The sequence below is a fragment of the Microchirus variegatus genome, assembly GCF_963457635.1.
Source record: "Microchirus variegatus genome assembly, chromosome: 14".
NCBI lineage: Eukaryota > Metazoa > Chordata > Actinopteri > Pleuronectiformes > Soleidae > Microchirus > Microchirus variegatus.
This window is the reverse complement of record NC_139815.1, coordinates 13,327,059-13,471,237: the sequence shown is the minus strand read 5'-3', so window position 1 is coordinate 13,471,237 and position 144,179 is coordinate 13,327,059. Positions and strand designations below refer to the sequence as shown.

Here is a 144,179-nt window from a genome sequence, read left to right as displayed (position 1 = left end):
TTAAGGTTGGTGTAATAAGATTGTTTGTTGTTTGTGAGGCTGTTGTTTTATTGTTGCTTTTACTTGACAGCCTTCAATTTCTTCTTCTTCTTCCTACAGCTCGCACTTGGAATTCGAACCACATCAGACCACAGCTCATGTTGGGGGACGTCTTCAATGTGGTAATGGACTGACAGCATGCAGTCTCTCTGGCTTTACCCTGAACATTTGGAGAGTACACTCCAACCAGGGCCATGAAAACCTTCAGCTTTGGGCAGTGGATGTGGATTAAACTTGCCCTCATACGACTCGTGTTGTCAAAGTTGCAGAAGCCTTTGCAAACATTCCACCATGCCTGACAGTTATATACTGTAAATTGAACAAGAATAGTCAACGGGTAACTGATGTTGCATTCTGTTTGACTGAATATGTTTGACTGAATATTGAAATTATATTACTGTTTATTTCAGAATAAACTCTTTCTAAACAGTCCATCGATAAAACACCAATCTGCCAGTCGATACAACATCATGTCCCTGGCCTAGGGAAACCAGGTGGTGTAGTGGTTAGCGCTCTCGTCTTTGCAGCAAGAAGACCTAGGTGCCCGGGGTTTGAGCCCTGGTTGGAACAAGGGCCTTTCTGCAAGGAGTTTGCATGTTCTCCTCGGGGTTCTCCGGCTTCCTCCCACAGTCCAAAAACATTGCAATATGGGGATTAGGTGAATTGGACACTCTTGACTGTAGGTGTGAGAGTGTGAGTGAATGGTTGTTTGTCTCTATGTGTGACTGGTGAACTGTCCAGGGTGTACCCTGCCTATCGCCCTATGTCAGCTGAGATAGGCACAGCACCACACACTTTCAGAACAATCTGAGAACAACTTGTGTTTCAAAGTTAACTTTATATAATACCCGAAACAACTCACCTACTTAGCTTAAAGGCGCCATATGTAAGAATGTGGCCAAAAACGGTTACTACACTCAAATTCAAAAGACAGAGGTCTTTTCTCCGCCATTGTAGCTCAGACGTAACTGGCAAAACCCGTGGTTGCTCGGCAGCTGAGACTACCAACTGCAATGATTGGTATATAGCGGTAGGTGGCGCCACATGCCAAAAACATGATTTCAAAACATGATTTGCAGTCTGCAAAATATTTTTTTTAATGCAAATACTTTGACTGTACTGTTGTTGTTGGTGAGTTCAGTTTGTTATATGAACATTATTCCTGAGTGACATATAAGGAGGATTTTATGGCCAGTTGCTTTAGATTTATTACATAATGCACCTTTAACTTACCACATTAAACTTAACTATCTACTGCTACTATCAATGTCATTTTTGATTGCACAGATGTGTTTGATAAGAGTGAGCAGGTTGTATTTTAGTCCAGACTGTGCCACTTCATCCACTTACGTTGAGCCTATGGTGTGTTTCCATCATGGTACAGTTCAGTCTTGCAGTACTTTCTCAAATAAGCCACCTGGTTTAATGAGAGCTACAAACCATAATGCCAAACAAACCCAAACATGTGACCCAGGGCTCGTGACGACATTTAATAGTAAATCTTAATAGCAATGTGTATTGATCAGCTCACTACATGCCATAGTCTGTGTTTACATTGTAAAGGATAATGATCTAAAATGATTCAGTCACTGTTGAGCTTTGTGTGAATGTGGCAGTGTTTGGTAGTGCAGCCTTGTTAGCCAGGCCTGATTGAGGAGACTTATTTCCGCATGACTGAATGGTACACGCTGAATCTCAGTAGGCTGGGTGACCCACTTGCAAGTATATGCAAGTGCTGTGTGCTGCACATCAGATGGCTTTTTTTTAATTTTTTTTTTTTTTAGATTCACTGCAAGTCATTATTCAATTGTGGGGATGACGGAGAGGCACGTCATGGAGCAGAGAGTCACCCACCCAATCATACCACAAAGAACATGACTTGACAAATAATTTGTTACACAAAAATATTTACCGCTGCTGCTGCCGCCATCAAAGCATTGCTCAAGACGTTTTGTTAGTTTTGCAGGTGACGTAATTATATTCAAGGTATAAAAGGAACAGACAACTGGCGAATGTCCATCGACAGCAAGCACGAGTCTCTTTGTCTGTGCTTTATCCACGTTGAGTCGCTTCAGATTATCACAGTTCACAGAGACTTTAAATTGAGCTTTCCGAGTTTGTATCCCAACAGAAGAATCGCTATACAGCTGAATGACAGAGCGACTCTCATCACGTACTGACATCGCTGACTTTTTAATCCAGAGAGGAGCAGAGGACAAAGTGCATATTAACAGAGAGAGAGAGAAAAAGAAGCTATAGAGTTAGAAAGGGCATTGGGGCGAATGAATAAATAAATGAAAAGATCCTCATCCTTAGACGACAGTGTTTCCTCAGTCAGTTTAACGCATCCCTGTGGAATACAATGGGATCCATTAACAAGAGCAGCTACAGTACTGAATTCAACCATTGTTTTTGATATTTTCAATCAAGGCCTTTGGAAAATTAAGCTTTGTGCGTGTGTGTACGTGTGTCAGTTTCAAAATGTTAACAGTGCACTTCAGTTACAATCACAGAAAAGGTATTTGAAACACTCCACGAATATGAAAAAAAATACAAAGATTAGGATCGTTGATTTAGATCTGATATGCACTTTTGTGTGATTTATCTCACAATTTCTTAGTATTCTACTTCCCCCACATGGTTCATGCCCACGTGATAAATTGGACTCTTCCTTGTATGTTTTGGACACACGTACAAACTAAGTTTCGAATTTAATCATCTTATATTTCTGGCGTTGACATTTTTATTGGTTTTTGCATTTCAAATTTATGACATTTTACATATTCTATATGTCATTATCTTGCATCCAAGCATGTTCAGCACTTTGGTCAGCTTTGTTTGTTTTAAACACGCTATATGTATACAGTTTGGATTGACTTGATTTGTCTTGATTGACAGCTTAACACTGAATGGCAGTTTTAAGTGTCGTTTTATAGATTTATACAACACTTTCTTGGCACTAAAAGTCAAACAAAACTGCCAAACTGAATTTGCACCGGAATATTTGTGTTCATCATTTACTGATGCTTTTTTTTTTTTTATTCTTGAAGGAAGTATTCTCATAGACAGAAAGGCATACACTGATGCAGTCTAATCCAATACTCTCTTAGAAATAAGGGTTCTAAAAGGGTCCTAAAGTCATTCGGAGATACTTTTTGTTTTTTTGAAGAAAGTCAACTCAAGTGCATTAGGGCAAATGGATCATTTCCTGAATTTCAAAAATTCATTAAAATTATTCCTTAAGAGGTTTGCAAATATTTTCAACAGATCCTTGTTCAGGGCGATGCCGAGTATTATTATTATTATTTTCATTGCCTGCTAGAGCCTGCAAATGATCACTATTGCAAATGCTAACTGATGTCATTTTCTGTCCTATTAGTTTGGTTTTCCTTTTTTTTTTTTTTTTTTTAAGAGATACTACTTAACAGAGTGTTCTGAACAGGGCTGTTTTGGCAGGGTGATTGAACTGCTGTGGTGCTTCATCCTTATGGTATTTTGACCAAAGCATGTCACAGACATGTTCATTAGGACACCAGGGAACTAGTTTAACTCGGAGGAATGGGATATAATATGGGACCTTTAACATTTGGCAGTTTCTAATACTGGTGTTTTCAACTCCATTCCTGTTTATCCTGCAGTGGCTTCTTACCTGCAAACGCAGCCAAGTGTTTTGGTCTTTTCACAGACAGACTCTCTCTGTGTAATCACCCCTGGGTTGTCCGTTTACACACTCTACTTGAGTGCTCCCTCTCAAGCTCTGGCGAAATGTAGTAATTATACAGTAAACTTAACATTTACATGTGGATCGATTCACTGAACCAGCAGTGACTCAAGGGCCGAGCAAGTTATGCATGGCTGATTTACTGCTAAACCTATTTATTCTAGGTGCTTGTGTGATGCTTTTCAGGCCAAATGCCTGTAAATGTGTTATTGTGTCATTCGGCACCATTATTATTATTATTGTGGCCATATCCTTCAGAGATGATGCATCAGTGTTGGACTAATGTTGGTGGAGTCTTGTTGCCTTTGCAAACCTCTGTTTGTCATTGCAACTTTCACTGGGGATAATGGCAGACATGTCTGCTCGAGTAAAAGTGAAAAAAAAAAAAAGTCACGGTTTGTTGGTTTTGATGTATGAGATGAATAATACAGTATTAAAAACAGCTCTTTGGTACGAGCTATAAACAATGTGCATAAATAAGCTGCTTTACACTCCTAATGCAAAAGACTGTCACGGTGGAGGAAGATGTATCCATGCTGACTAGAGACTTATCACTCACTGACAGGATCCATGTGTAGCCTCCACCTGGTTGAGGTTTACTCCAGAGGCTCTTAAACCGGGAGTTACGAGATTAGATCGTCTCTCGGCTTAACAAGTATTTTCTACTGTGAGCAGTCATTTCAACTGTGGGCTTCAGCACTTAATAGGGAGATTGAAAAATGGTTGATACATGTGCGCATATGTCTGGCACATGCATGAAAAATGCCACTTCACATTAAAAATTACCATGCGCTATAGGCACAAGAGATGAAAAGAATAAGCTTTGCACCTCTTCTCTTTGACCTTACCTGACAAAAAGCAACCGGCGCGTTGTGTGGAAAGATATGGGAAAACAAGGAGCAGAAGTTAATAACATGTTTGAGATGCATTGCCTGCTTTTAACTCCGCTTCAACTCTCCAATGAACGTGGCCCTCTTGAAAAACATTGAAAACCATGTGCATATGTGAGCCTTCAGAAGATATTTCAATGCCAGTATTTCATTTCTAATTCAGAGGCGCATGTGCTGTTTGGGTCAAGTTAAGAGCATTTGAAAAGCACAACAGCTAAATCAAAATGGAGAAGGGGGGATCTGAATCACAGTAGTGGGTTTTCTATGCATCAGCTTTCATTTGCCTGCAATCTCACTGTGGCTTGATGCAGAAATGGCCTGGACTTGAGTCTTGACCCTCATTTTCTGTTTATAATGCAACGCCAAGGTTTGGTTCCCGGCCGTCACCTTGGGGATATACACTGGAACTCACAAACGACAAATCTACCAGGGAGGCAGCTACAAATATCCTCTTGATTTCTACTAGTGTTTAAAGACACAGATACTCAAGATACTCAAGTTAACTGAGTCAGGGATATTCAGATTACACTGCCAAAAACAATAATTTTTCTTTAAAGTTAAACTAAGTCAAGGACAAACTGAGTCAGACACAAACGTACGAGAGTTTATATTCTAATAAACAGTAAAAGTGAATATACATAAAAAAAAATACGGCCTCGCTGATTTTATTGCAGGGTTGGTTTCACTGCTGCCATGGACACTAAACAAGAGCAATCAAACGTTATTACAAAACAATGCACTCCCTCAAGAGGAAACATCACTTAAGCCAAGCAAAGTTTGAGAGTTTGTGTCACATTACTTGTGCCAAAAGCACTCGTGAGACGATTCTTGCGCATAGTACGTTGAACAAATCAGGCGTTTGAGATAATTGAACTATTTTGTTTACAAAAATCCCAAGTTAGACGGAATTTTCTGACAAAGAGTGTTTTGTTCTAAAGGCTCAGAGAGCCAAGCAGATGAATGACACCACATGGCCACGAGGACACTAGTCCATCCTGCATGTGCTCAGCTGATGAATGATTTCAACAACCAGCCTTTGCTGAGATGATTATGCAGGCAGCTTCCTCTTCCCAAAGCGACACCACAAAGGTTATTAGAGGTGCTTCACCGCCCCACATCCAATCATATGGAGAACCATAGACAGATGAGTGTTTAAATGCTGCACTGTGGAGCCAATCCCTCAGAGGGGGCTGGGATCAGTTCTATACAGCTGCTCGATAGAATTCAGTACAGCACAAACACTTTCACATTCTCTTATACAAGTTTCTAATCTTAGCCTGAGCTTGTTCTTTTCACAGCATAGCCACTATCAGCTCATCTATGTGGTTCCCACCAAGAATCTGAGTAGCTCTTACCAAAGAATTGTGTGCAGGGTCTCTGGAGACAGAGGAGTGGGGATCGATACAGGATTGACTCGCCCTCCTTCTCACTGATCCTCCCAGGTTCAGACATGTGAAGTCGTTTTCGTGGCCATGTAGGTGTTTATTGAGACGGCAGCGTATATAGATGGCCATGCAGCTTGGACAAATAACCTTTGGATTCAGCGAGTTAACCTAAGCAATTCTCACCGGTTTTTTGAAGAAATCTTCATTTAGAAGACAAATGACCTGACACTAAGAGGGCAATGAATCTCTATCAGAACAACCTCTTTGCCCTGTCCATAACTATTTGGTAAATTAATATGCAATTACATCTCTGCACACATTTGACCCACAGCGTTGACTGCTTCGTCACATGTAATGATTTTATCATAAATCAGAATTACTGCTATTATAATGGTATTATATTATAATCATCTTCCGTTAACAATGAATATATTGATTGCATTTCAATCGCTGGCACAGCTGAACCCAAGAGTGACATTTCCGGAATTTTGCAAGTGCATCTTCACCTCATGAACTTAAACAGAAGAACGTGCAGAATGGAAAACTGAAGAACACCTAGCTGTATGTATATTCTTTACTTTGGATCAGGTTGTTTCCAATAAATCTAAGGAAGAATCACAACAGTAGCAGTGAGAGATATTACGGTTTGACTACCCTCGGGCTAACCTTTTTCAACATGTCATGGCCTCATTTCAAAGCATTTTATTATTGCACTGCAGCAGCAGCCACAGCCGAATACAACTAATACCTCTAATGACACTCTAATGTGCCATCACTTCACCAGTTGAAACAAACAATCAGCCGTCATTAAGAATTTACTATGACATTTCCCACTGAGTAAGCTTTGCATAACTCTGCTCTGCAATGACTCCTTAATTGTGTGCCAGGGTTCATTTTCCACAGTGTGGAGACGGAACTGTGATTATTTATTTACGTCACTGAGGACTTTTCTGAAGGGACTCTGACAGCAGCTTATCACATTCATATTTCTATTGGACGCCATCATTTGAATGGTGTTATAGTCAGCTTAGATTTGGAGTCAGAACACTGAACACTAACAAGATGGAATCAGGAGGTACGTCCATTGGCGATACACCAATCAGCTCAACATGACTCTGTGTTTCTCAGTATAGCCTTGTTTTGTGTTCATGTATTCCAGTAATAACCTTGCACTGCTCACAGAAAGAGATCCTTTTTTTACATCCCAACATCCAAAACACCAAGAAACACCCATGGAAAGTTTCAGAAGTAAATTCTACTGCTAAAAAAACTAAACATTCAGCAGTTTGATGTGATAAATACTTATTGCAACAGGGTAGAAGAAGGGTGTGGGTGGTGGTGAGATATTATTGCCTGGGCACACGTTATGTAGAGCCACTGGCAGTGTTTTTATAATTACTGAGGGTTCCTCAGAGGAGTGGCAGAAGTTTTGCACTGGAGCTTTAAAAGGTAACTCACTGCAAGCAGAAGGCCAGAGGTATGGGGGGCTGTGTAGGCCATAATTCCTTTTTTACCTCACACATACACAATTGTACCTCTCACGTGCACAATTTTGCCTCTCACATTCACTATTTCTGGCTCTCACATACACAATTCTACCTCACACATACACAATTTTACCTCTCACATTCACTATTTTACCTCTAACATACACAATTTTACCTCTTACGTACACAATTTTCCCTCTCACATTCACTATTTTTGGCTCTCACATACACAATTTTACCTCTCACATACACAATTGTACCTCACACATACACCATTTTACCTCTCACATACACAATTTTACCTCACACATACACAATTTTACCGCTCACATTCACTATTTTTGGCTCACACATGTACAATTTTAGCTCTCCCATACACTATTTTACTTTGCACATTTACAATTTTAGCTCTCACATACACAATGTTACCTTACACATACACAAAATAAACCCCTCACATACATTGTTTTTACCTCTCACATACACTCTTTTACTTTGCACATAATCAATTTTATACCCCTCATACAGGGGTGTGTTGATTCATCGTTCGAGTAGTCTGTTTGGCCGTGCAGGGAAGGATTATAAGTCTATAGACTAGATGGATCAAACATATGGTTTAGGTTCTGGATAAAATGGAGGTAATGTTGAGACTAGGTGGTGGGCAAGTGGAACAGGCAAAAGGACAAAACACACAGATTAAAAACAAAAAAACAAAAAAAAACAGGATACACAAAGGAATAAATCAATAAAACAATTGGTCATGGCATTTTTACCTCTCTGGCAAACCTACTTTGATGCATGCTAATTACTGCAGGAGGTGTTCACGGGCTGGAAAAGGAATTTGATGCCTCCCAGCTCTTACAAACACCAAAATACACACAGACTGGAACAAAGTCAAACAGGGGACACACACAAGGGATGTGTGAATTAGAGGGAAAACACATTGGAAAGGGTAAAAGACAGCCTAGCTAACCCTGAGAGATGGTTAGAGTGCCTATTCTGTCTTCTCTCTTTATGGCTCCAGCTGTTTGGATATTGATAGACCCAGTCCTGTGGTAGAGCTCCCTGACTGCCTGTTAATTGAGTCAGAGACAGTTAAGATTATATTAGAAGTGAGGACGCAAGTTACCCAAGTTAACAATATTGTTATGACTCTCATATAGAGGCATTATAAATGCTTTTATGTGTCCCTCCATTGTCCATGTTTACTCTATAAAGGAGCAGCTTATATCACACCTTCCTCCAGTGCGTTTAAACCTGAATGCTTAAGCTTCACAAATCACATACTTTTTTGTCACAAGGTGTAAATGGCATATTTGGTAAAGTCACATTTGGACTGGTTTATGCATATTAGCTGACATTGTGTCAATAAATACGGTTTTATCAACTTCTTTATTTTCCAGCTCAATCACATTTCAAAGCCAGTATTCTTAGATCCCAATGCAGAGATGGTGTGCTTAAATTGACTTTATGCATATTTGACCTTTTTGTGGCAACACATAACACAAATGAGATGCTCACTCACCAGAACCAAAGAGCACTCGTTTCCTTACTCCAGAACACAATTACTCCCTAATATGCAGTTAAAATAGATTTTCTTATCAACCGTAAAAGAATTTCAGGCAGTCCTGGAATATTTTCGATCACGAGCAATGACATTGCAGTTACACTGAATAAATGAAGTCTTCCTAAGCCCTTGTTATTTGTTTGCATATCAACTACCCACAAGGCCTTAATTGCCATGCTTCTGTCCACTGCAGCAGTTGAGGTCAAAATAATCTGGACGACATAATATAGTATGTCGTTTTTGTCAAATTTTGGACCAAAATTGTTTTTTCAAAAAATTCTGGATGACAGTATAGTATGTCTTTTTTGTCAAATTAAGGATGACTTAGAACAGTATGTTGTCTTTGTTTAGTTTTTTTGAAAAAGAAATTTGGCCCAAAATTTGACAAAAACGTCAGACTATATACTATGTCATCCAAAATCTAACAATTTTTTTGAAAAAAAAAGTTTTTGGTCCAAAACTTGACAAAAACGTCATAATATACTATGTAGTACGGCATACTATACTATGTCATCCAAAATGTGACCATTTTTTGAAAAAAATAATTTGGTCCAAAATTGGACAAAATCGTCATACTATACTATGTCGTCGAAGATCTGACAGTTTATTTGAAAAACATTTTTTTGGTCCACAACTTGACAAAAACGTCATACTATACTATGTAGTATGTCATACTATACTAAGTCATCTAAAATGTGACCATTTTTTGAAAAACATTTTTTTGGTCCAAAACCTGACAAAAACGTCATATTTTACTATGTCGTCCAAAATGTAACCATTTTTTGAAAGCGAAATTTTGGTCCAAATTTGACAAAGCATCATGCTATAATATGTCGTCCAAAATATGACAATTTTTTGGAAAAAAATGATGGTCCAAAATTGGTCAAAAACGTCATGCTATACTATGTCGTCGAAAATCTGGCAATTTTTTTGAAAAACATTTTTTGGGTCCAAAACTTGACAAAAACGTCATACTATACTATGTAGTATGTCATACTATACTAAGTCATCTAAAATGTGACCATTTTTTGAAAAAAAAATGTTTGGTCCAAAACCTGACAAAAACGTCATACTTTACTATGTAGTACGTCATACTATACTATGTCGTCCAAAATGTAACCATTTTTTGAAAAAAAAAATTGGGATTAAAATTTGACAAAAACGTCATACTATACTATGTTGTCCAAAATTTTAAAAAAATGTCGTACTTAAGTATGTTGCCCAAAATGACTGTTACTATCTGGGGTGGGATTTGAACCAGGCTCCCCTGGGGGAAGGTGGCACCCAAAACCAACAGCATTAGACCACGAAGCTATCTGAGATACTGTAAGCACTAAGCAGTGTTTGGTCCTGAATTTGACAAAATTGCCATACTAAAGTATGTCGTCCAAAATTTGACAATAAAGTCATACTATACTATGTTGTCCAAAATGTAACCATTTTTTGAAAAAGAAATGTTGGTCCAAAATTGGACAAAAACATCATACTATACTATGTCTTCCAAAATCTGACAATTTTTTTGTAAAAGATATTTTTGGTCCAAAACTTGACAAAAACGTCATACTAAACTATGAAGTACGTCATACTATATTATGTCTTCCAAAATCGGACAATTTTTTGAAAAAAAGATTTGGTCCAAAATTGGACAAAAACGTCATACTTTACTATGTAGTACGTTATGTCGTCCAAAAAAATGTCATACGTCATTTGTTGTCCAAAATCACCTAAAAATTACTTTGTTACTATTTGGGGTGGGATTTGAACCAGGCTCCCCGGGGGAGGGTGGCACCCAAAACCAACAGCATAGACCACGGAGCTAACTGAGAAACTGGAAATGCTGAGCAGTGTCTGGTCCTGAATTTTACAAAAATGCCATACTATAGTATGTCGTCCAAAATATGAGAAAAACATCATACTATACTATGTCATCCAAAATCTGACGTTTTTTTTGAAAAACATTTTTTTGGTCCAAAACTTGACAAAAACGTCATACAATACTGTATAGTATGTCATACTAAACTATGTCGTCCAAAATGTGACAATTTTTTGAAAAAAAATGTTGGACCAAAATTGGACAAAAACATCATACTATACTATGTCATCCAAAATCTGACGTTTTTTTTGAAAAGCATTTTTTTGGTCCAAAACTTGACAAAAACGTCATACAATACGGTGTAGTATGTCATACTATACTATGTCGTCCAAAATGTGACCATTTTTTGAAAAAAAAGTGTTGGACCAAAATTGGACAAAAACATCATACTATACTATGTCATCCAAAATCTGACAGTTTTTTTGAAAAGCATTTTTTTGGTCCAAAACTTGACAAAAACGTCATACAATACTGTGTAGTATGTCATACTATACTATGTCGTCCAAAATGTGACAATTCTTTGAAAAAAAATGTTGGACCAAAATTGGACAAAAACATCATACTATACTATGTCGTCCAAAATGTGACAGTTTTTTTGAAAAGCATTTTTTTGGTCCAAAACCTGACAAAAACGTCATACAATACTGTGTAGTATGTCATACTTTACTATGTCTTCCAAAATGTAACCATTTTTTGAAAAAAAATGTTGGTCCAAAATTGGACAAAAACATCATACTATACTATGTCGTCCAAAATGTGAAAAATTTTTGAAAAAAAATGTTGGACCAAAATTGGACAAAAACATCATACTATACTATGTCATCCAAAATTTGACAGTTTTTTTGAAAAACATTTTTTTGGTCCAAAACTTGACAAAAACGTCATACAATACTGTGTAGTAGGTCATACTATACAATGTCGTCCAAAATGTGACCATTTAAAAAAAAAAAAATGTTGGAGCAAAATTGGACAAAAACGTCATACTATATACTATGTCGTCCAAAATCTGACGGTTTTTTTGAAAAACATTTTTTGGTCCAAAACTTGACAAAAACGTCATACAATACTGTGTAGTATGTCATACTATACTATGTCGTCCAAAATGTGACCATTTTTAAAAAAAAAATGTTGGACCAAAATTGGACAAAAACGTCATACTATACTATGAAGTACGTCATACTATACTATGTCGTCCAAAATGTGAAATTTTTTGAAAAAAAATGTTGGACCAAAATTGGACAAAAACATCATACTATACTATGTCATCCAAAATCTGAGTTTTTTTGAAAAACATTTTTTTGGTCCAAAACTTGACAAAAACGTCATACAATACTGTGTAGTATGTCATACTATACTATGTCGTCCAAAATGTGACCATTTTTAAAAAAAAAAAATGTTGGACCAAAATTGGACAAAAACGTCATACTATACAATGTAGTCCAAAATCTGACGGTTTTTTTGAAAAACATTTTTTTGGTCCAAAACTTGACAAAAACGTCATACAATACTGTGTAGTATGTCATACTAAACTATGTCGTCCAAAATGTGACCATTTTTTGAAAAAAAAGGTTGGACCAAAATTGGACAAAAACGTCATACTATACTATGTCGTCCAAAATCTGACAGTTTTTTTGAAAAACATTTTTTTGGTCCAAAACTTGACAAAAACGTCATACAATACTGTGTAGTATGTCATACTATACTATGTCGTCCAAAGTGTGACCATTTTTTGAAAAGAAATGTTGGTCCAAAATTGGACAAAAACATCATACGATACTATGTCGTCCAAAATGTGACAATTTTTTGAAAAAAAATGTTGGACCAAAATTGGACAAAAACGTCATAATATACTATGTCGTCCAAAATCTGACAGTTTTTTTGAAAAACATTTTTTTGGTCCAAAACTTGACAAAAACGTCATAAAATACTGTGTAGTATGTCATACTATACTATGTCGTCCAAAATGTGACAATTCTTTGAAAAAAAATGTTGGACCAAAATTGGAAAAAAACATCATACTATACTATGTCGTCCAAAATGTGACAATTTTTTGAAAAAAAATGTTGGTCCAAAATTGGACAAAAACATCATACTATACTATGTCGTCCAAAATGTGAAAATTTTTTGAAAAAAAATGTTGGACCAAAATTGGACAAAAACATCATACTATACTATGTCATCCAAAATCTGACAGTTTTTTTGAAAAACATTTTTTTGGTCCAAAACTTGACAAAAACGTCATACAATACTGTGTAGTATGTCATACTATACTATGTCGTCCAAAATGTGACCATTTTTAAAAAAAAAAATGTTGGACCAAAATTGGACAAAAACGTCATACTATACTATGTCGTCCAAAATCTGACGGTTTTTTTGAAAAGCATTTTTTTGGTCCAAAACTTGACAAAACGTCATACAATACTGTGTAGTATGTCATACTATACTATGTCGTCCAAAATGTAACCATTTTTTGAAAAAAAATGTTGGTCCAAAATTGGACAAAAACATCATACTATACTATGTCTTCCAAAATCTGACAATTTTTTTGCAAAAGATATTTTTGGTCCAAAACTTGACAAAAACGTCATACTATACTATGAAGTACGTCATACTATACTATGTCGTCCAAAATGTGAAATTTTTTGAAAAAAAGGTTGGACCAAAATTGGACAAAAACGTCATACTATACTATGTCGTCCAAAATCTGACAGTTTTTTTGAAAAACATTTTTTTGGTCCAAAACTTGACAAAAACGTCATACAATACTGTGTAGTATGTCATACTATACTATGTCGTCCAAAATGTGACCATTTTTTGAAAAGAAATGTTGGTCCAAAATTGGACAAAAACATCATACGATACTATGTCGTCCAAAATGTGACAATTTTTTGAAAAAAAATGTTGGACCAAAATTGGACAAAAACGTCATAATATACTATGTCGTCCAAAATCTGACAGTTTTTTTGAAAAACATTTTTTTGGTCAAAAACTTGACAAAAACGTCATAAAATACTGTGTAGTATGTCATACTATACTATGTCGTCCAAAATGTGACAATTCTTTGAAAAAAAATGTTGGACCAAAATTGGACAAAAACATCATACTATACTATGTCGTTCAAAATGTGACAATTTTTTGAAAAAAAATGTTGGTCAAAATTGGACAAAAACATCATACTATACTATGTCGTCCAAAATGTGAAAAATTTTTGAAAAAAAATGTTGGACCAAGATTGGACAAAAACATCATACTATACTATGTCATCCAAAATCTGACAGTTTTTTTGAAAAACATTTTTTTGGTCCAAAACTTGACAAAAACGTCATAAAATACTGTGTAGTATGTCATACTAAACTATGTCGTCCAAAATGTGACCATTTTTTGAAAAAAAATGTTGGACCAAAATTGGACAAAAACGTCATACTATACTATGTCGTCCAAAATGTGACCATTTTTTAAAAAAAAATGTTGGACCAAAATTGGACAAAAACGTCATACTATACTATGTCATCCAAAATCTAACAGTTTTTTTGAAAAACATTTTTTTGGTCCAAAACTTGACAAAAACGTCATACAATACTGTGTAGTATGTCATACTATACTATGTCGTCCAAAATGTGACAATTTTTTGAAAAAAAAGGTTGGACCAAAATTGGACAAAAACGTCATAATATACTATGTCGTCCAAAATCTGACAGTTTTTTTGAAAAGCATTTTTTTGGTCCAAAACTTGACAAAAACGTCATACAATACTGTGTAGTATGTCATACTATACTATGTCGTCCAAAATGTGACAATTTTTTGAAAAAAAATGTTGGACCAAAATTGGACAAAAACGTCATACTATACTATGTCGTCCAAAATCTGACAGTTTTTTTGAAAAACATTTTTTTGGTCCAAAACTTGACAAAAACGTCATAAAATACTGTGTAGTATGTCATACTATACTATGTCGTCCAAAATGTGACAATTCTTTGAAAAAAGATGTTGGACCAAAATTTGACAAAAACATCATACTATACTATGTCGTCCAAAATGTGACAATTTTTTGAAAAAAAATGTTGGACCAAAATTGGACAAAAACATCATAGTATACTATGTCATCCAAAATCTGACAGTTTTTTTGAAAAACATTTTTTGGTCCAAAACTTGACAAAAACGTCATACAATACTGTGTAGTATGTCGTACTATACTATGTCGTCCAAAATGTGACCATTTAAAAAAAAAAAATGTTGGACCAATATTGGACAAAAACGTCATACTTTACTATGTAGTTCGTTATGTCGTCCAAAAAAAATGTCATACGTCATTTGTTGTCCAAAATCACCTAAAAATTACTTTGTTACTATCTGGGGTGAGATTTGAACCAGGCTCCCCTTGGGAGGGTGGCACCCAAAACCAACAGCATAGACCACGGAGCTAACTGAGAAACTGGAAATGCTAAGCAGTGTCTGGTACTGAATTTTACAAAAATGCCATACTATAGTATGTCGTCCATAATATGACAAAAACATCATACTATACTATGTCATCCAAAATCTGACAGTTTTTTTGAAAAACATTTTTTTGGTCCAAAACTTGACAGAAACGTCATACAATAATGTGTAGTATGTCATACTATACTATGTCGTCCAAAATGTGACAATTTTTTGAAAAAAAATGTTGGACCAAAATTGGACAAAAACATCATACTATACTATGTCGTCCAAAATGTGAAAATTTTTTGAAAAAAAATGTTGGACCAAAATTGGACAAAAACATCATACTATACTATGTCATCCAAAATCTGACAGTTTTTTTGAAAAACATTTTTTTGGTCCAAAACTTGACAAAAACGTCATACAATACTGTGTAGTATGTCATACTATACTATGTCGTCCAAAATGTGACCATTTTTTAAAAAAAAATGTTGGTCCAAAATTGGACAAAAACGTCATACTATACTACGTCTTCCAAAATCTGACAATTTTTTTGTAAAAGATATTTTTGGTCCAAAACTTGACAAAAACGTCATACTATACTATGAAGTACGTCATACTATATTATGTCTTCCAAAATCGAACAATTTTTTGAAAAAAAGATTTGGTCCAAAATTGGACAAAAACGTCATACTTTACTATGTAGTACGTTATGTCGTCCAAAAAAAATGTCATACGTCATTTGTTGTCCAAAATCACGTAAAAATTACTTTGTTACTATCTGGGATGGGATTTGAACCACACTCCCCTTGAGAGTGTGGCACCCAAAACCAAGAGCATAGACCACGGAGCTAACTGAGAACTGGAAATGCTAAGCAGTGTCTGGTCCTGAATTTTACAAAAATGCCATACTATACTATGTCGTCCAAAACTTGACAAAAACGTCATACAATACGGTGTAGTATGTCATACTATACTATGTCGTCCAAAATGTGACAATTTTTTGAAAAAAAATGTTGGACCAAAATTGGACAAAAACGTCATAATATACTATGTCGTCCAAAGTCTGACAGTTTTTTTGAAAAACATTTTTTTGGTCCAAAACTTGACAAAAACGTCATACAGTACTGTGTAGTATGTCATACTATACTATGTCGTCCAAAATGTGACAATTTTTTGAAAAAAAATGTTGGACCAAAATTGGACAAAAACATCATACAATACTATGTCGTCCAAAATGTGACAATTTTTTGAAAAAAAATGTTGGACCAAAATTGGACAAAAACATCATACTATACTATGTCATCCAAAATCTGACAGTTTTTTTGAAAAACATTTTTTTGGTCCAAAACTTGACAAAAACGTCATACAATACTGTGTAGTATGTCATACTATAATATGTCGTCCAAAATGTGACCATTTTTTAAAAAAAAATGTTGGACCAAAATTGGACAAAAACGTCATACTATACTATGTCGTCCAAAATCTGACAGTTTTTTTGAAAAACATTTTTTTGGTCCAAAACTTGACAAAAACGTCATACAATACGGTGTAGTATGTCATACTATACTATGTCGTCCAAAATGTGACCATTTTTTGAAAAAAAATGTTGGACCAAAATTGGACAAAAACATCATACTATACTATGTCATCCAAAATCTGACAGTTTTTTTGAAAAGCATTTTTTTGGTCCAAAACTTGACAAAAACGTCATACAATACTGTGTAGTATGTCATACTATACTATGTCGTCCAAAATGTGACAATTTTTTGAAAAAAAATGTTGGACCAAAATTGGACAAAAACGTCATAATATACTATGTCGTCCAAAATCTGACAGTTTTTTTGAAAAACATTTTTTTGGTCCAAAACTTGACAAAAACGTCATACAATACTGTGTAGTATGTCATACTATACTATGTCGTCCAAAATGTGACAATTCTTTGAAAAAAAATGTTGGACCAAAATTGGACAAAAACATCATACTATACTATGTCGTCCAAAATGTGACAATTTTTTGAAAAAAAATGTTGGACCAAAATTGGACAAAAACGTCAAAATATACTATGTCGTCCAAAATCTGACAGTTTTTTTGAAAAACATTTTTTTGGTCCAAAACTTGACAAAAACGTCATACAATACTGTGTAGTATGTCATACTATACTATGTCGTCCAAAATGTGACAATTCTTTGAAAAAAAATGTTGGACCAAAATTGGACAAAAACATCATACTATACTATGTCGTCCAAAACTTGACAAAAACGTCATACAATACGGTGTAGTATGTCATACTATACTATGTCGTCCAAAATGTGACAATTTTTTGAAAAAAAATGTTGGACCAAAATTGGACAAAAACGTCATAATATACTATGTCGTCCAAAATCTGACAGTTTTTTTGAAAAACATTTTTTTGGTCCAAAACTTGACAAAAACGTCATACAATACTGTGTAGTATGTCATACTATACTATGTCGTCCAAAATGTGACAATTCTTTGAAAAAATATGTTGGACCAAAATTGAACAAAAACATCATCCTATACTATGTCGTCCAAAATGTGACAATTTTTTGAAAAAAAATGTTGGACCAAAATTGGACAAAAACGTCATAATATACTATGTCGTCCAAAATCTGACAGTTTTTTTGAAAAACATTTTTTTGGTCCAAAACTTGACAAAAACGTCATACAATACTGTGTAGTATGTCATACTATACTATGTCGTCCAAAATGTGACAATTCTTTGAAAAAATATGTTGGACCAAAATTGAACAAAAACATCATACTATACTATGTCATCCAAAATCTGACAGTTTTTTTGAAAAACATTTTTTGGGTCCAAAATTGGACAAAAACATCATACTATACTATGTCGTCCAAAATGTGACAATTTTTTGAAAAAAAATGTTGGACCAAAATTGGACAAAAACATCATACTATACTATGTCATCCAAAATCTGACAGTTTTTTTGAAAAACATTTTTTGGGTCCAAAACTTGACAAAAACGTCATACAATACTGTGTAGTATGTCATACTATACTATGTCGTCCAAAATGTGACAATTCTTTGAAAAAATATGTTGGACCAAAATTGAACAAAAACATCATACTATACTATGTCGTCCAAAATGTGACAATTTTTTGAAAAAAAATGTTGGACCAAAATTGGACAAAAACATCATAGTATACTATGTCATCCAAAATCTGACAGTTTTTTTGAAAAGCATTTTTTTGGTCCAAAACTTGACAAAAACGTCATACAATACTGTGTAGTATGTCATACTATACTATGTCGTCCAAAATGTGACAATTTTTTGAAAAAAAATGTTGGACCAAAATTGGACAAAAACGTCATAATATACTATGTCGTCCAAAATCTGACAGTTTTTTTGAAAAACATTTTTTTGGTCCAAAACTTGACAAAAACGTCATACAATACTGTGTAGTATGTCATACTATACTATGTCGTCCAAAATGTGACAATTCTTTGAAAAAAAATGTTGGACCAAAATTGGACAAAAACATCATACTATACTATGTCATCCAAAATCTGACAGTTTTTTTGAAAAACATTTTTTGGGTCCAAAATTGGACAAAAACATCATACTATACTATGTCGTCCAAAATGTGACAATTTTTTGAAAAAAAATGTTGGACCAAAATTGGACAAAAACATCATACTATACTATGTCATCCAAAATCTGACAGTTTTTTTGAAAAACATTTTTTGGGTCCAAAACTTGACAAAAACGTCATACAATACTGTGTAGTATGTCATACTATACTATGTCGTCCAAAATGTGACAATTCTTTGAAAACAAAATGTTGGACCAAAATTGGACAAAAACATCATACTATACTATGTCGTCCAAAATGTGACCATTTTTTAAAAAAAAATGTTGGACCAAAATTGGACAAAAACGTCATACTATACTATGTCGTCCAAAATGTGACCATTTTTTAAAAAAAAATGTTGGACCAAAATTGGACAAAAACGTCATACTATACTATGTCGTCCAAAATCTGACAGTTTTTTTGAAAAACATTTTTTTGGTCCAAAACTTGACAAAAACGTCATACAATACGGTGTAGTATGTCATACTATACTATGTCGTCCAAAATGTGACCATTTTTTGAAAAAACATGTTGGACCAAAATTGGACAAAAACATCATACTATACTATGTCATCCAAAATCTGACAGTTTTTTTGAAAAGCATTTTTTTGGTCCAAAACTTGACAAAAACGTCATACAATACTGTGTAGTATGTCATACTATACTATGTCGTCCAAAATGTGACAATTTTTTGAAAAAAAATGTTGGACCAAAATTGGACAAAAACATCATACTATACTATGTCATCCAAAATCTGACAGTTTTTTTGAAAAACATTTTTTGGGTCCAAAATTGGACAAAAACATCATACTATACTATGTCGTCCAAAATGTGACAATTTTTTGAAAAAAAATGTTGGACCAAAATTGGACAAAAACATCATACTATACTATGTCATCCAAAATCTGACAGTTTTTTTGAAAAACATTTTTTGGGTCCAAAACTTGACAAAAACGTCATACAATACTGTGTAGTATGTCATACTATACTATGTCGTCCGAAATGTGACAATTCTTTGAAAACAAAATGTTGGACCAAAATTGGACAAAAACATCATACTATACTATGTCGTCCAAAATGTGACCATTTTTTAAAAAAAAATGTTGGACCAAAATTGGACAAAAACGTCATACTATACTATGTCATCCAAAATCTAACAGTTTTTTTGAAAAACATTTTTTTGGTCCAAAACTTGACAAAAACGTCATACAATACTGTGTAGTATGTCATACTATACTATGTCGTCCAAAATGTGACAATTTTTTGAAAAAAAGGGTTGGACCAAAATTGGACAAAAACGTCATAATATACTATGTCGTCCAAAATCTGACAGTTTTTTTGAAAAGCATTTTTTTGGTCCAAAACTTGACAAAAACGTCATACAATACTGTGTAGTATGTCATACTATACTTTGTCGTCCAAAATGTGAAACATTTTTGAAAAAACATGTTGGACCAAAATTGGACAAAAACGTCATAATATACTATGTCGTCCAAAATCTGACAGTTTTTTTGAAAAACATTTTTTTGGTCCAAAACTTGACAAAAACGTCATACAATACTGTGTAGTATGTCATACTATACTATGTCGTCCAAAATGTGACAATTCTTTGAAAAAAAATGTTGGACCAAAATTGAACAAAAACATCATACTATACTATGTCGTCCAAAATGTGACCATTTAAATAAAAGAAATGTTGGACCAAAATTGGACAAAAACGTCATACTATACTATGTCGTCCAAAATCTGACGGTTTTTTTGAAAAACATTTTTTTGGTCCAAAACTTGACAAACCGTCATACAATACTGTGTAGCATGTCATACTATACTATGTCGTCCAAAAAGTGACCATTTTTTGAAAAAAAATGTTGGACCAAAATTGGACAAAAACGTCATACTATACTATGTCGTCCAAAATCTGACAGTTTTTTTGAAAAACATTTTTTTGGTCCAAAACTTGACAAAAACGTCATACAATACGGTGTAGTATGTCATACTATACTATGTCGTCCAAAATGTGACCGTTTTTTGAAAATAAATGTTGGACCAAAATTGGACAAAAACATCATACTCTACTATGTCATCCAAAATCTGACAGTTTTTTTGAAAAGCATTTTCTTGGTCCAAAACTTGACAAAAACGTCATACAATACTGTGTAGTATGTCATACTATACTATGTCGTCCAAAATGTGACAATTTTTTGAAAAAAAATGTTGGACCAAAATTGGACAAAAACGTCATACTATACTATGTCGTCCAAAATCTGACAGATTTTTTGAAAAACATTTTTTTGGTCCAAAACTTGACAAAAACGTCATACAATACTGTGTAGTATGTCATACTATACTTTGTCGTCCAAAATGTGAAACATTTTTGAAAAAACATGTTGGACCAAAATTGGACAAAAACGTCATACTATACTATGTCGTCCAAAATCTGACAGTTTTTTTGAAAAACATTTTTTTGGTCCAAAACTTGACAAAACGTCATACAATACTGTGTAGTATGTCATACTATACTATGTCGTCCAAAATGTGACAATTTTTTGAAAAAAAATAGTTGGACCAAAATTGGACAAAAACATCATACTATACTATGTCGTCCAAAATCTGACAGTTTTTTTGAAAAACATTTTTTTGGTCCAAAACTTGACAGAAACGTCATACAATAATGTGTAGTATGTCATACTATACTATGTCGTCCAAAATGTGACAATTTTTTGAAAAAAAATGTTGGACCAAAATTGGACAAAAACATCATACTATACTATGTCGTCCAAAATGTGAAAATTTTTTGAAAAAAAATGTTGGACCAAAATTGGACAAAAACATCATACTATACTATGTCATCCAAAATCTGACAGTTTTTTTGAAAAACATTTTTTTGGTCCAAAACTTGACAAAAACGTCATACAATACTGTGTAGTATGTCATACTATACTATGTCGTCCAAAATGTGACCATTTTTTAAAAAAAAATGTTGGTCCAAAATTGGACAAAAACGTCATACTATACTACGTCTTCCAAAATCTGACAATTTTTTTGTAAAAGATATTTTTGGTCCAAAACTTGACAAAAACGTCATACTATACTATGAAGTACGTCATACTATATTATGTCTTCCAAAATCGAACAATTTTTTGAAAAAAAGATTTGGTCCAAAATTGGACAAAAACGTCATACTTTACTATGTAGTACGTTATGTCGTCCAAAAAAAATGTCATACGTCATTTGTTGTCCAAAATCACGTAAAAATTACTTTGTTACTATCTGGGATGGGATTTGAACCACACTCCCCTTGAGAGTGTGGCACCCAAAACCAAGAGCATAGACCACGGAGCTAACTGAGAACTGGAAATGCTAAGCAGTGTCTGGTCCTGAATTTTACAAAAATGCCATACTATACTATGTCGTCCAAAACTTGACAAAAACGTCATACAATACGGTGTAGTATGTCATACTATACTATGTCGTCCAAAATGTGACAATTTTTTGAAAAAAAATGTTGGACCAAAATTGGACAAAAACGTCATAATATACTATGTCGTCCAAAGTCTGACAGTTTTTTTGAAAAACATTTTTTTGGTCCAAAACTTGACAAAAACGTCATACAGTACTGTGTAGTATGTCATACTATACTATGTCGTCCAAAATGTGACAATTTTTTGAAAAAAAATGTTGGACCAAAATTGGACAAAAACATCATACAATACTATGTCGTCCAAAATGTGACAATTTTTTGAAAAAAAATGTTGGACCAAAATTGGACAAAAACATCATACTATACTATGTCATCCAAAATCTGACAGTTTTTTTGAAAAACATTTTTTTGGTCCAAAACTTGACAAAAACGTCATACAATACTGTGTAGTATGTCATACTATAATATGTCGTCCAAAATGTGACCATTTTTTAAAAAAAAATGTTGGACCAAAATTGGACAAAAACGTCATACTATACTATGTCGTCCAAAATCTGACAGTTTTTTTGAAAAACATTTTTTTGGTCCAAAACTTGACAAAAACGTCATACAATACGGTGTAGTATGTCATACTATACTATGTCGTCCAAAATGTGACCATTTTTTGAAAAAAAATGTTGGACCAAAATTGGACAAAAACATCATACTATACTATGTCATCCAAAATCTGACAGTTTTTTTGAAAAGCATTTTTTTGGTCCAAAACTTGACAAAAACGTCATACAATACTGTGTAGTATGTCATACTATACTATGTCGTCCAAAATGTGACAATTTTTTGAAAAAAAATGTTGGACCAAAATTGGACAAAAACGTCATAATATACTATGTCGTCCAAAATCTGACAGTTTTTTTGAAAAACATTTTTTTGGTCCAAAACTTGACAAAAACATCATACAATACTGTGTAGTATGTCATACTATACTATGTCGTCCAAAATGTGACAATTCTTTGAAAAAAAATGTTGGACCAAAATTGGACAAAAACATCATACTATACTATGTCGTCCAAAATGTGACAATTTTTTGAAAAAAAATGTTGGACCAAAATTGGACAAAAACGTCAAAATATACTATGTCGTCCAAAATCTGACAGTTTTTTTGAAAAACATTTTTTTGGTCCAAAACTTGACAAAAACGTCATACAATACTGTGTAGTATGTCATACTATACTATGTCGTCCAAAATGTGACAATTCTTTGAAAAAAAATGTTGGACCAAAATTGGACAAAAACATCATACTATACTATGTCGTCCAAAACTTGACAAAAACGTCATACAATACGGTGTAGTATGTCATACTATACTATGTCGTCCAAAATGTGACAATTTTTTGAAAAAAAATGTTGGACCAAAATTGGACAAAAACGTCATAATATACTATGTCGTCCAAAATCTGACAGTTTTTTTGAAAAACATTTTTTTGGTCCAAAACTTGACAAAAACGTCATACAATACTGTGTAGTATGTCATACTATACTATGTCGTCCAAAATGTGACAATTCTTTGAAAAAATATGTTGGACCAAAATTGAACAAAAACATCATCCTATACTATGTCGTCCAAAATGTGACAATTTTTTGAAAAAAAATGTTGGACCAAAATTGGACAAAAACGTCATAATATACTATGTCGTCCAAAATCTGACAGTTTTTTTGAAAAACATTTTTTTGGTCCAAAACTTGACAAAAACGTCATACAATACTGTGTAGTATGTCATACTATACTATGTCGTCCAAAATGTGACAATTCTTTGAAAAAATATGTTGGACCAAAATTGAACAAAAACATCATACTATACTATGTCATCCAAAATCTGACAGTTTTTTTGAAAAACATTTTTTGGGTCCAAAATTGGACAAAAACATCATACTATACTATGTCGTCCAAAATGTGACAATTTTTTGAAAAAAAATGTTGGACCAAAATTGGACAAAAACATCATACTATACTATGTCATCCAAAATCTGACAGTTTTTTTGAAAAACATTTTTTGGGTCCAAAACTTGACAAAAACGTCATACAATACTGTGTAGTATGTCATACTATACTATGTCGTCCAAAATGTGACAATTCTTTGAAAAAATATGTTGGACCAAAATTGAACAAAAACATCATACTATACTATGTCGTCCAAAATGTGACAATTTTTTGAAAAAAAATGTTGGACCAAAATTGGACAAAAACATCATAGTATACTATGTCATCCAAAATCTGACAGTTTTTTTGAAAAGCATTTTTTGGTCCAAAACTTGACAAAAACGTCATACAATACTGTGTAGTATGTCATACTATACTATGTCGTCCAAAATGTGACAATTTTTTGAAAAAAAATGTTGGACCAAAATTGGACAAAAACGTCATAATATACTATGTCGTCCAAAATCTGACAGTTTTTTTGAAAACATTTTTTTGGTCCAAAACTTGACAAAAACGTCATACAATACTGTGTAGTATGTCATACTATACTATGTCGTCCAAAATGTGACAATTCTTTGAAAAAAAATGTTGGACCAAAATTGGACAAAAACATCATACTATACTATGTCATCCAAAATCTGACAGTTTTTTTGAAAAACATTTTTTGGGTCCAAAATTGGACAAAAACATCATACTATACTATGTCGTCCAAAATGTGACAATTTTTTGAAAAAAAATGTTGGACCAAAATTGGACAAAAACATCATACTATACTATGTCATCCAAAATCTGACAGTTTTTTTGAAAAACATTTTTTGGGTCCAAAACTTGACAAAAACGTCATACAATACTGTGTAGTATGTCATACTATACTATGTCGTCCAAAATGTGACAATTCTTTGAAAACAAAATGTTGGACCAAAATTGGACAAAAACATCATACTATACTATGTCGTCCAAAATGTGACCATTTTTTAAAAAAAATGTTGGACCAAAATTGGACAAAAACGTCATACTATACTATGTCGTCCAAAATGTGACCATTTTTTAAAAAAAAATGTTGGACCAAAATTGGACAAAAACGTCATACTATACTATGTCGTCCAAAATCTGACAGTTTTTTTGAAAAACATTTTTTTGGTCCAAAACTTGACAAAAACGTCATACAATACGGTGTAGTATGTCATACTATACTATGTCGTCCAAAATGTGACCATTTTTTGAAAAAACATGTTGGACCAAAATTGGACAAAAACATCATACTATACTATGTCATCCAAAATCTGACAGTTTTTTTGAAAAGCATTTTTTTGGTCCAAAACTTGACAAAAACGTCATACAATACTGTGTAGTATGTCATACTATACTATGTCGTCCAAAATGTGACAATTTTTTGAAAAAAAATGTTGGACCAAAATTGGACAAAAACATCATACTATACTATGTCATCCAAAATCTGACAGTTTTTTTGAAAAACATTTTTTGGGTCCAAAATTGGACAAAAACATCATACTATACTATGTCGTCCAAAATGTGACAATTTTTTGAAAAAAAATGTTGGACCAAAATTGGACAAAAACATCATACTATACTATGTCATCCAAAATCTGACAGTTTTTTTGAAAAACATTTTTTGGGTCCAAAACTTGACAAAAACGTCATACAATACTGTGTAGTATGTCATACTATACTATGTCGTCCGAAATGTGACAATTCTTTGAAAACAAAATGTTGGACCAAAATTGGACAAAAACATCATACTATACTATGTCGTCCAAAATGTGACCATTTTTTAAAAAAAAATGTTGGACCAAAATTGGACAAAAACGTCATACTATACTATGTCATCCAAAATCTAACAGTTTTTTTGAAAAACATTTTTTTGGTCCAAAACTTGACAAAAACGTCATACAATACTGTGTAGTATGTCATACTATACTATGTCGTCCAAAATGTGACAATTTTTTGAAAAAAAGGGTTGGACCAAAATTGGACAAAAACGTCATAATATACTATGTCGTCCAAAATCTGACAGTTTTTTTGAAAAGCATTTTTTTGGTCCAAAACTTGACAAAAACGTCATACAATACTGTGTAGTATGTCATACTATACTTTGTCGTCCAAAATGTGAAACATTTTTGAAAAAACATGTTGGACCAAAATTGGACAAAAACGTCATAATATACTATGTCGTCCAAAATCTGACAGTTTTTTTGAAAAACATTTTTTTGGTCCAAAACTTGACAAAAACGTCATACAATACTGTGTAGTATGTCATACTATACTATGTCGTCCAAAATGTGACAATTCTTTGAAAAAAAATGTTGGACCAAAATTGAACAAAAACATCATACTATACTATGTCGTCCAAAATGTGACCATTTAAATAAAAGAAATGTTGGACCAAAATTGGACAAAAACGTCATACTATACTATGTCGTCCAAAATCTGACGGTTTTTTTGAAAAACATTTTTTTGGTCCAAAACTTGACAAACCGTCATACAATACTGTGTAGCATGTCATACTATACTATGTCGTCCAAAATGTGACCATTTTTTGAAAAAAAATGTTGGACCAAAATTGGACAAAAACGTCATACTATACTATGTCGTCCAAAATCTGACAGTTTTTTTGAAAAACATTTTTTTGGTCCAAAACTTGACAAAAACGTCATACAATACGGTGTAGTATGTCATACTATACTATGTCGTCCAAAATGTGACCGTTTTTTGAAAATAAATGTTGGACCAAAATTGGACAAAAACATCATACTCTACTATGTCATCCAAAATCTGACAGTTTTTTTGAAAAGCATTTTCTTGGTCCAAAACTTGACAAAAACGTCATACAATACTGTGTAGTATGTCATACTATACTATGTCGTCCAAAATGTGACAATTTTTTGAAAAAAAATGTTGGACCAAAATTGGACAAAAACGTCATACTATACTATGTCGTCCAAAATCTGACAGATTTTTTGAAAAACATTTTTTTGGTCCAAAACTTGACAAAAACGTCATACAATACTGTGTAGTATGTCATACTATACTTTGTCGTCCAAAATGTGAAACATTTTTGAAAAAACATGTTGGACCAAAATTGGACAAAAACGTCATACTATACTATGTCGTCCAAAATCTGACAGTTTTTTTGAAAAACATTTTTTTGGTCCAAAACTTGACAAAACGTCATACAATACTGTGTAGTATGTCATACTATACTATGTCGTCCAAAATGTGACAATTTTTTGAAAAAAAATAGTTGGACCAAAATTGGACAAAAACATCATACTATACTATGTCGTCCAAAATCTGACAGTTTTTTTGAAAAACATTTTTTTGGTCTCAAACTTGACAAAAACGTCATACAATACTGTGTAGTATGTCATACTATACTTTGTCGTCCAAAATGTGACCATTTTAAAAAAAAAAATGTTGGACCAAAATTGGACAAAAATGTCATACTATACTATGTGTCCAAAATCTGACAGTTTTTTTGAAAAACATTTCTTATGGTCCAAAACTTGACAAAAACGTCATACAATACTGTGTAGTATGTCATACTATACTATGTCGTCCAAAATGTGACCATTTTTTGAAAAAAAATGTTGGACCAAAATTGGACAAAAACATCATACTATACTATGTCGTCCAAAATCTGACAGTTTTTTTGAAAAACATTTTTTTGGTCCAAAACTTGACAAAAACGTCCTACAATACTGTGTAGTATGTCATACTATACTATGTCGTCCAAAATGTGACAATTTTTTGAAAAAAAATGTTGGACCAAAATTGGACAAAAACGTCATACTATACTATGTCGTCCAAAATCTGACAGTTTTTTTGAAAAACATTTTTTTGGTCCGAAACTTGACAAAAACGTCATACAATACTGTGTAGTATGTCATAATATACTATGTCGTCCAAAATGTGACAAATTTTTGAAAAAAAATGTTGGACCAAAATTGGACAAAAACATCATACTATACTATGTCATCCAAAATCTGACAGTTTTTTTGAAAAACTTTTTTGGTCCAAAACTTGACAAAAACGTCATACTATACTGTGTAGTATGTCATACTATACTATGTCGTCCAAAATGTGACCATTTTTTGAAAAAAAATGTCGGACCAAAATTGGACAAAATCATCATACTATACTATGTCATCCAAAATCTGACAGTTTTGTTGAAAAACATTTTTTTGGTCCAAAACTTGACAAAAACGTCATACAATACTGTGTAGTATGTCTTACTATACTATGTCGTCCAAAATGTGACCATTTTTTGGAAAAAAATGTTGGACCAAAATTGGACAAAAACATCATACTATACTATGTCATCCAAAATCTGACAGTTTTTTTGAAAAGCATTTTTTTGGTCCAAAACTTGACAAAAACGTCATACAATACTGTGGAGTATGTCATACTATACTATGTCGTCCAAAATGTGACCATTTTTTAAAAAAAAATGTTGGACCAAAATTGGCAAAAACGTCATACTATACTATGTCGTCCAAAATCTGACAGTTTTTTTGAAAAACATTCTTTTGGTCCAAAACTTGACAAAAACGTCATACAATACTGTGTAGTATGTCATACTATACTATGTCGTCCAAAATGTGACCATTTTAAAAAAAAAATGTTGGACCAAAATTGGACAAAAACGTCATACTATACTATGTCGTCCAAAATCTGACAGTTTTTTTGAAAAACATTTTTTTGGTCCAAAACTTGACAAAAACGTCATACAATACGGTGTAGTATGTCATACTATACTATGTCGTCCAAAATGTGACCATTTTTTGAAAAAAAATGTTGGACCAAAATTGGACAAAAACATCATACTATACTGTCATCCAAAATCTGACAGTTTTTTTGAAAAGCATTTTTTTGGTCCAAAACTTGACAAAAACGTCATACAATACTGTGTAGTATGTCATACTATACTATGTCGTCCAAAATGTGACAATTTTTTGAAAAAAAATGTTGGACCAAAATTGGACAAAAACGTCATAATATACTATGTCGTCCAAAATCTGACAGTTTTTTTGAAAAACATTTTTTTGGTCCAAAACTTGACAAAAACGTCATACAATACTGTGTAGTATGTCATACTATACTATGTCGTCCAAAATGTGACAATTTTTTGAAAAAAATAGTTGGACCAAAATTGGACAAAAACATCATACTATACTATGTCATCCAAAATCTGACAGTTTTTTTGAAAAACATTTTTTTGGTCCAAAAATTGACAAAAACGTCATACAATACTGTGAAGTATGTCATACTATACTTTGTCGTCCAAAATGTGACCATTTTTAAAAAATGATGGACCAAAATTGGACAAAAACGTCATACTATACTATGTCGTCCAAAATCTGACAGTTTTTTTGAAAAACATTTCTTATGGTCCAAAACTTGACAAAAACGTCATACAATACTGTGTAGTATGTCATACTATACTATGTCGTCCAAAATGTGACCATTTTTTGAAAAAAAATGTTGGACCAAAATTGGACAAAAACGTCATACTATACTATGTCGTCCAAAATCTGACAGTTTTTTTGAAAAACATTTTTTTGGTCCAAAACTTGACAAAAACGTCATACAATACTGTGTAGTATGTCATACTATACTATGTCGTCCAAAATGTGACAATTTTTTGAAAAAAAATGTTGGACCAAAATTGGACAAAAACATCATACTATACTATGTCGTCCAAAATCTGCCGGTTTTTTTGAAAAACATTTTTTTGGTCCAAAACTTGACAAAAATGTCATACAATACTGTGTAGTATGTCATACTATACTATGTCGTCCAAAATGTGACCATTTTTTGAAAAAAAATGTTGGACCAAAATTGGACAAAAACGTCATAATATACTATGTCGTCCAAAATCTGACAGTTTTTTTGAAAAACATTTTTTTGGTCCAAAACTTGACAAAAACGTCATACAATACTGTGTAGTATGTCATACTATACTATGTCGTCCAAAATGTGACAATTCTTTGAAAAAAAATGTTGGACCAAAATTGGACAAAAACATCATACTATACTATGTCGTCCAAAATGTGACCATTTTTAAAAAAAAAATGTTGGACCAAAATTGGACAAAAACGTCATACTATACTATGTCGTCCAAAATCTGACGGTTTTTTTGAAAAACATTTTTTTGGTCCAAAACTTGACAAACCGTCATACAATACTGTGGAGTATGTCATACTATACTATGTCGTCCAAAATGTGACAATTTTTTGAAAAAAAATGTTGGACCAAAATTGGACAAAAACATCATACTATACTATGTCATCCAAAATCTGACAGTTTTTTTGAAAAACGTTTTTTTGGTCCAAAACTTGACAAAAACGTCATACAATACTGTGTAGTATGTCATACTATACTATGTCGTCCAAAATGTGACCATTTTTTGAAAAAAAATGTTGGACCAAAATTGGACAAAAACGTCATACTATACTATGTCGTCCAAAATCTGACAGTTTTTTTGAAAAACATTTCTTATGGTCCAAAACTTGACAAAAACGTCATACAATACTGTGTAGTATGTCATACTATACTATGTCGTCCAAAATGTGAAAAATTTTTGAAAAAAAATGTTGGACCAAAATTGGACAAAAACATCATACTATACTGTGTCATCCAAAATCTGACAGTTTTTTTGAAAAACGTTTTTTTGGTCCAAAACTTGACAAAAACGTCATACTATACTGTGTAGTATGTCATACTATACTTTGTCGTCCAAAATGTGACAATTCTTTGAAAAAAAAATGTTGGACCAAAATTGGACAAAAACGTCATACTATACTATGTCGTCCAAAATCTGACAGTTTTTTTGAAAAACATTTCTTATGGTCCAAAACTTGACAAAAACGTCATACAATACTGTGTAGTATGTCATACTATACTATGTCGTCCAAAATGTGACACATTTTTGAAAAAAAATGTTGGACCAAAATTGGACAAAAACATCATACTATACTATGTCGTCCAAAATCTGACAGTTTTTTTGAAAAACATTTTTTTGGTCCAAAACTTGACAAAAACGTCATACAATACTGTGTAGTATGTCATACTATACTATGTTGTCCAAAATGTGACCATTTTTTGAAAAAAAATGTTGGACCAAAATTGGACAAAAACGTCATACTATACTATGTCGTCCAAAATCTGACAGTTTTTTTGAAAAACATTTTTTTGGTCCAAAACTTGACAAAAACGTCATACAATACTGTGTAGTATGTCATACTATACTATGTCGTCCAAAATGTGACCATTTTTTGAAAAATAATGTTGGACCAAAATTGGACAAAAACATCATACTATACTATGTCATCCAAAATCTGACAGTTTTTTTGAAAAGCATTTTTTTGGTCCAAAACTTGACAAAAACGTCATACAATACTGTGTAGTATGTCATACTATACTATGTTGTCCAAAATGTGATAATTTTTAGAAAAAAAATGTTGGACCAAAATTGGACTAAAACGTCATACTATACTATGTCGTCCAAAAGCTGACAGTTTTTTTGAAAAACATTTTTTTGGTCCAAAACTTGACAAAAACGTCATACAATACTGTGTAGTATGTCATACTATACTATGTCGTCCAAAATGTGAAACATTTTTGAAAAAAAATGTTGGACCAAAATTGGACAAAAACGTCATACTATACTATGTCATCCAAAACCGAACAGTTTTTTTGAAAAACATTTTTTTGGTCCAAAACTTGACAAAAACGTCATACAATACTGTGTAGTATGTCATACTATACTATGTCGTCCAAAATGTGACCATTTTTTGAAAAAAATGTTGGACCAAAATTGGACAAAAACATCATACTATACTATGCTGTCCAAAACTTGACAAAAACGTCATACAATACTGTGCAGTATGTCATACTATACTATGTCGTCCAAAATCTGACAGTTTTTTTGAAAAACATTTTTTTGGTCCAAAACTTGACAAAAACGTCATACTATACTATGTTGTAGGTCATACTATACTATGTCATCCAAAATGTGACCATTTTTCGAAAGCGAAATTTTGGTCCAAATTTGACAAAGCATCATGCTATAATATGTCGTCCAAAATGTGACAATTTTTTGAAAAAAAATGATGGTCCAAAATTGGTCAAAAACGTCATGCTATACTATGTCGTAGAAAATCTGGCAAATTTTTTTGAAAAACATTTTTTTGGTCCAAAACTTGACAAAAACGTCATACAATACTTTGTAGTATGTCATACTATACTATGTCGTCCAAAATTTAACCGTTTTTTGAAAAAAAGAAATTTGGATTAAAATTTGACAAAAACGTCATACTATACTATATCGTCCAAAATTAGATAAAAATTTCGTACTAAAGTATGTTGCCCAACAGCATAGACCACAAAGCTATCTGAGATACTTTAAATACTAAGCAGTGTTTTGTGCTGAACTTGACAAAATTGCCATACTAAAGTATGTCGTCCAAAATTTGACAAAAAAGTCATACTATACTATGTCGTCCAAAATTTAACCATTTTTTGAAAAATATATTTTTTGTCCAAAACTTGACAAAAACGTCACACTATACTGTGTAGTACGTCATATGTTGTCCAAAATGTGACCACTTTTTGAAAAAAAATTATGGTCCAAAATTGGTCAAAAACATCATGCTATACTATGTCGTCGAAAATCTGGCAATTTTTTTGAAAAACAATTTTTTGGTCCAAAACTTGACAAAAACGTCATACAATACTGTGTAGTATGTCATACTATACTTTGTCGTCCAAAATTTCGCTTTCAAAAAATGGTCACATTTTGGACAACATAGTATAGTATGATGTACTACATAGTATAGCATGACGTTTTTGTCAAGTTTTGGACCAAAAAGATGTTTTAAAAAAAAATTGTCCGATTTTGGACGACATAATATATTATGACGTTTTTGCCCAATTTTGGTCCAACATTTTTTTTCAAAAAATGGTCATATTTTGGACGACTATAGTATGGCATTTTTGTCAAATTCAGGACCAGACACTGCTTAGTGTTTCCAGTTTCTCAGTTAGCTCCGTGGTCTATGCTGTAGATTTTGGATGCCACCCTCCCCCAGGGAGCCTGGTTCAAATCCCACCTCAGATAGTAACAAAGTCATTTTTAGGTGATTTTGGACAACAAATGACGTATGAAATTTTTTTTTGACGACATAGTATAGTATTATGTTTTTGTAAAATTTTAATCCAATATGTTTTTTCAAAACATGGTTACATTTTGGACGACATAGTATAGTATAAAGTACTACATAGTAAAGTATTACGTTTTTGTCAAGTTTTGGACCACAAAAATGTTTTTCAAAAAAATTGTCAGATTTTGGACGACATAGTATAGTATGATGTTTTTGTCCAATTTTGGACCAAATCTTTTTTTCAAAAAATTGTCCGATTTTGGAAGACATAATATAGTATGACGTACTTCATAGTATAGTATGACGTTTTTGTCAAGTTTTGGACCAAAAATATCTTTTACAAAAAAATTGTCAGATTTTGGAAGACATAGTATAGTATGATGTTTTTGTCCAATTTTGGACCACCATTTTTTTTCAAAAAATGGTCACATTTTGGACAACATATGACGTACTACACAGTATAGTGGGACGTTTTTGTCAAGTTTTGGACCAAAAATATATTTTTCAAAAAATGGTTACATTTTGGACGACATAGTATAGTATGACTTTTTTGTCAAATTTTGGACGACATACTTTAGTATGGCAATTTTGTCAAATTCAGGACCAAACACTGCTTAGGATTTACATTATCTCAGATAGTTTCGTGGTCTATGCTGTTGGTTTTGGGTGCCACCTTCCCCCAGGGGAGCCTGGTTCAAATCCCACCCCAGAGAGTAACAGTGATTTTGGGCAACATACTTAAGTACAACATTTTTTTCAAATTTTGGACGACATAGTATAGTATGACGTTTTTGTCAAATTTTAATCCAAATTCTTTTTTTCAAAAAATGGTCACATTTTGGATGACATAGTATAGTATGACGTACTACATAGTATAGTATGACGTTTTTGTCAAGTTTTGGACCAAAAAAATGTTTTTAAAAAAAATTGTCAGATTTTGGACGACATAGTATAGCATGACGTTTTTGTCCAATTTTGGTCCAACATTTTTTTTCAAAAAATTGTTACATTTTGGACGACATTGTATAGTATGACATACTACACACTATAGTATGGCGTTTTTGTCAAGTTTTGGACCAAAAAAATGTTTTTCAAAAAATGTTTCAGATTTTGGACGACATAGTATAGTATGACGTTTTTGTCCAATTTTGGCCCAGAAAATGTTTTTAAAAAAATTTGTAAATTTTTGAAGACATAGTATAGTATGACGTTTTTTTCAAATTTTGGACCCACATTTTTTTTTCAAAAGTCTTCAAATTTGGACGACATAGTATAGTACAACGTTTTTTTCAAATTTTAGACCAGAAAATGTTTTTAAAAAAATTTGTAAATTTTTGAAGACATAGTATAGTATGACGTTTTTTTCAAATTTTGGACCCACATTTTTTTTTCAAAAAATTGTCACTTTTTGGTTGACATTATAGTATGACATACTACTTGGTATAGTATGACGTTTTTGTCAAGTTTTGGACCACATAAATGTTTTTTATAAAAATTGTCAGATTTTGGAAGACATAGTATAGTATGACTTTTTTGTCAAATTTTGGACGACATACTCTAGTATGGCGTTTTGTCAAATTTAGGACCAGATACTGCTTAGCATTCACAGTCTCTCAGTTAGCTCTGCGGTCTATGCTGTTGGTTTTGGGTGCCACCCTCCCCCAGGGGAGCCTGGTTCAAATCCCACCCCAGATAGTAACAAAGTAATTTTTAGGTGATTTTGGACAACATATGACGTATGACATTTTTTTTGGACGACATAGTATAGTATGACATTTTTGTAAAATTTTAATCCAATATATTTTTTTCAAAACATGGTTACATTTTGGATGACATAGTATAGTATGACGTACTACATAGTAAAGTATGACTTTTTTGTCAAGTTTTGGACCACAAAAATGTTTTTCAAAAAAATTGTCACATTTTGGACGACATAATATAGTATATATTACTGTACCAGTGAGTGGTAACACTGTTAGGATACAGGCCTATAGAGGGAATTACTGATGGGAAGATTCAGAAAGTGTAAGGGCATAAATAAATAGGTGCTTCACTATCCAGACACAGTGGAGATGTGGAGATGCAAACAGTGTGCTATCATATTATCATATTATAACTGACATTATTTTCAGTTGAAGAGTTGGTCTCAGGCTCCCCAGGGCTGTGTATGGGGAAACCGGATGCAATCTATTGCACCAGACATGGAAAATTATGGCAGTGCTCCGCATGGAGTAATAGTCAGATCATTATGAGAACTATGGTCAGCTAATGCACTGTAAGCTGTTTACATTTGCCGTTGTTGACTTGTAGCCTGTGTGACAAAAACGGCCTGCAAATTGCAAACACTTTAATGGTGCACTATGTGGTAGAACGAATCACCAAGGTGAAAAAAAATTCCATATGAACCCAGTTTGAACTTTGAGTTGAAAAGTTTGATTTCTACGTCTGTATTCAGCAGCCTGAAGATAATCTGCTGTGGAGGAGGTTCTTTCATCACTCTTAAAGGAGACATAATATACCCTATTTCTCCAAGTTAATCTCGTTCCCTGGTGTCCTAATGAACATGTCTGTGACATGCTTTGGTCAAAATACCTTAAGGATGAAGCACCACAGCAGTTCAATTACGCTGCCAAAACAGCCCTGTTCACAATGCTCGGTTTTGAGTGCCTGTCTCTTTAAATGCAAATGAGACACAGGAAACTATGTCAGTGTCACTGAGGCTCCGGCAGCTAACAGCAGTTAGCATTTGGAGAAGCCATAATTTGCAGACTCTAGGGGGCACATTGGCGTCATATATAAAATGTATCCACTGGACACGTAAACCCTCTGAGGCTGGAAGTTTGTGTAGAACTCTGTGCTGCACTGTGGAGCCAAGAATAGAACATTTCGCTGACTTCCGCTTTTCTACTATCGCCCTCGCCTGCACTCTCGCGTTTTTTTTGGGACAAAGTGGACCACAAAAACATGAGTGAGTCATCTTTTTTGGGGCATATAGCCCAAATATAAGTATTACAATGATTAAAAAGTAAATTTTGCATAATTTCAATACCATGATGACATACATCCATTCATCCATCCATCTTCTACCGCTTTATCCTCCACATGAGAGTTGCATGGGGTGATGTGCCTGTCTCAGCAGACATAGAACGATAGGCAGACTCACACCTTGGACAGGTCTCCAGTCCATCACAGGGACACATAATATAGAGACAAACCACCATGCTCTCTCACACTCACACCTACAGTGAATTAAGAGTATCCAATTTACCGAATCCTCAAATATGCATGTCTTTGGATTGTGGAAGGAAAGCAGAGAACCTGGAGAAATCCCACACATTCAGTACAACGGGAGAACATGCAAACTCCATGCAGAAAGGCCCTTGTTCCGACCGGGTTCTTTACCCTGCAGAGGCCATGTGTGTGTCATTAAAAGTAAATGGTTGTGTCTGTTGAAAAGGCTTATGTTAGATCTCACTTTTCTAATTCTGATTTATAAGGCAGGTGTGTAATTGTTATGTAATAGTGCTATGGTTTTCTTCTCTAATTTTGTCCTGGGGAAATACAAATGAACACATGTTCCATGAGTTTAGAACAGCGCTTGAGACACTAATGCAACATGTCCATTTAGAGAATCACTCTTAAGCAATTTGGTGGAAGGTGATGAAACCACTCTAACCATCTGCTTCAGGGGTTTTCCTCTAAACTGGACGGAAACAGCAGCAGACTGCGGTAACCTGATGTCAAAACTGAGAAATAGAGGCTGTCCAAATTGGGCAGCACATCCCCGACTGGTTATTTATGGGCGGAGAGGGAGATGTAGTCCCATTTTAAATTGTCACTGGCGATATTTGCAAGTGTTGACATCCTGCCTGAATTCCAAATGTCATGCCGCACAAACGCAGACGTCAATGCACTTAATGTCAGTGAGCAGAAAGTCAACTTGTATGCAGCGTGTGATGCACTGATAATGATTAATAGCGAAAAAAGTGTCATTGTTATAGTGATGAATGAGTGCCAGCAAATAGCATTACGTTCCGCTCCATGAAGACGTTGGAGCATCTGCAAGGCAGCGCATGTATTGCAAGGCCTCGCCGTTTAGATTTAACATGTCAGACAGCTGTCCTGCAACATAGAATTTTATGTGCCATTACAAACATTATAGGGTGGTTGGCCATGATGTTGTCATAGGAAATACCACACGGGATGTTAACGGTTTGTGGCAATAAACTCCTGCAAATAAGCTCTTTGTCATATTAAGTGTCATGACAAGAGAGACCATGCATATACCGGGAACAGTTTCTCTTCTGATATCCCTAATGCTTAAATCCAGTCAGCATAAGATGTATTAACAGTTCACTCCTGAAAAAATGTAGGCTGCAGTGCAGGAGACAGGGCCAGCATTAACCTCTCAGCAAAGCTATAGGTTGGTTCAGGCTGAGCTGGGGCCCAAAGCTGTAATTACACATGAACAGATGGCCTAGCTGGAGGAATCTCCACCCTCAATTCCTCCTTCATTGAGACCTACTACCTGCAGCGCTGTGAGCACTCACCGCCCTCAAAGCACTGTTGCTCATAGATTATTGTGCAGTAAATGTGTTGCTGGCAGCTTGGTTTTCTAGTTGGAGAAACGGCTGTTTGCCAGAGAGCAGTGAGCTCCATCACTGAAAAAGCCAAAACATGTAAGTCCTGGGGTCCTTACGCTGTTATTGTTTCTACACACATGTCATAAATTATTCTTTAAGAGAGACATCCTGAAGCCTGAACCTGTGTTTGACAGCGTTTCATTAGATATCTCATTCTTACTGGACATGGGCATTCACTGACTGCAGCAGAGAGAAAATAAAATGTATGCAGTGCACTTTGGAAGGTGTTTTCTGAGAGCTATTCTGTGGTCTCCCATGAGATAGAGAAGCTTGACGCACTGACAGAGTCTTTTGTTCTTCTGTTTGAAATCATGCATGTGATTGGGATACGAAGAGTCTCTGTTGTGTTTTCAGTACAGAAAGAAACAGACACTTACATTTCAACCCTACTTAAGCAGTTTATCAGGCAAAGACAATGTGAAGAAAGAAAATAGGAGGAAACAAATGGAGGGAAACTCTAAGAGAATATACTTGCTGGTTTAGTAAGGCCCCACGCCAAGTACTTAGGGCCAACACATAAATTATTCCAGGGCCCTGCAGTTTAACAAAAGGGGGATTGTAGATGGGCCCCAATTGAGCTGTTTTTTTCACAGTCCCATTTTTGAGTGCTTGACAGAGACGGGGGCAGACCCAGCCTTTAGTGTGTAATGATTTGTCAAATCAAAGTGATATATTTACCACTGAGCGATCTGTTCTCCAGATTCTCGATGCAGGGACTTCCTTTTAATCAAAAGCTGCAAAATGGAACTGTGTGCAATCAACTGAAAACTACACCCAGATGACTGTATTGCAGAAGGAAATACATTATGTCTACCCCGCCTTTGTTGTCGTGTGTGTGTGGTTTTTTTTTTTTATAAAACTGTCAACCAGCAGAAGCAATTTCTGCATTGTTTGTGCCAGCGACACACTAATGGTTGGCGACTCTTTGTTACGGTTCAGTTCAACATCTAATCTATGCAGGTCAAAAAAATGCCGAGGCTGTTGTCGCTGCACACCGTCACAGATGTTGCTGCAGAAATCCCTCACTCTTCCTAATGACTGAGATCACACCCCTGGTGCCTCTCGGGTGGTGCAATATTTAGTCCTGCACAAGTAAAGTGCACAACATCTGTGCTTTAATGAGTGGCTCTTACTGTACCTTCCTGTTGTGGAAGGAGACCTGCCTTCCCCCCATTTAATGGCAGGGGGAGGAGCAGGTTCCCTGTGCCCGCTAACGCACACAAATGCAATTGGCAGTGATGAGCGAGAGCGTCAGAGCAGGTGCACAGCCGTAGCAAACAAGCAACACACATTTAAAACCACTACTATGAATTGTAACTATAGATAATTCATGCACAACACAACACAGGACGAGTACATACATATACAAGGGTTGTTTTTAAATCACAAACTGTATATTGTACAGTATATGGCAGAGAAGAAATACTACCACACACACACACACACACACAGACAGTTCAGATGATTTATTAAAGTAGAATGAATACTTACTAGGCAGACGTGAGAGAGAGGAAGGAGGCCATGGAGACATTTGGCAGACTTGTTAAACTTGGACAGTGTGAGTGGACTCAACAGAGATAAAAAAGAAAAGTAAGCGAATAAATAAAATATGAGTGTAGTTTGCAATTCACATTGTGACAGATTCCTACTTTGTGACGTACAGACCCAAGATTTAAGCTCATAAAATGTTTAAAACAACAACTATATATACTGTAACATGGTCTAGTAGTTCTTGTTCAATTGGTGGGCAGTGGAGGTGTTAACTGAAAGGGTCCCTCGTGTTTCCAAACTGCATATTTGCTTGCGGAGGAAGTTGAGTCTTACAAGTAGCAGCAGGAGCGTTGGACAACCAAATCGCATTATGCAAATATTTCAGCACAGGCTCCTCCCAATTAAAAATCCCAATTAGGCATTGAAGCTGAAACAGAACACCATCCCTAATGGAGCTCTGGGACCATCAGAGTCCATCAGTGGCAGACACTGCTCTGATGTCGGCCATGTATAGCCGCATGTGATGAGGTCGAAGCCAATACAACAATCTTAAAGGAGACATATTATGCAAAATCAATGTTTTGATCATTTAAATCCTTATATTTGGGACTCTGGAGGCCCTATCAGTCGGCAAAGTGCAGGAGATAAAACGCGATGTTGACTTCCGCGCTCATTGGGACGTCACAATGCGCTAAATTCCTTGAATTGTTGTCTCGCAGAGCTCCACTTAGTCCGTAAAACACGCGAGAGTGCTGGCAAGGGCAACGGTATCTGAAAACTGGAAGTCCGTGAAAGGTTCTATTCTTGGCTCCACAGTGCAGCACAGAGTCCTACACAAACTTCCAGCCTCAGAGGATTTATCTGTCCCTGTCCAGTGGATGCTTGTGCCTGCAAATCATCACTTTACCAAATGCTAACTACTGTTAGCTCCCAGTAGCATCTGTGGCTGATGTCATTTCCTGTCCCTTAAGTTTCCTTTTACTTATTATTACTAAGTTGAGAACTGTTATAGTCAATCCATATTGTAGAACATTATACTGTACTAATGTGCCGAACTAGGTCAGATTTTACTCTAGCATGTTATGCATTATGTTGGACCACAAACTTTAAAAAAAACATCCAGTTTGCCTAAAGGTTTGGCTCCACCATTTTAGTTCTTCTGCTTTGGAAAAAAAAGAAGAAGAGAGAACTCTATCCCTTGGCCGGAGGTGAATTCCATCAATTTCACCATGAAGAATATACAGCCCCGTGTTTTGAAGGACACAGAAAAGTCCAAGCTGTGGATGTTTTGTGTCTGTCGGGTTGTTACTCATACACAGCGGCTCACACACTCATTATATTATCACACAGAGGGTCACATTCCTGTCGCCCATAACTTCTGGATACAGTGTCTGTAACGCTGTGGAGCTTCACTGCTGGTTTATTAACCTGTCATATGCTCACTATTTTAATTATTAATTCAATCCAAAAACATGTTATGTACATAAACTCAATCTAATCTAATCTATTCATTCACATCAACCCTCTAATGTCAGAAATGAGGGCTGCCTCATTAGATTCAGGCTTTGGTCATCATGACAAATACTGGTTCTGAAACCCTCTCAAAAGAACGTGGGCTTAGAGGATAGTCGTCATTCTACTTTTTAATTGTCAGGCTTTGTAATTCGCCCACAACCAGTTTGTCCTTCGAAATGTGCTCAGTGAAGGAATAAAAAAAAAAAAAGTCCTGGAGGACTTGACGATATGCAAATGAGAGGTCAAGGTTGTGGCAGTCAGAGTTGATGTAATTTTGCATCTTGGCAGCTCCTCTAAAGGATGAGTCTGGTTCATGTTTTCCCTCCTACAGGGAGTTCATGAGTGAGAGAGACAGCGTTTTGCCTCCACAGTCCCTAATGACTCGATACTGGGAAACAAGCCAGTGTGTAACTGACGGATTTGCATTAAGTGTGCCTAATTTTGTGGTGGTGCATTTGTAGTTACCTGGGTAGGGAGGCCACAGAGGTTACATTAGTATAAGACATATTCTAATATTTCATTCCTTTAGATTACATTTATAATTCCATGTAACCATTGAGTGTCCTGTAATATCATTGATTTGAATCATTGACCATTTAGTTATTTCCATCCTGAACATGGACAAAATCATCCAACAGTGAACGCTGTATATACATGGGCAGGATTTGTAAATGCACAAATGTCATTATTAATAGTCAATTTTAATCTGAATGTTGTCATTTGTTAAGGCGTTATAATTCCGAAAATAAATGTCATATATGAAAGTATTTCCTTTTAAAGTACGATATTGCGTTTACCTCTCTGTCTGTACTGTTGCTTTAATCCGTGTCACATCCATAATTATTTCTCTGTCGACCTCTTGGAATCTTTCATTTCATTCTAATCCTTGCTCCCATACAAAGAAAGATTAATATCTTATATAAGGACAAAAAGATTCCAGGCGATAATAAGAAATATGTTGGCCTGTGGCGTGAATAATAAAGCTTTCAGGGCGCAGCGTTTCTGTTTCTGTGAAACATTATTAACGTCATTATTCTAAGTTATTACAGCGAAGTGTCGTGTACAGTTGCACTACTTTACATTGAACTCATCAAATCTAAACCAATAATGCCATCATGAAAATAACAGCTCTATAAAATAATACTGATGGCCCAAATATAAACAACACAGACGTGCATTTTTTTTCCTTCCTGTGGGCGTTGAATGATCGCAACAACCTCAAAAATGAGAAACTTTGTCAAGTCTTAATCTGAGTTTAAAGACAATACATTGCAGGAGTCAGTAATTAGGAAATAAGTAACTTTCTTTTTTACTTAATCATATAGTAAAAAATACTATTGTGATTTAATGTCACAAACTAGCTACTGAATCTCAGGAAGTGTCTGGCTGACAGTTAATTAGGTGGGAAACGGCTAACAATTTAAGGGGAAATGCACACTTTTGCACACCAAACTTAGTTTATGGGTCTCAAAAGTGCAACCGCGTCACACATGCTAAACAGTTTTTTAAAGTATCCGGTAGCTCCACAGGGAGCTGTACCGAGTCAGACTGCGGCTGTGGAGTGAATTACCCCAGATTTATGTAGCTTGTTATGTTAGCTTGAGGAAATAGCGGCTGGAGGACGAATCCCCGCTACTTTGCTAGTACACACTATTAGCATTCGTTAAGCATCATTATAAATAGTGAATTCATAATGTATAATGCATGAATACTCATTAGTATGTAGTTTATGAACAGTTAAAAAATGTTTTACTTGTGTACTGAAGTGTTAGCATGTACTGTACGTCAATCAAAGCGCTAGTTTGTTGGAGGTGGATGCTGATTGGCTGCTTGAGTATACAGCAGCTATTTGGACACTTCATTGGACTATTCATGTGTTACGACTAATGCTAATAGTGTACTTTTTATAAAGTGTTACCCTTTTGTACTGCACCTGAATTTAGTACCACACTGTCCTCGGTCCATTTGTGTTGTGTGTATTCCAGGCAACGGGATTGGACAAGAAAAGAACGCAGGTAATAAAAGAAGACAATATTCAAAACATCAACAATTTCATTCAATTTTCTTTTTAAAACTGTCCATCAAAGAGTGTGACGGTTGTAATGAAAAATGCTTAAATCAGTGGAGTAACTCCTCTCAAGACGTCGTCTAATATCTGACGGCCGCACCGGTGACCACACTGAAGTATGAACACAGCAAACAGACGTGAAGAGCAGCAAAATGAACACAAAAAAAATCCCAGTGAATGCTTTCTTTTTCTTAAATAATAGAGTTGATAGATTTATGAGACAGCCACACTGGACACAACTGACCACATACATCTCTTTAAGGCTAATTCAGGATAGATTTTTCGTCCTTTTTTTTGTAGATTCAAACCATATGACTATAGCACGGAATCAGTCACTTGAACTTGACACTTGAACTATAAAAATCCTCAGAAATGATATATATATATATATATATATATATATATATATATATATATATATTTGCATTCTGGTGTTAAAGGGGAAACTTACTGCACAGATTTCTCAACACATTTGCACATACTTTATGGACATTGAAGAAAAAGTAGACTTTTGTACAATATATCACTAAATATATTTACATGACATATAATTCGCCATCAGTGCAATACATAGGAATGTTGCATATTTACCAAATGTTAGACTCTTTCCTTTATGAAGAAAAATAAACCCAGTGACGGAAGCTAATATAACTAATGTGTTAAAGTAACATGTGCAACGTTAATATCTGTTAACAGCTTCACAGGAAATACCACCCTATGAACAATTAAATAGTAAGCACTGAAAAAGTAATAGATCTCATGTCTATATATATACACATATATATGTATATATATCTTCATACATGTGATGGATTGCTTTTGTACAAATACTTTAAATAACTTTGGCAGTTTATCAGGAACAAAGTTAATGGAAAAATATGAAACAATATCAAACTGTCAGCAATGTCGTGTAAGCTTGCCTTCCAAAGCTCATGTTCACAGTGGTCATTCAGAAAGGCTGGAAGCCGATGGCCCAAATCAACGAACAAAAAGCCAAAGAAACAAAAACAAAAACATTTTCCCATCCTTTCTTCTAAGACTGTTAGCACTGGAGGCTGTCGTCGTCGTCGTCGTTGTTATGGTTATAAAATTACAAACACCTATGAAGGTCTACATAGCAGTCATCGCCATTTAAAAAAACATGGTCTATTTTCAGGTCGACGGAAAATACAAACAGTCTGAAGGCAAGGGGACAGGACCCTGCTCGTTGGTCACTGTGTGGAATCATGGAAGAGACATGACCGAGAAGAGAACATGCACAACGGGGTGCTGTGTGGAAGAACACGAAGCCAAGAAAACGAGGGTGCAAAACCAAAAAAACTCCGCAACAATCAAAATGCCACATGGTCCAAAAAATGACTTACCACAGACAACTTAACTGAGTTAAATTTCAAACATACTAACTTCACCATAATTCATATACGTGTTTTGTTCTTTTTTCCACTGGTTTGGCACTTTATTGGAACAAATCTCTGTTCAAAAAAGACTAAATGTTGTACAAAAGGTTTTTCCATGTCTTGTTAACGTAACTCGTAGAATATAGTACTTAATAGTAAGCATACGATAAGTAAACACTTGTACATACTGTAGTTTTAAAATGAACATTCCAACAGATGTTTTACACACATGCACAAAAACAAACAAACAAACACTTCTCTCTCTCTCTTTCGATCTCTCGCTGCCTTGCCACATCTGGTCCTGCTCTGTTTCTCTTTGGACGACAATCTCTCTCTCTCTCTCTCTCTCTCCATCGGTTTCCAGCCTCTACAACTGTTGCTACTGCTCTTTCTCCTTCTCCTTCTTTTTTTTTTAATTATCTATCGCTCACTTTAAGACAATACGACTCTTTTTTTTTTTAGCCACAGCATTTTTGCGGCGCACTACGACACTTCCTCCGTGGAGCGCGTGTCCGTCTTGAGACGCACAAACTCTTTGGCCACCTCGTCATTGGTCCTTTGAGTGAGTATCCTCATGATGGTGAGGCCCGTTTCGTCCATGCAGATGCTCTTCACCAGCGGGTAGCAGGCGGCGCAGCTGCCCTTGTCGGCCAGCTCTCTGAGCTGGATGACCGTCATGCCGATGATGCGGTCCTCGCGTGCGAAGCAGTAGTCCTTCACTGAAACATGGATCTCGTAGGCCTCCGGACCATGTTCATTACTCAGAACACTAGGGGAAATGACAGAAGGTATTCAAATATTAATAATGTAGTTATGACTTCAGTGTAAATTGACTTTGATGTACTTTATTTAATTTGAATGTGGTTCTGCAGAACTGTACATTCTTAGATATAAAAGTGCTAAGTGGAACCATATAAGGTTCTTCGGCTTGTCCTCATAGGAGAACCCTTTTTGGCTCCTGGTAGAACCTTTATGCCCTTTATTCAGGAAAGGGGTTTTCAGCCCTTGTAGAAGGACCGTTTTGGAACCCTTTATTTCTAAGAGTGTATATGAGTGTGGACCAGCTGCTCTGGGGACACTAACATAAGACATAAGTCTGGCTGAGAGACATTTCCTCTTATTGTATAGGTGGCTGTGATGTGACAAATCAATCTCATGTTTCTATTCAACTTGTTTTTTTTAAGGGCTGTATTCTAATCATCCCCCTGTGACTTAATTGCTTTTTTAAAAATTGAATTTTCGGCACTGGAATGAGTCTATATGCAGATGTAAGTCAGCTTATACGCTCACTCTGAACATGACGGCGTTACAACTCGGTATGAGATCACGTTTGTACTGTCACCTTACTTGACTCGGCGATGGAAATGCAGCGTTGTAAAAAGGGAACCGGCTTATGGATCGATGAATCAGCCTCAGTCACCGAGTTTAAATGTTTCTATTCAGTTCTTGGGGCACTAAAATGAGGTATTAGCTGTGTTATTATGCAGTCTGTAGGATGCTGCAGGCTCTTGAATTGATGTGAGCAGAGAGAGACTGAATACTCATTTGAATGTGCCGTGTGTAGACTGAACGCAGGCGGATGAAATAATGTGTAAGAATTGCTCTGCAATCGAGAGCATCATCAAACACTGCCTCACAGTGCCGTGTGAGGGATACTCAATAGCTGACAGCAAAGCTCTGCAACGGGTCGTAAATTCCGTGCACACAAAAAAATCAGCTGCCCACACCAGCTACCTTTCCGGAGCAAAAAAGATTATGAAAGACTCCTCCCTCCTCCTGGTCACTTCCATTTTAAACTTCTGCCGTCAGGATGATGACTGAAGTGACTCTGTAACTGTATTTCCTACCCACATACTGTGCAAAACATGAATAGTGCAATATTTTGCAAATACAGCACTTTATTTTTATACTTACCTGCAATGTTTCTAACACTTTAACAGCTAAGCCTCAAAAATGTCTGGACTTTTTTTGGGCTTATTTTAACCATAAACAGGCCAGAAAATGTCCTGTAACTAAATGCTTATACCCATTTTTCCCGGAATAAATTTCAATATCTGGCAATTATTTACAAATTACTGCATGTTAAAATGGTGTATCAACAATTTAAACTCTGTAGTTGTACACAAACACCAGATTGTGGGTGTTGAATTTGACATTTGAACAGTATATAACAGATCTCAAATATGGTATATTTGGTTGAGTCTTTGTCTCAGTGTCCAAAAACAGGCCAAAAAAAATGGAAACTGTTTCTCATCTCAGCTTTCAGAAACCATTGGAATTTTTCCGATAGTACAAACCGTCGCGTAATTGCAGTAATGCAAATTGCAATTGCCCAAACGGGTGATCTGCGATACGCTCAATGTTAAAGGGTTAAATGTTTTTAAAATCTTGATCTACCGTTTTTATTTCCATTCATGCTGTATAGTTTCATGATTGTGTATATGAACGTTCACACTGGGACAGGCAGTAGCAATTTAACTCTTAATACCGTGACAATTAAGGCACCTTATCTTAATCCATGTAGTTTGCAAATACTTGTTTGTAACTAACAGGAAGGAGACAGGATTACTCACTACTGGAATGTTTCATTGTACTTTGGAGACCAATTGTTATTCTTGGTCTTGGTGCTGAATTTGCGCTTCTTGTCGGCCAGGTGTGGCCCCACCGCGTTGACCTCTACAAACGGACGGAACATGGCGTTGGTCTGCCAGATGAGATTGTTCACGCCAACCACTGAGGAACGATAAGAGAGCAAATGATGACCACCAACACCATTTATGGGGAGAAACTGGAAAAAAAACTGTATATATTTATGGCCTCATGTTCAGTTTTTTTTTTCACTTTTCAGTTATCACACAGATAAGTGGCTAAGTGTAGAAAGTGTCACATTATGCTGAGATACTGTCAGAGTGACTATAAAAGGGTTTGATAGCGGAAACGTTTTATCTAAAACATTAACAGTAAACATCTTGTAGTGCCTGAATTACACTGCGAGGATTTATTTCCAGACATACACATTGACCTGTCAATGACGGATCTTTTGCAGGCGAGGACACATACGAATAGAAAAGGTCTGAGATAAAGGGGGTGGAAAAAAAGGAGCTCACCCTTCACGCTGACTTTGTGCTCTCCAGTGCCAGGATGAGAGATGAGATTCACTTCCATCGACACCTCCCCCACTGATCCGTTAGATGACTGACCTGGAAACACACCAAAACAGCGACAGGGAGAATTGGAAAGAGTCTTAATAAAAATCAGAAAGGAAGGAGGAGAGGTGGAGGAGGAGCCTGCCAGAGAAATAGAGAGATTAGAAGATGGAAAGAAAAAGAAGGTGGATGAAAGGAAAGAACCCAGCACTTGTAGGTGCAGATTTTTTTTTTTGCAGATTTGGAATCAGATATTTGGATTAACAGCTCTAAGTCTGTCAAAGCTTAAAGACTAAGCATCAAAAGAAAATGGAGAGGTTGTGGAGCAGATTATACATATATATATATATATACATATATATATATATACATATATATATATATACATACATATATATATATATACATACATATATATATATATACATACATATATATATATATATATATATATACATATATACATAAATATATATATATATACATATATATACATACATATATATATATATATATATATACATATATATATACATATATATACATATATATACATATATATACATATATATATATATATATATATATATATATATATATGTAAGCCTGATTCCCTTCCACTTGTCCATAGAAGGAAAATAGGGGGCAAGAATAAGAGGAAAAACAAAGGCTTTGATTACACACTGCACTTTTTCTGTAGCATTACAGCTCCAAACACACGGGCAAATGTTGTTGCCAGGAAACGACTACAACCGATTGTTGCCTGCACGTCTCATTTCTCCAGAAGCAGGGAGTCCTGCTTATATTAGCCACCTCTAAATAACGCTTTGCGTTCCACCTAGCCAGGGACAAACACGTGTTGAACATTGACAGCAAAGTGTTGTTGATGAAGGCGCGCGTTGATCCAATTGCGAATCAATACGTGCCAAACATGCAGTGCCCATTACAGCTGGTAATGAAGAAACAAGCGCCGTGATTTATTGTAACGATACCCGGAGACGCACGGCGAGGAAGACAAACATTGCAGCTGCACAATTAAGACATAGACGTGTGGGAAATTAGCAGGGCAATGCTGCAATGTTTCCCTCAGCTATCAGCTTAAAATACTGTAATAAATGGACTTTTAATTTTTCTGTGATTGTTAGAAATGAGACACTCTAGATTAAGAAGAGGAGACTAAAGGGACAATTTAAAGGGCATCGGAGAGGAGAGTGAGATTAAGACGAACGGTAAATGAATATGAAATGCAGAAGTAAATAAAACAAAGCAAGGGGGGGAGGGGTCAACATATCAAGTCGGAAAATCTATCTATAAAGCAAGTTGCATCTGCGTGTCTGTGACGGGCATATCTCACTGACCGTTAGTCAGATCGCCCTAAGACTTTGGATATGGGTTGAACATGACCTTGATTTTCACATTTTTGGAGGAATTTTGATTTCCACTCATCAGCAGTAGTTGCGCTGTCTGGAGCGCGGATGTGGGAGTGAAGAGGCTGTCCTCACGGTGGGCGAGACATTTTCACACAGTTCCCCGCAGAACATGGTGTTATACTGAAACGACGAAGTCGGTGTCCATTCACCAATACGCGAGCACATATTTATTTTGCATTAGCATGCTACTACTTTGCGAACCCGTTTCCAAAGGTAAGCTAGCGAGTCTACGATTAGCATTAGCGTAGGGCTAACATAATACAAACACTGTGCAACCTCATTAGGCACAACGCAAATGTTTTCATTTTCGATAAGCATTAGCGTAGCTAGATGTTGTGACTGTCAGCCACGCCAGTATAGATGCTTCCTACGGGCACTGCACTAGTATGAAAAAACTAAGAACTAAGATGTGAGCATCACTCATCGCTCAAATGAACTTGATTCGTTCTCATATGCTGACTTAATCCACACAAATTAGATCACTTCATACGCAAGAATCCATGACGCACTCACATGAAATGACCGTATAAACAAAGACGTGGATATTTTTGTTGGCACTGTAAAGCAGCCTGCTGCCCAACAACCAGACACATACACACAAGCACACTAAGCAGGAATAAACCAGCGCATGAATTGGTCTATATATGTGTTGCTGTCAAAGCACAGGGGGTGATTAATGAATCCCTGTCCACTGTGCTACATCATGCATGAGCACATCCCCGACTCCATCTACTGACTGAATGCACATCTACCACCTCACTACCTCCACTTACAGACATCACATTAGGCCACTTCTAATAAAGAGCGACAGCATGGTGTGAACTTAAGAGTGAGAAAGGGACGGGAGGGAGAAAGAAGTAAAAACGCGTCAAGTAATCTCTAAAGAGCACACGGCGAAGAAATGTGCGTCGATGCCCAGTCACTTGTTGGTCCGCTGGCCACCTCACTGACTAGCCTTTTCCTCACTGTCACTCTGTTTCCTGGCGCTCGCGTTCTGCAAGGCTGAACGCTGCGAGGCAACCAGGAGCTCGAAGCTTCAACGCCCCACTGGGCTGAATATGCTCTCCAATCTCCCCCCGGACACCTGATGATATGCCTGCCTTCTTATGGAGTGAGCGTTCCACATAGAGACGGATGACTGAGACAGCAACATGTGAAAGTGGGTCAGTGATGACAGTGAGGAAGAGGAGAGAGAGCACAGTAGGGAATTTATAGATTTACACTACACATATTTTTTGTCATGACAGTGTGTTTATGCGTTTCTAATGAGAGAGAAATGACGAGAGCAGAGAGTCATGGGAGCATCCAAACCCTTCAGGGTCCAGAGTGAAGAGGCCACAGATAGCTTCGCTCATTTGTGTGCATTTATTTATTTGTTTGCAGTGAAAGAGACAAATGACGTAGGAAAAATACAGTGACACAGAAAGATTCTCAGCATATGTAGATAATAATGAAAAGGGGGGTAAAGATTGATGGGGAAGAGTATTTTCCTATCAACTGTAAATATCGAGAAGCTGAAAGTGATTGGCGATAATAGGAGTTTCCATAAAATATAATATTTTCATGCACAATACTGTATGTGTAATTACTGCCATTAGGGGCTCTTAATCAAAACAATAGCAGTAGTTTGAATGTACAGCAGAATATACAGCAAATGGCAATGAGTTGTTGTGATCCACTAGCGACAAATACAAAACTGTCCTCCAACCAAACGCAACTACGGGTCGTATGGGGGAATTATGAGCCATAGGTATGTTTTTAAAATAGGTGCCCTGAGAGGTAGTATAAATAAAGCCAGATTTCGACTGCGCTGCGTGTCCCGCTGTTTGTCAATCTCCACCGGGTGCACGGCTGCATTCGCGGACCCACAAGATCTCGCTGAATTCACGTATGCCCGCGCGATAACAGGATGTATGTAGCGTTGCGCAGGGCTGACGTCAGAGGGAGGCAACGTCATTGTTGTGTTGCGACTTCAAACACAACCAGAAATTAAATTAAATGATGAAATGAAAAAAAAATCAGGCCCGTTGACCTCAGGCCTGTCTATCCTACCCTAACCCCTGGGTGCGTCATCAAGTAGCTTCAGTGAGGTTTCCACCAGCAATTTGCTTAGTGGTTAAAGTATTGTAGTTTGGTGTGATCTACATGGGTTTAACTCTCATGTTAGACTTTTACATGCGATACCATATGACATGCACATTTTTTTATGATGTCATTGTCTGTAACCTCACTACTTCTGTGGGCCCTAACCCCACTAACACTTGTGTCTAGTTGCGTTTAAAAATACCTGTGCGCTAAAAACGAACCTGCATTCAGGGCTTCAGGTACATACAATTAATATAAACAACAATAAAACAATAAATATAAATACAAACAAATGTGGTAGCACATTTGCTATGTGCTTTACAGTAAGCACAAAGGTAACCAGAAGTGGTGCAGCTGTGTAATTTACAGTCATAGGAGAGTATGTAGGGCAGTCAAGTGTTTGCCAAGTGTTATTCTGGTACTTACTAAATTCACTCAAAGTTCTGTGAAGCCTCCAAGGTCAAGTCAAATTACAGAGACGAGTAAAGTGGATGATATTAATTTAAGGTGACCAAGATGAAGTGGTCCATTACCTTGAGTAGAAACACAGATTTCTGTTTGGTACAACATAAAGAACCTTAGTCTCGTTGATTCAAGGTATTTTAATGCAGAAAGGTTAAATGTTATCTTTAAAAAATAATATAATGATAAAGTAGCAGTGCGATGTATGAACAAATCGGATTTTATCCAGCTAAATTCGAATAGTCTTACTGGTGCTTAAGAAAAGTGCTTTTGTGCCATTTAACATCCCCATCCACACTCTTAGAAATAAGGGTTCCAAAAGGGTCCTTCTACAAGGGCTGAGGTTCTACCTGGAACCATTTTGCTTCTGAAAAACCCATTCCCTAAGAAAGGGTTTTTCAAGGGCTCTTGGTTACACTAATGGTTCCAGTAAAAAACATTTTGATCCAAAGAACACTTTAAAACCCCTTTGCTGAATAAAGGGTTTTAAAAGGGTTCCAGGTTTATAAAAAGGTTCTACCTGGAACCAAGGGTCCTCCTATGAGGACAAGCCAAAGAATATGGTTCTACTTAGCACTTTTATTTCTAAGAGTGCACAATCTGTGCCTTTCATCACTGCTTAGAGCATCCACTAGAACATTTGTTTTCACAAGATATCGGCTTGTCTCGACATGCACCCGCATGAGACGTATGCTCTGCAACACTGCAACGTAATTCCACTCCCTGAAATTAAACTTTATCAAAACAAGGACAGCCTTACCTTGAGAGGTTTGGGTGCATATATATTTCTTGATCAAGGCATCTGTAGGTTGAGTGTAAAGGCTGAGCGCATATTTGAGGGACTTCATATCAGGGCTCTTTTCCAGGAAGGTCTTCTTCAGCCCATTTCCTCCAGCATGGAAGTATTGCTGCAAAAACAAAGAGAAGCTCATATTTATAGTTTGCTAAGGAATCGACAGAAACTTTGAAATAACTTATTTTGAGTTTACACATGACAAGCAGGTTATTGTTTGCTGAGAAACAGCCCGGGATTATATGGACAGTATGTATTTACGTGGAGGAGCAAAACCTACAGCAAGACCAGACCTGAAACAGCAGTAATAACCCCTTCTGTAGCTGATGATTACCACACATATGAATGTGAAAGTAAATGCACATTGCTGCTGATGTGCATGTTAGCCGAAGACAAACAAGGCTCTCCTTTCTTTTCAGACGCTGTCACCAATCCCACACACGGAAGGTGGGTGTGTGTAATGTATTTTATTCCCCTTCATTTCTTATGATTCTGCTGCTCTCTCCTATAACACATGATCATTAGAGACACGACTGTATGTGTTGAGGTTTAAATGCAGGGTCACTGAAGTTACAGAGCTGATACACTCTAACTTCATATCCTGATGCCCATATAAAGAGGGTGTAGATAAATATGTTTGACTGGTGTCAGGTCAGTACTCGGCAATGACTTGACACAGTTAAAGGCAAGGTTTTCAGCCTCAGGTGACTTATGAGTCACAAGGTTTGTCCAACATGTGCCTTTTGTGAACTGCACATAATCTGACATGCAGGAGGGGTGGGGTGAGTCATGGATGGGGATTTACTAATAGTGCAACCTTCTTGCTGCAAGGCATCAGTGCTAACCACTGCAGTACAGTGTTGCACTGGCAACACCGTATTTATTATGTGTGATTATATCCACTGTCCTGTGAGGAATCCTAATTTATTATCCCTCATATCAGCTGCGGTTACAGGTGAAGACACTCAAATCATTGCGTATCATTGCGGTACAAGAAAGTGAATTTGTTGGGAGAAAAAAAAAGTGGTGTTGAAATATGGTCACAATGTTACTGCGAGGCAGCATTTAATCACTCCCTATAGAAAAGTGTCCAGCCAACACGGGAGAATAAACTGCCACGTGAAAACAGTGATAAAAATATCACCATGCCTCTGGCAGAATTCATTCATTCAATCGTTCATTCATTCATTGTCTACCACTTAATCCTCCACATGAGGGTTGCAGGGCCAATGGAGCCAATCCCCTCTGACATAAGGGGGTACACCTACATGCAATTAACCTCTGCACCATTTTTGGACATGTGGGAGGAAACTGGAGAACCCAGTGAAAACACACACACACACACACACACACACACACAAACACACACACACACATACACACCGGGAGGAAATGCAAACTCCACAGAGAAAGGGCCCCTGTTCAAACCCGGGTCCCTTTGCTCTAAGGCTCTGGCAGAATTATCAGCCACAAAATGCCGTGCTTCCTTAATTGCTTATTTCTTGCCTTGCTTCCTCTCTCCTTTGTTACATTCCATCGGTTCTTTCCTATCTCACCTCATTTTTTTTCTTAGTTCCCCAGGTACATCGTTTTTCTTCCTTTTGTCTTTCCTTTGTTCTTTCTCTCCTCCCCCGGTCTTTAAAGCTTAATAAGGATTTGCATCTCAACACAAACCCGAGAATGAGAAGTAACGCTCCTCTATTGAGCGTATCGTCTTTGACGTTCACTGGATACACAAACAAGGAGAGATCCCGTGCATTATCTACTTAACTGGCCGTAGGAAAGCTGGTGCAATGGGGCTTTATGCTTTTAGTGCATTGTTAAATGTAAAAAAAAAAGAAGCATCTAATCAGATATACAGTCCATAGCACTTGTAGTCAATCATACGTTTATGTGGTCAAATCGACCACTAACAGTAAGGTCACAGTTCAAAGGAAGGAACAAATGTTACATTATTGGGTTTCTGTTAAATGGGCGACATGCCTTTTTCTTTTTTCTTCTCTCTCCACTATGGGTTACCGCATTTATCCATTATCAATTTTCACATGTCTATCTTCAGTGGTATAATCACTAAATACAGTCATGGCTCAACATTCAGGTAGATATGAGGCATTTGAGCTTACCTTTTAATCAAAGTTTAACTTGTCAATTTAAATACGCTAACACCTACTCATCAATAAATGAGTGGTGCTGTCAAAATAGCACAGCTGTGACTTTGATCTTTCTAATTTGACTGAATAAAATCATTAAAAATGCTCTCAGTAGAACGCAGACCTCTCACCAGAGAGATGTTTTGAGTGAATTGTGCTCAGTCGACTTTAATCCATTGATGTTTATGCTGATAATCCTTGGTTTCGGCTTTATCACCGTGAAGTCATTATGATTTATGTTTATCATTTTAATGCTGAATGAAATGAGCTTTTAAATAATGTCTTGTAGGTGTGTACGTTTTAAATGTGGTGTTTTCTGATAGTAATCTATCATTAAATGTATTTTTTATTATTATTTGTACTTACACACAAACAGAATACTTTGATCCCATGTTTGTCTCTTTGTCTGCAACCAGCCAACTCTCCTACAGCATTACTCAACTGTTAATTGACTGTTCTCATTGGAATACTGATTAAATTCCAGCAACATGATTGATCTAAACCTGCAGGTAGTTTCCGTGGAGACAGCAGAATCAATGAGTTTTTTTTACACTCTTTATGATGCAGTGTTTCCCCCTGTGGCACCTAACTCTCCTCAAGTCCCTGTAAAACTGAGGATTGGACTTTTTTTTTCTTCTTTCTTCTCATAACCCTTCTCAACAAACAACTGTATGGCATTAAATTAACACAGCGATAAATCACACGTTCTTCTCCTGGGAGATTACAGGCAACTTTCCCACATTTGTAGATATTAATTGCATATTCCTCAGATGGGTCTCTGCCTAAATCTTTCAGGTGTTTTTCTTTGTCGAGCACATTGGGGATTAATTTGCTTGTATCTTCTCGTAACTCCCTTTTGCATAAAAGTACTGTGTTTTGCATCAGTGAGGTGACGGTGCAGAAAAAACATTTTCTTTAATTCTGTGAAAAACAAAAATATACCCTGTGCACCATTGCCAGCACGTACAATCTGGATTTAAAGTAGAGATATTATACCATACTTCTACAAATGAACCTAGATCCCTGGTGTCCTAATGAACATGTCTGAGACATGCTTTGGTCAAAATACCATAAGGATGAAGCACCACAGCAGTTCAATCACCCTGCCAAAACAGCCCTGTTCAGAACGCTCAGTTTTGAGTGCCTGTCTCTTTAAATGCAAATTAGACAAAGGAAACTGGTGTCACTGAGGCTCCGGCAGCTAACAGCAGTTAGTATTTGGAAAAGCCGTCACTTGTTGACTTGAGCCGGAACACTGCTGTCATATAAAATGTATCCACTGGACACTTAAATCCTCTGAGGCTGGAAGTTTGTGTAAAACACTGTGCTGCACTGTGGAGCCAAGAATAGAACACTTCCCGATACTGTTGCCCTCGCCTGCACTCTCATGTTTTTTTTTTTAGGGACAAAACGGAGCTCCGCGAGACAACAATTCCAGGAATTTGCACATTGTGATGTCACAATGAGTGCGGAAGTCAACATTTTGTGTTTTATCTCCTGTACTTAGACTGAGTCATCTTTTTTCACACTTTGCCTACTGATAGGACCTCCAAAGTCCCAAATATAAGTATTAAAATGATTAAAAAGTTCATTTTGCATAAAATGTCCCCTTTAAACATTTCAGCGATTCTTTCGGTCTAGCTTTACACTTGCTTTTCTTATATTCTATATATTCTCAAGATTAAAAATGTGTCAGGACAATGATAGGTCGAAATCCAGGCTCCACTGACATTTTGAATATCCGAAACACTAATACATAAAATACTATGTTAAGTACATTTTCAAATAAGCCCTTTGCTGTACCTTACATAACCCTTGTGTCCTTTACAAAGGTCAGGTTTAACCATCCATGTGTGTCTTGCTGTACAGCCAATAATATAATTAGAAGAACACTCACCTTGATGGTAGGAAGCACAAGGTCCATGGCTGCACATTGGCGTGGAGTCAGACTTCTGGCTTCCTCTCGAGTTACATGCTCCTGGGGAGACAGCACATCATGTCAGAGCCTTTGTAGCCAACAAACAAGACGTCACGTTCAGACACCGACATTTTAAGATGTCTCTTTTGTGTAATGTGCTGTGACCTTTCTTTTTCAAATCGAAAATTGACTGTTTTTACGAACAGAGATGATTGCAGTCACTGGAACGGCACAGTGTCTGGTGAGTTAAAGCCTCGCTCAGCCACACCGTCTCTCTCCAGAAAGATTTCACGAATGAAAAATGGTTTCATCAATTCTACTTTTTGTGATATGGGAAATAATTACACATTTCCCCATGGGGATAGATGGCCTTGGTATAATGTTTCATGAAAAGTGGGTTTGAAGAAACTAAAATCACAGATGCAATCTCTGCTGTTTAACATTAGTCCAAACGTCCACAGAGATGAAGATGATCATGTGACTGCACGTATCGGTCAACTGTGAGCTAAGGCGCAAGTCACCACACCCACAGGAAGCAGAAGGCTGTACAATATGCAGGTCTTTAATACCCAAGCATGGGAGTTCTGGATTGTGAATTTAAAATAAACCATCAGTTTTAAACAGATTTTTTTGCTTGCTTTAAACCCTATTGAATACATTCTGTAGTCCTAAGATCCAAGAATCTTCCTAATTGGTGAATTCACTTAATGAAGCAGGCAGGACAAAATTGTAATTAATTGTAACCCAATGATACAGACGGATGGACACGGTGCCTCTTATTTTTATAACCATCATCTAAAGCGCTCTGAAACCTGAATGTTTTTGGTATCACTTTATTATGATAGTCCAATTGTGACTCTCAACTGTTGACAGTGAACTGACTTTCTTCAAAAAAACAAAAAGTATCTTGGAATTTTCTACAATAATAGACAGCATCGCCCTGAACAAGAATCTTTGCAAACCTCTTCAGGAAAACTTTTAATGAATTTTTGAAATTCAGGAAATGATCCATTTGCCCGACACAAACTCATATGTACAGATGCAGATAAGGTGGTGCGTCTCACAATTATTTGTGATCATACGTTGACTTGATCCTGTTATCTTTAAAGTGACAGACTAATCACAAGTAGATCAACTAATAAGACGCTGACACATTTTCACATCTTTACTGGCATATTCATTATGTCATCATGTCAACGCATTCATTCGGCCAATCTAAGACTTTCATCTCGTCAATTTCAATCTCATCAATCTCTGTCAGTGTTTAGGGCCGTCTTTGCTGCTTTGGAATGACCATGGGATTTGTGGGGGTCAAAGGGCACAAGAGTCGAAATTGGCTTTTGTTAGCGGTTACACCCCGAGTCATTCTTCTGCTTCTCCGTGACTTCATGCCATTACTAGAGTCAAAGGTCACCGTACTTGAATAATGATTTGACCATACTCAATTACACGAGTACGGTCTCATAATGAAATAGTCATCACTGAGCCCCTCATCTGTGTACTGATGTATATCATCCAGATGTTGCCTTAAAGTACAAACGCATCAACAGTTTTCAGACTCTGGAGCCTGAGGTGCTGCCATAAAAAGGTTTATTAGTCAAATCAGTGACCATCAATCCATTCTAGTGTCTTACTACACCTACTGCACAAGCTCAGGGGATTGGACAGCCTCTGGTCAGATCAGTATGTAGATGAACTAAGATAGACTATACAGTTGTAGAATTCTCACGTTTCTTTTCAGAATGAATATATTTGAAAATGGGCTCTTACTGCAGTGCAGTGTAACTAACCTGTGTGTGATAATGTAGTACCATTATCTACTGATTCTGCTATACTTTGTATTGCAACACCTTCACCAGAATGACGGCAGCCACGCTGTGAAAAATTCACTTTGAAATCACACATTATTGGGTGTGATTAGACTACATATGTCTAAAAATAATGAGTGATGAAGATACGAGTAGAAACTTTAACTCCTCTCTTACCTTCAGTTTGGACAGCTGTCCGAGATCCTTGGCGGCACTGAAGATCATCTGAGCTCCTTGCTGTTGGAGAAACACGTTTTTTGGGTTATGGTAAAATATCAATCTCAATTAATGAACGTGATTACATCAACAAAGGAACACAAATGGGCTCAAAACATGAACTCTTTTGGTTTTACAGGTGTAAGAATAAATAGAAAACAAGATGATTTGTATAGTTCTACTGTCAGCAACAAAGAAAAACAAGACATATCTGACATTTTGGTTTCAACGGGGATTATTAGTGATATTAAAACTCTATGTGCCATGTAGTATCATCTCCTCTACAGTTATGTGTGTGTTATTGGGGGAGAGATGGAAGCAGAGTGGAGAGAAGGCCAATAGATAAAAAGAGCAAGAGAAAAAGAGACAGATAAATGACCAGCAGACTCACACTCTGGTCACTGAGCGGAGGGAGAACAATCGTTCTCTCAATGGTGTTCAGCACGATTTTCCAGAGCTCTTTGAGGACTCGTTTCAGCACAGTCTTCTCACAAATCTTGGCAAATAACATCAAACTGTAAAGTGGCACAAGAAGAAGACCATATGTCAGGTCAACACTCAAAATTACGCTTCTCAGGCTGAGCCAACGTGGCTGAAGGCTCCCAGTGATGACACGTTCATGAATAATACGATCAAGGAAAGAAAATCACACCTGTGATTCACTGACTATATGCAGGCGTTTTATGATTTCATCTGTGTGAAAGTAGGGATCGAGAGACAGAAGGAAGGATTTGGTATTTCCATTAATAAGAGGATTCCCTGTAATACACCATTGGCCTTAATGTTGCACTGAAAATGAGATGAAAGTGATTCCCAGAGGTCTGCTGAACCGTGTCATAATGATTGTTCTTTCAAAAATGCCCAGATTTTTTTTTTTTCCTGGAATCCTGTACTTTTTATAAAAATGTAGTTACTACAGTGACACTAATATAGATGCAGACAATGAGCAGAAAGACAGAAAGGGTTTTCATCCTACACACACATCATTAACGACACATCAATCAGCCTCTTTTTGTCACCAGAGAGGAGAGAGTTTGGAAAATGCCTGTACATGATTTCCATTTTTGATAGACTTATAATATATATATATATGTATATAATAATGTATACTTAAAGTATAAACTTAAAACATGTCCAATTTAGTCAGAAGGTGTATTAAATTATGATTTGACCTGTTTGAACTACATTTGTATATTTGATCTTTAGTTTTTCATCTTTAGTTGCTGCCAAGTTTTTTTTTTGTTGGTATTTTTTTTTAATATATGTGCACTTTATGCATATGAATTCATTAATATCTCCAACTCCACTGGGGAGGAGTAGGAGGATCAAGTCTCAAACAAAATGTTACATTATATATGCATTATACTGTTCAAATGTCAAATTTAACACGAAAAAAAATTTGGTTTTCCTGTACAACTACAGTGTTTTTTTTTTGTTTTGATTTTTTTAAATAAAACATTTTGTTTTTTGTATTTAAAATTGTTAATACACTATTTTAACATGCAACAATCTGCCCCTTTTATGGCTAAAATAAGCAAAAAAACCATGTCCAGATGGACATGAGGCTTAGGTGTTAAAAGGATAAGGCCCATTCAGACTTGGGAGTAAAATCTATGAGAAATCAGATCACAAATTATGAACTGTTGCAATTACATTTGTTCACATAAAACCAGGGAGTGGATCCCTCACCTGTGGTTCTCCCCTAAGGTTTCTACCTTTTTTCCCAGTCGAAGGTCTAAGGACAGAGGATGTTACCAACCCTGTGAAGTCCCGTGAGACAAACTGTGTTTTGTAAACTGATCGATTGATTGATTAAAATGCATCCTTCCTGTGCCTCCACTCACCGCGTATGACCATATCTCACTTCTGTGCCACGTGATGTCTTGCACTGCAAGCAATAAGTAGATGGGGATATACTGTATGTGGCCAACAGTGCTTGTGGTAACATGTGTCCCATATCAACACTGAAATTGGTCAAAGTGATCAAATTTAAGGACACATGGGTGAAGTCACTGTCCACGTAGTTAGGAAGGATGCTAACACCAGGTCTGAGCAAGGGGAAAGATAATAGCACTGAGGGAAAATAGTCAGATCCCTCTTTATTTAAATAGAATCACTGTGTTGACGCAACACAGAGCGCTCCAGCAAAACAAATAAAAGCACAATGCAGTGTAGACTGGCAATAAAGCTGAAACGAGCTCTGGGTACTGCCAAATCAAATCATTGCCAGTGTACTGTGTCTTGGTATATTACTGAAGAAGAATGATATATTTCAACTTATCTTCAATTTTCTTTGACTGTCTCAGAGATACCAGAAAGATACAAACACCACCAGCATCAATACAGTTTGCAGCATTGTTTTTAACACTTTTTTATTATTTGTCATCATAAAATTATAGATCTATAAAAATCCTCATAAAAATGAGCTCGTACTTGGGTATAACGTGTGAATGGTACTTAATCACAAGAGGATTGGGCATTGATAGAAGTTCCTGTAGTTTTAGTTGCTAATAACAGGTTTACACCCTGACTGAACTAAAACCAGGACCGACTATTCACATATCATTAGAACAAAATTGGCAAACCTAATTGCAACATGTCCCTACTTTGATTCATTTTGAATATGAAGGTGGTCAAAAAACGATCTTACATGTTGAACTGTTGTGTTGCATTCAGTGAATACCCACTTTTTATCCAGAAGGTCCATAAGAGGACGAAGGACAGACTCCGCATCCATGGCAGCGTTGCTCCCTTTGGCCGGTCCTTTCATCTGCACCAATTCCTGATTCATCTGCTTCACACAGTCCTCGATCACAGGCTTGAAACTGTTGGATGGAAAACACAACAATCCTTTAAGCCTTTTATTGCTAGATATTCATCTGCAATAGTCATTTAACCTGAGATTTACAAGCTCACTCCTGCTGGTGCGATTAGATCACTGAGAACAGGTTATTTTGTTGATGCTGAAACTTGCTGTGTTCACTACGCATGCTGCACAGTAAGCACTCAAGTCAATTACATCGGAAGAATGTGGCTGACAGAGCAAGAGATGAATTAAGACATAAACCTTGATTAAAATGATCCATTCACACCCAAACAAGTCAGAGAAAAAAAACGCTCACCTGGAGCCAAACACTCCACTGAGCTCATCGAGCACGGTGTTGAGTTTATTCTGCAGCTCCTTCAGCAGATCACTGGCCTCGGCATCCAGCTGTCAGTGGAAGACAGACAGTTAGTACGTCATTAAATTCCATACACAAGGCTGCACTGACTTGAGCCCTGTATCTCTGGACGATGCCTCAACTGGGGAGGGGGCAGTGGGGAGGAAAACAACAGGCACAGAGGAGAGTAACCTGCCTCGCTGGTGGCCCCCCTCTCATTCTGCCTGCCATCTGTGCCAAGTGATGTTCTGAATACAGATGGCTGGCTCACCTCCTAGCGCAATGATGACTGCTTGCGGAGTCATGAGATATAGTGTCAGCAAAGAGGCATTCCAACTCATGATCTCTCAAAGGATTTTGGTGCACAACTTCACATGTTATTGCAAAAAAAAAAAAAGAGTGCGCTGTCAGCCAGTTTTAGTTCAGGGCATAAAGGTTGCGGTCATACACTTATAAGTCTTACTTGTGTACTGACTTGTCATTTGCAGGAGGACAATTCATAAATGTATTCACAGCATTTATGTGCCCATGCATGGTAAGTGTTGGATTCCTGCTGTGCCATAAATATGCATGTGATGGATGTGCAGATGTTTGTGTTCATCTGTGGGGAAAAGCCGAGACAATGCATGGGTGGATGTTGGATAGTTGTGCTGCATTGTGTTCGATTACCTATTTGTCTTGGTGCTTCTAATTTCAGTTTACTAGATAAATGTACAAATATTGATGTTTTGGATGGAGGTGGAGATCACATGTCACTCAGTGCCTGAGATGGATGTGTGAGGCAGGGCCACTGCACCACATGCATGACAGTTTGTCACATTAGAAACCGCCATGACATTCATCTCGCACATTTTTAAATGTGGATGGCTCAGCTTGGAAGCAGATGCGTAAAGGAGACTTTTTATAGACACAGTTATTCCGCAGAAATGCCTTTAACTGCAGCATGAACAAAGCAGTTTTTGTTCGATTTGTGTTCGCTTATGCGCTTGTTGATACTGCTGTCACTTCAGCGGACGAGATTGCCAGCGCGCAAGATCTTTCTGTCACTTACACTGTAGAAAGTTGCACGTGCAGGTTTAACGTGGCTTTATACTGATGAGAAATGGATAAAATATTTTGAATGGATAGACTTTTATCAGCCCCCTGTCCTGGGGTGAGATTTATTCAGCAAATTCAGGGGGAGTAAACCCTGCTTTTTGTTAAACCGCTGCAGATGTCATCTTCTGAGAGGAGAATACTCCACACTGACTCTGCATGGTACCTGATGCTGCCTGAAATCTGCAGTGTTGGGCTTTCATACAATGTCAGTCAATGTCTCTATTGTATGTCGTCTGAATCAACAACTTCCATCTTCTGATGAAAGAAAATTGTGAGAATCCATTTAGCCATTGAATGGCACTTATATATAACATTTTACTGTCGAAAATAATAATAATATAATGTATAACATATTCTTGTGTTTATTTGACAGCATGTTTCTTTATGGAAATTCGACTTGATGTGAAGGAAACCTGTGCAGTATCTGGCTCCACAACCACCGTTACTACATGAGAAAAGCATATTCGCAAACACGACATCAAAGTAGGGAGATCAGCCTGTGATGATTCCATAACTGTGGGCAGTGAAGGAGTTAATTGTTGATCTCTGTAAACGGTAATGCTACAATCACAGCGTGTGGTAATAACATTAACTCTCTGTGAGTTAACTGCTGACGGGAAACTATTCTGTAATGAACACTGTGCTGGGAAGAAACTAATGGAGAACTTTTACCAGAAAAAGACTTTCACTGCGTCATTATCGTCCAGATAAATAATTTAAGATGTTCTTAAAGATAAGACTGATTGCCTATTTGCCATGAATACGCACAATTTGACTTTTGGAAGGGATGCAAAGACTCCCCCCGTGTCATTATTCTTCAGACAATAATGGCTTGGGAATAATCCAGGTCTAGATCTGCTTACTGTGTGGAAGTTTCTGCACAGCTGGGAAGATTTGTCAATGTTTGAGATGCTCATTAAGCACAGTCTGAAAAAAAAACACCTGTCTGAAGCATTGTCTGCCTGCAACCTGGGGGAAGTGATCGATGATCAAAGCCACAGCCAGGATTCTGGTGAGCCTCTGACTCTGCTCATTACAATGGCGGGGAGTAAAAAGCAGGTAACAATGAACTAAAATAAATACTATCACACCCCTAAATTAGCCATAAATAGAGAAGACAGAAACAAAGCAGGCTAGATATAAGGTAAGGTATCTGCTGGGCACTATTCTAAAGCTCCAGAGGGGAGAGCTCGAGCAGCCTGTCCAGAGGGGTGATGGTCATTTCAGATTCCATATGCTCTGCGGGACATGCTGCTACAAGTGATGGGGTGAGAAGCGTAGGTGCGTGAGGGGTGGTGGTGGGGGCACAAGGGGGAGGAGGGGGGGCGTGCTTTTTCATATCATTCATTAAATGGCGGGAAGGGGTGTTGACGACTCCTATTGCACACACCTTACAGAAGGACACAACCCCCTCCTCCTGGAGACAGAGAGAGAGTACAGACAGGAAATGGGGGGGAAGTAGAAGACACAACCACAGGAGACAAAATGCAAGGCAAGACAGGCATTAGATACCGAAGAGAGACATGCATCGAAGTCACAAGAAACCGTGGCAGCTTCTTCTCAGGTTAGACTGAAAGACTGATAGGGAGAAAAGGAAAATATCCAGTGATGCTTCAAAACCAACACACACACACACTACTCAAAAGGTTTAAAGATCCCATATTATACTCTATTTCTCCAAATTAACCTAGTTTCCTGGTGCACCACAGAAGTCCAACCACCCTGACAAAACAGCCCTGTTCAGAGCTAACAGCAGTTAGCATTGGGAAAGGTGATCATTAGCAGGCTCTAGCAGGCACATTGCCGTCATATACTGTATAACATGTATCCACTGGACAGGTAAAATTCTCTGAGGCTGGTTTGTGTAGGACTCTGTGCTGCACTGTGGAGTCAAGAATAGAACTTTTCGCGGACTTCCGGTTTTCGGATGCTGTTGCGCTCACCAGCACTCTCGCGTGTTTTATGGACAAAGTGGAGGCATTGTGACGTCCCGAGGAGTGCAGAAGTCACCATCGCCTGTTTTATCTCCTGTACTTAGACTGAGGAGGACCACAAACACATGAGTGAGTCATCTTTTTTCACACTTTGGCGACTGGTAGGGCCTCCAGAGTCCCAAATATAAGGATTAAAATGAGTAAAAAGTTGATTTTGCATAATGTGGGACCTTTAACTTAACATTTATGAAAATGTGTTTCACTTGTTGTACACAGGGAGAATAAAGATAGAGATGGGGAAATCGTGATGGGGTACAAGGGACATTACTGCAGTTGGGATCAGAAATGTGATATTAGTCAACACACGTCATTCGACTATTATAATAGTGAGTACAAAACAGAAAACATCACTGTTCAGGGTCAATTCACTTTCACGTATACATGCTCATAGATGCCACCTGATGATCTGAGAATGGTTCAAAAGGTTTAAAACGTCATACCACGCCCTCTTTGAAACTACTAGAGCTCCGAGGAGCTCCGAGGAGCTTCATCAGTACTGCAATATAACGATCTATGCATCGCATCTCACAAACCTTTTTCTAGACTTCTCCGGTCTCAAATATGAAATCTCAGTTGAAAGTGCATTGACACAAAACATGACACAGACATGCAGTTTATGAACACATAGGTGTAGACAAACCTGTTTGCCTCCCATGGACTCAAACATCTTCTCCAGCTGGACACGGAGCTGCTGAATGTTGTTGAGGAGGATGCAGGGCTGTAAAAGTACAACAAATTCTATAGTTGCATTAAAAGTGTACGATCTAATGTGTCGTAATTTAACACGTATCAATAAATGTAAATAACTTTATTAAAATCCACCAGCTGGGGTTTTTCAACACCTTCTAAGACGGCTTCATAGACAGCAGTCAGTAGGGAAATAAAACACAGACTGGAACAGGGAGAGAAGCGTCTGCACTGATTACATCAGGAATTATTGATTCACAGCTTAACTCGAGGTTTAACAGATGACCGACATTAATCCCGCTGCTTTTTAGGCAGGCTGTGGGTAAATGTTCAGAATTCACCAGCAGTTGCGTATTATTTACATGATCAGTCCAGAACAAAAGCAGACACAAAAAACAACATCCAAAAGTTATGACAATTATAATGGAAAACACTAATGATAATAACACATCCCACGGGACACAAACCGAACAAATAAATAGTCCACTCTACTAGATTTACACACACATTTGGATGAGGGATTTGTTTTTCTGTGTATGCATAAAAGTGCATATTTTATGTATGATTTATCTGTATCTGTATCTGTATAAGTTATATCTGTAGTTAACAGAAAATAATCTTGTTTAACCCTTAGTGCTCACGCACCCTTGGCAAATTATCCACAACTCCTTATATGGACATCCTGGGGTGGAATAGTAATAGGAAAAAAGGGTTAGGTTAGGGCTAAGGGTTAAACTTACAGTATACATACAGTAAATCACTCAATCAATTGGTGCATGATGCAACATTCTCTGTCCTTAGACCCTCAATTTGACTGCAGTTTAAAAGCAATGGTTACCAGGGTTTGCAGGATAATAATAATAATAATAATAATAATAATAATAATCTATTTAAAGTAAATCCAGCATTGTTCACAGCAGTGGTTACTAGCATTCACACCTGCCTTTGTACTGGTGCAGCTCTTTATTGTGTTACCTAGACACACCAATGCGGTTATGAATCCTTGTGCATGTGCGTGAGATATCCAAAACAAGAACTCAATCACAGACACAGACAAAACAACTGCATATTGCTGCTATTAGTAGTCTAAAACTTAAAAATAAGGCGTACGCCATGTACTGTTTATGTGACAGCCTAACAACTTTGATACGAGATTTAATGAAATGTAATTTATAACATCCTCTGCCTCTGATTTACCTTTTTTTTGTCTGCCGACTCGAGACAGAAACAATTCACACGTTTTTTTTCTCTGTGATGAGAAGGTAGAGAAACAGTTGCCTCCTCTGCTCGTTTGTGTTATCAATCACTGCAACTTCAAACACCAATGCGGATAATTAAGCCACTCGTAAGGGCGTGGCTGCATTCGGTAAACCGTCGCATTAATCAACTGACAGAGAGAAGCTCAAATGCTGTGAAAAGAGCAGCTCTCACTTTACAGACCGTCATCCCTGCACTGATACCTGCCATCACTACACTCTCGCTGCTATCGGGGAAACATTTTTCATGTGGTCTCCATGCCAACAGCTCTCCAACACAGTTATCATGGAAACGCCACCATCAGCCTTACCACATCTGTATTGGCACCAGAAAACATAAAGTTATCTTCGCTTTTGACATTTGCAGACACTTTAAGTGGGCACTTACCACATTCTCCATACTCAAATACAATGGAAAGTCCTTGGATATAATTGCTGCATACTGCAGGAGAACTTTGTTGATCGTCTGTAAAGGAGAGACAGTTTAATAGTTTAATTCTGTTTTATTAAATCTCTGAGAGTCAATAACACATTTAAGGAGTCACAGGCTAATATCAATACTTATACTATCATATACAATAAATAGACCAAACGGTCTCCTGAGATCAATAGGAAAATCTTTAAATGTGACATATTACTCCCAGCTTACCGAGGAGCCCGTACAAAGACACTGACCTTTGCAAAGCGGCACATGAAGTGAGCCAGAGCCTGTGGGTTTGGACACTCTAACTTTTTGATAATCTCAAAACTCTGGTTCAGCTGAGTGAACACATCCACCACCGAACAAGAGAAGAGGGCGTGCTCTGAGGTTTGCTGAAACTGTAAAAAGTGAGACAGGGATGGAAACCACAGGCGTGAGAGAGTGTGATGGAGGCGTTGGGTGAAAGGTGCACAATTACGCATTTTTTTATCAATGAGATTCATGATGTCTTCTTCAGGTTTATACTTAATGCTGAAAAGGTACAGCAGATTCTAAGTGTGCAGTGTTAAAGACAGCAACACGAGTGGTCAAATATAAATATGAAGCTACGTATGAGGAAGAGCTGATGCTACTCACTCCATCTTTCTTGTCCCTTCCCAAAGCTCCGTTCAGGAAATCCATTGCAACATCCTCATTCTCATCAAGCCACTGAATGACAAATGGCTCGAACCAACTGAAAAGGAAAAAAAAAAAAATTCGATTATTGACGAGTCAAATCGCAATTTACAGGTGAGTGAGGTCAGTTTACGACATGAGGATGAATCAAATGGCCTCTAAGTTATTAAAAAAAATGACAATAGGACCACTGCGTTTATAGGAGATGTAAAATGTGGGCGAGATTGCAGTTTTTACAAGCAATGGTATCAGGTTTCAATTTGTGGACAGATTAGACTGCTAGGCTCACAGACAGAGGACAGGACAAAGGACAGGACAGGAGGAGATGGGACGGATGAGGCGGGCAAGGAAGTGCATCCGTTAGCGGCATTGTAATGCCGTTCTGTCCGTTTCGCTTTGTCACTTATTGGTTTAATATAGTGCAGTAGTTTGTCCTCAGAGCAATGATGTCCTCCCAAAAAATGTGCTTTATACTTTCGCTAAGGGCAACTGCCACAGGAGGGTAAGCTAATAAAAAGAGGGTGTGTCCACAAAGAAAGAGAGACAGGCAGAGACAAGAGCTGTGTTTGTGTGATGAGTGCAGCTCTGCAAAAAATCAATCCTACTAGAGATGGTGTTTGAGTGACAGTGTGAGGGGGACAACGTTTTACTGTGATCGCTGGGACAGGGCATTGCGATCCCGACTTGCGTTACATTTATTTGTATTGCAGCTACAATACAGAAGGTATTGTCAGCACAGACAATCATAACACAAAATGTATAGATTCAAGACTGATCGGTCTTTGTGACACTGAAATCTATCTATAAAGCAAGTTGCCTCTGTCCGTCTGGCATATCTCGCTGACCGTTAGTTAGTTTAATTTTCATTGATTTATCACGCTTCACCAGGCAGGCAGCGGCTCATCAGCAGCAGCTGCGCTGTCTGGAGCGTGGAGGTGGGAGTGAAGAGGCTGTCCTCACGGTGGGTGAGACATTTTCACACCGTTCACCGCAGAACATGGTGTTATACTGAAAAGACAAAGTCAGTGTCCATTCACCAATACGCAAGCACATATTTATTTTGCATTAGAATGATACTACTTTGCAGCATAACTTGGCGAACCTGTTTCCAAAGGTAAGCTAGCGTGGCTACGATTAGCATTAGCATAGGGCTAACATAATACAAACACTGCGCAAATGTTTTCATTTTTGGTTAGCAATAGCGTAGCTAGCTATTGTGACCAAATTACAATAAAATTGTGAGAAATAATTATAAATGCTGATTTCAAGCCGCAAACAAGTTTTCTTTATATATCCACAGAGATTAATCTTATATCCTACTTTTTGTTGTCTTAATTTCGAAGCTGGGAAATAAGTAGGTGTCAAAAGTGTGTTGGCCATTTAATATACAATAAATAATTTATAGGGCCCCATTTACACAATCTAAATTGCATGGCACAAGCGCATTAGGGCAAGAGTCCAAATCCAATTTGGCTATTTACACGGTGCATAATCTCGGAGCAAGGAGTTTTGCTTCTCTTTTCTTTAAAAAGCCAGGTGCTCCTGTGCCTGGTGCACTACTATTTATATGGAAAACGATTCTCTGCTCAGCAGATAAGTAAATCCAAAGGAAGGTTTAATGAACTTGAAAGAAATGTGCCAAAGGCAGGTTTGAAGTTAAGAACAAGTGCCAGAAGTCGATGAGACGGGCGCACGCAGTCTCACATAATGTGCAGCTGCAAGTCAAATAATTGTTGTCTTACGTTTCAGACGTCGCACAGCATCGGCACTAATGTCCGAGACACTTTGCTTGTTCATATATCGATTCTCGGACTGAATCAGCAGTGTAACAGTTTACTCGTGGAGCGGAGGAAGTGCAGTAGTGCCTTATTTTCTGTGCACTTTTACACACAAGCAGCACCTCCCCCCACCACTCTAATGAGTACATGGTCCTTGGCTGGTGGACCCTCCATCGTGTACTGACCCCCTGTTTCATAAATAACTTCATTAGACCGCACTCGATATTCAAAATGCACCGATATTCAAAATGCATTCCAATGATGAGGAGGAGGATTGTTGAAGCACGTCCCTGTGTGACACCGCTAATACAGCACTTAAAGGTCCCATATTATACCCTATTTCTACGCTCTGTTTATTAGTATCTCTTTAAAAAAAAAGAAAGAAATATAAAACTAAACTTAAGGGACAGTAAATGACATCAGCCACAGAGGCTACTGGGAGCTAACAGCAGTTAGCATTTGGAAAAGTGATCATTTGCAGGCTCTAGCACACATTGCCATCATATATAACATGTATCCACTGGACAGATAAATCCTCTGAGGCTGGACGTTTGTGTAGAACTCTGTGCTGCACTGTGGAGCCAAGAATAGAACTTTTCACGGACTTTGCGGACTTCCAGTTTTTCAGATACCGTTGCCCTCGCCAGCAGGACAAACCGGAGCTCCGTGAGACAACAATTCCAGGAACTTAGTGCATTGTGACGTCCCAGTGAGCGCGGAAGTCAACATTGTGTGTTTTATCTCCTGTACTTAGACTGAGGAGGACCACAAAAACTTGAGTAAGTCATCTTTTTTCACACTTTGCCGACTGATAGGGCCTCCAGAGTCCCAAATATAAGGATTTAAATGATTAAAACGTTGATTTTGCATAATATGGGACCTTTAATAAACATGAAAAATTGAAAATGACAACTGCACCGGCTGGAAACAAGCAATGGCACTGTTCACAAATAGCGCTGTGTTTTGTGTTGCTTTACACTGGACTTTTAACCTCTATCCTATCATTGTGGTTCAATAAAATATAGACATTGAACATTTTTCCCCTTTTCCTCTTAATTTCTTGTTTACTGGGGCGCAAACATTCCAATTAATGTTTTGTTATTTATGACACACTTTGTACTATATTAACTTTAACTTAACTGCAATTCTAATCATATTTGTACATTAAAATATATGTGAATGCATGCAGTGTGAAGAAAAAACCCAGAATGCTTACAGCGAATACTCCGGGGGAACATCCTTGAAGGCCGGCAGATCACGGACATACTCATTATGGAACCATTTCACTTTGAAGTGCAGATTCATGTATTCTGTACTTTTGCATAGACGCTGCTTTTCATGCTCTGCAATGGAGATTAAGAAAACAACAAAGAAAACATGTTTTCACTGCGATCACAGTAGTTATACACAGAAACCATACATTTGGTAAGCCTGAAACAACAGTGTGTGACGGGGGGAGGGGGGGAAAGTGGTACATTGTTTTGTATCTAATAAGCGTTGCATCTGCTCTATCACACACACAGGGAGAGAGGGAGATGTAAAACCGTGGTAGCAACGGTTGCTTTTAATCTGACATCTTAACGGCCTGACTTAGTTACAGCATAATGCCATCAAAGACTGAGGGAATAAAAGCAGCCTTGTATGCCTTCAAAAGGAAGGAGAGCCATTGAATAACAGCAAAACAGCAGGAAGTGGAAAATGATTAGACTTTCATGTCAGCTGAGTCATTTAGTCAAGTTCACTATAGACTATTTCAGAACAATTAAACATTTCAATGGGATCCTCTGGAGGGGGAACTGTTAACTATTGGTGGTGGTGCAAGACAGAAAGTAAAAAAAAGATCAGGGAAAAGAACCAAAACTAGAAAGGCTGCGTAGTTTCACTGCTCTCACGATTCAATTCATTTGTGATTATCGTGTCAATGATTCGATTCAATTTCATCGTGCATTACATCCTACATGCTACTTTTTCAATCAATCAATCAAGCAGTCAGATAAATATGATAATATGAAAAATAAAACCACCACCACCAAGAATAAAACAAAGAAATCGTACTTCTAGCAACTGGAAATCAACACGCAATGTTCATTACGCATAAGTGCGGAATTGTCCCAGTCCCCTATCTATGAAACAACTGTTGCAGCGGGAGAAATAAGACGAAATGAAATGAACCACAATAGAATGCAACAGCCGATAAAAAAGGAAGTTATTCTTTCACAATTTGCAGTATTCGATAAACTAACAACTGTTATTCCATCATTTCTCGAGGTGATAAGAGAGCAATTAGGAGGGGAAACGATGGAGTCGATGAGGAAATGTTTTGTAACACTGTGAAAATCAGTCACTTCAACACAGAAAAGAGAAAATACACAGACCAAAGACAGGTGAGAGCTTTGGACTGTGTTTGTTAGAGTATAGATGATTTGTTTAAATGATTTTACCAACTGTGTTGTTCTCTTTTGATCAGGATCCGTCTTTGTGATGCGCATCAGTGCATTAAAATACACCATTGAGTCATAATGGCTGGTGATGATGGCAGTGTATCACAGTTCCTTTGTATTTTGTGTTTAAAACACCGCAATGCTTCTCAGATCAAATACCCGCGTTAGTACAACAAAGGCATCAATTTAGAAGTATTTGTATTATGCAGTAAAAAGTTAACGACAAAAAGGAACGGTAACTTTTTTCACTACATGAAGGACAAATCGCATCCTCACTCTTCCTCCTCCTCCTCCACACGACTTTCTTAGCCTCTTTTGTTATGCAACCTTTTCATTCTTTCCTTCATTTTTTTTTTCTTTTATATTTACATCTATGTGTTTAGTGGGCTAATTCTTTATAGTAGAGAACAGCTACTGTAAATCTTATTGCGTTCAGCAGCCGTTGAAAGAATGTGGGGAGTGCGTCGCCACATGTGCTCATAAAGTTCTCATTTCGACCATTATGTGAATGTATTTTATCACCAGGTGCAGCTTCATCTTACAGCAGGGGGTATGACGTTAAAGTGAAGTAAAACAGCCGCCGTTTCTGCAGTGTGAAAAATAAGTAAAGGCACACACACTTATTAGCAGAGTATTTTGCACATAGAAGATACAACACACGTGCACAGAACATCAAAGGAAGATTTAATTCAAATTCATATGGCACTTTAGCTGTCGTGCCTTAATCCTGATAAGAACCTGGGAGCTTACTCTGATGAATAGGGCAACACCTGCCACCCGACACTGTTCTCCCAAGCTCCAAGGAAAATATTTACATATTATGTGGAATTAATATATGGCATTTGCATGTCTGTGTGCTCAAATGTACAATGCAATGTTTTAATCCACGTATGAGGAAAAAATACATTCAAGTCGGCCACTTGTCTTGTCAACTGCAGTTCATTACCTCCGCCAAGGAGGTTATGTTTTCGCCGGAGTTTGTTTGTCTGTCTGTTAGCAACATAGCTCGAAAAGTCACACACGGATTTGAATGACATTTTCAATGTCGGCAATGGGACCAGGAACAAGTGATAACATTTTGGGCGTGATCCGCAGACGTTATCACTGGTTGCAACACTTGCCAGGCGCGCCAGCAGGGTGTATTTTGCAGGCATTGATCTGCGCTCTCCGAGTGCTTTTCTAGTTTCAACCATGTTTTCAAAACTGATGATTTTGGACATAAATCTTAACAGAGGAATCCACCGTGGAAACACATCTTATATAAAGTAGGGAGTCAGAAGTAATTTCTAAACGTGGATGTATTCTAACACAGAGACATTCATAATACTCATGGCTACTCATTTGTTTGACAGAACGAAAAGTTCAGTCACATATTGTCATATAACAAATAAAATGACGTTAAAAGAGGTCGTAAAAAGCTCATATCCTCTCTCTCTGTGTGGCACATGTAAACACAGCAGGACAGAATGTTCCCATTCTTTGCACACACTGAAGAAGAAGAGCGGAAGGATTTCATTTCCCACTCACTGAGTCAAATGTGATTATGAGTTTTAGAAATCCTGCAATAACGCATTGGGGATAATATCACGTCCAACTCCCAAGTCATAATCGTTGAGATTTTATTATAATTTCATGTATGGAAGACGTTTAAAAATCCTTCACCTAAAAAAAGAATACTGTCTTAGCCATAAAAAAAATCTAGTGAGGAACTTTAGGAATAATTATTCAAATAATCTGCCATCCACATCCACATCAGTGCTGTGTGTCGACTGTGAAAACCAACCCTTTAATTTATTTGACTGGCGGACCTGATATGTGTTTCATCTGGATGTGTGGGACCAACACAGAGCTATTAAGAGTACACTCATAGAAATAAGGGTTCCAAAAGGGTCCTTCTACAAAGGCTGAGGTTCTACCTGGAACCATTTGTTTCTGAAAAACCCTTTCAGGGTTCTTGGTAACACTAATGGTTCCAGTAAGAACCATTTTGATCCAGAGAACCCTTTAAAACCCCTTTCCTGAATAAAGGGTTTTAAAAGGGTTCTTGGTGGAACCCTCCATAAGGGTCCCAGGTAGAACCTTCTACCTGGAGCCAAAAAGGGTTCTCCAATGAGGACAAGCCAAAGAACCTTATATGGTAAGAGTGTAACCACACATAGCACTGAAAACATTCAGATCACACACATCTATCAAAAAAACAAACAAACGTAATCCTCTCTCAATATCACTTCATCAAATTAGATAATGAGTCCAGGGATGAATTCTGGTTCCTCCTTTTATTTTCTATTATTTCTTCAACTCTGTTCTAATGACATTTTTGTTCTCTTTTTGAAACATTTGTTTCATTACAAACAATTGTGTTTGGCACAGCTGTGAACAGATAATGAGACCAGCTGAAAAAATAGAATAGATTTTTCACCACCACGTCCATCCTATTTACAGTCACACCTTTTTTTTAATGCTTTTGTAAACAGCACACACAAGCACACGTATAAAACTAAACAACGTGTGCCTGGACGTGCTCTTATTGTCTGTGACCAGGTCAGGCTGTTAAAATAGGGGCCTCCATGCTGGTGTCTGTATGTGTGTGTGTGTGTGTGAAAGCTGGTGGTAAAAAGTGTGGGTTTTCCTAAGGGAGGACAACCCACAAGGTCCCCGGTGAGGATGTCATCCTATTGGACTGAGCCCACAGGGACAGACAAACTCACTCTTTGTGCTCCATTGATTTAAATGCCATGGGTATTATGATGAAGTGCAGTGGTTCACCACAGCCTTCACGCCACAGCCCTCCAATTACAAAGATATATATGTTTTTTGGTTTTTTTTCAAATATACATAAATATACATGCAGCTGTTTCGAGACAAACAAATGAGGGACTGCGCTGACATACTGACAGCCCAAAACTGTTTGTAGTTTTTCTCTGTGACATTATTCCTTCATCTTGGCATATGACACAGTTCTGTCAAAGGGTTTATTAAGCTGCTTCAAAGGAGCCGCTGACGCAGCCCTGTGAAAACGCCACAGCCCGCAGACACTAACTACTGTTAATGTGACCAAAATAATGAATATTACGTCATATTCACGCTCAAATATAATTGGCTTTTACATGTTTACAACCAAACCCTGAAGGTGTATGCAATAAATCTTAATTTATCTTAATATAAATGCATGTAAGTGTGCACTGTGATGCTGAAAAAGGCATAAATAGGAGATAAATAGCGGGAGAGCAGGTTATCACCACATTGCAACATGAGATCGACAGCAAAGCCTCAGTCACGTACACGTTATATTTCTGTGAAAACAAAACCTCCCACTACAGTTGCATTAATTGAAATTCAATTAAAATATTCTAGGGAGTGAAGCTGTTCCAACAAACTGAATATGAGTTAATGGGCTGCTGAAGCACTTCGCTTTCAATGACATGCTCCAGAGACTGCGACATTTAAACTACCATGTAGTATTAATTCAATAATGTAAAACTGCGTCACTATTTCTTTTATTTAAAACCCCGGATGGTTAGTTGAACGGACACAGCCTGGTGTATTTCAAGGTGCTGCTTTGATTAAGGTACACACCAGAGATCTGCTGGAATTACTTTGAAAGTAAATCCGAGTCCATCCTTGAAAATATTGACATGTTTAATCGTTAGGTCTGTGCAAAATTATACACAGCATCCACTTAGGTAGTATTAAATAATTGAATGAAGCGGTGAGTTCAGCTTTTGCCATTCACAGCCATTCAGACATTCAATCCCTCTCCCTCACTGTCTCTCTTTTCCCCCCCCTCCGTTTCTTATTTTATCGTTTTGTCTCACCACTTCGTCCTCCCTCTCGGTCTCTTTCTCACACATTAAGAGATCCACACAGAGACGCTAAAAATAGCAGCATCCATTTCTGCTCGAGCACCGGCCCCAAAGACCTCGGAGCAGGAAGCACAGGATGCATCAAAGACTTCATTAAGTAATGCATGTGCACACGCACACACACATAAACGCATGTCTGTGCATGCACACACCCAGACGTCTCTTACTCTCCTTCCTCATTTTTTTTCCCCCTACTTGCACAACTCAACTTCCACAAGTGCACAAGTCGAATCACAGCACACAAAGAAATGGAGAAACACAGACTTAACAAAGCAGGACACTCTCACCCAGCTCCTTCAGGGTGTCTCCATCAGCTGCCTCGCCACTTTTGTGCCTTCTTATGTAAACAGGTCACCGCGCGTCGCTTCACTTTGTCTGTAGCAAACTGGACATGGTGAACAGAGGAATAGTGAGCCGGTACAGTCTGGAACGGCTTCATTTTTTCGACTCCACCTCATTATTGTCAATCACTGTGCCAACGCACAAGCACTAAAAGGTACATAGATACATAAAGCACATTGACCTTTCATATACATGAAGTGTGGTGCCCATTAGTGCACAGCTTTGCAGTTTTTTTTTCTCTTTCACACACCCATACTTATGTATATAATTTATTAATCCCCTAGGGGTAATTCTTTCTCTGCATTTAACCCATCCTCTACTTCTAGGAACCACAAGCCAAGTTCTCTTTCCACTTGGCTATGGGCTTGTCAGTAAGGTGGTGACAGGAAATGTCCAGGCCGTTTTCATTCCAAAGTGTCATATACTACCTGCTCTGTCACGTCCCTCTGTGTCGCCTTACAGGCGCACTGCAACAAGTCACTGTGCGCATTAACCCAGTACTAAGGAAAAACAGTATATACTCTAATATCTATCATCGCATTTTTGAGGGCCTGAACATACCCCAAAACTCAGTAATTTTGGAGACTGCATCAGGCCTGGTGAAATTTTACGTATTTAAAAGGTTCGGTGAAAAAGCGTGGAAAATTGGAAGTGGGAGGGGCTAAAGCATAACGCAAATAAAGTGTTAGTAGGTCATCTCTTGTCGGGTTCAACGTACATGAACAAAACTTGGTACACATGTTCATTAGGTTGGGCTGTAAATAAAAGTCGATGACGTGTCCTGTGAATCCTACAGGAAGGCCGCCATTTTGGATTGAAGACGAAAACGGAGATGTTTTTGGCGAATTTGCACCAATGCTACCAAATCTATCTAGTTTATACTTATTTCTGATTTATTATAGGACATACAGGTAAGCGTGAGTGTGAGCCAACAGCCAATAACCACTCAGCCTAACCTGGATATTCATCCTAACCCTAACCTCATACTGCACTGCCAGTGGGTTTACATTGAGCCAATTGAAAGCCTGCGTGTCTTTCAGACACAGAAGGCTACCCTGTCCGTCTGTCAGGCGACGCCGAGGGACGTGACAGAGCAGCGGTATATGACGTTATCGGGATGAGAACCGTCGAAACATCACACAAGGGAATTAAAGAACAATAAAACAAGTACTTTTCTTACACAGTGGGTCCAAAGCAATGAATCAATGGCGACCCTGAGGAAGCGTCCCTACCTTTGCGTTAACCACACTCCAGTAAATGTGAAAGTGCAGGTGAAAGATTTTTGTGGCTGATGTTTTGTCAAAACCAAAAATCCACCCCTACGGATCACGCTCAAAATGTAATCACTTGTTCCTGGTTCCATTGCGGACATGTCATCCAAATCTGTCCGTGACTTTTCAAGTTATGTTGCTAACAGACAAACAAACTCCGGCGAAAACATATAAAAATTAAACCCACTTAAGTTACCACTGCATGATACACTGCACTAATAGCATGATAATGCTGTATTGCCATTCATAATTAAACCGTTTATCAAACAAATGTGGCAGCTGAAGATGTCAGTGTTATCCAGCTGTGGTTTTATTTGTGGCAACAGATGTAGAATCATTTCTCATATAACAGATTTTGTGGGCAAAGACTTCGTTGTTTTCTTTATTACCATAGCAATCCTTAAATGCTGGCAATGTTAAATTCCTTAAGCCAGACGTCTGTATTACGATAATCCTCTTAATTACATGGTATGTCACTGAAATAGATTATGTTGAATTGTGGTTTGTTTTTGTTGAGACATAAAACATTCATACATTGAATTATTGCTAATTTTCCATTACAAACACATCTTGCACTAGATCGTCATCGCAAAACCCATTTTTTCTCACAGGGAGACCATGTCGTAAAAAAACAGCACAATCTTACAAATGATAGAAGAGAAAAAAATTAAACTTCAACAATATTTCTAGTATGAGACAAAGCGTGCTGGTAACGTTGACTGCTGCTTCATTCATTTTCAATAAATCCCCCACTAAGACTTCACTGTTAATTTCACAACACTGTGGTGGATATGAAGAATTATTCATGTTCAACCGGGAAAAGATAAAACCTCAGTCACATGACGCAGACATGCTGTTTTTTAATGGCTCATTAGCTCGCACGCAGCAATGTAATCTCTCGTAGGCACACGCGACCAGAAATGCATACCCATCTCATTAAAACCTGATGCAATGCCCAGCATGCACTCTTCATCAGTAAAGAGAATAATATTTTACAACTAAAATAAGAACACCATAAGGAATGCATAGAATGTACATACCCCCTATGCAATCAAACTACTGCAATCTCATAAATATATCAAGCTACAGCAGGCTGCAGTGTGCAGGCTGGGCTCCTGGTTACCATAGCAACTCAGGATGGTTTGGCCAGGAGAAAGCTGTATGTGCTGTGTAAATGAGGATACATCTCTAGTAATATTATAAAATGTGGTCCTCTACATGAAAAGTGTCCTTAGATAATTTATGGTGCTATATAAATCAAATAAAATAGAATTGAACAATAAGCTACATATGCGATTTCTTCCTTTTCTCTTCCACACAGTGAAAACAGCATTTCCATCTCTGACCTCAGTCACCTCAACCGCGCTTCTCCTACAAACGCATCATTGCCTCCTTTGTCGTCACCGGAGTATACAATATCACACCTCACTCAACATACAGCAGATGTGGTTCACGGGCTCAACTCGGTCACAAATGGCATGAAAACACTGTTACTACACCTGTGGGAGAGATAATAGAAGATAAAGCACCACACAATCGCAAAATATTTGCTTCAGTGGGTTTGATCTGATTTTGTTAGGAATGGTTATCTCCTGAACCCCAGGGTCACTGAAGCTGCATTGCCAGTGGTCCATGGCCTCTGGAGATACGGTTCCCATCTATAAGGTAGGAGTCAAATTGCAGTCTAAAATAAGACAACATAAAATAGTGTAAACAGTGTACAACAGGGGTGTCAAACAAACGGCCCGAGGGCCAGAACCAGCCCACCAGAAGGTCCAATCCGGCCCACAAGATTAATTTGTGCCCAGCCACGAGAAACCCAGGAATAAGTAGGCCAAGGGGCATTTTGAGTTATTTACATATTGTGAAAGTGTGATTTCTTAGCTTTCCAACAATATTTCCATGTGTCTAACACTTGAAGAAGGTGTGGCCATTTGAATGTAGGCACTCAAACTGCTTAAGGGAGAATTTTAGCCTCAATTATTCACACCTTCTGGGGGCCAAGTGACAGTATCATCACATTCACATAGCCCAGCCCCCTCCTGGTCTAAGCTGTCAGTGACACCTGATATCTGCTATCCCACAGGACAGAGACTATTGTAGTAGTTTGAACAATGATTATCAATAGCAGGTATTATCAATACACACATTTTGTGTAAACTACTGTTGTAAGAATGCTGCGGTCCCTTTAAGAGCCAGGCAAGTGTTCGCATTAGTCACTATGGAGTGGGGGTAAATATGTGGTGTGTTTCCGAGACTGTTGAGATAAATAAAATCTTCCAAATCAACCCACGTGTGTCCGCCTGATCATCCCCCTTCATAAGGGAGTTAACCTGGAATCAGCCACAGCTCCAGCCCTGGAGGCAATTATGTAATTATGTAGTTATACATACAGTCATTTCTAATTTGTCCCCCGGGGTCACATTTTTATTAGCTCCCATTTCAGATTCAGGAATACTACATAGATGTGTAGTAAAATCATTTCTAGATCTTGACATGTTCCATGAGAAATACTATATATTTTTTTTGTTCTAGACATCTGTGACAAAATATTTTGTACCTTTGTAGATGATGATGTAGTGATCTGTAAGTTGCACATGTGTGAATGGTCAACTTAAACATAACATATTCAGGTTTTTCACAATATGTTTTGTGAAAAGATTCATTCAATGTAAAACAAAGGGAAAACATTGGAGTTCGACACCGCTGGTCTAATAAGACTTGATTGCTCTGGGATTGAATTACTAACATTTGTATTTGCAGTTTAAACGGTAAACAGAGAACAGAATGGAAACTTAAGTACGTATATTATTTGTTAATAACTGTCTTGTAAAGTGAAGTTGATAAGTGTTCATCGCAACTTTTTTTTAGATGAACTTAGGAGTGATGTGTAGTGTTTATGAATGTTTTTTAGTCTAGTAGGATAAAAAAAATCCCTCAAGGCTGTTTAGAGATATAGAAGTGGTAGTGCTTAGTTTAGTAAAACACACACACACACACACACACACAGAGATTGGATAGCGAGAGAGAAAGATTTTAACATTTATCTACAACCACAGTCCCATTAATCCCCTTCTGCTCTGCCCATCTTTGCCATATATCCTTATATCCAGTGGGGTTTGATGAAGAAGCCTCTATTCTAGAAAAAAACAGATCGTTCAATAACCTCCCTTTAGCGATGGGCTGGAGAAATAAGGGGCTGGAGGCTGAAGTCAAAACTGATATTATATCTGCCAGAGGAGCCGATCTGGAATTTGTTGCTTGATCTCTGCAAAACTCTGCTGCTGACTCACGCATGTCGACAACATCAATTATAAAGCACTGACGATGACAAGAATATTAAATGTGAATCAGAGTTTTTTTTTTTTGCACATTTTCTATTTAAAATAAACACTGGTGTGCAATGACGTTAGTAGAAGGAGGCATTATTATGTGGTGCCATTTTATTTTTTAAGTCCTCCGTCATGCTGGTAATTCTTTTTTTTTTTAAATATTAAAGGTCAGGTATCAAAAGAAAGATGATTATGTCAGAGTCACACTAAATTTAAACTTTTAAATGCATTTAAAGTGGAAAAATAGACTTTGGGAAAGGACAGAGTACAAGCACTTGGACTTAATAGGTACCAAAACAAACACACACACACACAAATGGAGAAGTGTTAAGAAACGACGTGCGTGAATGAAGTGTTAAAATCCCTGCTCCAGCCTGCAGGAGCAGTGCTGAGTCTGGGCTTTTACACTCACACACTTCCAAGTCTCCACTTTGCGTAATATTGAAAAAAAATTCACCAGAGCAAATTTGACATGATTTTAGCTTAATTTAAGGCATGACAAAGTGGGGACCTGGAAAAATGTACCCTGTTCAACGTGAGTCCCCTCTTTGTGGGTGTGTGACGCCACCGAAGTCCCCTGTTTTACTGGTTGACGAGTGCAGGCACATGCACTGCACGCACACACACACAAACACACGCACACCAACAATGAAACCTAAGCAACCCATCTGTTTTTGATTCTGCCACTGATCAAGTTTTTATCTCGAGGAGGAGGAAGAGGTGGAGGAGGGACAAGTCGTTTCAGTTTCTATATCATGATCGATGGAGTGAAAGAAGGGAAGTGTAATCTAAATAGGCAGCGGCGCTGACCACAGCCAGACGCAAGCGATAAACAACACTGCGACACCAGACGATAAACAGATACACGGAGTTTTAACACATGAGCACTTAAACCACATCCTTGTGCTGTTACAGAGAAGGAAGGAAGGAAGCGGCAGATAAGAATGCGGTGCAGCTTTTGTAAAGTGTTATCTGGGCCTATTGTTATTTTGCTATAAATCTACAAATTAAATAAATCCACTTACAAACCCGCACAGCCTTGAGCATGTTGATTTACTGACCTTCCATTGCATACTTCATATCTTGAGCAAAGAGGGTCCATGTGATCTCAGCACTGATCTTCCCGACGTTCATCTCCTGTGGAAACCTGGTGGATTGAAATGGATTCCGATTAGACTCATCGTCTGTGTAGCTTGACTGGGCGTCCTGATGGCTTGGACCCCGTTTGAATCGCTAACGACTTGACAGACGTGCAGGAAGACAAGGTTGGCGAATCTCATGATTTAATAATCATCTTGAGGTAATTTCCAAAGCCCTGGCCAAATTGAGGAGGAACAGGAGATGTGCACTGGAGGAAATCACAGAGCAAAGGAGAGAGACAGAGGGTGGCGACCTATTTGGTAAGTAATCTACAACTTTGAACGCTTATAGATTTCCAGTCAAGCCTTGAATGCGTGTTGTCAGTGGTTTAGTTATCCATATCTCCAGACAACAACGGAGGACATTTATAAATGACTTAGCCCTGGAATGAGAAAGTTCAATTTCCCCAGAAATGTTTGACTTTTGCTGAAGACCGCAACGTTTATCCAACAACAATCGCATTTGTCCTCCGATTTCGACTGAGTCAGTAATCGTGTGTTCAGCCAGGACGCTCCTGTGAAACCAGTGAAGCCTAAGCATGCCACACTCACGCAGGACATTCTAACACTTTCTTGGGAGATTACGTTACGGAGCAAAGACAAGGCCTAGAAGTTGGGTGGGTGTTCCCAAAGGAAAACTGGGGGGAAAAAGAACCTTTTACATATCCATCACCCTTACACTCTTAGAAATAAGGGTTCTGAAAGGGGTCCTTCTACAAGGGCTAAGGTTCTACCTGGAACCATTTGCTTCTGAAAAACCCTTTCCCAAAAAAAGGTTTTTTTTAAAGTTTCTTGGTAACACCAATGCTTCCAGTAAGAACCATTTTAATCCAGAGAACCCTTTAAAACGCCTTTCCTGAATATAGGGTTTTAAAAGGGTTCTTGGTGGAACCGCTTAAAAGGGTTCTCCTATGAGGACAAGCCGAAGAACTTTATATGGTTCTACTTAGCACTTTTATTTCTAAGAGGGTAGACTCTCCTCCCCAGTCTGGGCGCACACCCACATGGTGTTGGTTAGTGTAGGTGGATGCAGACAATGAATAAAAGTTCATGGGAAAATAAATGTAGTATCTGCAGACTTACAATGCATTTATAGATAGTTTACAATCCACTTCTATATGATAAAATAAATAATGTCAACAATCCACAGTATTCCTGGCAATAATCCCTAAAGCCTCTTATCCCCTCACATGTGTATAGCTGTGGCATCCAATTTCATATTTTCCTTTTATAAATTAAATTCTCCAGATCAGTGCAATGCCATGAAAACATTTCTGGCTGGATTCCCATGGAACTGTGTTCACACAACATAGCTACAGATTGAATTTGTTCGATCCTCTGACAGTAGAGCTCGTTTTTTTAAAGGCAACAAGTTCAGTCCTGGGTTTTTATCAAGGAAACATATCAAAGTTTCTAGCACTCTGGGCGGGGAAATGTGGAGGAAATGGACATAAATATCGCAAATCTAACATTAGACAGTGTACAAGAGGAAAGCTCAGGAATAAGAATCATAAATCATCATCCAGAAGTGGGAAGTTAAAGTATGACAGGAGAATATGTACGCTACAATCGCTTTTAGGATAAGCTCCACTCCACTTTATTAAGCTGCAACTTAATGTATAATTACCCATATCATAGAAGAAAAGAAAAATGATATTCAAACTTTACTTCACTGCTGGATTCTCCGGCTACCTCAAACCCCTCTGGCACAACACTGTACTCCTACTCTCGCTAACAAATAACACAATTGTTTTACAAATAACACAAATAAGGTTATAATTAGACTATAGTTGAGCCCAATTAGACCTTAATTGATTGTGAAATATATATAAAAAAGCATGATGAAGCATCAATCAATTACTCATTATCAGCTCATTCCCAAACCAAAGCACTCACACAAAAACATGAATGAAAATCTCACCAATCCTACAAATACAAAACAACTGTTTACAAAGTGGTGTTTTCAAGCATTTAACAAATCAAATTGTGGATAAAATTGTCACTGCTGACCACAGCAGTTGACATAGCAGGAGGTTATGTTCAGTTTGATTCATTTCAACAGACCTTAGTTTGGAAGAGTAAAGAAGTACATACTGGTTTATGACTGGGGCGTAAGCTGTCCGGTCCTCATCGATCACGGACACCATGAGAGTGATGAGTTTTGGCCAGAAGTCCAGGTTCTTTATTGATGGACCTTGCTCCTCACGGGGAATCTCCTGCTTCCGGCTCTGCGGAGGAGGAGGAAATTAAGATGGCGTGATTAAGAAAGATTTCTTTATTGATTTATTGCTGACCGAACTCTCGCTGATTTCCCACGGCTTTTTATTTTGACACGGTCACAGGAAGTATCTGACGAGACGCGATCATTCCCAGTTACTCACAACAAAAAAAAAAAAAACACGTACACTTTTTGTGTTCCCAGTCAAGAAGTAACGTTGATGTTTAAAGACACCTGTATCTTCTAAATGTAGTTGTGGGTTTTCACAGCGTTACGGAAATATTTGATTCGCTGCCGCCTCAGGTTTCGAGGTGTTGAATATGAAACCACTTACCGACTCCACCATCTGTTCACCCTACACTGATCTCGAGTCAGCAAGTAGCTGTCACAGCCTTTCACACTGTGGTGCACAGGTTCCACAGAAAGTTTACAGAGGCTGAGCAGACTGAAGGGTGAGAGAGTGTGTGCATACTGTACAGCTCGGAACTCACTCCTTTTGACAGTACTCGGTGTACAGACACGATTATATGGAAAAAATACACCCACGCATTTACGCACACTGACATGGGCCATGGGGCATACCTCAAAAAAAAAAGGAGGCTGCAATACAATTTGGGACTCTCGCTGGAGCAAAATGCATTTCTGATGAATAGGGAATTGTGCTCAAACTGAAACATGCTCTAATCAGTCGCTGAATAATTCAGGTTGAATTATTTAACAACCCTCAGCGTATTGACTTTACGGCAGCACAGAGCAAGGGCGAGAGGGAAATTACGACATGATTCAATATATCCTCGATACGATCCTTACACTCTAATCAGTTCGACAATAATCAACTTGTGTCTGATGTTGATCCTCGGAACAAATATACGGTAATGCGGCGCACCAAATGCTGTTGCATGTTCTGTAGCCGAGAGGCAACAGAATTTAATCTCACAGGAACAAGGGGAAAAAACCGATCCTGTGGATTATCACTGAGTCTGTGACAAGTGATCATCGTCTGTGTGCGCAACAGTCATACACAGGATTTAATGTGCTTCCAAAAGGGGATTCAATTTCAAACAAACATTAAATACATTGACGTACTTTTCATTTGCAATTTCAGTTATGTAACAATACATGGAAAAGGCACTGTTTTTTTTTTTTATATGAATGCAACAAGAAGGCAGAATCTTGTTGGGATTGTATTGGGCAGTTCACACTTGGTGCATGTTTGCACCCTAAATAGTAAATCATCAACATTACTGTGTGTACTAGTGGAAGTGCTTAACAATGGCTGAGAAATAAAACAGCACAGTCTGTGACTCTCTCATTTCACCTCGGAAATTATGCTGCAGCCTCTGCCTACAAGCTGCTTAACATGTTTTAACTCCATAGATCCAGTCAATAGTTCACTGCAGTCAGACCTTTCCTCAAGGGCACTAAAAGCAAAAATTATTAAGCATCCTCTCATCCTTTAACTGTCTCTTCCTGATTCATATGTATTCAAATGATCTCACGTGTGCTCTCAGTCCTCATCTCAAATTTGATGGTTTATTTTGGCTTATAGTTCTCCAGTGTCCTGATTTTCCAATATTGTGTTTTTTGGAGTTCTTACTATGTCTCTGAATTGTTTATATTTTTTCTTCTGTGGTTTCCGTGGACTTCACGTTTTCCCAATCAGCCTTAAAGCCACTGTTTGTTATCTTCGGTGTCTGTATCTGGGTCCTGTTTTTAAGAAATATAAAAATAAATGCATGGAAATAATAATAATTAAAAAAAGTCTTGACCTTTTTTCTTTATGGCATTAAAGCGACAAATCAACTACGCTGTCACTCCAAGACTTAACTCTTGGAACAACTAACAATACAGACATCTTGTTCATGCATTTATTTTCAGCTGGCCTGACATCTGTAATGATGTCTTCAACCAGACAGATGCCAGAGTCCTCAATTACCAAAGCTCCTTAAATCACTGCAATAGCTTCCTGTGTTCCAACTGATAGACTTTAAAACCCTATTACTCTGCGGAGCACTAAATTACCTTAATGTATCTCTGATCTATCTTATCGAGTCCCTCAAGTGAACTGAAACAGGTTTATTCACTCACAATCATGACTCAGAGACAGGTGAAGATATACTTTTTTTTTTTTCTGAAAAAGTGTTTCCCCAAAACTATCATTTCAGTTCAGTGCTGAAGTTACACACTCTTAGAAATAAAAGTGCTACGTAGAACCATATAAGGTTCTTCAGCTTGTCCTCATAGGAGAACCCTTTTGGAGGCTTCCACCAAGAACCCTTTTAAAACCCTTTATTCGAGAAAGGGGTTTTAAATGGTTCTCTGGATCAAAATGGTTCTTACTGAAACCATTAGTGTTACCAAGAACCCTTGAAAAACCCTTTACAGAAGAAAGGGTTTTTCAGAAGCAAATGGTTCCAGGTAGAACCTCAGCCCTTGTAGAAGGGCCCTTTTGGAACCCTTATTTCTAAGAGTGTACAGCAAGAACACAAGTCAAATTCAAAGTATTGAGAAACTATAAGTCATATCAGCAAACACATTTAAATGAATTAAGTAAATACTGCACTGAATTAGGGCCACAAAGGAATGGGCACACTTACATAAATATTAATCAGTGTACTGTATTTTTCCCTGGTGAATGTGCATTGTTTGGCAGAAATCAGCATTATTAGCATACAGCATTACTTCATCAATTCCCACAATGACACAGTCTGTGACTGAAACATCATGTGCTCAGAGAATGTGTGATGAACTCAACCTGTTGCAATTGATTTTAAAGGTGCAGTGAAACTACTGTAAGTTGAGAAACACACTCAAAAACACTGTTAAATCAGCCACAGGGGTACTGTTGGCAAATATGTGATAATCTAAGTGAGAGAGATACTTAACCGATCAATATGAATTGCTTGCTCAGGAGAAGCGAGGTTGGTTACTCTCGCTCCTCCGTGGCTCTTCTCAGCAAACGACTCCCGCCTGTGCACCAACCTCCCTCTTGCTTCTACATTATGCATTCATATTTCCATATGTAACAGCATGTTTGCATAAATATGTGGACATTTTTCAGGAATGCATGTGCAGGCATTTCTGGGCCATGCACCATCTTCTTTTGTGGCTCCACGCTCCATAAGGATCACTTTCCTGTTTTGCCCTTTTCCGTGATTTCTTTGACCTCTTTACAATTCTGCTCTGCATTTCCTTGCTTTTCAAAATCTTCCCTCTCCAGCTGGCATTAAGCAAAGTGTTAAGCTATATTTCCATTTCACCCCCTCCCTCCCCTCCCCATTTTAGTGATTTTATGCCCAGGCTGAGGCCGAAGAGCTTTGTTGTCACGTTATGCAAGAAGCCTCACTGTGGCTGGGAGATTTCTCCGCCTGCCTGGCCAACATGTCAGCTGTTCTGTCACCAGTCTCAGACATTATTGGCATCTGGAGGATTGGGGTCTGTAATGTTTTTATCCTCTGAGTCACCCAGTATATGTGAAACATCATAATTTACAGCCACATTGGGGTTGAGGGTGTGTTTTTGGGCTGATTTCTGATGTCTTTTTTCCTTCTGCCTTGAAGGAAACATTAATGGAGACCGCTGTCTGCTGTGAAATAGCAGTGGACAAAGGTGTAATTAATAAAAGTGTCCGTCTTGTTTGATCATTTCATCCAAGCCCTGAAGCTGTTTAAACACAGGGAGCTTATTATTCAGCTTTTTGAGCAGATCTAAACTTATTACTTTTCAAGAAATGCTGGACTTGACTGGGTCCAAGAGAATATAGGTATGTGTCTGAAACAACTACGAGCTTTTTATCCAATACAATCTGTAAATAACTATTATAATGTAAAATACTGAGATAATACTTAAAATATTGTTTACAAAAAAACAAAATGATCCAGTCTGTTACTTTCCTTTTGTTAACTATCTTTCCTTCCAATGTTCTTTTCTGTTGCTGTACTAAATGCTTAAAATTTAAGGCCAGATGATGCAAGTTTGAACAGTTACATTTACACACACGCACACACACACACACAATAGCTCAATGACAGGATAGCAAAATATGCAAAACATTGGGAAATGTTATGACATAAAAAATACATGTTCCTAAAGTTTAGTTATTCGTTTAATTTAATTTTAAAACGCAAAGGACTGCATCTGTTATAATAATAACAATCGGTCATTGGTCAATAATTCAACTGGCTGACATCTTGCTACCTGATCCATATAGGACAGAGACCTGTCACAACATTGCCTCTTAGAGTGTGTTCAATGTGTCTGTGCTGTACAATCTAAACAAAGATAAGTCACTCATTAATTTACCCAGGGAGAGCAAAAACATCGGCGGTGTATATGGTAAATGCAGAGCTTCCAGGGGACCTTTTAATGCTTAACGCACAATCATCTTGTTGCTGCTTGCTGTGTCTTTTTAAGTAGGCCGTCTAATGAGGATGTCCCATCTGTGCAATCACTGCAATTGTTTTGTTATCAGTTGTTTAGCTAATGTTTGACAAACACTGCAAAAAAAACAACAACAACAACAACACTGTCTGCATCTGGAGTGTGCGAACACAATCATTTTCTTCATGTGCTGAAGTATTACGCAACCCATCCATCCATTTTCTACCACTTTATCCTCCACATGAGGGTCCCCGGGGGTGCTGTGCCAATCTCAGCTGACATAGGGTGATCGAAGGTGTACTGTACACTCTGGACAGTCCACCACTCCATCACAGGGCCACATATGAAACAAACCAAACCATTCACTCTCACACTCTCACCTACAGCAACTTGTTTATAAGAACTTTTAATAAAGTTCCCAGGGACCTAGATTGAAAAGCAAAGACAACAATTTGGGGAATATTATAATAACTAGAAAAGCACTTGGAGAGCGCAGACCTCCACCAAGGCCGCGCAGTGCCTACAAAATACACCCTGCTGGCGCTCAGCATGTACGGATCACGCCCAAAATGTAATCCCTTGTTCCTTGTCCCATTGCGGACATTTCCTGAAAATTTCATCCAAATCCGTCTGTGACTTTTCGAGTTATGTTGCGACAGACAGACAAAAAGTGAAAACATATACCAACTGTTGGAGGTCAATAACTGTCTGTGAGTTCTCAGTTAAAGAAACCTATACCTCCAGCTGCTCAGAACATGGTTTACAAACATCGTCCATGCTGAAACATAGTTTTTGTGCTTATATTATGTGCAACATGCAGCAGAGACAGTGATTTGTATAAGGTAGGTTCCTTTTGTAACGTCCGTCATGATATGTAGCCTATTGATTTCCAGTCATGCTGGATTGAATTTATTTTTTCCCGGCATCGTAACACGTCAATACAAAGCACGCTGCCGCTGAAAGGGAAAGTGTGACGTCGGATTTATGGGAGGCAGAAGGCGATGCCATATTAACACATAACGTGAGACCGGAGATGCCGAGCTGCTTGCCATTATTCTGTGCGTGCTATTCATAACAATACCATGTAAATCAATTGTTAAAAAACACAATATTTATTTATTTCCCCATCGCTGATTTGTCCGGATGGACCAGTATTTTTGGACCACAATTTCAAAACACAATTTACTATTAAATCACGGCTAATGATGCATTTCTTAATTTGCCACTTACATCAATAATATTGACTATAGAAATGAACATATATGTATTTATATCACTACCACATCCTCTTCAAAAGGGAAGTTAACCTTAATGAGGTTGACCTGGGCTGTAGTGGAATCCATGTTCTGATTTAAATACATTATTCTATTTTCTGTCATGTTAATATTCAAAGTTTTTTTCTATACTTCTATTCTTCTTATATATATGTCCTCTGGTAAGTATTTATTACCTTGATCTGCAAATTTCCCCCATTGTAAGACAATTATTATGCAGACCAAGCACTCCCCATAGAACTCCCCTGTATATGTCGATTAACGTGTGCATTGACACATTTGCATGATGGAATGTAAAATAAATACAGAGATACGAAGCCTGTTGGCAGCCAAACACTTAGAGCAGCTGCTGTAACAATTCTTATGTTTACCTGTGTAACACAAGCCAGAATTGATTCACTGGAACATGCTGATAGGCAGTAATGCGTCACTTGAACGTGGCGGCTGTTTACCTGGTCGAGGAGTTGATTGTACAGTTCGTGACAGTTGTCAAAAATGTATTTGTATGTGGAGTCCAGGCATGCTTTCACACAGTCTTTCACCACCATGCTGGCTCTGGGTGGACTCTGGAGCTCTTGCACCTGCACAGACATAAACATACACATATACATTTCCGGTTTGAGTGCTCATTTCTCGGTCTTACAGTGTATAAAATCCTCCAAAAAGTCTACATGATGCTAGCAAACCCAATCAGTTACACTCTTAGAAAAAAAAACTATTTCCCGAAGAAAGGGTTTTTCAAGGGTTCTTGGTAACACTAATGGTTTTGATCCAGAGAACCCTTTAAAACCCCTTTCCTGAATAAAGGGTTTTAAAAGGGTTCCATGTGGAACCTTTATAAAAAGGTTCTACCTGGAGCCAAAAAGGGTTCTCCTATGAGGACAAGCTGAAGAACCTTATATAGTGCTACTTAGCACTTTTATTTATAAGAGTGTACTTTATTTTAAATTAAATGATGTGTCAGTGGTTAAACTTGACTTTATGTGCAGTATATTGTACACTGATCATGCACTGTGGCATGAGCAGCGATGAAATACACGCAGTGCGACCCAGCACGAGCAGGACACAGAGTGAAAGCCGTGGTAACCTAAAGTGACAGTTTTCATTCCTTTACTCACAGCTGCCATCTTAGTTATGCCTCAGTGCCCGAGCTCTACATCCCCCCCCCCCCCCCCCCCCCCCCCCGAAACAACTGAATGGAGTCAACCTTTTCTTATAAAGGGAGACAGTTGTGGGGGGGGAGGGGAGGGGAGGAAGCAAGACAGAGCTGGAAGCATTCTTGAACATAGAGACTCACTGTAGCATGCATCATGCAGGTCAAGACACACTACACAAAAGCAAGTGCATCTGCCTGCAAGTCAAGAAATAAGCCAACAATTAATCATTGGATTTTTAAATGGCTTGTTGTGTTAAGAGAAACAGGTTTTCAATAAATATGAGTCCGAATCGATTTGACCTATATGGAACGTGTCTAAAATCAATCCGGGCTCATTCCTGTAATTGAATGGAGGCTGATTTTATGGACGGTGTATTGAAGGTGTTTTAGTCACTCAGTCAATAGCATTCCTTTGATGAAAGGTAATGACTGGCACATACTTTAGAGAGACAGAAAGGTTACCGTGTGCGCTCCATCATGATTTTTTTTTCTGTGTCATTTTTCAATGTCCCTCAGATGGAATGCTCTCCTCCTGCCCCTCAAATTCTTCCCCACCTATACAACACTACTAACACACACGCGCACAAGGTACCTTCATCCTGAAGAAGGTGATGCTGGTCAGCAGATCGACAGTGGACTTGAGATCTTGAAGTCGCTCTGGGTTTCCTGCAGGGAAATTGTCCTGGAGAAAGAGTGAGAGAGAGCGACGTGAACAACATGAGGAGTCAGGACATGGTGTCGAAAACGGCCTTTAAACGTCGCACACACCACTCCGCCCCCAACTGTCACATCTGCCACAACATTGAAATTGATTACAGAGCAACGCCAGCAATCATAACAAAATGACTGTCTGTCTAATCGTTTAGTGGACAAGGGAGGTCTCCCCTGATGAAAACCTCTATTTCAGGGCCATGAAGTCATCAGGCAGAGCAGAACAGCGTGACGGGGGAGCATATAAAGCCCTGACAGCCCCAGGAAAGGCATCACCGTCTTATGCATTATCCTGATTCTCCTACTCTCTGTGTGCTCTAAAAAACCATGTTTCTTTTCCCACCTCCTCTCAGTAAAGCACACCTGAAATGCCCGGAAATAAAACGAAATCTTCACCACAACCTGTTGGCAGGGCTGCTGGTGCCAATCCGAGCTGCGGCAGGAAACACTCTGCCCGAAGAAAGGGTTTTTCAAGGGTTCTTGGTAACACTAATGGTTCCAGAACCATTTTGATCCAGAGAACCCTTTAAAACCCCTTTCCTGAATAAAGGGTTTTAAAAGGATTCTTCCTGGAACCCTCCAAAAGGATTCCTGGTGGAACCTTTATAAAAAGGCTCAACCTAAAGCCGAAACGGGTTCTCCTATGAGAACAAGCCGAAGAAGCTTATATGGTTCTACTTGGAACTTTTATTTCGAAGAGACGGGTTCGCAGGAACAACATATTCACGAACAACCATTCACTCTCACATTCACACCTACGGGCAATTTAGATTGTTCAATTAACCACTGCATGTTTTTGGTCATGTGGGAAGAACCTGGAGAAAACCCACGCACACACAAGGAGAACATTCAAACTCCACACGGAAAGGCCCAGACCGGGACACGAACCAGCAAGCTTCTTGCTGTGCTATGTCACTAAAAACTATATTCAGCTCGCACAGAGCCCTGATCTCAACATCATTATGTGTGAGGTTAGATGAAGAAACAGAAGGAATAAAGGTGGCCTACATCCACAGAAGGTCTGCGGGCAATTCTCCGAGATGTGAGGAACAACCTACAGCAGAGTTCCTTCAAAGACTGTGTGCAAGTGTACGCAAGAATTCATGCACCATTCACCACCAGATTATTTATTTGATTTCGATTTGTCTTTAATTTGACAGCGTTATATAACGAGTCAAAACAGGCCCGCGCAATGCTTTGCAAATTCATTTCAATAGGCGACGATCGCAAAAGAGCGTTGGCGGATTCTACTTCTATCAGCAGATGTCAAGATGTTTCGACAAGTGCATCGGAGTAAAAATGTACTTCACTGAACGGCTCAGACAAAAGCGGGAAAGGCGCACGCACACTCGTCTGGCACTCGCAGTTTTTATTTCAGTTTGCCAAACTTGTAAAAAAGTTTTCATTTCGGTTACTTTTTAAGACATCTTCTCAAATTTCGAGGTCAACCCAAACGCTCCATCATCGACACTGATAAAAGTCACCAGTGTAAAAAGCAGGTCCTTGTTATTTTTCATTATCAGTTTGTTCAGTGTATCCTTGCGGTGTACATGTCATGGTTAAATCTCCTCAGCAACTATTTTTCTCGGGTTTGAATTGTGCCTGAAAAACCTTTCTTGTCATTCAGATTGCTGTTTCAGTTTTCTGACTGATCTGTCTGCCCCCTGAATCAGAACTCAGAACACGCCACTACCTGCCCTGAAAACCGGCTTTACCATATTAGGATTTTTTACTTACTGACCTGTTTGAGGCTGGCTTTACACGACAACGATCTGAACACAAACCGGAAAAAGTGCCGTTACGTTCCCACTTTTTATTTCGCGTTTAGACGAGCGTCTTTGGGTGGAAATCTGCATGCACACGGTGTGTGAAATTTGATGTAGTATGCATGCCAGGTGGCTAGGTGGCACTGTGAAGCACTGCCATACAACAACACCAGGAGCTTGCGCATGCGTTGAAACTTCCTTCTACTTCCCTCTAGTAGCGCAAAGTAGCCAACAGTCAAAAAAAACAAAACATTAACTCAGCTTAATTGCTGAAATGACTCATGGATCTGACGTCAACACATACGTGAGGAGAGCCATCGTGAGCAGCTCAGAGCACACTTTTGCGTTTTTTCAACCCTTTCGACGGTGGAGCGTTTTTAAGATTTCCACTCTGGAGGGTGGGTCATTTTTTCGCGTTTTTAAGCCCCAAAAACGCCGTCGCCATCTAAACGAAAGGCACATCTGACAAAATATTTTGTTGATTTCACCCGGGAGCGTTGCCGTGTAAAGCCAGCCTGAATCTTTACCGTCTCTGCGCATAAATGTCCAACATGTTGAATTAAGCTTAAAGGTGCCATATGTAAGAATGTGGCCAAAAACGGTTACTGCATTCAAATTCAAAATACTGAGGTCTTTTAGGTTTCGTTTTCTGACGTAACTGGCAACCCGTGGTTGCTCGGCAGCTGAGACTCTACTGACTGCAATGATTGGTAGACGGCGGTAGGTGGCGCCACATGCCAAAACATGATTTCAAAACATAAACATGATTTTCAGTCTGCAAAATATTTTTTTTAATGCGAATATTTTGGCTGCACTGTTGTTGGTGGTGAGTTCAGTTTGTTATATGAACATTATTCCTGAGTCTCTGTGACATATTAGGAGGATTTTTATGGCCAGTTGCTTTAAATTTTCTACATAATGCACCTTTAACAGCTAAACAATCATTACAAAGTGTTTATAAAGCACAAAGGGAAGAGAAACAAGAGTGATGAAAAAAAACATGAACAGCATTAATGAGCACAAGGTCCCTCTGAATACATGTTGACAGCACAGTGAGACCTATACAGCTACTTCGAGAGAAGTAACTGCTTATAGGAATAAGAGTGTCTTTCAGTCTTGGATAGAATGTGATTTGTTTTACACTTCACCTAACAGAGGGGGAGGAAGAAATGAGCCTGGCTCAGGAGAAATATTGTTGATCAGCTTATGTGGTCCAAGTAAAATAATCTGTTTTGCTCTAGTTGAGCTGAAGGCGGTTGTGCCCCGAATTGAATATCTTGAAGGCAGCTATGGGTGTGTTATGATATAGGCTTTGATAAAACCCCATATGCACTATACTTATTATGTATGAACACCACTATGTTTAAATATTTAACACCCAGTGATGTTTCTTCACGTGATGGAACACAGAATGGACGTCTGGTGTAACTATGTACTCTGCTCAGTGCAGATATAGGGCGCTGCGATATGGAGAAGTTGCAGATCAAGGCAACAGGTGAGCGAATGCAGGTAATCGTGTGCTATAAATCAGTAAACGTTAACTGCTGGGAACATGAATTTGTGTCCATCAGTATTGGGGGGGGGGGGGTAAGCTCTACAGGAAGAAGATAATCAGTCCTGTTATAGTCGAGAGAGGCTGGGCATATGTTTCCGGCAGTAAACCTTTGGAAATAACCTCCAGAGACATTTTGCTTATGTGATGCTTTATCAGCTTGTGCGGCTGATTCTGAGACAGTCCTGCTGTGCGGAGGTAAAGTATGGAACAGCTATTACACTCTGCTCCTGTCAGTGGATGAGTCTGCAGAACCTCCTCTAATTTAAGCAACAAACCAAGTGGTTGCACTAAGTAACCTTTGCTAAAGGAGGTTCTAAACGGGATTCTGCGGACTCCCATTTTAGAAGACTAGCGTACAACACCCTGGGGTGCTTAATGAACAAATCTCACTTCATATCAAACTAAGCTAACAGCTCAAATCCATCACAGCATGCTCTGAATACTGAGATTCTATATCTGACCCAAATCCCAGCTGGGACACAGTAGCTATCCAAGGTGTTGCTGCGCTGCCCGAGGCTATTAGAATAAAGTTTTTTTTTGGGGGGGAAGAAACACATAGTCAGCGAAATGCAGAGCGGTGGCATACACTCTGGATCCATCTCTGCTGATCGAAGCCCTCTCTTTTACAAAAAAAGAAAACTCAATCACCCTCAGAATGCCATTATAGTGTAGTTATATAGAATATATAGATTATATAGAGGCAGAGGAACCAGCTCTGAATCTTATTACTGTCCAAGAGTGGCAGGCTGTGTCTCCAGGACAGGTTCAGTGTGTGTGTGTGTGTGTGTGAGAACCTCTGGTCTGTGACAGGCTTGACAAGAGAGCAGCAGGGCAGCGCTGGCAGGTGAAGCCAATGTGATATTCTGTGACCAGTCTCAGTGAATGTGTTACAGTCAGACAAGCAGGGCTGTCGGAAACGCTAACCCTCTCTCTCTCTCCCCCTTCTCGAGCGTCTCCGCTCTCTTCCTCTTTGTCCAAATCCCTTCTCCTCCCTGCTTGTTTCATCCACCCCTCACTTCAAATCCTCTTTATTCTCATTAAATGCAACTTCATTATCCGTCTCCCTCAAGTCACTGTTCTTCCTCACTATTTAGTTACTTGTCTCTTAACTCGGTCTCTGTTTTTCCTCTTGTAGGCAGACAGCAGGATCAGCTGCTGTCAGGGTGTGTGTGTGTGTGTGGCTTCACACAGTGAGCGGTGACAAAGAAAAAAAGGCACCAAAGTGATCGCACACTGAGCCACACGTTGAATTTTGTGTGACATCAGAGGGTCATCTTACAGTTGGCTGTGGAACGCCACAAGCTTGATACAACCGTGATGATGTGTGAGTGTTTGGCTGCTCAGGTGCAAACACCCATGTGTGAGTCAGGGGACGTTTGGCACAGTAGCAGCGTGGCACTGTGCACCCTCGGGACAGTACGTGTTCCCGGGTTTTTGATATCTTTTAACCCTTTAACACTGAGCGTATCGCAGATCACACGTTAGCGCACTTACCGTAATTACGCGACGGTTTGTGCTGTCGGAAAAATTCCAACAGCTTCTGAAAGCTGAGAAGTTGTACGTCAAAGCCAACGTGTGGTTATCACAGTAATATCCCTTGCACTATTTCAAGAAGCCGGCGAGTCAGAGTCTCAGGGCCAATTCCAATTCCTATCTTAACCCTCAATCTTAACCCTCAAGCTCAACCCTTAATCTTAACTGGCCCTCAAAACCAAGTGTTGAGTGAATGTTACGCAACAATGACGTCAGTAATCCATAATATGGGCCTAAACTAAGATAATACAATGGTTTTCATCATTTTTATATCTCTATTAACAAAGAAAATACTTAATTTGTATCACACTCGCTTCGCTGCTTTTGACGATTCGATGCTTTCGACTGCTTTCTTATGTGAAAACACGCAATGCATTCTGGGTAGCCCTTGCTCCCAAGGATGGTGTCGGAAAATCTCAATATTGAGGGCGATACAGCCCTTAAACTTGCCCCTCAACTTAATTTTTCTGAGAATCGGGACAGCACTTGCACTAGAGGGAGCGTGTATTTGTGAGATTGAGGGTTAAGCAGGGAATTGGAATTCACCCTTAATCACCAGAAAGGAAAGAGTTGGAAAAACACCTGCAAATAGTTTCCATTTGTTGGCCTGTTTTTGGACATTGAGACAAAGACCCACACAAATGTTATACTGTTCTAATTTAAATTTTAACATGCACAAGCTGGTGTTCATCTAACCACTGTGTTTTGTTTTTCTTCATTTTAAATTGTTAAAACCGTATTTTCACATGTAGTAAATTGCAAACAATATGAAATTGAAAGTTATTCTGGAAAAAATATGGGCAAAAGTACTTAGTTACAGGACATTATCTGGGCCTTTTATGGTTAAAATAAGCAACAACAAAAAATCCAGATGGACATTTTGAAGCTTAGGTGTTTAAGGATCTTTTTCTGTATAAAAAAACAGAAAGGTTCGTTATAGGGGCCAAAACCTGGTCATGTGAAGACCTCAATGAACCTCATTTTTGAGGAACTGGTTAAGTTTAGGCTAAGATTCAGATTAGGTTATGGTTAGGCATTAACTGTTTGTGGTTAAGGGGAAACTTAATGTTTTGTTCAGACATGTCCACAGCTATGTTTGCATTATGTTTCAGCATGTGGATGCATACACAGGTTCACATTTACATTTACATTTAAGCATTTAGCAGATGCTTTTAGCCAAAGTGACTTATAAGAGAGGAATAAGCTACATAGAAGAAGTCTTGGAAAGAGCTGGAAAAGTGCCAAGGTGGATGCAAGTGCAGACTGTGATAGTGCAGAAGGAAGAGGTAGAGTAAGTGCTAGGAGAGAAGATGTTCTTGGAAGAGCTGGGTTTTCAAGAGCTCCTCGGTTCAGGCAAATGAGTGTGTGTGTGTGTGTGTGTGTTTGTGTGAGTGTGTGGGGTCTAACAGGATTACCCTCCTCTGGGATTCTTCTGGATGATTATGTACTGTATGTCAGGATTTCAATCTGTCAGAGTGAAATACAGCAGCACCATCTGTGGCCTGAGAGTAACAGATGTCTGGTAAGTAAGATTCCAGTTTCTTCGCTTCCACCTTTTGTCGCGTATGTTCAGCAAGGGAAGGATGTTTTGTAACTTTAGATTGACAGACCAATTCACATTTCATCACGGGGACGGGGACTAAAAAGGTTGGGTGAGTATCTATCTATCTATCTATCTATCTATCTATCTATCTATCTATCTATCTATCTATCTATCTATCTATCTATCTATCTATCTATCTATCTATACAGCTTAGTTTCCAATGTGTGTAATATCCTACCTCTATGAACGACCAGACCAAGTGCTGGACATTCAGGACAGGGTTTATTTATTGGACCACTTCAGTTTTTCATCAGACACCAATGGTCCCATGCACCCGATATATATTATTGATATTTATGTGGCTGACTACACCACTGCTCCTAAAAACTGCAAAAGTGCTCAGAGAGTGAAGGAAAACATTTTCCAGCATGAGTCACATAACTCATCTCTTATTTAATTGTTTGAAAAACAAATTAAAGCAGACGGACCCGTCCATCTCAGCGTGGCTGGATTTGTTCCTCTGTGAGTTTATGAAATGACAATTGCTTCAAACATGGCTTCTTTAGAAACAAACTGTAATCCACTGTATGTTTTTTTTGAGCGACATTTCCCAGAATGACACTCGTCTTTGTCTCTCATTTCCTGCACCAATATGTTATAGGTGTTTCCTCGCAACAGTCTAAAACCCTCACCTCTTCAAAGCCATACCTTTAGTGTAAAATACTGAACAGCAATGTGAATAATAGCACATCTGACATTACAAAATGTCCTTCTCTGAGACATGAGCACATATATAATGGCATTTACCATAATAGTTCTGATCTTTTTACAGTACATGTGGCAGTAATGTGTGAGATTTACACTGTGGGTTTTCAAACGGCGAAAAGCATGCATACGATGCACACTGAACTGCATCCAAGATAAAGGAAGATCCGCTCGACAAAACACATTTAGAGGGCAACAGAGGCACATTTGACATTAACAACCAAGTGTAAATGGATTGCTGTTCCACACCAGATGTAAAAAGCACAGCGTGTGCAGTAAACAAAGTTGAATCAACCTGGAGGCCTCCATTATATCCACCAGATGGCAGGTGGCTGAAATGGCTACACCTCTCTCAAGGAACAGCTACTTGCATTTTTTTAATTAAAAATTGTAAGCGTGTAAAAATGGGACCATGCGATGTTAATACTGACATCAGATTTAATAGAAAAGTGCAAAAAGATTCTTCTTTTGAAGTGACAGCAGTCGCACAGACGCATGATTCCATGATTCCTTTGAGTAGAAATGCAATACATACCCGGTATTTGGAGAGATCGATCCTCAGTGAGTTGTGCAGCTGATCCAGTAATTTGACAAACTTCTCCCTCTGTCAGGGAAAAATAAATCCATCATTCAGAGTGTCACCACACCCACAGTACTGTAACCAAAAGAATCATAACACTGACTGCGTGGACCATGGCATTGATTCATTTTCACTTCCTGGAACAAACATTTTTGTGATTTACAAAATCATCTACACTCTGCCAGACTCGGCTTTCTGCCTGGAGATATTACTTGATGCCCAACAACATTAGCTTATAAGTCCAATCAAAAAAAGTGCCGCACATCACTGAGATTTTGTACATGTGTTACATATAAAGGACTGTATATCTTTTTAGATTTGGTGTTCTATCATGCTTCCATGACCAGTTTTTATCCAACTCTGAAGGATAAAGTTTTAAAGGTCCCATATTATACCCTTTTTCTCCAAGTTAAACTAGTTCCCTGGTGTCCTAGTGAACATGTCTGTGACATTCTTTGGTCAAAATACCATAAGGATGAAGCAGCACAGCAGTTCAATCACCCTGCCAAAACAACCCTGTTCAGAACGCTCTGTTTAGTAGTATCTCTTTAGCTCCACCTTAAAAAAAAGTAAAACTAAACTTAAGGGACAGGAAATTACAACAGCCACAGAGGCTACTGGGAGCTAACAGCAGTTAGCATTTGGAAAAGTGATCATCAGCAGGCTCTAGCAGGCACATTGCTGTCATATATAACATGTATCTACTGGACAGATAAATCCTCTGAGGCTGGAAGTTTGTGTAGGACTCTGTGCTGCACTGTGGAGCCAAAAACAGAACTTTTCGCGGACTTCCGGTTTTCAGATGACGTTGCCCTTCGCCAGCACTCTCGTGTGTTTTACGGACAAAGTGGATCTCCACGAGACAACAATTCCAGGAATTTAGCGTCTTGTGACGTCCCAATGAGCGCAAAAGTCAACATTGCGCGTTTTATCTCCTGTACTTAGACTGAGGAGGACCGCAAAAACCCGAGTAAGTCATCTTTTTTCACATTTTGGCGACTGATATGACCTCCAGAGTCACACATATACATATTAAAATGATTAAAAAGTTGTTTTGCATAATATGGGACCTTTAAGTATTTACTTTGACCTCCCTTACACTTGAACAATAGCATGACACTGGTTCTCTTGTCTAACAACCTGTTAATGTCACAATTGCTGCTGTAATAACCGTAAAAAAAGTTGAGTAAATGAACATATTCTTACTCCAAAGTTAGAGGCAGCAAACCGGTCCGAGGCAGAGGCAGTGGTTGTGGTGGTGGTCGTCGTGTGGGCAAAGTAGGCATTGATATTAGCGAGCAGGTTGCTCATCACTGCTGGCACACCGGGACACATGTACTTGGCGGAGAGACATGAGAAGTGCCTGCAGAGGAAGATAAACAGTGGCATGAGGAACAGCGTCGCAGTGGGAGTGAATCATTTCTTCCTCCAAGAACCAACTGAAAAATGCATAAACGCATACAATATGAGACTCTGCGTCAATAGACAGAATTATAAAACAATCAATAGGCCCTAAAGACAATAACAAAAATAAATACACTGTTGGAAAATAACTTTTCCTTTCAGTGTGCAGTTTAGCTAAAAAAAAAGCCTTATCATGTCTAGCCAACAGCACAACAAAAAATAGAACATATAGCGCAGAGCAGACAGTGTACTTTAATGTACCACGCACAAACTTAAGAAGTGCAATAAATGACCACCAATAGCAAAATGGTCCTATATATATCTACTGTGCAGCATATACTATGAATGAAACAAAGTTACAAAATAATTGATAAAACAAGAACATTTGATCGATTAAGCTTTCCTCTGGGGGGCTGCGATGAAAACAAACCCCAAAAAGCAGAGAAGATAAATGCTATGTTTTACTCCATATCATCAAACTCGGCTGTTTCTTCCATTCTTTAACAAAGACCACTGGGACAAAAAAAAAGTATGCACACTTTCCAGTAAATGTGTTTTTCCCTGAGGTCAATCCACAAAGTACAACTCTCTCCCTAAACCTTAAATGAGAGACACATATGCATCACCACCTCAGATTTAGCATGAGCTTCCTTTCCCTCTCTCTCTCTCCCGGTCCTCCACAGACACCTGCTGCAGCACTACGCAGCAGTAATTAAGAAGTGGAGCCTGAGAGGCCTACAGTTCAAGGAGAAATGTCTGCCTTAGTGAAGAGCATATGCTTACGTTAACACTTCGTACTGCTGCTTCACAGGCCATGGTGAAAAACTCCCACATAATAATTCACCGGTACCTGTGGTGAAGATAAAGACGAGTTGCAAGCTCCATCCTCGTTCATGCAGCACATAACAGCTTGTGTTACTCTCTATAATATGCCACGTATAAAAAAATAAAATGTCTATGTGCAATATTCTGTGGATTTAAAACGAATTGAACGAAGAAGCCTGGCCGTTCAGTTCATGTTGGACACATCGCCGCAGACCACAGCTGTAATCAGGTGACGGCAATCGACGAGATTACAGCCACTCTCTCAGCAAGGTGGTTCATTCATCGCTCATTTCTTGCTACACCAACGCTTCCTCACACCACTGCTGTTGGCAAAGCTTTACCGCCACTAAGCCGGCCTCCGCCTTTCTCAATCAAAGTTTAGCAGGCTCAACATTTTTAAATGTTTTTCAGTACTCGGGGGGTCATTCCTGTACAGTGGTTTCCTGTATTGCTCTTGTCTGGTTTAACACGCAGCTTGGCCGATCCAGGGTGCATCTACAAAGTGGAGCCATCTGTGCCAAGTCGAACTGCATTTCCATTTGTTGCAATAAATGGTTTAATTATGATGAGAATGTTCCTGACCGAATTGTGGCTAAGTGCTGCGCGAGTCAAGCTATAGCACCGGTTGCCTGCTTGAGTGCTGGGGATTATTCTGTGTTAGTTAAAATAGCTGTCTGCTGTGTCCTTTCTGTATCTTATCTGTAGGGTTTGGTATTTTGCATTAATGTGTGCTAAATGCGTATCTGGAAGTGACAACAAATAGAAAATATGTTTGCCCTTTATTTCCCAAAAAAAAAGCAACAAGACCTTAGCAACTTGCATAAAAGAGAGTAGCCGGTGCTGCTCTATGAACGAGATACAATCTCTTCCCAAGTGCCCACATTGTTCAGAGAGTCAGAACCAACACAATGGCTAAAACTAATGACATTATGAATAGAATATTTGCCACAAAAGCTGTTCCCAATCTCCCACATGAACTCCATGTATATGTTACAGCCGTATACAAGGATTTCCTTGAGTTCAAACTTCCGTTTCAGATGCTGTTGACATAAATTGGTGTTTGAATAATAGCTATTTGCATTTGGTATTCATTTTTATGCATGCTATCCAGCGCATAGTGCACAAGTGAGTGTGCGAAGATTATGACACTGACAAAATGAAGCTCAGTGGCCCATTGCTTCATGAAGTGTTGGAAAAGGCACCTAGTGATGTCAAGTAATGATTACAAATGTACCCCCTCAGAATGCACACCCATGCACGTGTGGGCATATACATAAGCACACACACACACACACACACACACACACACACTCTCTCCCTCACAAGCCTATTTAATTACTTTGCTTTTAGCGTCCAAATTACCCAGGAGCACTTGGAGCAAGGCGAGGAAAAGGAGTGATGCAATGAGAGTGATGTTGGCATCCGCTGAATTCCCGTGGCACTTTTAGAGCAAGATCTCCTGAGCCAATTTTTCAAGTGGGAGACATTTCTTCTCCTGTCATTACCCTGCCTTTGGTTTTGACCAGCACATAAGACACTGGTCTATATGCACACACTACTCCCACATAGCAGTATGTCATGATTTCAAATGAGAAAAAGATGATGAGACACAGGGACAGAGAAATTGAGGTGGGGGTTGGGGATAAATTGAGATGAGGATAAAGGAAAACATAGGAGGGTTATGTTGGTGATTGGTGGTGGTGATGGTCGGGTGTTGCTGCTGCTGTGATTTATGCACTTATCAAGTCAAGGGTTAAGGTCTGATGAACATAAGAGTTCCTGGTGAAGCAAAATAATCTTACGTATGAGAATCGCCAAGGTTGACTGAAGCATTAGCTCCACATGCAAACGCCGATAACTTCTTTACTTGTCAGCACTTAAGTAAACATGCAATCACGCATGGCAACAACACAATATGGTAATGTGCAATCCCTGGTGAACATAATTAATAGTGTGGGAAAAGGTGCTTTAAACGACTTTTAAGCAGCTCAACAGACACGTAATAACCCATTGGTCTTCATATGCTAACTATCAGGTAACCTGCAAATATAGGCTAATAAACTCCTGAGGGAACCACCACTCTGATTTTGCTGGACAGGATTTTTTCAGACAAATTAAAGGATATTTTCTATATCGCTAGATTTTAAGTTTTGGTTATTGAAAAAAAAAATCTGTACATTTTCAGTATTGCTTCATCAATCATTGCTGAAATGTGACCTGCACTTTTTATTCAGTGTTCAATGTTCAAGGTCCATTTATTCATAATTCAATTTACCAACACAGCCTGGGTGTAAATAGGTGTCTGAGGAATAGCAGTAGAATTTGCCCTATGTGCACCCAAACAGCAGCTCAGACTTAAATCATAGTGACAATGCTATAAAAGAAGGTCATTAACTCATTATTTCTCATTGAATTAATGAAATGCAGTGAAGTCATAAGCAAACAATGAACCACTGATAAGGAGTGTAATGCAAGGCTACTGTCTTTGTCTGTTTGTTTCCGTCTGTGACGGCTAAATATTAATAGAGGAAACAATATTGGATTGTTTTTATCTGCTGAACATGTCACGGGAAGATGAAATGGGAGGAAGATTAGGAGCAATCATCAGTTGAAATATTAATTTAGGGCCGATGTCCGGATAAAATCATTTTTAGGAGGTATTGTGCTTGGGTTGCACTGTGTCAGGAGTGTATGTGAGGGTGGTTCGGGATATAAGGACAGTGAGACAGTGGTGAGGTGTGCAGCTGGGCGTGACGGATGGGTTCAAAGTGGAGGTGGGATTACATTAGGCAGGGTGTAGTGGGTGGAGACCGGTGTCAGGGGTGATGTGTGACACAAGGATACCAGCAAAAGTGAAAGGGAAAGGCTACAAGACAGTGTGAGACCCACTGTGATGTATGGCTTGGTGACAGTGTGCACTGTCTAAAAGATATGAGGCAGAACTGAAAGTGGCAGAGTTGAAGATGCTGAGCTTTTTGTTGGGAGTAACCAGGATTAATGGGATTAGAAATGGACTGTTTGGATATACAGTAAAATCTTGAGATGGCGTGGTCATGCGTAGAGGAGGGATAGTGATTATATTGGGGGAAAAAAGGATGTTGAAGATAAAGCTGCAGGGATGCAAGACCACAGAGGTTCATAGATGTTGTGAAGGAGAACATGAGGACAATTGGTGGAACAGAAGAGGACACAATGTATTGGGTAAGGATGGAGAAGCCCAAAGGAGGACAAGTAGATGAATATTGTGCTTGTGTAAAAGGAGATTATATGGAGATAGTCCCCCACACTTGTAAGTACCCTATGCTTTCCTGCAGCCTTTTGGAATGAAAGTGGATGACACACATTTGTTGCAGAGTGAGGCAATTGCCTCACAGCAATTTGTTGTCATTACTACTCCTATAAATGAATCACTAGTATTTCTCAAAGAAAGGAGCAGAAGCATCAACTACTTAAAAGTATATTCCTGCAAAACAAATTCAATTTAAAATTCAGCTTCTTTTAAATCATGGATTTATCACAGAGATTTATCCACTGAAAATGACAAACAACAAGCTTGTGTAAGAACTTCCTTTTTCTGAGCGTATGACCAAACATGAAAGTCATCTAGAAAAAGAAAAAAACTGGGCACACCAAACCGCTATCCAAGTTCACAGCACGTACCAACAGGGAATTGAGCAGCATTACTGCCAAGTTGAGGAAAATAGGTGCAGCATGTGCTCAGTCAGGTTATCACCTAAATGACACTGTGACTCCGTTCAAGCCTGGCATTAAAATCTGTCGTCAGTGATCCGATCACAGCCAGATCACACTAAGTACTGAGGTATGAGGTCGGTACATCGTAATGGATGGATAAAAGACTGCCTTTTATCCTCTTATCAGTGGTACTTTCACATCATAATTACACTTATCAGCGGTCATACATTAATTAATTTATTTGCAGCCTCCACAACAACATTAAGGTTGTCATGACATAACTTTGTATCTGAATAAAAGTTCAGGATCCCTAGATCACTTGAAGGCGACACAACCAGGATGCATTTTAATGCCAGGTGTAAACTGGCATGATCAAGATGTTAATGAGAATGGATGTAAATACCACATCCAAACTGGGCCAGTGTTCAATACTGGAATTGAAAGAGCTAATCTTAACGTAAGATCAGACCAAAGCACAAGGATGATGACTCCTTCCTCAGAATAGCCAAAATGCAATTTAACAATGACTTTTCATGAGGTAAGTAAAAATAATAATAATCCTCATCATCATACGTTACATTTTTGGGATCTTGGCATATCCAAATACATATTCTTTCAGTCACATGTTTTGTTTTGAAGTTTCGACCCAGAACCAAATGTGTTATTGAGCTAAGCAGCTTAGATTTATTTTCACTCCAGCATATGAATAATAAGAAATCAGACTTAATGGGATCACACATCATTCCTGTGTGGAGAAAATTAAGTCAAAAATATGTAACACAATCCTTGTGATGTTCATACAGATTTCAGTCAACAAAATAAGTGATAAGTGAAACTTAAAAGACTCATATTATCCCCTATTTCTTCAAGTTAAACTAGTTCCCTGGTGTCCTAATGAACATGTCTGTGACATACTTTGGTCAAAATACCATAAGGATGAAGCACCACAGCAGTTCAATCACCCTGCCAAAACAGCCCTGTTCAGAACGCTCTGTTTAGTAGTATCTCTTTAGGTCCACCTTAAAAAAAAAAGAAAAAAAAAGAAAAACTTAAGGGACAGGAAATCACATCAGCCACAGAGGCTACTGGGAGCTAACAGCAGTTAGCATTTGGTTAAGTGATCATTTGCAGGCTCTAACAGGCACTTTGCCGTCATATATGTATACATACATGTATCCACTGCACAGATAAATCCTCTGAGGCTGGAAGTTTGTGTACAACTCTGTGCTGCACTGTGGAGCCAAGAATAGAACTTTTCGCGGACCTTGCATGTTTTACTGACAAAGCGGAGCTCCGCGAGACAAAAATTCCAGGAATTGTGTGCATTGTGACGTCCCAATGAGCGCGGAAGTCAATATCGCGTGTTTTATCTCCTGTACTTAGACTGAGGAGGACCACAAAAACATGAGGGAGTCATCTTTTTTCACACTTTGGCGACTGATAGGGCCTCCAGAGTCCCAAATATAAGAATTGCATAATATGTCCCCCTAAAATTACTACATTACTAAATTACTCTACATTAGACCGATCAATCAGATTTTATAGTTTTAAGAATAGTTTAGAAAAAGTTTATGCGTTACTTTTTAATGATAACATGAATGCAACAAGGAGTGGGACATCATTTCTGAGTGAAGAGAGAGAGACTCAAATAAGACTCAAACACTTTGAGTGGAAGAAGGAGCTCAGGGAACGTCTGCTGTTATGAACAAGGAAAAAAAAAGCCTGCAGCTGCCACTTGTGCAGCGGAAGATAAATGAATGTGAGATTAGATAATGCAGACATCTGCAGCAGTAACCCAACACTTCAACATTGCTATACCGCTCTGCAGTGTTGACACGGCATGACCTTGATCAATAAGCAAAGATTTTACCGTTTCTCATGGTGTGTGTCTTCACTGTACGTATAGCGACAGTATGAGGGTGGAGAGAGACACATTTGTGGACACACAGGGTCTTAGAGGCTCAGAGAGACAGAGACGGGGAGACATGAAACTGTATTTCTGTGTCCATGATCAATGTGACCAAGTCAGGTTAGGAGTTTTTCCAGCAGGGGACCATCGATTAATCAATCAAACTTAGGAGCTCGATACTTTTCCAAGCTCTGATTCTGCTGAGGAGACATCTTTACAGTTTCTCCTCCGCGTCTGCTCTCCTTTTCTCATCTCTGTCTCACGTCCACTCTGCCCAATGAGACAGTGACAGATCGGTAAGGTAAAAGGCCATAGATCAGGGTGGTACTAACGTCATGGCCTGATAGATAGACTCCACTCCGTATCTCATGGCGAACTCATCCACTATCTCCTGCGACACGTCGTCATAGTACACCTTCCACGCCTCGTCCCCTTTCACCTGCGGGATCTTCACTACGCCGCTGTTCTTCACCTCAGTCAGACAGTGGAACAGGTTCTGTGAGTGGCACAAGCGATAAAAAGTGATGGGGCACAGAGTCATTTCTTCTTATTTGACGGTGAATAAAGGAAACACCCATTTTTCTTGAAGTGCAGCAACTGTCAACATGTTATGTTTGTTTTATTCGTGTAATAATGCCAATATATGATTTGCTGAGAGAAGGTTCACGCTCACATTATGTGGTTATTGTAATGGTTACCTCGTGTAAACAGGTATACTGGCCATGAGGCGGGACCACGTTCTCCTCCCCTTTCATCTCCACACTGATCTTGAGTCTAATAGCACCAGACACAGCAGACTTATCCGTCCTCTTATCTGTAACACACAATCAAAGTTGGAGCTGAAAATCACCTGAAATGTGAAAAAAAAAAACATTTTCAAACTCTGCAAGACTTTTACAACACACATTACAAACTCAATGTTTTGCCTTCGGCGATGCAGCACACTTACTGTACATCTTTCTAAAATAAACTCTTTTTAATACATTAGATGGCTCGTGGAACAAGGGAAATATTTCACTAAAGGATTTACAGCATTTGATCAAAAAGAAAAAAAAGGCCCAAATGCACAAAAAGTGTCCCCACTTACTGAAACAAGGCACAATTCAATAGCAGTACTATCCACCTCGGTACAGTAACATTTCCTTAATTCATGACCTGACAACATGTCCTGGATAAGCAGTTTCTCACTGTACATGACAACAATTAAACTAATAATATCGGCGGCTGCAATTGGAGAAAATAAGTTATTTCTAACAAATCCACACCCACAAAGGCAGACTGATGTAGGTGGACACACTGCTGAGAGCTAATGACTTCATAGCTGCCCACCTCTTGCCTCCCCTCCCCTCTGTGCTCTCATAATATGTAAATGATCTTCTCTGTGTCAATTGTGTCAAATTTTCCCTCTCCAGTCAGTGGGTCAAAAGACAGATAAGTGAAAAATAATAACATGACAAAGCGACAGGGCTGTAAGTGGAATAGCCCAGATTGAAGAGGAGATGAAGAGGCTTAAAGAGGACAGCAGCTGGAGGGGACGACACTCTCACCAGCAAAAAACGCCTGTTTAGACATTCGTTGTAGACATTTAAAGAGGCAAAGGGCAGCAGCAGTGAACAGGGGGTCACTATTACCACAAATTGCTTCCTTTTAGCTAGAGAGCCAAACAATGACAGGCACCCACAGTCAAAATACTTCAGTTAGAAGTGGGAGCTCCCATTATGCTGCCATTCAGTGTTGTGCTGTATAATAAAACCAGTGACGTATGAGAGTGGAAACAGTAAAAAAGAGTCGACATCAGCAGAATCAGGACCCAGACTTAACCACAGGTCTCCGTGGCTTCTCAAGCGGACTGCACCATTTATACGACCAGGTATATATCCTCGTATTCTGTGCTCGTCTTACACTTCCTGTGGGGGCAGTGTAATGTGAATTTAAATGTCTAGAAGGAGACAAATGATGTGTTGCAAGTGAAGTTTTCAGTTTTCAAAACTTCACAACCTTGTGTTCGATTTCTGTGACGAACGTTAAAGTCATTTGAAACAAAGTGAAATTATTCGGACCTAATCAAGACTAGACGGTCAACTTGATGAAATGAGTGTGATAATATTTAAACCCTGACAATAATAGAATCTTCATTGTAAAAATACTCAAAGATTAAATGGGTAACATACCTAAATTGTACCAAACGTCCATCTCCCCGCTGAGCGTGCGAACCTCGATGATGGTTTGACCCAGGAAGTCATCCGACTCGCGTTTGAAGTGCTGCTTTACCCGCGATTTGATGTCGTCGTCCTCGTCCCAGACGCGCACCTTGATGCGGTCAGTGGCATTGTGACATTCACTGCAAGTTGGACGATTGTTAAAAAACAATCACAGCCACATGATCAACACAAACAGCAGCAAGAGCATATGCTGGAGTGGCAGATTATTGGCTTGAGTGGAGCAGAATGAAGATGCACAACTCAAGCGTAAATATCAGCGACCTACATATCCAGACTGTTTTTTTTTTAACCGTGTGTAAATGTGTGTATTTGTGTGCAAACATATATATGTGAGTATGGGTGAGTATGCAATGACATGTCTGGAATGCCATAGTGGAGAAGTGCTGTCTGTCTGGCAGCAAGAATTACCCAAAGTCATGCCATGACCTTTACTGTGCAGCTCTGAATTTGTATTCTGTTGCAGTGTAAGCTGTGATCATCAGAGAGCTGATTTCTGCTTTGTGGAAGCTTTGAATGCCATATTTTTCCGGCTGCTTTGCAACAGTGCTGCTGGCACGTGTCACATGACACTGTAGGAAAAAAAACAGAGGTGGCCAAAGCACTTAGTTTCAGATAGGGTCAGAGTGTTCAGCTCTGGAATTAAAGCTAACAGAAAGCATTTTTGTTCTAATGACATCTTGGATGTGACTGCTAGAGAAACAGGTTCTGCATCTTTCTTTCTTCTTTTTTTTTTTTAACTAATCCCTTTCCAGAGAAGCAGTGGCTGCTGCTGCCAGTGCTGCATTAGTCCAGGGCTTTGCTCTCTGCCAAGCACACGGTAATGTATCACTCTATTAATCTACATCCCTGTAGTAAAGGGGAAAAGTTTTATTATAGCCACCACCACTGGAGTGTCATTACAGGTGTGGGGCTAGAAAACTCGGTACCTGCATGATTATAAAATATGAAGACAAACCCCTCACTGGTCCTTTCTCCATTTCTAGCCAGAGGAGTTTCAAAGATACCAGTTCTGTAAACGTAATTATTATTTTCGGGTTTCCAAATGTTCCCTTAAAATGTAAATACAGGAGTCATTCTTTAACACTTTGTGTTAGATTTGCACAATATGCCAAGTGGTTCAAAGTGCCCTCCAGTTTTATTTGCTGCTGCTGTGAAAATAAACAAAACGCTATAAAAAACAGTACAAACAGTACAAAAGTAGGTCAAGGCAGAACAATTAATCAGTAGATCAAATGGTATAAATGATGCAAAGCTATATTAACAAAAGGGATAAAACCTATCTCCTCCACATTAATGGATGTCATCATACGGCTGTGTTAGTACAGATGCTGGATCGCCAATATCTACACAGTGCAGATAATCTCTACTTTGTCTTAATTAATCCTCCAATCTATCTAATATGGGGGGGGGGGGATACTGTACATATTTGGTGTGTCTGAATGTATGTGGTAATGGCTTAGCATCCAACTTCCAGCAGAATTATTATTATTTTTTATTTTTTTTTAAAGGCACTCACAAGTAGAACTTCTCATCCCACACCGGGTTGAGGTTGCCAAAGATGGTCTTCGTTCTGCGTTTGGTTTTACCGATCTGGACGGTGACGTAAGGATCACTGGAGCCGGTTTTATCCTTGGCCTGTAAGCCTTGTGCACTCATGACTAGAAACAAGACAGTAGAGGAAGAGTAAAGAGTCACATCAACAACACAGCCATCATATCTTATGGTTTAAAACATATCACTCAGAACTATGGAAGTACTGTACTGGACAAGGGATATTTTACACAAGTCACTCAATTTAAAGCCATTAATCTATCTCTGCCTTTTTTTTGTGTGTGTGTGTTCACTGCCAGAGCTGTATTTATCAGATTCTTTGGTTCTAATTGAATGAAGGCTTGCCAAAAGCTGAGTCAATAAAGCAGCTCTTTGATTTGATGGCAATAGCCATTGTTTATCTTTTTTGTATGTATGCCCAGTATGATTATGGGTTATCCATCCCTACATCTAAGATATAGGTAGGAGTCCGCCTGTGCCCACCTCAAAATGTCCACGCTGAGGTAAGACGTGGCATCAAATAAAGATCAGTAATTCGGAGGCTTACTTCCAAACAGAGAGAGGATTGTACGGGGGAAAGAGAGACAGTAGTGTTTCACAGTGCCACAAAAGGGAAAAAGGACACTGGAGCATTAAATATGCATCAGTGGCAGTCTAAATAATTCAGGGTACATATATATCCCTCAACTCAATGCTGACAGGAGTTGGTGGGCAGGATGTAGAGGTCTCAACAACCATGGCCTGCTTGCTCTGGGACTGTGAAAAATCAAATGCCTGCTGTTAGTAAGTGAGGGGTCTAAGACACATGGATAAAGGTGAGCGTTAGTACTCTTTAAATGAAGTGCTTGTCAGATTAGCCAGCATTGACGGTTACATCGACCGGTCGACCACTTACAGTTTAATAATCAGACGTATATTTGCGACATGCACAGAGCTGACGAAGTAAGCAGACTGAAACTAGATAATCTAACATTGTCCAACACTGATTTAATGATCTATCAGATTATATACTCCATGTTGCGACTTGCTAACTTTGAGCTGAGAAACAAAGTGGTCTTAAAGTAGACATATTATACCCTATTTCTCCAAGTTTACCTAGTTCCCTGGTGTCCTAATGAACATGTCTGTGATTTGCATTGGTCAAAATACCTTAAGGATGAAGCACCACAGCAGTTCAATCACCCTGCCAAAACAGCCCTGTTCACGACGCTCGGTTTTGAGTGCCTGTCTCTTTAAATGCAAATGAGACAGGAAACTACGTCAGTGTCACTGAGGCTCCGGCAGCTAACAGGAAGTAAGAATTTGGAAAAGGCATCATTTGCCGACTCTAGCCAGCACATTGCAGTCATATATAAAACTTATCCACTGGACAGATAAATCCTCTGAGGCTGGAAGTTAGGGTAGAACTCTGCGCTGCACTGTGGAGCCAAGAATAGGACACTTCAACGGACCCGCTCTTTTGAATACTATCGTCTTTGCCTGCACTCTCACGTTTGTTAGGGACAAAGTGTTGCTCTGCAAGACAACAATCCCAGGAATGTCTCATTGTGCCGTAGCAATGAGTGCAGAAGTCAACATTGCATGTTTTATCTCCTGTACTAAGACTGAGGTGGACCACAAAAACATGAGTCATCTTTTTTTCACACTTTCACAACTCATAGGGGCCTCCAGAGTCCCAAATATAAGTATTAAAATGATTAAAAAGTTGATTTTGCATAATATGTCTCCTTTAACTTCCTTCCTTGTCCTCTCTTAATTTTTGACATAACGAGAGAACCTCACATTTCACATTTCCTGTGTACAAGCAAGTGCAATAGCAGGCATCTCTTTGAGGTGAGACAGGAAGTGCTGAGAGCTGATTCACAAGTCAACAGAAATGGGAGTAGAGTTGGTGTATACACTTTTTTTAGAAATAAAAGAGTTAAGTAGAACCATATAAGGTTCTTCGGCTTGTCCTAATAGGAGAACCCTTTTTGGTTCCAGGTAGAACCTTTTATAAAGAAACCGTTAGTGTTACCAAGAACCCTTGAAAAACAAATAGTTCCAGGTAGAATCTCAGCCCTTGTAGAAGAACACTTTTGGACAACCCTTATTTCTAAGAGTGTAGTACCAGGGCTGAATGTATTTGCATCTAAGTTTGGGTAAAGGTCCAATGTGTTACATTAAAAAGGGCTTTTTTAGCTTTCATATGTACTTTAGGCAAGGACCTTGCTTTAGAGAGGCTGCCATCTTACATGGCCATGTTTCTACCGAAGCCCACACAGACAAACCAGCCAGAATGTGGATTTTAAAGTGGAAGCTTTCAAGGCAAAATATATGAACAATTCAACCCACATAAACCAGATGGATAAACCAAAAAAAGAAGAAGGAGGAAACAGTAGAGAGAGAGTGGGAGAGTAGAAAGAGTTGTGAAAGAGTGCTTCCATCCCTTCTGGTATTCTGAGACCATTATAGTCCCCTGAAGCATTTGGGAAAGGTAGGAGTAAGCAGATGAGCCCTCTGCTTGTTGCACTCTATATGGATGTGAATAATTATTTCACATTGAACCTTAAAATAACATGATAGGATATTGAAATAATATCAATGTCCTTCCAAGTTGCACACTTGGCTTGGCTATCCATATACTGTATAAAGCACAACCTCTAGGGGAATCACAGGATCACACTCATGGCTGCTTACTCTGATTACCTCAAAAAATAATCAAATGAATTGTGGTTTTGAACATCATAATGGACAGAAAACAGCAAACACAGAAAGAAAATGCTGCCCAGCCCTTCTCACATTGCATTCAGGCAGCTGCATTAGCAATTTAAAGTCCCTCATTTACCCCCTTGACGCCCATGTGTCTCACATGGTTCTGTTCTAGGAAACCTGCAGTTCATTCATAATCTACTGCCTTCTTCTCATTCAGATCATTTGTCACCGTGGCCTCAATTTCCTCAATTTCAAAGATACACAGCTCTACACACCAACTATGTCAAACTCCAAACACAGGTACACTCTTAGAAATAAAAGTGCTAAGTAGAACCATATAAGGTTCTTCGGCTTGTCCTCATAGGAGAACCCTTTTGGGCTCCAGGTAGAACCTTTTTATAAAGGTTCCATCTGGAACCCTTTTGGAGTGTTCCAGATGGAACCCTTTTAAAACCCTTTATTCAGGAAATGGATTTTAAAGGGTTCTCTGGATCATTAGTGTTACCAAGAACCCTTGAAAAACCCTTATTTCTAAGAGTGTAGCATTCCCGGATGATCCACTGCTGATATTATTGTTGTTAATGCAAATTTTTCATAACTAGCCTACGCTGTCGGGGGCCGACAGCAAGGGGTATATCCGCGAACTTGTCCAATCCTCAACTTTCCAATACACCCAAAGTATACACACTCGCACCTGCCACTAACTGTTTTAATTAATTATTAATAAATTCAACAAAATAACTGTTAAATATTATGATATAATGCTGACTACATTTTATACATGTTCAAAGTATCCATATAAACTCGATATTGAACACAGAATACCTGAACTCATAAATGTCTCTCTAGTTTTTAATAAAACTAGTTAACCTATTATACCTTGTTAAATATTATGAATATTAAAATGCTAACCACACCTGCCATATCTTCAGTGTCCAAATGTCATGAAAAAGCATACACTATGTTTATTAAATTTCATGAAAAAACATACAATATGTTCAAACTTTCCATTCAATGCATTAATAAATAAATGGAGGCTTAACTATTTTTTATATGATAATTAATACATTTTTATTATTTATTTATTTTTGAATAAAATTGTTTATTGATTTACATATCTGAACATATTTACAGATTTTTTTACACTATTTTTTCTGTTCACTAATAAGTTAACCAGTTAACTTATTATGTAACTATTACCAATCATAGCCAAAGTAATAATGATTGTACTTGTAGATAGTTGTTACATGAATCATTGTACAAAATGTGAAGGCAATATCTCCATCAGTCTGGAAGATAAAGCCGAAAATGTGTTTTTAGCATAATAAATTAATTAATTTGTTAATTAAAAATAAAGCTACAAAGATAGGGATAATTCTCAGGTGGTATGTGATGCCCATGCAAAATTTGAAGCCAATACCTGCAATACTTTGGAAGATACAGGCGAAAATATGGTTTTTATATCATTAATTAATTAATTAATTAATTAACTAATTAATAATAATGGTAGACAGCTCAAAATCAATAGGGATCATATACAGGGGGTATGTGACCCATAAAAAAATAAGAAAATGTAATCTCAAACGCCTTTCCAGTTATCGCGTTAACGGCTAAAATCTGCGGACGCAGATGACCGATTCCATAATATCCGCATTTCTCGCGGATATAATTATAATCACTATTTTATGACTACTTCTTCTATCTATTCTCTACTAGTCTGCACTGAGTGTTGTTGCTCTGTGAAGTGTCCTTGGGCGCCTTGAGAGACACACACACATAAAAGTAAAATGTATTGTAATTATTACAAATCCTTAAGTGCTCAACATGGGAGAAGTGAAAACTTTCGGCTTATTAGAGAGGAGCAAAGTGTAGATCCAGAAGAAGTTAAAAAAAATAAAACATTTTATATTTTGAAGAATGGCAAATGAACAAAAAGGAATGAGTAGTTTTTTTTTCAGTGCAGTGACCGTGATGTTTCAGCAAGGCAGAAGACAATGGAATCATAATGGAAAAACATTACATATAGTCTACACGTATACTTGTGTTTTTCATCACTACTTGTTTGACAATAAGGTAATTAAAAGTACAGTAGCTTAACTGATCACTGCCAGGCCTCTCAACATGCACTTTTTAACAGATATACAGTATCTCACGGTCTCTGTCAGAGCTTACTCAGCTTGTCATTATTTGATGAATGATGAATAAATAGCAGCTCAATAACTGCAGTCTAAAATGGGGGCGTTCAATAAGCTCCTGTGAAATTGACCAAGGCTATTCTGGATCTTTTTCAAGTCTCCTTCTCCTGGGTTTCTCCAATCTCCGCTGACATTGCGGAGGAGGTGGGGGCACCGCCACACCTCTATGAGGTGCAGAAACTATTATTAAACTACATAAAGAAGTCGCCATAGCCTCATTATTACAGTCTCTCTGATGCTTTGTAACGACTGTGCCACAGTTAAGCATTTTTAGTGCATTGTTCCATCCTGATTAGCTTTTCAACTGCTCATCTTTCTATCTTGTTTACATTATTACTACATGCCAAGGACTGAGCTGTGAGTGTTCTTCACAATAGAGCATTGTGTTCGTGAACGAGTCAGGTAAACAGATTTGTCTTATAATTTGTCACGTTTCTATAAATCGATATTATGGTGGAACAATTGTCCAACGCTGCACACAAAGCAGTGATGCAGTTATAACCTGGGCAGCAAATTATTTCTCCAGAAATTACAGAATCAATTTTTGTTCCTAATTTAGGTGGAGTGCTATTCACTCTTCCATGTCAGAGGTTAATGACCAAGATCTGGAGGTTAATTGTGAGTAAATACTAAAAAGGATGACACCGGTTTTTTCATTTGAGGTGGGATTGACTTGTAATGGCATTTTTGATGATCCGAGCCAGGGGTTAAAGGTCATGGTTCAAAGGTCAGGGATCACCTACAGCAGTATAAGGAGATTTTGGATGACAAATTATGTTGTGTCTAAAGCTAATACAAACTAATACAATACCCTAAAAACAGAAATCTTTTAATTGCTCCCTGAGGGAAATTGAGTTGAAAAAAAATATAGTCTGATATAATTGCAGGAACCAGACTAACCTGTGATGCTGATTTTGGCAGACCACTTGGAGGTCCCATCGAGCACAGCCTGCTTGGCTGTTTTCAGGTGGCTGGTGAAATCCTCTTTGGAGACGTGGAACATCTCCTGGATCACCTCAAACACCTCTGGACGGTTCTTTTCTCGTATCTTCATGCGTTCCTTCATAGCCATGATGATATTTTGGGTCTTGTCCTCTGCCCCGTGCTTGGAGCTTTTCTCCACAGCCCCTGCAACAAAGAGTCGGGTTATTTAATACGCAAGGACACGGTAACAAGGAATTTATTGTGTTATTATTCTGCCGTTTTATCCTAAAGGCGGACAGCTAAAACAAGCAACCATTCATTCTCACATTCACAACTATGGTCATTTTAGAGTGTACAGTTGACACACACACGGGGAGACATGCAAACTATACAGCGATCTTTTTTTATTGATGGTGCAGTATTAAAGCATCCAGGATAAATTTAGATTGAATGTGTGTGATTTTCACTGAATACTGATTGTGTGGATATGCACGGAAGATGAGAAACCATAACTCAGGGTTACCGTTTGTGTCATTTTTGTTTACAGGAACGAAGCCGGTGCATGTGAAGGTTAATTCTCTTTATCTGCACCGGGATCATGCATCTGCAGTGCCTCCAAGAGTGCACAACATGATAAAGACATAGTGCATATAGTTTCAACTATAAAAGCACAAGTGTGCAACTGTAAAACATTGACTTTTTATAAGAGCCAGTGTGTAACTAATCCACTTAAGGTTTATGAGGATTGCCGCAGGGATCATCCCGAAGCCTGCATGTGATATTGTTGCAGATTGTCTGTGGTGTAACAGCGATGTCCTTGATTGAAAAAAGTGATTAGGATGGGAGTGGACTGAGCAGGGTAAATGCACCATGTCACTTATAGTAATGAGTTAAAGGGGATATGTAATGCATTACAGATGTCGCCATAATGACATTGATGTGTATTATAGAATTCTGTGAAGTTGTGGAAGATGAATTTCACTTTGTTTTTTATTGTCCTTTATATTGCGACTTAAGGAACTCTCTTTTTGAATCAATTCAGTTAAAAAATCATGATATATTTTGGAAATATGTAGAGAGAGAGATTTTGTGCTGGCTGTTTGTAAATTATGTTTTTGCTTTGGCAAAATGTATAGAAAAGGCCTGGTATCAGCGGCAAAGTATTTTGTATCCCATATGACAAGCCATCTCTATTTGTAGTATGTGTACTTATTTGTATTGGTTTAGTTATGTTATGTTGGGTTCTGTGTTACGTCACGTCACATGGCTATCTGGAAATAATTGAGAAATTATTGTAGTGTCTAATAAGCCCATGAGGGCAGGGCACCAAAGTGTTTGACACTTGAATAAACAAAACAATCAATAAAAAAAAAAGGCGGAATAGTAGTCTTAAGAAGAAAAAGTGACACATAAAATAATAAAAATAACATGTTTTCATTTTTAACTGATCGTGAAATATTAGTGATTTTTAATCAGACCTGAAACAGAAATGTAATTGTAATTGTAAGTCTTTGTGATCACATTAGCACAGTAAAACATTACAGTTATATTGTAAAATAAAAAAAAAAGTCAGGGTCTGTGGGTATCAATAAATCTAAATTCCTTACTTTGTAAACAATCTGCATTGAGCAGGTCCTGGCACTTCTCATGACATTTAACGCCACACTCTGAGCAGCGCATGCCCTGACGGGCGATGCCCCACAGCAGCCCCTCGCACTCATGGCAGTAGGTGGGCGCGGTCGCCGTCCACACCTCAAAGTTATGGGGCGTTGTGGATGAAATCGGGTAGATCAACGCCTGTAGAGTCTTCTTGAAGACGTGCAGTTTCTGAAAGCAGAAGAGACAGCGATGAGAAACTGTAATAAAAAATAAAAAAATATATATATATGGGCAGGTAAAATATGACAATAAGGGATGAGAGAGACAGGAAAGGTAAAGCGGATGTTGTTAAACTATTTCATAACATCTTTCATGAAAAAAACATTTATATATATATATATATCATTTTGTGCTGAAATTGCTTTCTAAGAGACCACTTTAAACTAAAATAATATAAAACTCGAGTCAGAATTGAAAACTTTCTCAGAAACAAAACCCTCGGAGGCTTAACCCAAGATGAAATTCATGATACACTTCTGCATTAATTCTGGCACTTGTACAACTAAACTGCAGCAATTATCCCGTTGTGCTGCAGCAAGTATTTAAGCTTTCTTCGAGAATAATATCAAACACTCAGGAGATAACATGTAGGAGGCTTTGTTTATCTTTTATTTCCTGACTATCATTAAGTAGGTACAGGAGTAAATCAGACTAACATCTCATTAACTTTCGTTTAACAAAGTCTTTAGCCCACCGACTTGATTCACAATGAGTAGTCCGCTGAAATAACACCACTTCAGTTCAAATACTTGAGTCTAGTGGGGACCTGTCTCAACTGATCGCTGTAACAGAAGTATCTTCAAATTGAATGCTTTACTGCCACAGACCCTTCCATCCACAAGGACAGGAAAAGGAGCTGGGAGCTGCCAATTCTTGAGGGCGGAATCAATGGATGCTGTAAATAACGTTTTAAAAGTGAGCATTATCCAGATTGAGAGAGCGAGCAAAAGTGAGAAAGAAAGTGGCCGAGAAAGAGAAGGAGATCTATGGCCGTTAAATAAATCTTCGAGGAGGTACTCGCTGCTCGCCACCAGCCCCCGGTGTGTGTGTGGACAATGTGCTTTTAACACCTGAGCACGAGCAGCCGCTCTGCACTTTGCTGTGAAGATTACCGCACTGCCCACACACACACGATTAAAAAGCGCCAGATGACAAGGCTATCTCACATTCTGGGATTTGCTGATGCAACTGAGAGGATGCCGGACCCCAGAGGACCTTTAATGAAGCACAGACAGGGAGATTTCTCTTTTAATCTGATGACGATGAAATAAGGCAGATGTGTAAGATTTAGCCACAGCTATACCAGAGACCTAAATGGAAGCAAAAACCCTTCATCAAATGTAATATAGAATTGTCTAATTCCGACATGGCTTACAGGAGATGAGTAAACCACATTAGGTCTGTATATAACTTTCTATGTTGGTGCTTTTTAACCGACTTATTTCAACAACCAGCTTTCTTTTCAGTATTTTCAAATCTCGCCCCTCCCGCCCCCATCTCCTCACTCTCAGTCCTGACACCCTATGTCACACAGCACAGCAGATGTGGGAGGAAAGCTGCATGTGTGAGTCTTACGTGTTACACTGCGAGGGAACCCTGGTGATTTTGTGCAAGACGCTGCAAGAATTGATTGACAGCTTCAGCTTGTGACCAACGCGGCAGAGAAGAATCTAATCTCTCCGAGTCCTTTTGAGTTTTCACCACCTATCGTCACTGTCTGCCACTTTAATGACATTGACATGCTTCTGTTGCCACCTTCTGCATCTCAAATTGTCTATATTGAATAGAGTTGCAGGCAGCCATCACAAAGAAACCAATGTCTTTTGTCTTATAAACCACATGAGGTAGGTGTAAGACAATCTACTTCTTTTTATCTGACAAAATCCAAAGGCTGGATCAAAAAGGAAAACAAGCAAACGGTATAAAAATCTGCATATTTTGTACAGTACAAAGCCACGTGATATGTACATTCACATATTTCATTTTGACATAATCCTATCCCTTTGTCAGGTCACTGTTTTTCTCCAGCACAAAGCGATCACGTCTTTGTCAAGGCAGATAAGCATGGCGGAGCATGTTCCCCAGTCACACACAGTGGACACAGAGGCCGCTATCCGGCCCACACATAATGTTTCTTTCTGCTCCAAAAAGCAGATACATGGGAACCATGATGCAAAAAGAGCTTTGCATCAAGAGATGTCCATGTGTCAGCAATGACAGAATAAGACATTTAAGCCTAATTCAATTGTATGAGGTTGAAAAAAGGAGAGAAGAGCACAGACGGAAGCTATGTTGGGGGCAGAGATGGAGGACAAGAAAAAGACAAAAGAAGGAAGCTCTCTAAATAGACTTCTCTCCAGGGACCAAAGGTGAGGAATTTGTCAACAACACTGACTAATCAGGGACATCAGGGTTAGGGAGTCCTGGTGACAAGCCGTTCTCTGCTCTGATCCTCTCTTCTTCAACGCTTTGTTTTTCGTTCCCTCTTTTCCTCTCTTCCCCTGAATCCTCTGCACTCTTCAAACACATATGGTCATTTACTTCCACAGTCCTCACAGGAAAGTACTCCCCGGATTTAATGCATCAGATAAAGCTCTTGACATCTGCTTGTCCGACTTATCGAGACCACACAACCTGCATTTACTCTGAACTCGGCTCCCCTCTGCCTGAAAAACTAAAAAAATGCTTTTTATCAGATGCATCGTGAAAGTTGAACGCTTACTTGTCATGGCAGCTCCAAGAGTCCGGTGTCTTCATGCACATACTAACACAATGCATTCATCACGTAATTACTTCCTCATCTGGGAAATGAGCTGTACACATTTAAAGCCCCTAAAATCAAACCCAAGGCTATTTCGTAAGCAATGCAATCAAGACCCTGTTACTTTAGAGCAGCTGATTAAAATAAACGTACATCATGTACAGAACACTTTAGTATCCAATAATCCTGTAGGATTAGGCCCCATGTTGCATACACATTGATATGAAGTTGTTTGTCTTGCTGAGAAACTGCTGTCTCCTGCTGTTTCTCTCTCATCCCCTGTTTTTCTTTTTCCTCCGGGAGGAAAGAATTGCAATCAATTGATGCAGAGTAAGGTTTAGAGTTCGACTCAAAAGTGTCTCTCAGCATCGACGGGGATGGAAAGAGTAGCGGAAAATTGCTCAAGAAGACAATGTAAAACTATAGATAAAATCTTACTTGCTTAGAGGGAAGAATTAACACTTTCCTGAAGGCATTTGAAACATTTTGTACTAAACAATGTGGTGTTTTTATAATCCCTTTCACATTTTTTTTTTTTTTACATTGTTGTGTTGTGAAACGTAAACTGTAATAAATGAAGCATATTGCATTCGTACGTGTTAGATTTTAAAGTGATTTTTTTTATAGTGTGGTTGTACGGAGGTAGCTGTGAACTGTGCCAAGAATCAGCTTTGGGAATTAACAAGATGAACATTTGGTCTGAAAATATGTCTACCAGCAGGGACACGAGGAAAAACGGATATTAGCATCCACTAAGATATCTTGTCGCCCATTTTATCTTGCAGTTCTGCATATCTAGTCCTAACCAAGTGGAACTTAAATTTGTAAACGGCTCACTTTCCTGCACCAAAATCCGCTTGAGAAAATCTACATACCATTGTAACAAACGATTATCAACATTATCAACAGACAGACAGGTAGATGGACTAATAATGGCCCTCTGTGTGGGATATTTTCATTCTTAGAACCCAGTTTTCCCGGCAACATCCCTCACGGTCCCTGCGGCACAACGGCCACGTTGATTAGAGCAGCTATAAACATTTTGTCAGAGTTCCAGCGACATCCTCCGAAAAAAACACCTCCAGGAAGAGAAAAAAAATAAAATAATGAGACCATGGCTGCGACATCCTTTGTCCTACAGGAACTCTCCATTATCCACAAAGACATGATAATAGCCAGTAACCGCTTTTCATGCAAGCAATGAAGGGAATGTTAGTACTCACCAGGTCCTCATTATTCAGGGTGGACCGGTTCACTAGAGCGAATGAGATGCCTGCCTTTCGAGCAGTGAGGGTCTGAGAGAGGAGGAGAAGAGTTTTGTTGAAAATGAATTGAGTCATTGACCCATTTTACCTTTCTGCACTTTTATGAAGTTTAACACAATATGACGCACACAGGTATACAACACACACTGAGTTTATCGACTTGTGAGAAGAGAATGTCGGCTTACCAAGGCCTGTGGTTTCCAGGAGCGCCGTGAATAGAAAATAAAAGAAATAAAGAAATTTAATTAGCCAGGGAGTTGGAGGGTGACTGTTGAATGTACAAACAGCAGAAGAATTTGTGGTGTTTATCATTATTATTATTATTATTATTCCATACTGAGTGCAGAGGTGTCTCAGCTGCCATGCAGGACTGCTGGTCAGGGCACAGAGCTCGAGAAAGATTCAACTATTCATTAAGAGAAGTCGTATGAGCCGTTGCACGATTCTTTCTCCACTCATGCAGTGGCGGTGACTAAACTGCAGTCATGCGTGGCATTTCTATTCACTTCTCTGTCGGGATGAAGCTTTGATCATATTTTCTGCTGTCTGCTCTGCACGTGAGTTTGACACGAATGCAAAGACACTCGCACACACACACACACACACACACACACACACACACACGTATGGGCGGAGCCAGGTGTACTGCACAACACCGTGTCTCACACACACACACACGCACGCACTTTTGTGAACTAACTCAAACATGTACACACACACACACATAGACACAACAGTCTAACAAACACAAACAGGTAACACACAAACACGCACAGACGCACAAATGCACGAGTAAATTATCTTGATATTAGAGAGTCTGGGTGACCAGACATTGATCAACATCTACCCCCGTACTGGAGGAAGTTACGTAACAGGAATGCAGACATGGACAGCTGACAATATTGGATCAGTCTTTACCACCACCCTCTTGTCTGTACAGCCCAGCTATGGTAAAGATCCATGGAAGCCATGGAGAATGTAGGAGGGAATGTGACCTCTACATGAACTGTGAGTGTTGATGTAAGTTTATCAACATGCACCAGCACTGCTGAGGTTGCTGCAGGCAATACAATATGGCCCTCTGTCCAGATAGTTATCTATATAGTGTTCAGTGCCACGTGAATTGATTTTCCAACTTTCTTTTCGTTTGGTTTTGTTTGCTCGTTTTGTTTTGTTTTTTCGCGTCCCACCATAACATGGGGGAGCCCTGCTGTCCGTTCCAATCAAACGCTGTCGCTGCCCTGAAGCAATCACACAGCAAATGTGGGACATTGACAAAGGAGAGGCAATGAAAGGGGGACCAATTTGTTTGCTGACTAGTGACTTCATCCCAGGTGTAAAAGGCTTGCTGAGTGTCACTTTTACATGATTTAAAAGCCCCACACAGTTAAATCAGAATCAATGAAGTCTCTCGGATATATTTTTGGGTTGAGTTGTCAACATTTCAAGTTTAATACGAATCTTCGACACCTGCCGAGCAACAAAGGAGAAGAAAAATGGCCAAGCATCGGCGAGGGTGAAATCTGACAACTCACTGAAAAATATCACCCATAGCTGTTATGGGTCTATGTAGGGATGGCAAATATACAAAGTCCAAAAAAATAAAAAATAAAAAAACGACATCCCATACTTACCAAGACATTGTTGGTTATTAATTTCATAAGAGATATGGACAAATACAGCATCAACTCATGTTGTTCACTGTTGTATAAACATTCATCAGCATCTGTGTGTATATAACATCAAGCTGCATTATAAATTGTTTTGATTTTTATTTCCTTTTTAAAGAAACTTAAACTAGACTGTGCTAATATATCTGTTGTTTTGTCTCTGAAAATACGTGAAGATGAGGAACAAGTAGACACAGGACAGACAGATATAATGCAGAACAGAATGGACAAACAGTTATATTCACACACTGGCATCACAATGGCCTGCTAATGTTTCTCAGAAAGACTACACATGATACGCAGCACTAAAGTGGATTGAACTGCAACGCGCCTCTCTGTGGGATATGTGATGACACATCATGTCTCAATAAAAAACAAACGGGGGAGCATCGTCGTGATGCAATATCTTAAACACCCTCTCTAGGGCTAATTAATCAAACCATTGTGTTACGGCTAAGGTTACATTTTACATTCCCACGAGCGCTCTACGCTAAATAGGCAGGGATTTAAGTGGTGGGTATTTGTCATCAATCAGCTCCTTACTGGCTTGTTTTGATCACAATTAAAGTTTATGTGACTTTTAAAAGCTACCTTATGTGCATAGGAGCTCTACTTGCCGGGTGTCACGTCAAGTAAACGTCTGCAATAATACAATCGGTTACACTTTATAATAAGTACACACCATTAGCATTAGTTAAAGAGATACTTCACCGATTTCCATGAGGCCTTGTATTGCTAGTATAGCAGTAGTATTTTTTAATAAATGTGCTTCCCTCCCTCAATTTTCCTCTCAGTTGTAAAAACAAATCTGTTTTCCCTTTTCCAATTTTCTCAGCTTCATTTCAGTGATTGAAACTATTTTTTAAACATTTTTTTAGACTCACCCATAGGGGGATGAGACTTTCTCGACGAGATTTCATAAACTGATATGGCTGCGAGGGAAAAGACCTGCTTTTCGGCAGTGCCTGTGGCCAGAACCGGGTACCTGGGGAACTTCTTGTGGGCCCTATAATGAGCCGCCGTGGGCTCACGGAGCAACTCGGCCGTGCAGGCAACAGCGGCAGCGGGCGCAGTGCATTCTGGGAGTTGTTTTTTTCTGCCTTTCTCAGCCAACAAGGCACTTTCTTCAAATATTATTTCACATTTCTACTACATAGATGACCCGGTTTTAATAGACATTCATCTTTTAAACGGTGAAATATCTCTTTAAGCATGAATACATATTGAATTCACCATTTATAACGCATGAATACTCATTAGTATGTCGTTTATAAACACAGTTCTAAATGTTTTACTCATTTGAGAGAGCAGTCCCTTGTAAGTTGATCAAAGAGCTGGTTTGTTAAAGGTGGATGCTGATTGGCTGCTTGAGTACAGCAGCTATTTGGACACTCAGCTGATGAGATGAGTAAAACATGTATAACTGTGTTTATAAGCTACATACTAATGAGTATTACTGCGTTATAAATGATGAATTCAATATTTATTCATGCTCAACTAATGCTAATAGTGTGTACTTATTATAAAGTGTTATCCAATAATCTCCATCATGTGTTGCAACAACCATACACTTAAAATTGAAAACCCAGGATATAAGATTAAAAACTCCAGCCAAAAGATTAGCACTATCATCTATTTTCATTCCACACAAAAAAAAAAACACAAGCCAATAATCTTACTAGAGTTCATACTCACACAGGACAGGATTTCAACAGAGTGGTAATTTGGGGTCACTGAAATAAAGTTGACATAAATCACACATAACCTTGTTGAGGCGGATGACTCACCAGGTCTCGGACAAGAGGCATTGTCCTCTTGCGACGTAAATCTGGCATACTGTCAATACCATAAAGAATACTGCCAGCCCTGGAGAAGCAGACAGATTTAAGATGTATTAATAACATAATAATGTCATGCTGGGGGGGGGGGGATTACAACGAAGAGAGGGGGGGGGTCTTGATTTACACAGCTGGTAAACGCAATGGATCATGCCTCCTACATCCTACCTAACCTGCCTCACCTCCTCCTCACATCTTCTTCATTTCCCATGGCATTGACCCCAAAGACACTTGACATCCAAATAATCCGGCCTCTCTCCACCTCTGCTCTCACAGGTTCTGCCTTTAAATCTCAATGTGTGCTTCGTACAGGTGCAGACACCTTACTATTGAAATATTGTACCTACACTGAATTTATTCCACACTGTAAATACTGCGGGTGATGATTGTTATGTCTTGAAGACACATTCCAGCGACACCTAAAATCTATCAGCCGTCTCCATACATCAAAAAATGTTTTACGATGAGATTTTCTCATTCTTCACAACACACCAGTTTGCTCTCTGTGCACATCCACCAGTCTTCCCCCCTCTTTCCTATCAAGCTCACTGTGGTATCACCTCAGCCGTCATTCAAAGCCTCCCCAATGACCTCAATGAGACGTCAAGGTCCCATTGCTGTGCACACAGATTAAGCCACTCAGTGACAACAGTTGTGTGACCCTAAAAATACGCAACATAACCAGCTGTGTAGCCCCTTGCCTCACCCAGATCCCCTGCCTCTTTCTGCTTTAATGCACTATGCATGCTGCAGAAAGCTGCACAGTCTTGACATGAGATGGGAGGGGAACTCTCTTGATGTTTGACTGCAACTTTCTACAGATTTCTTAAAAAGAAAAGCATACATGTGAAGCAGAGCGGATAAGTTCTTTTACAAACTTGCCATGAAGTTATGAATGCATCATGTACTCTCTGCAGTACATCACTTAACAGAACATAAAAACCCTAATTGCAGATGCATGTCAGCGTAGCTGTGAACAAAGCAGATCCGGATGCAAGTCCCCACTCACCCTCCAGTCTGCAAACCAGGCATGTTTGGATCCAAAATACTGCGAGGCTGCAGAGAGAGAAAAGAAAGAAAAATGTAAGACGAGAAATACAAGGTGAATGCACAAGTTTCAACAAAAAGGCACACCGAAAAACAAAATGCACTTGGCGAAACACGGAGGTCAATTCAGGAAGAAAATAAATGACAAACAAGAAGAAATACAGCACAGGGAGAGGATAGGAAGGAGGAAAGTACCACCGGCGAAAGACCAAATTATTCCACATCAATTTAATTTGTGGGCTCAAGACTGAGCGTTTGTTGCTCTCGGCGCTTCAGGCCAGATTCGTCTTCTGTGTAATGCGCCCTCCTCACTAACCAAAATGTCCAGTTTGAAACACAAATCATTTTATGAGACGAGAGGAATAAAAGGGACAACCGGCACAGAGTGACTGTGAGGTGGCTCAGAGGCACATGCTGCATTTTCTTCAATATCTACAGGTATCACTTCAGTCCACCTACACACTCAAAGGTAGCCCAGCATCACATCACATCACATACCACAAAATCACAACTACACATAGACATAAACATGCACATGCAAGAAAACCTCATTTGTCTTTGAGGTTATACTGCACATGATGACAGATAAATAATGACTTAAAACCTGAGAATCCAAAGCACTGGTGTCTGGAAAGAGAAAATGACAGGAGGGTGCAGAGTTAGAAAGGAGCAGCTCACTTAAAAACACACACTTATTTTGGGTATTAAGGACACTAATCTACTATTACAGCGTGATGACAACAGTTTATGCAAAAGTGGAGACAACATGTCAACATGTGCCTCAAGGAGAACGGCCGTGAAACACAGCACAACCAGAAAACTACGTTACACAACGAAAGGCTCTTAGCTACAGGATGAGTTAAGAAGATCCTTGACTATAGAAAATCAATGCAGCGCAAATTAAAAAAAGAAAGAAAGATCCCTTTAATCGATAACATTATGCGTGTTAACACTTATAACTGGCCAGACATGGAACATTAGCTAAGCGTTTGGTATCATATTGCCATTTTGGCGATGAACTGCAAAATAACCCGGCCTCTAAATAAACAAGACTGCAGAGGTGTAATACTGTGCTGCTGGTCCGTGTACTTGGCGGCCGATGGATTTTTTCGTGTTAAAAAAACAAACCAAAATCATGAAATGATCCATTTCCCGATTAGTATTTATAGGGTAATGAAAAACGGAAAAAGACTAAGCGATTTTCTTGGACGTGCATATAAATGGAAATCGGGAAACTGTGTGGAAAACGATTATTTTTTTAACGATTTTGCATGGCTTATTTTGTTGTGACCCAGACACTATCATCACAACGTGACACTCGGACGTCAGGAGCGCTGTGCTGAATGAACCAGGCCTCCAGTCTGAAGAAACAACATGTCTTTGCACAAGTATGCCAGTTTTACAGCAGAAAACAGACTAAATGGAAAGTCCTGCGGTGATATCTCTGCTGCATTATGTACTCAGTTTGGAGGACTGTGCTGAGCAGGGAATTTGCATGGACGTCATCCCTGACAGCGAACTTGAAGTTGCATGTAATGCATACAAAAAACTCAAATAGTATGATTTCAATAAATGAATGGTTTTGATGATATTATTCTTAAATTTGATAATGTGTTATGGTAAAATAAGTTAAGATCATTATTTCTGTCTGCTTGTTTTATGAATAATACATTTGGCTAGAATAATGAGCAGGTTAATTATATTCTGTTCGTTGTTGGAGAAATTTGGATTTTTGGAATATTTTTTTTTGCCAAAATGTCTTTGAAAAAAAAGTCACATATTCACAATGAAAAAAAATAGATGTTCAGTGTTCCTATCAGTTTGTTGCAGGAGGTACATTTGTTGGAATATATTTATAAATAAAAAACACAATTTTCAGGGTAAAATGTGTGTGATTTTGAAGAGCGGTTCTACTTTTGTTGGGCAGCACATAAAGAGTGAATATATTACTCCATGCCTCGCCATCAAGAGCCTGGACTGTCCATTTGCATGAACTACTGTTCTCGGGATAAAGGAATTGTGAAGTATTGTTGAATTACTTGACAAAAAAAATGAGGATTAGAGTCACATTAATTTGTTATATATATATATCATCATAAATATGAGTTGCAGTGTGATAAAGTAATAATGCCAGTTGGCAATGCATTTACCACAGTTTCATATTCATGTTGGGAGACAGGAATATTATATTTCTCTTTAAAAGCAATATACGGATACAAATCCCCGTCACTGTCAAATTGTTACAATAGTTTACAAGAAGAATGCTGTTGTTAAACCAAAAAGGACTTATTTATATATGTAATAGTGGCATTGTTCCATACAAAACATTTATGAGGTGAATAGTTGTGCTTGTACGAACAACGTAATAGGGCTTGATTATGAAAGAGTTTCAAAGGAAATATACCAACAGCCAAAGGGCATATTAATAGAAAATTCTGAATCACGACTTCTGGTACAGCATTGTGACAACAGTTTCTGGGTCACAACAAAATAAACGATGCAAAATCAAAACACATTTTCAGCATAGCCCAAAATAAATCGCATTTTTTATCATCATTTTTTCAATGATTGTTGTTTTTTCAGGGGGGTTTTCTCCTTACAATTAAGTGGAAATTTGGAAATGGCTTGTTTTTTCCGATTTTGGTTCCATTTTCTCAAAATGACAAATTGTTGGCCGTCAACACAGGGATTGCTGTTGACCCATGGGTAACAATTAGCAGTCACTTTCTAATGTGCAAAAAATACAAAAAGAAAGAGAGAAACTGATCTGATTAAAATGACATGATGCTTACAGTATAAGTTTGCCAGTAAAATTTACAATTTTTTCCAAAGGTGACAAAACAAATCACATCATAAAAATATTAATAGACATCATTAACATAGCAATTACTCTGGGCCGGCACACTTGCAGGGCTCACAGTACAGAATATTTGGTGTATGCTGCCACACAGAGCACTTTATACAGCCATTAGTGCTCACCACAAGCAGAGCTTTTCATAGTGAGTGGTCCTTGCGGAGGCTCTGATATTTTAAAAACATTAAAAACTCATTCTGGCAAACATAAAAACAAATCAGGTTGTACATCTTTCCAAGTGCTGTTCGACAACAGACAAGTGGATTTGCTTGAAATTCTTCAATTATGCTTTATGTCTCGCCTGAAAGGCCTCTTTAGTTTTGAATGTCTGAGAATCACCTGCAGTCAGTTAGGACTGAAGGTGTCAAGCAGGTGCAGTAGTCATAAAGCACTTAGGAACGCTGTGATCTGGATAACTGAAAATCTCCAAAGACATTAAGACTGCATAGTTTCTGCACTGCATTGGTACAAAGGTAACATTATGCTGTAGGGCGACACAAAGGCGCACACATACAGACACACATCACTCAAAGGCCTTTGACAGTAATCGACCAAGCTCTTAACACAGTTTACAAGATAGAGTCATCTCCTCCATCCGCACAACCACAAAAGCTATAGAGCACTGATATATAAACTTCGTATCACACATAAATTAAATATATATATATATATATATATATATATTTGTGGAGTAGAAAACCAGTGCATGAGGATGCAGGTAAAAGTACGAGGCAGCAACAGGAGCGGTAAATCCTGAATTTCAGTGTGCCGACACACATGGTCACACCGTACATAAATCAGAGTTCACTGGAGCAGGAAAGCCAGCACATGGCTGATTATACAACTAGGACTAACCACGGCCCACACACGGGGACATTTGTTCTTATATTGACCCAATTAAGCACAATAAATCCTCTGGAATTAAATGCGTTGCCAATTTCATCTAAAATAGAACGCGGTTTTACTAAATATCTTTTAAATTGTTGTGGTAGATCCGATTTAGCCAATCCAACACAGAGTTTATAGAGAGTGCACACTGCACATCTTATCTGTATGCTAGTTTCTAAAATGATGCCAATAACATATTTGTTACTGACAACCAAGATGTTTCAGAATATGTGCCCATGTTTTTCTAGCGTTTTATTGTATGCCAATAATGTTTGACGCTAATAAATAATTTGTTTCTGTTCACTGAATTATTGAGCATAACAATGTGATGTTTGATAAGTCTTCAGCACAACTAGAAAAACGTTTCTATGATGTATTCATCTACACTCTTAGAAAAAAAGTAGAGCCATATAAGGTTCTTCGGTTTGTCCTCATAGGAGAACCCTTTTTGGCTCCAGGTAGAACCTTTTTTATAAAGGTTCCACCTGGAACCCTTTTGGAGGGTTCCACCAAGGACCCATTTAAAACCCTTTATTCAGGAAAGGGGTTTTAAAGGGTTCTCTGGATCAAAATGGTTCTTACTGGAACCATTAGTTTTCAAGAACCCTTGAAAAACCCTTTCTTCGGGGAAAGGGTTTTTAAGAAGCAAATGGTTCCAGGTAGAACCTCAGCCCTTGTAGAAGGACACTTTTGGAACCCTTATTTCTAAGAGTGTACTAATTTGTCTACTTACTTTCATATATTTAACCGGGGCGTTCATAGCTACACCAAGTATTTATGAATTACTCTGGAGATTATTCATGGTTTGCACCTGTTTTGTATCTATTGTTAGGATTAACAACTTCATGTGTAGCATTGATGGGATTGGTCTATTGTGAGTTTAGGAGGGAAATTAAAAGTATGATGATAATGAGAATCGTGACAATATAATCAAAGGCTCTGTTCAGACCTGGTATTGACAGCTATCTTGGGTGAGCCAATCACAAGCCAGGATAGCTCTTCATACATCAATTCACTGGGATTGGGATGCATTTCTACATGTGAAGAGGCCACTCATCTGTCCTCCAGAGTGTGGCTTCTCTTTGCACAACTGTAGAGTAATTGTTTATGCTCGGAGAACATTGATCGAGCCCAAACCCTGTGCGTTTTGTAGCCAGCTCCAGCCTTCCACTCTGGAGAGACAGGTCACTTTTGTGGTAAAAGTCCTGGGAAAGATGTTGTACATCATTACTCTCCTTCAGGGAACAGAAATTCTGTCATAGCGTTTCATTTTAGTTTGTTACTTCTTTTTTTGTTTTGCATAATGGATAGAGAGATAAAGAGAACAAAATGTGGTAAGATTTGACTAATTTGAAAGTTCAATTCATTGCAAAACTGCATTGAGGCAGAATAGGCAGCTTTAATTGTATACTTAGAGCATACTTTGAGCTGTCCACTTGGTATAAGATTGATACTAATACCAGGTCTAAAGAGAGCCAAAAAAGCCAAAAAAAAACAAAACAGAAAAGACAGTAGTATTGTATTACAAGCTATTGCCATTCTGTTGCTCCTCCAAGTTGTGAAGTAAACCATGGAGAAAAGGATTTCCCTGTTTACAATAGTCAGATGACAAGGCTGATATTGAATCAGTCAGTGCTTTGAAGTGGATTGTTTCGCCTAAAACGACTAGAGATTCTTCATTCGTGTGTCTGCATTTTTCATTTCTCCATTCTTTCTGAAAATGGTGCACTAAGCATAAGAGGATCTACCTCCTTCACTCCCTTAGGAGAAAGCAGAAAACTTCACGAGCAGCAGACCTCTATAAATATTCCAAGCAAGGCTGACCTGGTTACAGAATGCCCTTGGGAGTGTGAATTAGCATCTGAATACAGACAAACTGCTGTAGCCAGTTGAAGATAGGCTTGGCAGGAGTGGCAATACTGGTGTGACTCCCTTCATAGCTCCCACTCAGACCAGCGTGGTGAGCACACATCAGCTATAAAAGATGAAGGCACAAAGCTAATGAAAGGGACTTAGACTACAAAAAAAAAAAAGCTTGCTTAAATCCTTTATTTTACTCAAATGTCAACACAATTATTTCATTTGCTTTACCTGGACTTCCAAAGCTGATGGAACATGGACATAATGCTTCCATCTATAGCTATTTCTACATCAGTAGAATACTGAATATAAAACAACCGCTCACACTGTCATAAAAATTAATATTGGATGTATTTGGAGGTGAGGTGTACATACTGAAGGTTATTGTATTGTAACTTTTGTAGATTGCTCAAAACTCCTTTTTTTCGATGTCGGTTCAATACGCCTGTTTCATTTAAGCAAAACCTTTAATGAGATCATTGATTCACAATGAGAAAGTCAAAGTTAAATCTTCAGCACATTCTTATCATCAGCATTACTGCAAACTTTGGAAATCAATTAGGGAAAGCCAGAGATGTTATGTTAAGTAAGCAAGGGCTAATTACCTGTACCCAGATTAAATTGAGACCATATTATAAAAACAAACATTAAAGCTGTGGGCAGGATCACTGGAAAGTAATACATTGCTGACTCTCAGTGGCAGGACATTAAAATACTTACATTATTGGAAAGCGGCTCTCTGTGCCTTTCATCAGATAAACATGGAGAGGCGTGATTTATACGCAACAGTTGACCCAAGACTGTCCATTGCTGAAACTCTCCGCTTATACTGACGTATTTGTAGTACCTTATATTCATTTAAGCACATCTGTCAGACAGTCTCATAGTGTTTAGGTGTTTAACCATTGTCTTTATAATTTTTATTATATTATATTATTAATATATTTTTCCTTTGAATTAAGAGTAAAAATTCCCTAGTCTTTATTTCCCATGAAATGACTGCAGTACATAAAAGTATGATTAAAAAAGCAAAAAACATACAGAACATTATGTGGCTGTCAAAATGAACACAGTTTTGCAGCTTCCAATGACAAACGTATTAAAAAAAAACATAAAAAAATTATCAATTGAACAAAAACTTGACGAAGTGTTAGATTTTGAAAAATGACAAACCCAAGAATGGATGCTTGACATAAATCCATTACATTCTTCAATTAAATATGAATATATATATATATATATATGTCTTCAGAGGACCCTGAATTGTAACAGTATGAGATTTTCCCATTCATCTAATATTATTTAACAATGACGTTTAAAATCTCAGGCTAGTAAAAAAGTAAAAAATTAAATGTTATTCAAACAATAGCAAGACCAAGGATTTCATGTCTGGTTCAAATAGCCAGACCATGCAAAAAAGTAAAAATTATGTATTTTCTACATACACCATTTTCCAAATGATTCCATTACTTTATGGATTAAAATGCTGCCTCTAAAAACTTTTGTTCTTGAGATTGTCTTTTTATATATTTTTTGTAAATCAATGCAAAGTATTAACAAACCGTTGTACATGTGCTGTAATACAACCGACAATATATCATTTGAAGTCACATGGTGCTGAGTCTTCATGAGTTATTGGTATTATCTGAAATATGGTTGAAAAATATCACCATGGCCTGCAAAGAATCATCACATTGATAAATAAAAGGAGTCCTACCTCCTGCCAGAATCTGCTGCTCCAGTTCAGCCATCTGTTTTCTGTAGGCCCTGAGTGCTGCCTCCTTGAATGTAGGTCGGCATCGTTTCTTGGGTGGGGCATCTATGGGCTTCTCCTCCGCAACATTTTTGTTTTCATCCTCATGCTGTTGCTCCACTTTTTCAGCCACCTCGGTGGCCTCCTCCATTATCTCATCTAGCTCCTCGAGCTCCTCATCAATCTCATCCATCTCCTCTGTAATATCATTGTCCTCAGTCTCATCTGGTTCTTCTACATCTACGTACTCCACCATTGCATCATATGCAGCAGTATCCTCAGTGAGTTCGGTTTCATATTCCTCAATGTACTCTTCATCATATTGATCATCCAAACTGCAAGCATAGTCCAGAACATGTGCCTCTTTACTTTCCCCATAATTCTTGTTTTCTTCAAAATCTTGAGAAGCTTCAAAATCCTGAAAGGCATTATCGTCTGATGCCTCAATGTCATCAGACACGTTATAGTCCAGAGAAGTCTCACACTGTTGTGTTAACTCATCCGTTTCATTTGAATTAGTTTTGTTCTCCAAGTTAGCTAGTACCTGCTCCATCACTTCAACATAGTGAGTTTCACCATCCTCATGTTGTTCACCAGCATCTGCTTCTACGTTTGGTTTCTCTTCCTCTGCCTTGTAGAAGACAGGCTCTTTGTGGACATCGGAGTCTACAGGCGTAGTAGAGCTATTTGCAGTGGATGTGGACAGGGTGCGGAAACGTCCCATGAATGATGAAGGGGGATTGATTGGCTCCTCAGGAGGAGCAGGGGCATTTGGAGCACCAGTTTTCCAAACAACTTCCAGAGCTGACTTAGCCCTCTGCAGAGTAGAGCCAAAACCAAAACCAAAGGACTTCTCACTGAGATCTATGCTGAGCCTACTACTCCAAGACTTTGGAACCTCTTCAACCTTCTCTGTCCGAATCTCACTCTGACTGCGGTACATAGATGAAGATTTATTCTGGGTTTGATGAAAACTATGATTGACATCCAGTTCAGGGAATTTTTCTCTGGGAGCTGCTTTTGGGGTATCCTTAGGGGCATCTGTCGAGGCAACTTTAGGGGCTTCTGTTGAGACAGCTTTATGGGTGTCTTTTGGGGGTACCTTAGAATTCTCTTTAGGAACTACAGGTGGTGATTCTTTAGGTGGAACTTTAGAAACTTCTTTTGTGGGTACTGTACCAGTCTCCTTAGGTGCCACTTTCGGGGTTGCTTTTGATGCTTCTTTTGGGGGTGGTTTTGATGCTTCTTTTGGGGATAGTTTTGATGCTTCTTTTGGGGGTAGTTTTGTAGCTTCTTTTGGGGGTAGTTTTGTAGCTTCTTTTGGGGGTAGTTTTGTAGCTTCTTTTGGGGGTAGTTTTGTAGCTTCTTTTGGGGATAGTTTTGATGCTTCTTTTGGGGGTAGTTTTGATGCTTCTTTTGGGGGTAGTTTTGTAGCTTCTTTGGTGACCTCTTTAGCAGCCACTTTTAGTCCTTCTTTAGATGGAACGTGTGGTAATTCTTTAGCAATGACTTTAGGGGATTCTTTCGGGGACTCTTTGGGGGATTCTTTAGGTGTTAAAACAGGGCTCTCAATTGGAGTTATTTTAGGGCTGTCTTTTGGTGACACTTTAGGACTTTCTTTAGAAAACATAATTGGAGTGACTTTCACAGTCTCACTAGAGGTTACCTTAGATGGCACTTTAGATACCTCTTTAACATTGGGCTTTGTTGCACCTCTAGCTGTTAATTTAGAACTGTCTTTAATGGGGACTTGAGAAGATTCTTTAGCTGCTGTTTTCTGAACTTCTATTCTATTCTCTTTAGTAGCTGCTTTAGAGGTCACTTGAGGTGAAGCCTTCGCAGTTAGTTTGGGGCTTTCCTTTGGTAATATCTTGGTGCTTTCTTTCTGTTTATGAGTCACTTTAGCAGCAGCTTTAGGGGCATCTTTAGATGATGCTTTCACACTTTCTTTTGTGCTCCCCTTACATCCCTCTTTAGACTGCCGAGCAGATGTCTTGACGACAGACTCACGCTCTGGGATGTGAGGAATGACATGGGTGGTTACAGGTGGTTCTCTGTCAAACATCATGAATTCTTCATCTCCTTCAAACTGTAAATCAACCTCCTGACATTTAGTTATGTTCTCTGGAAAACCCGGGATGGTTGAAGGGTCAAATGGACTGCTGACCTCTATGGAGGCTTCCAAGCCAGAGTCTGCACCCTGTTCCAGATGATGCCAGTCTTTCCAGGGTGACAGATCACCTTGCAGAGAGACCTGAGATCCACTATAGTGGCTTCTATCACCAGACATGCATACAAGTCCATTGCTCACCCCGCTGTCAATCGTTTCTGTTGTCTCAACCTCATTGTGTTCATAGGTTTGATTTTCATGGCTGAGTGGATGACTGGGGCTAGCATACCATGAGGAAGCCATGTCTTCTTGTTTTCTCTGCCACAATTCCTGGTCCGAGGAGGACAGCAAGGAGCCTCCATTAGCACGTGTAAAATACTGACTCTCTGAAAAGTCTTCAGAGTATGATTGGCAAAGTTTTGAGCAGTCAGATTCTGATCGGCTAAGTTTAGGGGAGGAATAGTCACTCTGAGAAAGCCAACCAGGGGTCATATCAGAGTAATATGCCTTAGCATGCTTGTCTGTGTCATAGTAAGTGTCATCAGCATAATGAACTGCTCCTGAGTAGCCTGCTTCTTCTCCTGACTGGCTATGGTCATGTGGCCGTCTCTTTTCTGATTTACTCTTGTGACTAGGCTTGGATATCACCATTGCATATTTATTTCTGCTTAATTCATCTAATTCTTTATCACTGTCCATTGAGTCCCAGTCATCACTCTCCACTACCTTTTCCTTCCCTGAAACCTTTAGATCCATGCTTTCATATGTTTGTGAAGAGGACATTGCTTTGTCTTTTCGCTCCTTTCCATCATGAGTTAAACTATCAGTCGAAACTGTAATGCCTGTTCCTTTAAGTTTATAGCATTTTTTCAAGACTACATCCCTATCTTGGGTTGTTGCAAAAATGACAATAATGGGGCGGGGTTTCGCATTAGAACATTCTCTTTGTTGACCTAGCCTATGAGCAAGTTCGATTTTTATTATTTTACGGGCATCAGTAAAACCCATTCTGTCTTTTAATATTTTATATATTACACTTTCTGTTTTCTCTGACCTTTCTTCAGGAACATTGATAAAACGCAAAGTTGAATTATTCGCCTGGTGGCTAATTTGTTTTATGTAGTCATGGATATCACGTGTCTCTCTTCTGGACTGGACAAATCCTGAGCGAAGCTGCTCAATCTCACTCTGAACTACTTCCACACTACTGGATATCTCATCAATGGAGCTTTTTAGGGCATTGACGTGGCCACGCAACTCGGTCAGTTCAGTCTCTATCTGGCTGATTCCTTGAAGCTCCTTAAAAATCATCTCCATAACATCCTGTGTTTGACTGATGCAACCTGTGGAAGAGGAACCCGGCTCCAGGGTCGAACTCTTCTGCTGTCGTCCAGCGCGGTCCAAGGACTTGCTCCGGATGCCCAGTGTTTTCCTCCAATTGCTCACCTCTGAGTCTGAGGAGACACATTCCTGACTCTTTTTCCATTTTCTTAACTTGCGTAGAGCACCCAGTCTAAGTGTGTGAAGACTTGAGCGTTCCACTCGTTCACCCTCAGAGCTGCCATCAGAGGGAGCCAAACTAATGAGGCTCTTTCTATTTCGTCTTACTGGCATGGTGTGTGATTTATGCTCATTCAGTCTCCGGACAGGTTTTGTCTCACTCAAAGAGTCAGAGTAACTACTATCAATTGAAAGAACCTCCGGAAATGTGCATTCATTATTGTTCAAAAAAGGAGAGTTTTTTGGGAGTCCATTTGCTATAGCTACACGATAACTAAAAGTGGGTGACAAAGATGAACAGTCGTTCTTTCCGTCGTCGTCTTCAAGTGATATGTTACGTGCCGAAGAGCATTTGGAAATCTTTTTCACTGTGGTCTTCAGTGTAGCAGATAGATTTGGATTGTTTGCTTGCACATCGGTGGTCAATCTCGGCTCTTTATTTTCACTTCTCTCTTTCTTCTTTATTGGGTTTGCCAATTTCTTTGTAAACATTCCTTTGCAAATCTTTTCAATGTAGGATGATATAGTCTTGATTAGGGCAGAAACCATGGATGGCAATCCTGTGGACTGTTAATCATCTAGTGAAAGAAGAAGTTGGCCGAGAATGCAGCGGTGCTGAGGCAAGCACAATCACACTGCTTTGCAGTGAGCAGCTCACAATCACTAAAACCACTGTCCACGTTGAGGCTCACAATTACTTTTTAATCCAGTCCCCGTCTTCCAGAAAAGGAACATCTCTCTGAAAGAACAAAGAACAATTACTTTACAATTTGGTAAAAGATTCTCATGTTAGATTTTAACACAAACAAAAATCCTAAAAATCCCAAAATACATTGACTAGTGTCTTAGACTCTGAACTGTGTATTTTGTGATTAATGATTTGTGTGTGTGCATTCATATATGTATGATATTGTCAGTTAATGTCAGTAGACCCACTGTATCCAACAGCAGTTCATTTAATTGCCTCAAAGTACTCAATGTGGTCAAGAGACTAGCATAGTTTAGTTTGGGGATAGTAAAAAATAATAATATAATAAGCTTAAGAGAAACTTGACAGCATTTTGTACACCTGACTAAAATTAACAGCTTGGATTTGTTTTTTGGTGTGCTTGCTATAGTGAAGAATTGGCCAACAAAATTGAAAGGGGGGTTCTTCTGCATTGGATCTGACAGCTGCTCCACATAAGTTGAGGTGTTTAGAGTTTGGTGTGTCTACAATCTGAGCACGAACACATGCTTGCTTCAAATGAGCAGAGAAACACACACATCACGGTTAACTTTTATTGCCGGGCTCTGATGTAGGACCAACCATTAGCAAATAGGGCTTAAGACAAGCTTGCCAGTGTTGCGTGGTGGAATAAGGAGCTTGACGACTTGAAAACTTTAAGGGATTAAGTTTGAGGCAAGCCTTGGGCTAGAATGTTCAAAAAGAAAATGTCTTTCTATGTGTGTAAAAGAAAGGCACTTAATCTAAATCTTTAAGCAGCAATTAATCTCAATCGACAACTACTTACTTCATTCCAAAATGCTATTCAGATGCATGAGACAGAACACTTAAAAAACATTAAAAAGTCCTGCTTGTCATACTTGAAAATAAGCTAAAAGATATGCATCATCAAAAATTGTCATTACAGCAATGGAATTAAAAAGGTGGGGGGGGGGGGCGTTAGGGAGTACAGCATATTTTATGGTAAGAGGAGGTTCATGACTCATCTGTCTTGAATGAGCAGCTTTGCAACTGATGGGTCACAAGTCACGACTCAAAACTGCCCCTATAAATTAATCACAAAAGATAGTTTGGCCATGCCACAAATACTTTCATCGCCATTTTAAACTATCATCTTTAGACTGCAGATCAAAACTGAAAGGTGTCACAGCACAAATTATGTTCATCAGTGAGCAGCTGAGTGCCTGGTTAGGGGACCTTTAGTTGTTGATGTAAGAGTGAATATGCATTATTGACGTGTTCCTCCAGGGTAAGAAAATGTAAGAGTCAGATGATTCTTTTTGGAGAGTGAAAAGTTGAATGGTTTGTCGCTCTATGCAATGGACTGGCAAACTGTCCAGGGTGAACCCCGCCTGTCACCCTATGTCAGCTGAGATTGGCACAGCACCCTTCATGACCCTCGTGTGGAGGATAAAGCAGTAGAAAATGGATGGATGGATGTTTTTTTTTTCGTCTTATCGCACTGAAGTGTATGACAAATTCCTTCAGGAATGATCATACTTAATATGCAACACCAATATGATGCACAAAAGGGCAAAACTAAGTGGCAACCAGTCATGACGTCACCTATAAGAATCTCAGCGAGATGTTGACATTTTGCAAATTGACATTCAGGTACCTACTGGATGATGCTAGCTGTCAATTAAACTTGTGTCATACAGTATGTGTTGAGCTTTATGGTCTATTTTTCCCTGAACAGAAACAGAATTTACAAAACTGATATCATATTCTATTGAAGAAGTCTTGAAACTAGCCACAAAGACTATTAACTCCTCACAAAATTTTGGTAGGCTACTTTTTCCATAGAAGTCCTTTACACTTGGTTTATTTTCAGTGTTGCCCCCAGTGGTTATTCAACATATGGGTTGGCTTCAGGGAATACATCTGTAAATAATATAATTTTATTTATGGGGGAAAACCAAAACACTGATATGGCCCTTGTCGGCGTCAACAGAAACCCTGCCAACAGCTTTACTGTTGATTCAGCACATTGAATATGCACCACCGTCCATCAACGAGAGAGATCACTGTGACTGGCCATTTAGCTCAAGCCAATCAGAAATGAAAAGGGACAAGGAAATGACTATGCAAGCAAACAACTTACGCCAAGAGAACACACAAGGGGCTCATACAGTATGAACCTTCTTCCATGTATTCTTATTTAATTTGGACATATGGGCTCAATTTCATCAATGACATGGGCCATCTGGAGCATACCAAGTGACGAGATTGATCACTAAAAATGTATTTATGCTACAGCCAACTAGGTCTTCTGGTTACCACAACCTGCTGTTGCGTAAAGTAAATCCCTCTCACGCAGGTGCAGAACATTATGCTGTAGTCTGAACCCAAAAGTTTTGTTAATTTGCCAACACTAGTTTTATTAAATCAGATATCATACCAAAACCTAAGTTATTTGCTCATTACATCAAAACATATTATAGGTTTTTCATGATATTTTACTACTTTTAGTCCATCACATACACCGTGTAAAATGATTTTGGAAAGTATCCATGCTTCAATCACTAGGCTACAGCACCTGACTGCATCTGGAATGTGTCAGTGTTTTCTGCTGTAGACAGACCCTGGAACATCACTTACAAATCACTGTACTGCACTGAGGCTGCCCACTGTCCAGACAAATCACACAAAGAGAGTACTAATGTTTAATGAGTGCTGATTACCAATTAGGGAGCCGTGTTTCTCTTTACAGAGCCAACACCCTGACATATGCATGTTAAGGTTTGACAAATGATGCATTTACCCTCTTCCAGAGCGAGAGTTGATACGCAAATGACTTGATAATGCCCATGAGGTATAGCCTGTATCGTCCCATTAGAGTGTAATGATGCAAGAATTAGGAGAAAAGGATGACAGATATCTAGATCACCTTATCCCGCATGTGTGTGTTTTATTAAGATCCACACAGAATAAGCAAAGACTATGTGTAAGTGTGCATATGTATGCAGGTTTGGTAGCTGATGAGCCACAAATGAAATGGTGCCATTAAATCCACACCTTCATGACAAGCACATGTGAAAATGAGATTACATGCAAGGCCCATCCACATGTGCAGTATCTGAGCTATTGTTCACTCCATCTGTGGGCTGCAACATGTGAAAGGCAGATTCATTGTGATGGAGGCATTCTGCGGTGCCTATATGTATAGATAAGTGGACAGCTATTGTTTTAATAATAGGACTTGATTTATTGAAGGATCATGTGCACATACTTTCCGATCGCTGTAAAATGTGGTAGCATCTGGAGCATTCGGTCCTTACATTACATCCATTATTGTGTTATTAAAGCCCATGATATAATCCATCCATCCTCTACCGCGTTATCCACCACATGAGGATCACGGGGGGGGAACTGTGCCAATGTCAGCCGACATAGGGTTATAGGCGGGGTACACCCTAGACAGATCACCAGTCCATCACAGGGCCACATACACAGACAAACAACCACCCACTCTCACAGCTATGGTCAATTTAGAGTGTCCAATTTGCCTCATTCCCCTTATTGCATGTTTTTGGACTGTGGGAGGAAGCCGGAAAACCCACTCAAACAGAACATGCAAACTTGTGATCGGGTCGTGATCCCGGGACTTCTTGCTGCAAAGGCAAGAGCACTAACTACTACACCAACTGTGTGGCCCCCATGCTATAATAAATAATGGAAGGAAAGGATGAGGTAAGCGATGCTACTTGATGTTGATTGAGATTACACCGTACCCCTGAGTGAGGCTGAACCTCCAGCCGGAATAAATAAATTGCCAATTATTATTATCAGCAAACAAAGTCTAGGAGTTCCTGCTGGGGTTCTAAGGTAAAGTCCCTCCCATTTGTGAGTCAGACGAGGAAAAACCTCCAGAGAAAGAGGAGCACCTCAGCCACACCCACTCTGAATGCTCTGAGGCACTGCCATGATGCCCAGGGACCTATATACTCCCCTCTCCAACTGCATCTGATTAGACAAAAACTCAGTTTATCACAATGGATCATTCTCTGCCCCTCGACGTAAATGAAAGCCAGTGATTACTGAGGCGTGCAAACATGTTTTTCTCACAATTGTACAATAATCTCGCTCCCTTTTAATGAAAAGGCTGATTTGACGTGAACATGCTGCAGGTAATTATAATACTATACGCGCTGTGGTTTGCCGCTCACTCTCCTTCCTTCCGTTCAAGTGAGACGGAGAATATTTCAGTGCAAACCTTTGGGAACACATGCATACAGATGAGAGATGCTCATGTGTTACGTCATGTCTTCAGCACATAGAACTGAGGATCATGGCCGAGTGTGGATTAGTGCACATGTGACTGTGTGCATGCCTGTGCTCCCGTGTGTGTGTGTGTGCAGTCATGCGTGCACACACATGTGCGCCATCCCTGCATGGCTGCTTTTAAAGCATGCATTTGCTGCTCACTGAGAAGAAGCGTACCAGTGGGGGGTGGGGGTGAGGATGTGTGCATCCTCAGATCATATTGCCTGCACGCCCATCCTTGGCTACATTCTGCCTCCCTTCTTCTTCCCAGTGTATTTTTCCCCCCAACAGTGAAATAACAGCCTGCAGCCTCAGAAAGCCAGCCAACATCACAACAGATTGTTGCCCCCCAATGAATCTAAATATTACCATTTCTTTGTCCAGAGTGACAAGAACCAGTCTCATCGAATTTTGCTAAACGTGAAAAAAAAAAACATTTGCTCACATGCTGTGCGTTATGTATAAAGGTGAGAATTGGAGCTACGGGACATGTGTAGGATCTACAGTAACTGTGTCACAGCTGGATTTCAGAATACACAAGGACTAGATTAAAACCTAACATTTTTTATATATATATATATGTGTGTGTGTGTGTGTTTTCGATTGAGACAGATCGATAGATGATGCCATCTCTCCGCATCTTTTCCCAGATAACGTTACATTAATCCAGTGACAGGGCCACAGAGGGAGGGGAAAGGGAAGCAACAAGAAGATTTCGGGTTGAAGTCGAGCAGTCAACAAACCCCCGCACCATTCAAGCACGCACCGCGCGATCGAACCGAGGCGACACCGCTGCACATACCTGGTTGTGTCAAATTCCCGTGCAGGACGCCAGTGCTAGTGAGCGCAGCGAGCAGTGTCGAGCCGATTCCCCGGTTTCAGTGAATGGTCGGGGCGAGCAGACCAGAGATGATGCTGAAGAGGAG

At 38.6% G+C, this 144,179-nt stretch overlaps 1 protein-coding gene across 1 annotated transcript; it reads right to left on the bottom strand.

Annotated features, from left to right (window-relative positions):
• Positions 1-45,174: 45,174 nt before the first annotated feature.
• unc13c (unc-13 homolog C (C. elegans)) lies at positions 45,175-138,809 on the bottom strand (the record flags this gene model as incomplete). Its single annotated transcript, XM_083900819.1, has 33 exons — positions 45,175-45,460; positions 47,265-47,424; positions 47,799-47,891; positions 52,575-52,722; positions 56,655-56,735; positions 58,661-58,720; positions 59,091-59,214; positions 61,387-61,524; positions 61,822-61,910; positions 64,349-64,375; positions 65,593-65,670; positions 67,284-67,361; positions 67,571-67,714; positions 67,953-68,049; positions 70,986-71,112; positions 82,080-82,165; positions 84,252-84,385; positions 90,482-90,610; positions 91,778-91,867; positions 99,594-99,662; positions 100,845-101,001; positions 107,802-107,965; positions 108,168-108,283; positions 109,641-109,810; positions 111,208-111,349; positions 117,032-117,259; positions 118,663-118,882; positions 122,699-122,770; positions 126,198-126,276; positions 127,258-127,304; positions 127,900-127,922; positions 134,615-135,664; positions 135,830-138,809. The coding sequence occupies 33 exons, from the start codon at positions 138,807-138,809 to the stop codon at positions 45,175-45,177; spliced, it is 7,686 nt and encodes a 2,561-aa protein (XP_083756945.1).
• Between the last annotated feature and the right edge of the window lie 5,370 nt (positions 138,810-144,179).